The 143,257-nt window shown below is 44.0% G+C and overlaps 3 protein-coding genes across 9 annotated transcripts; 1 reads left to right on the forward strand and 2 right to left on the reverse strand.

Annotated features, from left to right (window-relative positions):
- The first annotated feature begins 5,356 nt into the window (after positions 1-5,356).
- LOC121154775 (cytochrome P450 4B1) lies at positions 5,357-22,765 on the forward strand. Of its 2 annotated transcripts, XM_040977810.1 has the most exons (12): positions 5,357-5,541; positions 14,948-15,089; positions 15,224-15,268; positions 16,649-16,776; positions 17,447-17,571; positions 17,796-17,947; positions 18,079-18,185; positions 18,902-19,092; positions 20,816-20,949; positions 21,710-21,774; positions 21,880-21,962; positions 22,317-22,765. In XM_040977810.1, exons 1-12 carry the CDS (start codon positions 5,377-5,379, stop codon positions 22,498-22,500), a joined length of 1,521 nt encoding a protein of 506 aa, XP_040833744.1. In that variant the 5' UTR covers positions 5,357-5,376; the 3' UTR covers positions 22,501-22,765. The 2 variants fall into 2 exon arrangements, with proteins under 2 accessions (XP_040833744.1, XP_040833745.1); XM_040977811.1 differs by lacking the exon at positions 15,224-15,268.
- A 36,360-nt stretch (positions 22,766-59,125) lies between these two features.
- LOC121154795 (cytochrome P450 4A5-like) lies at positions 59,126-74,286 on the reverse strand. Of its 4 annotated transcripts, none has more exons than XM_040977832.1 (12): positions 74,066-74,286; positions 69,025-69,160; positions 68,299-68,343; positions 67,761-67,888; positions 65,447-65,565; positions 64,949-65,103; positions 64,062-64,168; positions 63,785-63,975; positions 63,553-63,686; positions 62,646-62,710; positions 62,431-62,507; positions 59,126-59,876 (listed from the first exon to the last, which is right to left on the reverse strand). In XM_040977832.1, exons 1-12 carry the CDS (start codon positions 74,258-74,260, stop codon positions 59,708-59,710), a joined length of 1,521 nt encoding a protein of 506 aa, XP_040833766.1. In that variant the 5' UTR covers positions 74,261-74,286; the 3' UTR covers positions 59,126-59,707. The 4 variants fall into 4 exon arrangements, with proteins under 4 accessions (XP_040833766.1, XP_040833765.1, XP_040833768.1 ...); XM_040977831.1 differs by having other exon boundaries at positions 69,025-69,166; XM_040977834.1 differs by having other exon boundaries at positions 64,949-65,006; positions 65,443-65,565; positions 69,025-69,166.
- Positions 74,287-92,462: 18,176 nt separating this feature from the next.
- LOC121154796 (cytochrome P450 4A7-like) lies at positions 92,463-107,055 on the reverse strand. Of its 3 annotated transcripts, none has more exons than XM_040977836.1 (12): positions 106,861-107,055; positions 104,334-104,475; positions 103,317-103,361; positions 102,726-102,853; positions 99,418-99,545; positions 98,921-99,075; positions 98,423-98,529; positions 98,149-98,339; positions 97,916-98,049; positions 96,420-96,484; positions 96,227-96,303; positions 92,463-92,861 (listed from the first exon to the last, which is right to left on the reverse strand). In XM_040977836.1, exons 1-12 carry the CDS (start codon positions 107,053-107,055, stop codon positions 92,693-92,695), a joined length of 1,536 nt encoding a protein of 511 aa, XP_040833770.1. In that variant the 3' UTR covers positions 92,463-92,692. The 3 variants fall into 3 exon arrangements, with proteins under 3 accessions (XP_040833770.1, XP_040833771.1, XP_040833772.1); XM_040977837.1 differs by having other exon boundaries at positions 98,921-98,973; positions 99,412-99,545; XM_040977838.1 differs by lacking the exons at positions 98,149-98,339; positions 98,921-99,075 and having other exon boundaries at positions 97,916-98,103; positions 98,419-98,529.
- Positions 107,056-143,257: the final 36,202 nt, after the last annotated feature.

Consider the following 143,257-nt stretch of genomic DNA (forward strand, 5'->3'; position numbering starts at 1 on the left):
TGCCAGCTAAGCTGTGTTTGTTCTGGAATGCAAGCCAGTGTGTTCTCCCACCTTTCTTCCTGCTTCATTTGCCATGATCATACTGTCCCTTTGCAGGCATGTGTCTCTTACCTTGTCCCTGCAGTGTCGAGCACAGCTTGAAGTTCACTTGGGAGTTCAAGACATATGCCTTGTCTTCCTAGAATTAGAAAGACAGGATGGGGTCAGAGTCCCTTGAAGAGCAAGGGTTCTGAGTCATGTGTTGCCTACATGGTGCATCCATAGCTGTTCTTGTGGTGAAGCCATCCTTGGAGTGGTTTGGAGCATCTTGGAAGAAGTATCCTGTTCTTTCAGGACCCTCAACTCAGAATAGAACCTGCAGGATAACCAATTGATTGTCAGCCCAGCTGCTTCTCATTCTTCACTGCCCTCTTGCCCTCCCTCATCTTCCCTCTCTGCACCCTGCCCTTTGTAACTCCCTTATAGGACTGACACTGTCAGCCAAAGCTAGTGAGCAAATACAGCCTAGATGGAAGGAAGTGAACCCATCACAGAGTTCATGATGGCCTAGAAGCCAGGACAGTGCCCAGATGCCATGAACTCTGGACATCACTAACAACTGCTTACATGTGCACATGTTTTGCAACCTGTATAGAATATTGCCAAGATCTCAGGAGCCTGGAGATAACTCACAAAGGAAGCTGAGTAAACAGCAGAGAGCTGGTTGCGAACCCACATAGAGAACAGGGGTGTGTCAAGGGCGTTAACACCTTTATAGCACCTCAGATGAGTCCAATGTGCTGCCAAAGTGGAGAATACTGGCATAGACACATTTTTTTTTTCTTTGAGTACATTCTGTGTACATTCTCCTTTGGCTTCCTCCAAGAATCCACACTGATCACTTCTTCAGTCTTCCTGACATCCCTTGGGATGGGTGACAGGTGTCCTATTGTGAATAATAGTGAGCTTTGGGTTACCCAGTAGGCAGCATATTCTGGGTCTCAGTCCCAAGAGATGTCATCCAAATGAGCATCAGTATAGCATTCCCAGAGAATTTGCTTTGCTCAGTAAATCTCTCACTATCTCTTCCCTCTTCCTCATGTTGCCAGCTATCATAGTCAATCCTTTCAAGATTCATTCAACAATTACCTGTGAAGTGACTACTCTGTTTTGGATGCTGGGAAAATGGAGAGGGCCCCGAGTTACAGGCAAGAGCAGTGTGGAGGTTGCACAGGGGTCATGTTCTCTCCACTCCTGCCTCAGTTGATGCCTGTACCACCCTCAATGTGATCTGCTCTTCCAGTCATGCTCCTGAGTGTGGGTTTGCCAAGTGCTTGTATCTTGCTTACTTCATGCAAATGAAGGGAATGTCAAGCTCAGCCTCTGTTTTGCAGCAAGATGGAGGGATTTGAGGGTAAGATAAGCATCACACTACCACAGCAGAGAAGATAAACACATCTAAGGTCTGCAGACTGTGTCAGTTTTACATTCCTGGTTTCAAGTGGAGGGCGACTTCCTAGAGAAGGAAAGCTATTAGGAAGGATATGGATAAGAATGACCTTGTCTCTGTCTTCTTAGAACTTTCACTGCCTTAGTCCTAGACCTTCTCTGAAAAATGAAAGTTTATAGTTGCTAAACACCTAAAGATTTTCATTCCTGGGAGTCTGAAGAGGAGTTTTCAGATCTGATCCTACAGGCCTGAGTCATGGCAGTGTCAGAGGCAAGTACTGTGGTCCAGGAAAGCTGTCTGGAATAATGACAAGCTGGACAATGTTGACCAGCTGGCTGCCCAAGGGGAAAGCCTTGGTATGTCGCAGTGGTCAACTTCTGCTCCCATAGTGAGTGGTGTCAAGCCACTACATGATGTCACTGGACACACTCCTGAGAGCTGGTGCCAGCCTTTACCTGCCAGCTTGGTACTGGGTAGGGGCAATTGCCAAACAAACCTATAGATTGAAACAGGGTCCCTAAGGATAGGAATGAGGAAAATGAGGTGCAGAAAGGCACTTTTTGGTTTGCAAGTTACACTGCCAAGACAGCATGGCATGGGAAACTGGTAATGCCAGGACCTGGGAGTTGACTATGGTTCAGCCTCTGACTGGCCACAGGTGATACCTGCCTTTTGGCCTACAAGTGTGAATGAGTATCAGACTTTGGCCAGGAAGGGGACAGCATGGTGTGTGTCTGTGTGATGAATGAATCACAAATGCTGAGCTATGTTTATATCTTGAGAAGGGATGTGGTTCCTCTGAGAAGGAAGCCATGTACACCGAGTCCCAGGCCCCTTCCATAGCCTCGGTACAGAGGTAGGCCCTCTGCCAGCATTTGACACAAGCTCCTTTTCTGCTGCAGGACTGGGGCCTTGACTCCTTTCCCCTCTTCTTTGGCCTCTGGAGACCTCTTTCTCAGGAACCTGTGAGTGAGTGAAAAAGAGAGAAAGAGAAGAGAATGATTTTTTGTCTCTGATTCAATCCCCCATAGTCACAGTGGCTGGGGCTGGTCCGGGCTGAAGGAAGAAGCATGGAACTCCATTTAAGCCCCAGCACTACTGCCATTTGCTGCTGCTTTCCCAGGTGCAATAGCAGGAAACTGGATCAGAAGTAGAGCAGCTGACCCCTGAACCAGTGCTGGTGTTTTGATTGGTAACTTAACATACTGCACCATGATGTCATCCTCACAAATTTATCCTTTAATTCCAGTGTGCTTTCAAAGAATAGAAAATTCAACTTGAATGAATCTGAGGATTTATTGGGGGGGGGGTTGGGAATTTATTGACTCATGTTATTCAAGATGCAGAGGTAACCTAGTTTCAGGTAAAGCTTGATCCAGGAGTTTCCAAGCATGTGACTGATTTTCAGTCTTACTGTCTGTTTCTCAGTTTTAATGTTTTGGTGTTGAGTACATTTTTGTTCAGCTCTTCCCACAATGATGGTTCAGGTTTTTCAGGTTCGAATTAACACTAAAGAGACAATCTGTTTCCATATAGTTTATTTTTTTTTTTAAAGATTTATTTTTATTATTTTTTCATTGGAAAGGCGGATATACAGAGAGGAGAGACAGAGAGGAAGATCTTCTGTCCGATGATTCACTCCCCAAGTGAGCGCAACGGGCCGATACTATGCCGATCCGAAGCCAGGAGCCTCTTCTGGGTCTCCCACGCGGGTGCAGGGTCCCAAAGCCTTGGGCCATCCTCGACTGCTTTCCCGGGCCACAGGCAGGGAGCTGGAAGGGAAGTGGGGCTGCCGGGATTAGAACCGGCGCCCATATGGGATCCCGGGCGTGCAAGGCGAGGACCTTTAACCACTTGCGCCACCGTGCCGGGCCCGAGCTCCATATAGTTTAAATTTGGAAATCAAGTTTTATTAGACCCAATTAACTGACTCTGGTAGTGCACCTGTCCTTGAGACAATTGCTATGCGCTAGATGAATTAAGGCTGTCTTATTTGTCCTTCCAAGGTTGTCAGGTTGATAGGGTCAAGGGCCTAGGAGTTGCCTGCTGCTCAGCCTGTGACTGACCCTGTGATGACCTACTCTGTTTTGGAAGTGCAAGTGGTACCTCAGTGAGGAAGTGGACAGTAGGGCATGACAAATAGACCAGAAATACTGATTACTATCTTTAATAAACATGGGCCCACCATGGAGTTGGGAAGAGGCCAATCCCAGTGTACCTCAAGGCCAGTAGATTAACGTTTACCAGGATGACAGAAGTAGTAAATGGATGCTGGGGGACTCTCAAACAATATCCACACTACCCATTGGCACCATTTAGACTAGTCCTGCATACCTCCCAGGTGACTCCTACCTGGTATTTGCCAGGAGCTATGGCTCCCATGTCAGGTGGAGCTCCTTCATGTTCTTCTTCAATCACTCAGTATTTAGGCTGATAAATGAATTGGCAAGAGAGTCTGGAAGTTGGCCAGTGGCTTACCACATTCCCTTATTATCCAACCAGGGTCAATGCACTGAAATGATCCAGGGAAGCACAGTATAAGTGTTGAGTTTGAGTAAGTGTTACAGAGCCACGGAGAAGACACTTTTGGAATTCCTCTCACTGCACCATCTCCTCGCTTCCCTGCCTGTGGGGAGTGGTGTACTATGTCTCTTCAGCTGAGACAGGGGCTTAATCTCGCCAGGAGAACAGGGAGACCATGTTGGTGCCTCGCCATTCTAGGTGTCAATAGCTGCCATTGGAGCTCCAGGTTTACCTACCACCTCCTGGCAGACTCAGTGTCCACTCTTTCCTTCCTGCTGCAGCTTGACTCCCCCAGGCTCCTAGGCTGGGAGACCCTTGCAGGAGACCAGAAGTAGAAGAAGAAAGAGTTTTGGAGATCTTTGTGCCTTGCCTGGTATGGTTTCACTTCTCAGCTGTTGCCCAGCAGTACAATTTCCCCAGGCTCTGGAGACAGTTGTTCCCACTTGTTTCTCCAACCTAGGGGTGTTGCTAGAGTTCCTGGTGTTACCACCTCTGGAGGTTGCATAACCCCCTAGTTGAATTTCTTCACTGTGCTGGGTTCTCCCAAGGGAGTCCCACATCCAAAAAACATCTGCAGTGAACTCTGTTTCCTCAGGGCCCCGACTAAGGACAGGAGAGACCAACATCACATCCTCCCTGGAACATGGAACCCCTGGCTGGGCACTGGTAGCTGCCAGTTTCTGGCTGTGCAATTCCTTGCCCATTCCTCTCTGGGCCAAGTGGCTTTACCCACCCAGAGGGATGGAACATGAAGATATGCTATTATCACCCTGAAAGCAACTTCTAATTTCCTCAAGACCAACTTGCTTTTGGAGGTGCAGTTCTTTTCTTATCCAAGATCCTCCTTCTTGGACTAGAATCTCACCTCTGAAGGTGCCTAACCAAGAGGAACTCTGGCTTTGTGAGACTGGCATTTGGACCAAGCCCCCCTTAGGGTCCCTATCAAAGGGGACAAGAAGACCTTCTTGTGAGAAAGCACAGACAAGCTGAACCTCTGTTTCATTATCTAAGGAATGGGTATCCAGAGTGAAATCTATGTTCTACTTCTGTCCTGGCTAAATGGGTTAATGTAGAAAAAGTGCCTGTCATGATTGAGGTGCCCATAAGGAAAGGCAGTGGCTATTTTGTTGCTGATTCACTAGGATTTGCCACCTGTTTGCTCCCCTAAGCACCCAAGGAGAGATGCCCACCAGTATTGTCTTTCTAGCTGTGTTTTGAAAGACGTCAACCAGCTTCTCACCTCTGTTGTGTGTAATTGCTGGTTGCTGTCTCCTCCCTATGGCACTCAGTCTGAGCTCAGCTGCTGTTGGCTGCAGGGCGTGGCTAGGGGTGGGAGTTGGCAGGATGCCTGCTCTCAGGGTATAAGGGAGTCCAGGGACAGCAGGGGACAAGCTGGAGCCTAAGTGGCTACAACTCCAGGTGTCATGCTCCACTTTCTGTCTCGCCTGGGCCTATGGGCCTTTGGACTGATCTTGAGCCTAGTCTTCTTCAAGCTCCTCCGCCTGCTGCTTCGGAGGCAGAGGCTAGCCCGGGCCTTGGACAGCTTCCCAGGGCCTCCTACCCACTGGTTCTTTGGGCATGCTCTCGAGGTACAATGTGGAGGTGGGAGGGTGGGAGGCGTGGTGGGAAGGGGAAGAGGAAATGGCCTTCTTGCCTTCAAAGAATCCAGCCTGTTCTCCCAGGGGGTTGTGGAGGGAGACTGCTCAGCTTGGGCAGGGGTGCTGTCCTGGGTGTCACCGTTCTCATCCAGCTTTTTCCAGTAGGATCTGGGACTCAGTCCTCCCTTAAGCTGGTTTCAGAAGGTGGGAGACTTGGGGTTCACTCCCCAAATGGCTGCAATGGTTAGTGTCGAAGCCAGGAATCAGGGACTTCATTCAGGTCTCCCACATAAGTGACAGGGACCCCAAGCACTTGGGCTGTCTTCCACTGCTTTCCCAGGAGCATTGGTGAGATTGGAAACGGAGCAGTCAGGAGTTGAATTGGCTCCCATATGGGTTGCAGGTGCTGCAGGAAGTGGCTTAACCTGTGGTGACACAGTTCTGGCTCCAGAGATATCAATTTCTGACTCTGAAAGGGAAGCCAGAAACTGCTGTTCTGTAATTGACCTTTCACATTCTGAGTGGTCATGGGCCTCCAGCTTGTGGAAATTCTAATTTGTCAGATTGGGAGTTGGAATCTGAGCTTAACAACTTCTGCAGTTTTTTGATCTGCAGCTAGGTTTGGCAATGCAGTTACAGATTCCTGAGGTTCTGGCTCAGAGAGGGCCATGGCTCCTTCCCTTACCTCCTAAGTACACTTTGCTTACTCTAAGGTCTGTGGACTTGCCTCTTTTCCTTGGTTGACATTGGAAGTGAGCTTGACCTCTAGGCTTTATTTTTTTACTTTTTATTTTTTACCATTAGTCTTTTTCTGGCTCCTATTCAGCCAGCCCTCTTCCTGGTAACCAGTGTATCCTGGGTCTATCTAGGAGAGAAAAGGTGGTGGGGGGAGAAGGGTCCAAGGTTGCGAGGCTTTTAGTGTATTTTTTGGAAGGAGAAACAGCCCTGCCTGTTCCAGCCCCAGATGCTTGGGCTACCTCGCCAGGGTCCAATGTCAGCACCACTCTTCTTGTCTCAAGTCTTGTCCATCTTCTTTGTTGGGGTTGACCTCTGGTGAATGGAGATCTGCTCTGATTTCACCTCTGTGCCCTTAGGATCCAGTACAAAGCCTGCCACAGAATAGGCAGAACCAACAGTGAATGCTGGAGGGGATAAGGGGTTTCCATGGTGGAGGGCAAGTGAAGGGGAGCATACATGCAAGAAGCTCTGGACGAAGCTTTGCTAAAGAAGGAAGTAGAGTCTTGGGGGAGGTTGCAGTCTGACTGTAATGGGGGAATGCTTCAGTTTTTTCCCTCTGGTGCCCCCTCCATTTTCACCTTCCTCCATCAACGTGGTTTTGCCCTCAGGGAGGTGTCTGGAGAACAGGATCCATTTGGTTCTTCTACTTGCAAGTCAGATTCATCTGCCCTCCTCCCCCAGCTGCCCTGCCTCACCTGCAGAGTAGAGGGTATAAGTGGGGAATGGATATGGTAACAGCTGAGCTCTGAGCTTCTTGGCGCTGATACAACTATCTGGAGGGCCTTCTCTGGGCACCAGGAAGAGCAGGCAGGGCTTAAGGGGTGGCCACTCTTGTACACAAAGGTTTCCTGGGGAACCATGGGAGAAACACCCTCTTGCATTCCTTCAGGGGTTGGCACCTCTTGGTGCCATCCACACTTGAACTTGAAAATGGTAGGAAGAAATGGAGGCTGGGAGGGTGTGAGATATTTGTCTGAGATCATACAAGAGTTCAGGAATTGAATCAAGGCTGAGCCCAAGACGCCTGCATTTTGATTCTAGGACTGCTCAGTCCATTTGATTCCTAGGCCTGGAGGTGACAGGAGTAGAAAGGGAACAAAGGAGAATGGTGGGTGAAGGGCAGGGGGTGGGAAGGACTTGTCCATCAAGATTAATTTCTCCATTTTTGGTCTTCATTTGTTGTTTGTAGGCCCTGGTAGTTCCAACTATCATTCTGTTCAATTCTTAGAATGTGTCTTGTTCTGCTAGAATTCCCCTTATCCCGCCAGGGGACTCAGGGAGCACCTGGAACACTGGAGGTGTTCAATTTTGGGTTCAAATTGGGACCCCTGAGTGGGGCCAATGTGTGTGTGTGTGTGTGTGTGTGGAGGGGGGAGAGAAGGCCAGCTCCATGACAGAGGAAAGATGATCTACTGAGGTTGCTGAAGCCTCTTCCCTGTTCCCAGCCATTGCTGTTGCAACAGCTTTGTGTAATGCAGAGAAAGCTCTGGCATAATTTGTTCAGCAAACATTGATCATGGACTCTTTTGCCCCATTGAGTAAGTGATGACACTTTTCTGTGCTTCAATTTGCTTGTTAGTTACATGGAATTAATCACTAGGACCTTGTTTAGTTAGAAAAAGTCACCAAGTAGAGGCTGATTGCAAGTTGTTGGGTACGTGGTTATCGGATGTTGAATGCCTATGAAGGGGATGTTTACTTCAGTAAAAATGTGAAAGATTTATACAATCTGAAGAAAAACCAGAGTGTGAGATGTTTACTTCAAAACATGCCCAAACATTTACTCTTATCACCTTCTTCCTTTCTAACCCAGCCAGGATTAGATCCCTCTTTTCTCAAACAACTAGCACTGACCTTGTACAGAGACAGGAAGATGAAGAATCAAGATAAGAGGTCTGACCTGGCAAGACCAGGTCTGCAGAAGAGATGGGTAATGCAAACTGTGGGTTACAGATCCATGGGCCTAGGGTGCCCTGGTAGAGGAAGTTGAGGGGGCTGCTGCTGAAGAGACTCACCAGTCTAAAAGGAACAGCCTGTGGATGTATAGAGGAAAGGCATCCGCCTGTGCGTGGCGCAGAGCCTGGAAAGACTACCTGGTGCTTAGGATGCCATTTTGATCTCTGAGGTCTCATGCAAGCTTTTGTGAGTACTTCAGCACTGTTGGAACGGTGGGAAGGACAGAGAGGATGAGGCTGTTGGAGGTGGGTAGGGCCAGAGATTCCAGAGGCTACACTGAAAGGTTTGCTTTATTCTGAGCCCCTGAAGGAACTGAAGCAATGGAACAATGAGATTGGCCTTGGGTCTGAGAAAAATCATGCTTTTGGGCATTGACTAGATGGACAGGGAGCCCAGCCAAGCACCACAAAGTGAGCCTCAAGCAAGGGGGAGTGATCCAAGTCTTGGAATGGAGGATGTGGGAGAAGGCATCAGGGCTCTCACCACAGCCAGATGTGAGGATATCTGTGAGAAGGGGAGCCAGGAATGCCCTGGAACTTTGCTAAGACATCACAGGTCCATCTGAGCAGAATTTAGAAAAGACACTGAAAAACGTAAAAAAGTCCCTTGAGTGACAAGGTTGGATTGTATGCAGGGAGGGATGCCTCACTATGTCTGAATTTTTAAAAAAGATTTGATTATTTTTATTTGAAAGAATTATGGAGAAAGAGAGGGAGAGGGAGAGAGAGAGAAAGAGAGAGAGAGAGAGAGAGAGAGAGAGAGAAAGAGAGTGCAAAAGAGAGAAAGAAAGAGAGAGAAAGACTGCTGGTTCATTCCCAAAATGGCCACAATGGCTGGACCTGAGCCAATCCAAAGCCAGGAGCCAGGAGCTTCTTCCAGGTTTCCCACATGGGGGGCAGCAGCCCAAGGACTTGGACCATCCTCCACTACTTTCCCAGGCCATAAGTAGGGCTCTGGATCAGAAATGGAGCAGTCAGGACATGAACTAGAGTCCATATGGGATACTGGCACTGCAAATGGAGGCTTAGCCTGCTGGCACTGGCCATATTAAGTCTAAATTTTAAAATGTGTGCATGTCTGAGACCCAGAAAGAGGACGCTCAGGGGCTGACTGCAGCCCCCGGACAAGGGGAGCCTTGGGTCCTGGGTGGAGAGTATTGTAGCAGTTTCCTCCTGTGAGTTGCAAATGTGATGCCTACAAACACATGCACACGGCCTCGGAAATACTGGGCCCCATGAGTCTGGGCGATGGTTGGCAGACATATCTGGGTTTGATTGGATTTTCAGGCCTCAGCAGTAAAATCACCTGGGATATGTGGCTCAAGGAGGAGCCACAGGTGACAGAAAAGCTGAGAGAGTAGGTGAGAGAATCTGGGAGAAGGTGCAGCACAGAAGGGGCCGAGGGTAGGATGTGGGGGAGTGTCACCTTCAGGGGACACATGGTGGGTGTGCTGAGTGGGGCAGCAGGAGAGGGGGAGGACTCACAGGGGCAGAGCTGAAAAGGAGGGTCTCCTACTTCGCTGTAGCCTGCAGGCCTTGGGGCTCAACACTGACAGAGCAAGGGGAGCCTGATCAGGGCATGTGAGAAGTTCAAAGGGAAGAAGAGGAGAGTGTGGCAGCTGAAATGGGAGGAGGCAAACCACAGACTGTTTTGTGCCCTTTTTTGAAATAGCAAAGACTCAGGCATGTTTTAAAAATAAACGGGAAGGAGCTAGTAGACATGGGGACGCTAGGTGAGCCTGCAGCAGTTGGTGGCCATGAGGAATCCACAGTAGGTGACCTCGGTGGCTCTCAAGGCCTCGACCGCTACAGAAGGACAAGCAGAGAGGCTGAGGATGGTTGGGCCTGGTGGCTGTTCAGGCCGTGGGGTACCCTCGGGGGATTTCCCATTGGACAGCTTCTGGTTCTGGCAACCTCTTGGATTGGGAGCTGGGGGCAGAATGGAGGAAGGAGGCCACTGAGGTAAGTTTTTGAGTAGCAGATTGAGGCTAGTGATGTGGGTATTACCAGAAATGCCTGGTGGGTTCTTTCCTCAGCTTATTGTAGAAATAAAAAGCTGGGAATCTGTTGCAGACAAAAAGGTTTATTTGTGAAGGGACCAGGTGAGCAGGGAAGGAAGAGGAAAGGGGAAGCACCTCCGGAGAAAAAGCCAGGAGGTGGGGTGCCTCTCGAAAGGGGAGGGAGAGAGAGACACCAAAGGTTTGAGGAAGGGTCTTGGGATTTTAAGCATTCTCTGACCCCTCCTTATTGGGCAGGGAACCTACAGGTGAGATGTTCCCCATTGGTGGTCTCTTAATTAGTTAGGAAATGGGTGGGAAATGATTATGCTATCCATTTGAAGGTATGGCCAAGACCTTTGCAGGCTTGGATGATCTCAGTGGGGCTTCCCAGAAGGAGCTTCTGCTGATCTCTGGCTGAGTGCTGCCTCCCGGGGGCCTGTCTTGAGCCCTGGGCACTGGGGGAACTCTACCCTTCTGAGACTATAAAGCAGAGTGGAGACTCATGGGAGAGGTTTTCAGCTCAGTGGCTAAGAAGTCTTTCTAAGAATGGGCATAGTCCAAGGCTGGGTGGTGTCTGGAAAAGTAATAAGTTTTTTGTTGCTAGGGATGTTTTGGCCCTTGGAGCACAGAGATGGTACTGGGCAGGTGGCCCTGGGAACAGGAAGGTTAGAGTAACATGACCTCCAGAGAGCTCCAAGGTGCAGGGCCAGACAAAGCCCTATATATCTTCCCTGTTTACTTCATAAACCCTACATGCTTTTTTGTGAGCAAATTTTTTTTTGTTCTCAAGCAATACTCCAGGAGGGGTGTGGCAGCTGCAGACTGACCAGACGGGTAGCTTGTGCTTTGGACACTGGTCAAATGGGCATCAGATAAACTGGCTGCTGGCCTGAGCAGGCTTGCTAACGGGAGAGACAGCAGGAAGAGCCTTAGTCAGGCTCCCTGATCTGCTGTGCCTCATGTGACTGTTCAGACTGATAAAAAGAAGTGACGGTTCTGCTAGATGGCCCTTTTTGGTCTAATTTTTGGAGCAAAACTTCCTTAGATTTAGGGAGCAGAAAAGAGGGGGATGTTACATGTTTGCTCTTCCCAATCCCTCCCATTCTTCATTCCTGGGTTAATAGGAAAGCAAATGTGAGGATGGATGAGGAGGGGCTGCAGAACTGGGAGCCAACATTTATCTCCACGGCCTGCTCCTTCTCTGCTTCCTTCCTCCTAGAGAAAAACAAGCTGGCCTGGACATCCCGGCCCTGGAAGCATCTCAGCTCAGGGCATCTGAGGACGAATGTGAGGCATACAGTTGTATAACCAGAGGAACTAGCCAGGCAAACACACATGTCTCAGAGGGAGGGTGCTGGGCCCTGCAGCTGCAATAGTAGTGCTGGGGGGTGGGGTGGGTGGCTGCAACTGAGGCAATGGTGCCAGTTTCTGGGGCCATCCTCACTCTTACAATGTTTCAGGGAACAATCAAAGACTGGACTCATGCAAGCTGGCTGTGACTGCCATCAGCACAAAGTCAGGGAATACTGCAGAGGGCATGTGCCTGACGGGTAAGGAGTGGAGTGGGCATAGAGGAGCCCTGTCATCCCTAGCTCCCACAGCCCAGACAGCCTCTGAGTCCGGTCACGCTGTCACTTGCAGGGCCTTTCCCTGCCCTGTCCAAATGCGATTTGAAGCCTTAAAAGTCATGGGAGAAGGGAAGCAGTCAGTGATCAGACCAGTGGTAAGAAAAATTCAGGAGGACACCCAGGAAAATAAGAGAGAAGGAGTCATTTCCAGGGATGCAGCTGGCAGGGATACTGGAGAATCCCACTTTATCTGCAGGTAGACAAGATTTTCTTCATTTCGAGCTTTTTTTTTTTTTTTTTGACATTGTGTGCTCAAGCATGAATTCAGAGGCAGTGAGGGACAAGACCCATGGGGAAATTCTGTCAGACTCTATTGAGAGTCTGGGAAAGGAGGAAGGCCTGGGTGGGAGTTTGGAGACCAAAGCAGACCCCGTATCCAGGCGCTTGAAAGGAGAGGCTTGGGCCAAAGATCCATGTGGGCTGCATTGTCAGATACCTGTGCTTTGCTTGAAGGCCTTCCCAGGGAGATATACTATGGACAAGCTGAGTGGGTGGGGACTGTGAGAGAGGTGTTTGCAGAGAAGAGCAGGCAAGAGGGCCAGCACAGGTAGCATGTGCACAGTCCCCAGCAAGAACAGCATTCCCTGCACTGTGTTCAGTCCTACTGTGCAGTGCACAGCTTAGGCAACTGAGCACAGTGGTCCCAAAAGGCTTCGGTGTGAAGAGAGTACAGGGCTCTAGCTTGAGCCGGAGCATGGCTAACTTGTCGGCAATGGGTAAATGAATTCATGGCTCTGGGCCTCAGTTTTCTCATCTGTAAAACAGGAGTAATTATTATTTCACGTCAGGTACATGGCACAATCTATGCAGTCATTCAGACAGCACCTGGTAACCATCTACTGTTCCCATCTATTCTATTGGTTGTGAGGTTGAATGGGGGGATGAGGAGTGCATTCACTCATAGCCCAGAGCTGTCAGGCCAGCGCAACTGAGGAAGCCGACAGAAATCAGCAATGGTGTTTATCACGCAGGAAATGCTGTGACAGCCCTTCCCTGACACCTCCAAATTGAGCAAGACGTTGGGCTGACCCCTCACGAGACTGAACATCTTTGGCAAATTTTGAGTAGTCAGCTGTTTTGTGAGCTTTCCCTCCTTTCTTCATTTCTTTTTACCTCCACCATTCATTCCATTCTTTCAACATACACTTCATCAAATGGGGCGTACAAGGGAACCCTAGTATACCTGCACACTCTTGGTCTTATAAATCTAAAACAATTTGATTTAAGTTTTTTTAAAGATTTATTTATTTATTGGAAAGTCAGACAGATATACAGAGAGGAGGAGTGACAGAGAGGAAGATTTTCCGTCTGATGATTCACTCCCCAAGTGAGTGCAACGGCCGGTGCTGTGCCGATCTGAAGTCAGGGGCCAGGAAACTCCTCCGGGTCTCCCATGTGGGAGCAGGGTCCCAAGGCTTTGGGCCATCCTTGACTGCTTTCCCAGGCCTCAAGCAGGGGGCTGGTTGGGAAGTGGAGCTGCCGGGATTAGAACCGGCACCCATATGGGATCCCGGTGTGTTCAAGGCAAGGACTTTAGCCACTAGGCCAAGCCACCGGGCCCAATTTAAGTTTTTATTTTTTAAGATTTATTTATTTTTATTGGAAAATCAGACATACAGAAAGGAAGATCTTCCATTCACTTATTCACTCCCCAAGTGGCCGCAACAGCCGGAGTTGAGCTGATCCAAAGCCAGGAGCCAGGAGCTTCCTCTGGGTCTCCATGCAGGTACAGTGGGAGATTTTAGGCCATCCTCTATTGCCATGTCAGGTCATAAGCAGGGAGCTGAATGAGAAGCGGGGCCATCAGGACACGAACCAGCACCTGTATGGGATCCTGGTGCTTGCAAGATGAAGACTTTAGCCACTAGGCTACCGCATCAGGCCTTTGACTTAACTTTTAACAAAAAGCTCGAAAACAAACTTGAGTTCTTCCAAGCATCAAAGACTGGGTGGGGGATGTGAAATCAGCCTCCTGAGTTCATGCACTATGGGGTCCTTGCTATGCCTCAGCTGCCTCTTCCCTCAGGCGGGACTGCAGGGGTTGCTGAGGATTCCAGGGGACGAGGATATGAGGTTCCTGGCACAAGCCCTTACTTCAGCTGAGCCACTGCTGCCCTTGCCCACAGCCTGCAGAGCGTCTACCCGATCCCAGGCTCTGCGCAGGCAGCTGAGGGCTGCAAGTGGATTGACGTCCTGATACATCCCTGTCCCGGCCCACTCAGTGTTGGCGACATGGGATGGCAGTAAAAGATACTGGCTCGGGAAGGAGGGCAAGGCGTGTGATTGTGTGAAAAGGCTGCGTGTGTATAAGTTGTGGTTGCAGGGCTCCATTTCTGTAATGCACCCCTGGGTGAGTGGGTGTATCTAGAGCCTCCCCTCCCCCATAAAGAGTACACAGGGTTTTGCGGTGATCTCTCCACCCCTCTCTCAGTTAACTACATTCCCCCACCCCTCCAAGGACAGCTCTTTGAAACCATCTGCTCTTTCTTGCCTCTGAATCTTGGTGCTTGCTCCAATGCAGAATGCTCTTCCTCTATACATCACATGGCTTAAAGTGTTTCAAGTTTCACCCCAAAAGCCATGTCCAACAACAAGTCATACTGGACCGCCCTATGCAAGCAGGTCCTCCCTGTTAGCCTTTAGTTCCTTCTCAGAACTCACCAGTATCTGTCACATTTAATTGCTTAGTTGTTTACCATACGCCCTCCCCATAAAATGAAAGGTTAACATGGTGTCACTCTCATTCTCCTTGGAGGTGATTAATCTGTCACGTAACAAACAGGGACTAGTTCTGTAATGGAAAAATCTTGGCCAGGAGGCAGAAACTCTCTTCAGCAAATGGCAGGTACAAGGTTGTTGTAAAGTGTCAGGTGGAAAGCAGATTGGCTAGTAAAGGGTTGTAGAGCTAGCCAAAGTATGAGAAGGGGGAAGTCTTAGAACAGTGACCTTGAACATGGCATTGACTTGGGATGTATGGGAGAAAAGGTGCAGGTGGAAGGAGGGCAGCCACAGGGACTTGGGGCCTGGCTGGTGACAATGGGTTCTTGAGTGGCTCTGGTTTTCTCTTCCATTTCAGATCCAGAAGACGGGGAGCCTGGATAAGGTGGTGTCCTGGACCCAGCAGTTCCCTTATGCCCACCCACTCTGGTTTGGACCGTTTGTTGGTTTCCTGAATATCTATGAGCCTGACTACGTCAAAGCTGTGTATAGTCGTGGGGGTGAGGCACTCCTGGAAGCAAAGGGTCAGGGGAGGATGCCTGGGTCTGGCAACTGAGGTCCCCCACCCTTCTGAACCACAAATCTTCTCTGGGTGCCCCATGGCCAGGCTTGACCCAGTATTCTTCTTCTACAGACCCTAAAGCCCCGGATGTGTATGATTTCCTGCTCCAGTGGACTGGTAAGTGAGCACTTGCCTAACCTGCCCTTCCTATCCATCACCCTGCCCTTCTCCAGCCAGCCCAACCCACTCTCCATGGATAATGCTGTCATCTGAACCAGCACACACCTGGGTGCCTGGACTATGCTCTGTGGGGAAGCAGAGGGAGGGTGGATTCTAGACAACTTCTCTTGCCAGGCTGTCTTTTAACTTGGATAGGCACCCCTTCCACTGGCCCTGTTGCTCTGGTTAAACCCTGACTGATGCAGATTTTGGTTTAAGCATGATTCTAGAAGGACAGGACCTTCAGGAGGGGTATTCTAAATGGGTCTTTCTCCTGTTGGTCCTGTCATCTTACCTGGACAGGCAGACACACATTCTGGAGGATGTGTGGGTGAGAAAAAAGATTACTTGGAGGAGGCATCAACAGCATGGCTCCTCCAGGAGTCTCTAACAGGAGATGCTATCTAGGATAAGGCCTAGGGAAAGGGGTGGTGGGAGGACCGTGGCTGGTGTCACCAGAAGGCTGTGGGGCCTTCTTGGTGGCTGAAGGGCATTTGGGGGATGAAGCAGGTCAGGGAAAACTGGCCACCTTTGGCTGACAGGATGAGGACTGTGGTTGATGTTAACAGGACCTAGGAGCTACTGAATATTCTTGAGCGAGACCATGTGCTTCTCTAACGTTCCCTCAGCCCCACCTCTTGTTCAACTCATGATCTCCTGGTAGCCTCAGCATCTTCCTGGGATCTAGGAGTGGGGACGGCAGGGCCAAGAGTAAGACAATGTTCCCAAGACCACTCACCCAGAAATCTAGAGAAGTCTGTATTTCTGTGATCCTTACTGTCTTCGATGGTCAAAGGGCAGATCAAATGGAGAGACAGAAAGGGCTTGGAGAGACAGAAGGGAGGGATTTTGAAGCTAAGAATGTATTTCTCTTGCTGGGTGTGTGTATTGGTTGGAGGCCAGAGTCCTGCCCAAGGCTACCAGGTGCACACAGGACAGACTGTTCCCCTGAGGCTCTGGTGACAGACAGTAGCCCAGGAGTCGGGGCCTGGTAGGCCTCCGTCTGCACCCAGGGAGGTTCCGCCTATTGTCTGAATCCAGCGGCACCTGAATCAGATTCCCAGAACCCAGGCCTTGTGGCATAGCTGAGAGTGAGAATGGAGCCAATCCATCCCAAGCAAAGAGTTCTCTGAGCCAGGATTGCAGTTACCTCTGTGTCCTGCAGTCATGGCAGCGTAGTGTTAGACTCACAGGGAACTCCTGGGGGTTCAGCCCTAAAGGCTCTCACCCTCTCCTCCTCAGGTTAAGGGGTGGGGGTGCATGGGCTTTGTTCCAGTTTACCAGGCACTGGGCAGGGTTGCCTGGCCTGACTGACCCCTCTTCCCACCTCCTCTGTAGGGAAAGGCCTGCTGGTTCTGGATGGGCCTCAGTGGTTCCAACACCGCAAGCTACTCACCCCTGGCTTCCATTATGATGTGCTGAAACCCTATGTGGCTATATTTGCTGACTCCACACATGCCATGCTGGTAGGTTCCCTGGGCTGGCCTTCCTCACCCTCTTCTGGCCTCCTCTGGGAGGACTGGTGGGGGAAGAGCATCAGGGATGGATGACCCTCCTGACCCCCAGAGCAGACACCTACAGATTGAAGGCTGAGGCTCCCTTCCAGGCAGCCTGGCCCTTGTCCCCACAGGGAGACTGACCCTCTTACTTGTCTAACTGGGAAGGCCTTAGCAAGGCTCCTAGTGTGAATTTGAGGGTTGCCTGTCTTTGGGAAGGTCAGGAGGTTATTCACTCTAAGAGGGTTTCCCACCTCCTAACACCAGGCTGGTGCTCATCTCTGGCCACAATGCTGGAGTCCCAGAGCTGTGAACTCTGGAGCTGCCCAGGCCAATCTTACCCCCTGTCTGAGTTTCTACCTGCCATTACTGCACGCATGACTTCCACACAGCCTATTCCAGGGAGCTCACCCTCACCAGATTTCCCAGATGAGGAGAGAGTATCCATTATCTGGGCAGTATCTGCATAGGGCCCAGGGGCTGCCCAATCGCCACACTACAGCAGTATAGAGAGCAGGGCAGGTCAGAGACTGGGGGATGTGGGGATCTTGGCAGCAGAAAATAGGATGTAGGCCCTGTGGGGGAGGGAGGGGCATCCAGCCCAGCTGGCTTCTTCCCTGACACCTGTTTCTGGTTCCAGGACAAATGGGAGAAAAAGGCTCAAGGAGGTAAGAGCTTTGACATCTTCAGTGATGTGGGCTACATGGCACTGAACTCGCTCATGAAGTGCACATTTGGAAAAGGAGAAGGTGGCTTGACTCACAGGTCAGGGGGCACCCCTGTAGTGAGAGCTGGCTCAGAGGGGGGTGAGAGTTGTATCCTGTTCTGAGACAAGGGAGGGGTAGGGAGACACTGCTGGATTCCATACAGAGGCTTAAATGCAGAGAGGGGGCAGACCGCGAGAGCTGTGGTTGGGACTGAAACGGAGCTACTTGAGGTTTTGCTCCCAGTCAGCCTGAGCTGCACTCCTCTCTCCCTGGGCTTGACAGTGACAACAGCTACTATCAGGCAGTCAGCGAGCTCACCCTGCTTGTGCAGCAGCGCATCGATTCCTGCCAGTACCACAATGACTTCATCTACCAGTTCACATCGCATGGCCGCCGCTTCCTGAAAGCCTGCCAGGTGGCCCACGACCACACCGGTGGGTCTCTCTTGCGGGGCCCACCTCCTATTCTCCTGCTGGTCCCTCTGTGCTCCCTCCTGCTGCAGGGCCTGTTTCCCTTTGAGCAGTGAATGAGACCCAGATAGTGACGACCTGTGTTCCTGACCCAGACCAGGTCATCAAAGAGCGGAGAGTGGCCCTGCAGAATGAGAAAGAGTGGGAGAAAATCCAGAACCGGAGACACCTGGACTTCCTGGACATTCTTTTGGGTGTACGGGTGAGTGCAGAATTGCCCACCTGTGCCTGTGACTGGGTCCCAGAGGGGCCTCCAGGCCAAGCTCCCAAGATAGGGTTCACTGCACATCCAGAAGGACTGTTAAGCATTTCTCCCTCAGTCTCCAGCCAGTATCACATGCTTCCTGTCTATAATACACCTCAGGGAAGTATCATGGCAGGTGCAGCACATGTGGGTGTGCAGGTGGGCTGCGGCACTAAGGAGAGATGCAGCTGAGATTTGGCAATGTGGTGGCCTGAAGCCACTTGCATGAGAGAATCACAGATTTCACTCACTTATCTATTTGTTTATTCATCTACTCCATCAATTTACCCTGGATTAGATCTTGCACTGGGAAAGACCCAGCCCTTCCTTCCAGGTTCTTTAGTCTAGTGAAGGGATAGCAGGTGCATGCAGACAGAAATGGATATCTTCCTTTGCTTTGTGCCAAATGAGCACAGCTCATGGTTTGGGCTAGATTAGGTCACATTCCTGGTCAGAAGGACTGGGGAAGATTTTGCGGAGTAGCAGGCTGGGCTTGCAAAAGTGAGGGGAGAGAGAGAGCAAGAGAGAGGAATCTGTAGGCAAAGTCCTAATGCCCAGGAGAGTGGGAGCTTCTACCCCTTCTCTTGAACCTTCGTTTGACAACTGCTGTTATGAGTTCTTCTGGGGACCCACTCACATGACTTGAGCTGTTCCACTATTTTTCCCTAACCCAGGGTGGAAGTGAAATCCAGCTGTCAGACACGGAACTCAGGGCTGAAGTGGATACATTCATGTTTGAAGGTCACGACACTACAACCAGTGGCATCTCCTGGTTTCTCTACTGCATGGCTTTACACCCTGAGCACCAGCAGCGTTGCAGGGAGGAGGTCCGAGAGATCCTAGGAGACAAGAAATCCTTCCAGTGGTGAGTGAGGCTGGTATGAGCTCAGTCCAACCTTCCCAGCCTGGAAGAGTTGTGCTCATCCTGGGCTGGGCTACCTGAGAATGACTTAGAGGCACCCAGGCAGCTAGATGAAGATGCCAGAAGCTGTCCTGGTTCCTCCAGGGTTGTAGATTTGTGGGAGGTGGGATGGGGCTAGAAGCTCAGCATGGGCATACCCGAGTCATTCTTCCCAGTGGAACCTTTTAGATGTGTAGGGAATGAAGTTGGCAATACAAGGCACGGATTGCATGCACTGACGCCTCCTGGTGGCAGACACTGGCTAAGCTTCTGGTTTCTGAGTAGAATAGGGAGGGCTGGAAGAGAAAGAAATGGGTGATGCAGGGAGCCAGGAGAGCTGGTTCTTGGGCCCCCGCCTTTGCATGGCAGGAGAAACCCAAATCTGTACTGTTCTCTCTGAAGAAGGAGTAAGATTGTTCTCTAAAGTTCATCACTTATAAACTCTCAGATGTTTCTTTCTGTTCTTTGATGTCCTTAGTGTGATACTAATTGATCCTAACTTCTCTTTGTAAGTAACCTCATCTCTCACAGCCTCTTCCCACTCTGCCTACTTGCCTTTCTTCCTTTTCAGGCCCTTGTATCCTGCCATGCCCTTCACTTTCCTCCTGAGCTGCCTCTGAAATGTGACTTTATATATACCGAAGCATGAAAAAATGCTCAGTGGATGAAGAACTGTGGGTTCATTTGTAGGCTGCTGGAAATGGTAGTTCCAGGGGGCTAAGACCTGATGGACGAAGTCTCTATGACTTATTTTATTAGTCAGATGTTGTAATCCCCCAGGGTATCTGGAGTGCAGGTAGGAAGAATAGGAAGAACCAAGCTGAGGCTCACACCCACTCAACCAAAAAGCTATCAGAGAGAGAAAGACACAACCACCTAGAGGTCGGGGGCAGAAGAATGAGGATTAAGGGGGCTTGGGTTGGCTTTCCAAGAAGGGTTCACACTCAGAAAGAGCCACATGTTTAAGAATGAGTAGCAGTGTGGATGCAGCCTGAGGTAGGGAATTAGAGCATTTACTTTTTCCACTTGATTCCATCCAAGACTTTGAGGAACTTAGAGGATAACTAAATAAAGTCGTGAAAAACACAAACAAAGAACAAGAACTGGGTGGGAAAAAGACCCAGAGTTCAAGTAACTGTAGGGATAATTGGATTCATATTGGAGTCTGAGCTTCTTGATGACCAAAGGAAACACACACATACACACTCAATTTTATCTGGGCTTGTCATTATTGATGCATTAAACAGTACATGAACACATTGGTCCTTCCTTCAACCAATATGTGTCAGCTTTTGCCCATTTCTTTCCATCCCAGCTTCCCAGGGGAAAACAAACTGAACCTAAAGGTCTGTTCTTACTGGGATTTTTGGGGATTCAGTCATTTAACTTTGCTTTTGATGGTGAGGCGCATATTCATCTCTATGGCCCGGTTCCCCTCACCTCTAGTAGCGATGATGAGGAGAGGATAGGACAGACAGTGTCAGATTCCATTGAACCTGAGTGGCCACCTGAGTCTGGTCTGGCCTGGGTGTATGTGGGTTCCATGGTTCTTCATTCTTGAGGGTATGAGGTAGAGGTGAGGGCAAAGGCAATGTGCTGGTGAGGTAGGGAAGCTGGGGCTGGCCCTGTCTTCTTCTGGGACCCCACTGCTCCACATTCTCACAATGTCTTGATTCTGTTGCTATAGGGATGACCTGGGGAAGATGACCTACTTGACCATGTGCATCAAGGAGTGCTTCCGCCTCTACCCACCTGTGCCTCAGGTGTACCGACAGCTCAACAAGCCTGTCAACTTTGTGGATGGGCGCTCTCTGCCTGAAGGTGGGACAGCCTGGTATAGGAGGTGGAACTTGAGTCCTGTGGGCACTTCTCTGGTACCTTTTGTACTGTTACCCAAACCTTTATCCCAGGAAGAGACAGCTCAGATGTTATGTTTAGGGAGCTGCACACCAAACCCTGGCTCACAATTTAGGGCTTCTAAGCCTCCATGTCTTGTGTAAAATGGGGGCTGGGGCTGGGGGTGAGAAGAGCAAATGAAGGTGATATTAGGATTGACGAGAAAGTCCTCCAGGACCATCATGTACCACAACACTCACCCAGGTGGTACTCCAGACTGCATCAGGAAGCTCGATTCATGTGGCCTATGAAGCTATGGAGCCATGTTTGATGGATTTGCATAGTGTTTTGATCTATACCTGACCCTTGGAGAGCTTCACATGAATGGGTGCTATTGATAGCTTCATGTAGTTAATGATAGCATTCCAGCAGTTAGTTAATTCAAAGCAGAAAGATTCTGGTGATCCCCAGGCTCATTGGCACGCTTATTTTATTTCTCCTTGTTTTCTTCACTCCACAATTGCCTGTGTCAGGTGCCTCATTCAGTGCTGGGACTGTAGGAACTAGGTGTGATGAGCAAAATACTTGGACAAATCAAGTGTGGTCAGAAGCTCTCCATCCCTGACAAGGGTCAACCAAGGGCTAATGTCACAAAATGGGCACTCTTGCTGGTGGTGGAGGGGTCTGGCCCTCTGTAGTCAAATCCTGGCATCACCTGATTGCTGTGTCTCTGCTCTGTCCATAGGCAGCCTGATCTCTCTGCATATCTATGCCCTCCATAGGAACAACACCGTGTGGCCCAACTCTGAGGTATTCTGTACACTGGGCCCAGAGGACAAACACGGTGGGCTGGTGGTGGTGGGAGTCACACTCTGCCAACACCTGGTGAATGTTGAAACAAGGTCTGTCCCTTAGGTCTTTGACCCTCTGCGTTTTTCCCCGGAGAACTCATCTGGACGCCACCCTTTTGCCTTCATTCCCTTCTCTGCTGGGCCCAGGTAGGAAGACCCTCTAACCCCTCAGGATGGAACAGAGTGGGCATTGTTATAGGGTAATTTGTGAAGAAGGGGATCTTGTTGAGTTTGTAGTGACCTTTGTGTACAATAAGCCAAAAGTGTCTTCTTGCTATTGTCACACTGCTGCCCCTGGGAAGTGGGTGGGATGGGTGTGTCATTTCAAAAGACTCCCAAACTAGACCTCCAATGTGGGTCTACAAGCCTGGAACCCTTGCCATGTTCCCAAGTTCTGTTTTTAAAGTTGAGGTCAATCAGCCTGTCAGCCAGTTATGACTCTCATTGTAGTTTCTGGCTTTTGTGATCATTTGATTTCCTCACTGTTGCTTCTCCCTGCAGGAACTGCATCGGGCAGCAGTTTGCCATGAATGAGATGAAGGTGGTCTCAGCTCTGTGCTTGCTCCGCTTTGAGTTCTCTCCAGACCCTCTGCGGCAGCCCATCCTGCTGCCCCAGCTGGTCATGCGCTCCAAGAATGGCATCTACCTCCACTTGAAGCCACTGGACTCCCAATCTGAGAAGTAGCTCTTGTTCAGAGCTGGGGGGTCTTGTTCAGGCTGTGGCTTCGGCTGAGCGCTGCTGTCCAGCACTGTACGTGCAGTTAATTGGATCTTTCTGCTTTTGGGATCTTGTAGCTGTAGGAGAGGAATCGGCACATAGACAATCACCAACAGGCCAGTGCCTTGGGAACATTGTATTATGCTTGTTTGTATATTGTAGAATTCATGTGTTAACCAGCAAATGTGTTCACCCAATAAATATTCAGTGAGCACCTATTTGCTCACCTCCTGTAATGGACAACCTTTCTAAAATTTACATTCCAGTCGTCGTGACTCAGGGGGAGTCCAGTGGAAGTTCTGCTTCAAGACGCATGCTTATGAGCAGAGCTTGCAGGACAGGAGGAAATCTGGAGATTGCCACTTCACCGAGATAGATTTCATTGCTTGACTTAGCCTCTGTGTGTGTTTGGATTCTAACAGACGGAAGGTCCAAACTGTACAAAATGATGAATAAGCCTTACTCCCTTCTGGCCACCCCTGAAACCAAGCAATATGAAGCATGTCTCATTAAGTGCCTTCTGACTTCTGGAGATGGAGTTCTGTGGCAGTCCTGCCAGTGTCAGGGTCTATGTTTTGTAGAAACATGGCGTCCTGAGAATTCAGAGTTTGTCTGGGGGAGGTGGCAGAGGGGCATGAGGTGCTCCCTGGAAGGGAGAAAATGCCCACTTGAATTAGGCATTGAGATATAGGAGACTCAGGATGGTGCAAAGACTTCTAGAGAGGGCTCAGAGCTGGGATAAGATGAGCTGGAGGTCTTTCCTCTGTGGCAGTCTGTACATGTCCATCTCGTAGGTTCAAGGTCTGAGGCCTTGAGTGGGATCCAATGCAGGGCTTAGATGCATATGAAAGGAAGAGCTTAGGAGCTTAGGGAGAGGGGCAAAAGGGTATACAAAAGAGGAATTCCAGCTCTGGAACCTGGTGTTGTAGCTATGATGCCCCAGGGAGCTATAGATGAATTCTTTCTGCCGTAATTGGTTCTTACCCTCTCTAAAGAAGGCTGCAGCCTGGCTGCCACAGGCCACCTGCTTACTCCTGCAAAGTCCCAACAATATTGAGACTCTTTCCCCTCCTAGGGTGGGATACAGCCAGCATGTGTGTCTCAGTTGTCTGCTTGCAACATAGGTAGATGGTTCTCTGTACCAGCCCAGATAGAGTTTCCACAACCAGCATGTGTGTGCAGAGCCCAGAGTTCACAATCACATTGTACATCCACATGATACCCCATTCTAAAATGCATCCATTTTCCTTGTCTCCAGGTGTTAGGCTGGCTATTATTCCATTTCAGTATCAACGAAAGGGACCTGCCAAACCTTCTCCTAGGAGACATTTGAGCTCAGGCTGGTGTCCTTTGAGCCAGACTCCTTTCTCGGTTTAAAGCCCTCCCTAAGAGTGTGTGCAAGCAGGAAACAGAGTTGAGGATTCTAGTGCCAGAGGGGAGAGAGTACTTCCTGCAGGAAGGGAGGCTGGAGGCTGGGCACTGGTGGGCACACAGGCAAACTCTGCTTAGTCCTTCAAGCTCTCCAAACACATCTGACTGCGTCTTGTGATCCTGGGTATGTGAGTGGTGTATGAGAGGCGTATCAAGTGTAACTGTTGTGTTTCTTTGTGGTTGCCATGAAATTCTATATATGAGTGTGTATGCTCAGGTTGAGGAGTCTTGTCTGTTGCCGGAGCCATCAGGATTACATCTGGGACATCTACTGACTCCCTGTGGAATCCTGCAGTTAGAATACCTTCCCATAGCTGGCCTTCAGTATGCTGAGCTCACATTGTAGAGCATCCTTGGAGTAAGGCTGAGCTAGTTTGGAAGGCCAGGGACCCAGGAGAGAAATCCGGGCTGCAGCCACCACCTGGGCAATGGGGGGTGGGTGGGGATTGAGGGTGGGAGATTGAGACACAGTACAGGTGAAGGCTTCAGGGAGCTCTAGTCTTGGCATCTGGGGTTCTAGAATAGCAGTAGTCAGAGCAGAGCGGAATTGGGGACATGTAGTCAGAACTAGCAAGAGTCATGGGTCCGGGCTAAGATAAGCTGGCAAGAGAAGGAACACCTGCTTGGCGGGAGTGCATAGGATGCAGGTGCTGGGAGCAAGCCCAGTATTCCCATGCAGTTAGCAAGTGTGGGCAGAGCTATTGATATCACTCCTTAATTAAGGGCCATCCTAAGGAGAGACACTGTTTGGGTCTGGCCTCCACCTGAAATGACCAGACCAACTGGTCTCCTGAGCTTCTTCCCGCTTTTGCCACCCCTTTGTGAGTCTTCTGAGAAGCCTGTAGTCCCCATGTATGAGGAAAGCCAGCAGGCAGCTGGTGATTCAGCCAGGTTAGACTTCATTCTCATGTCTCTGGAGAAGAGTCCTTTGTCTAAATTTCATTGTCATAGGAGCCTCAGGGATTTGGCAGGGTGGGAGCTCCAGGGGTCAGATGCATATTCTGAATTCTACATGAAGCAAGGTGGGCTGCATCAGGCTTGGAGTCCTTGCATCACAGGGCAGATATCATCTTATTCCCTGGAAGGGACTTAATATGTGTGTCTTCCCTGCCTTCTGCCTCTACCATCTTATCTCCATCTCTTCCCAAGGGAAGACAGAGCCTGCAGACAAGTTTGCAAACTCTTCTCCAGGGAGGAGGGGAAACAGAGAAGCCAGCCTTGATGATAGCTGTGCAGATGGCACTAGACAGGAGAGACCTAGACAGATTTAGCTGGGATGTTGCTCAGAGACTGGGGTACACTAGCACTGGAAGATAGACACATGAAAATGTGGAGCCCATGAGTGTGGGGTCCCATCTTGCCAAAAGAACTTTGGAGGCATGATTAAGTAAAAGAACAACAGGAAAATTATCCCAGACTATCTGCGTGACTTTGATGCAACCACAAGAAGGAAGAGATGAGAAAAGAGAGAACGAGAGAGGGAGAAAGTGTGAGAGAACGAGGGAGAGGAAGAGGGGGATTGGGATAGGGAGAAAGAGAGAAACAGAGAGAGAGAGAGAGAGAGAGAGAGAGAGAGAGAGAGAGAGAGAACGCCCCACAGAATGCACAGAATGGTAGGAATACAGCTCTAGAGCTGAACAGCCAAGGTGAGGATTTGCTCCTAGAACCTCCAGGGGGAGCCCTGCCCTGCTGATGACTTGGTTTTCTCCCCGCAGTACCAGCCATTTCAGATCATTGGCTGCCAGGACTGTAAGAGAAGACGTAGCTGCTGCTTAAGATGTTCCCAGTCATGATAGAGATAACAGCTATCAGAGATGACTGCAAGGACAACAGAAGACAGGGACAGGAGATCTCTGATAACACAGGGCTAGCCCTGCATCAGGAGAAAGCTTAATTGTGTGAAGCATCTAAGTAGTCACTTGTTAGTTGACTCCCTCCACACAGTGTCTGGGGTCCTAAGGTGGAGGCACTGAGAGGGCAGGGCCACATTACTGGGCCCTCACCCTTACAGGGTCCCCAGGAGCCAAGTTTCTCGGAAGATGACTAGGGGAAGCTCCTGGGGGGCCTAGTTGGGCCTGCCTCCTGCGTGGCGGTCTAGGCTCCTGCTTCTCAACACATCACACGCCCAGCTTGTCAGCATCCTCTAATTCCACTCTGGTGATGTCCTTCCTTGTCATGCTTCAGGCTCCTCCTTGGATTTTTCTGATTTCTATCTTCTCTCTCCACACTGAAGCCACTACCCAGCTTCTTCCAAGCAAATGGGATCACATCCAAATGCCTCAACTGTTTTAAGCCCTCTGTGGGCTGTTGCTCAGCCACATGTCCCTTGTCCAATTCCACTTCCCAACTCACTCTTATTGAGGTCACTGAATTTGTGTCCCCCCTCCTTCTCTGCCTGTTATTTCCCCAAGGCCCAAGCTGATGACCTGCCAGCTCTCACCCCTCTCTCAGCCACCCTTCTCCCTCCAAGTCTTCCGAGACATGATTAGTGCTTTATTCAAAGACCCATCACACTCTAGACAGGCCTAGGACAATATCAGCACATTCTGGAAGCTGCACATGAAGCGAATGGAGGAGAGAAGGGATGAAGAAGGAAAGAATGATGTTCATTTAGAATACAGATATTCTCTGCAGAGCACATTTTTCTAATTGACTGTGAATTCTTAGAGGTAGGGTCAGTCCATTTCATCTCTGAGTTTCTTGGTTCCTGGTAGAGGGCTTGGCACAGAGAAATGGATTGCTGCTTTCATATCAGAATGCAGCACATTGATTTCATTTTCAACTGAACTGAAAACAAACAAAAAAACCTGAATGAAATACAGGGAAAGGAAATGACCTAGGCATCAAACTCCCCAAGTCTCTCTGTCTTCTGAAGGCAGCGACATGGTCTGCAGCCAATACCTCAGCACAAGTTCTCAGCCCTGGGATAAATCCCACCCCAAGAAACTAGCTTCTTAGAGGTAATGTTTGCTGAAAGCTTGCTCTGTGAGAGTTGATTTGCCATTCTAAGTATCCACAGATGCATGGAGTCAGAAGAAGGTTTGCACAAACTCTTCAAACTCTGGCAATGCTATTCCACTGCATTGTTCCTGCAGACTTTCAGATGTTCACAGGAGTGAGCTTGGATTGCAAACATGCTACCTCTTAGCTATTGCTAGTGGGTTTTTTAGTTGATACATCAGGAACCTTTCAAATGCTATGAGTCCTTTCCAAAGTAGTGAGTTTTCTCTCAAAGGCAGTTTGTTGTCCTTATTTTAACTTTTTTTTTTGTGCCAACAAAACTATGCAGATTCTTAGTGTAATGTCAAGGTGTACAGATCTCATCTCATCTCATCTGTCAAGTTTTGACAACTGGGTAAGTTGTAAAAGGAATGAGGACACCTGCATGTGCTCTTGTGATAGAATGCCAAAGTAGGAAGCACACACACTGGTGGAGCACTTTCTACAAAGGCCATGGTGATTGAAGTGTGTGAACACTCAGGGTGCGCAAGGTTGCTGGACAGCAAACATGGGCAACATGGTCTTTTGGTTTGGTTTGGTGTTGGAAGGATGAATTCGCTCAGGAGAAATGTCCATGTGGTGCACTGAGAGTATGTGAAAAGCAAGAAATTGAAAATCACAGCAATGAAAGTTTCATTGACACACAATAGCTTGCTTGTTCTGTTTTTTTTTTAAAATTTACTTGTTTTTATTGGAAAAGTAGATTTGCAGAGAGAATGAGAGAGAAAAAGATCTTCTATCCGCTGGTTCACTTCCCAAGCGGCTGCAATAGCTGGAGCTGAGCCAATCAGAAGCCAGAAGCCAGGAGGCTCATCCAGGTCCCCCATGCAGACTCCAAGACTTTGAGCCATATCCTGTTATTTTCCCAGGCCACATACAAAGAACAGGATGGCAAGTGGAGCAGCCGGAAATGAGTCCGCACCCTTTCATGGGATCCTGGTGGCACATGCAGGGTAAAATTTTAGCTGTAGAGCTTTTGCACCAGACCTGGTAGCAGCTTATTCTTCCAAGATCAGACGAGATTGGGTGTGGTCAGGGTGTTATGGTTGCAGATAACAACAGCTTATTCTTTTTAAAAACTAATTAATTAATTATCTTACATAGTTAATTAGGGTGGGTCAAGGACTACAGGAAAGTGGGTAAGACCATTGTTTCCATACTAATACAATCAGTTTTTGCTTCCTGTGTTTGGGGTCAGAGGAAAAACAAAGGGAGAAGCCCTGCCCAGCCTCCCACCCATCCCAGGTCCCCAATGTGAGGCATGCTCCGAGGGTCCTGCTCATGCAGTTTTGATAGCTCAACAGATCTGAATTGCTGCCAATCTTGCCATTCCAAGCAGGATGAAATCTATTCAGAATCCACTGGCTGACATAGTCTCTTCATGGTTGAGGTTCTGAGATCAGCAATTCAGTTGGAGGGCTCTCCAAAGAAGCTTTATCTGAGATGATCCCAGACCTGATTCTTGTGTGAGTTTGCCAGTACAGGGTCCGACACCGTCCATCACCCCAATCAGCTTATGCACATGCTGATGGTTGCTATTGCCAGGTCAGTTCTGTTTCCAGCCCTGTCTTCCACATGAACCAATGGGTGTTGCAGTCTAGCACGATCCTGCCGACTTTATGCTCGGTCCTCACACAAACCAGTGGGAGCTGCAGCCCAGTCGGAGCGACTTCCCATAACTCCCACCAGGTCTGCCCCCTACCCTGGTTCCCATGCTTGCCACTATGTACTGCAGACTGGTTTAGTCTGTCCCACATCCCATTTAGTTCTCGTACATGTCAATGGGCATTGAAGCCTAGTTCAACCCAACCAACCCTACTAGCCAGCCCACACACACTGGCGGGTGCCTTTCTGTCTAGGCACTCCTGCCCCTCTCCTGGTTTTCGTGCTCTCCAGTGGCAGTAGTAACCCACGAGGGAGGTGCCCACTATTTCCCTACTAAGCCACTCCCAGTTTATGCACTCTTCAGATGGCTCTGGCATTTAACTTGGCAGAATTAGCCCCCAGTGCCAGCCTCTGCTAGCTGATGCTGTGGCTAGGCCCAACCATCCCTCACACATGCTAATTTATGCATGTTCCAGTCAGAACAGTCAGCCCCACCTGGCTTTTCCCTGATAGAGCTCACATGAGGCCCACAGATGTTATAACCCTGCCCCATCCCAACCCATGCTCTCCAGTGACAGTGGTTGTCCAGCAGGGGAGCTCACATTCTCCCTGCTTTGCCCCCTCCCTCCCTGGTTCTCACGTGTGCTGTTGGGGTGCTGCGGCCACATCTGGTACAGCTCACCCTACCTTGGTATTCCATAATGTGCACTGGTTTGCATTGCAATCGAACCTGGCCCAACCCACACTCTGTTCTGGTGCTCAAAGTTGCCAGCAGGTGATGTGAACTGGTTCAGCCTGGTCTGCCCCCGACCTATGCCAAATTGTATGCCAGCGGATATTTTTCTCTGGCCTGGTCTGGGTTGCTCCCTATTGTGGTTCTTACACTCACCTGCAGGGACTGTCCCGACAGAGTTTCCCAAGTTCCTCCATCAGAACCTCTCCCTTTGCCATATCTTGTGCATGCTGGTGGGTCATGGACCAGCCCTACTTAGTCCACCTCCTGTCCTGATAGGAACAGTGGCCTTTCCTTGTTGGCCTTGAATACATTCTGATTCTTACTGTTGGATGTTTCAGCCCAGCCAAGGCTTGTCCATACCCAGACACTGCCCACACATGGCTCAGTAGGGGCTGAGACCTAGCCTAGTCCATCCTACATCTACCCAAGTTCTCCAGAGCACCAGTTGATGCTGGCGTCTAGCCCAGTTAGGTGTACCCAGCCCCAGTTCACACTGTGCCATAAGGGAGATTGCAGCCATATTCAGACCAGAATGCAGCCCCCATTCCAGCCCCCGCACTCTCCCGTGGGAACCCCAACCCACCAAGGGTGTACTCTCTTAGCTCCCCAACTGAGCCTATTCCCAGCCCTAGATTACGTGTGTGCCAATGGCTGCTTTGATCTAGTTGGCTTAGCTCCTCACCTGTCTCAGCCTTTGCCTTTGATGCTATGGCCTAATATCCTTGGTTCATGCAGACCAGTTGGTGTAAGAGCCTAGTTCAGCATGACCTGTGCTACATCCTGGTTACTGTTCTTCCACGTGAGTTAAGGTTTGCTTGGTCCTGCCTGGTCCGCCCCCTTCCAGTTGCAGCTCACCCACCCCACATCCTATTTTAGGATGCACCTTCGGGTGCTGCTGCCTTGACCTGTCCAGAATGTTGTTGATTCCTTTACCTGTAAGTGATGGCAGGTTCCATGGTCACACCTAGCTCAGCCCGTCACCACCCCAGCTTGCGAGTTAATCAGCAGGACTTGTATTTCCACAGGGTTGGGCCCACACCTCCCCCACAGAACCTATCCCCAAACTTGGTTCTCTTGTATGCTGATTAGTGTCTTGACCCTTCCAAATGTGACCTGTCTCCCGTTCCACCACTCAGTCAGGTATTGGTACCTAGCCCTACCAGACAGGCCCCCAGCCGTAGCTTTCGTGTGGACTGGCATGTGGCAGTCAGTGACGCTCTATGCTAACTGCCCATCTCAGGATTCTCATGTGGGCTGGTAAATCAGTCTGGCCCAAATAAATCTTATGGACTCTTCCCTCCAAACCACCAGGTTTCAGTCCCTTTGCTTGCCTGCAAGTTCAGTGACCCCGTAGCTGGGAGTCACACAGGATTCATTCCTCACTTATACTCACACTGGTCTTATCCATGAATATGTCTAGGCAGCAATTACATATCCTAAAACCTCCAGAGCTTGCCGCCCAAAGCTCAGTACTTGATCACTGCCTGGCGGCTGTGACTTTGGCCTGAGTACCCAACATTGGGTAAGGCTTGGCTGGGGCACCTCCACAACCGTCACACTGCAGGGGGCTCCTTTTGCCCCACCCCACAGACGAACCAACAACAGCTTATTCTTTTTTTTTTTAAACATTTTTTTATTATTATCATTTTATGATACAGTTCCATATTCCCTTAGCCCTTCCCTAATTCCCTCCCCCCCACCTAGATCCTCCATATCATTACTAACATATAGTTCTTCATACTCAGTCATATGTCCATTATTGCAGGCATGGACAACAGCAGAGAGTCCAGCATCCTATTGTCAAGATATAGTAAACAGTTTCATTGGGAGTCCATCTTTGTCTGGAAGCAGAAATGTATACTACACTGCATCCTCACATATGGATGTTAGTCTCCATTACATAACTACTGTACATCCCCTCAAATGAGAAGTCATGATACAAAATCAACAATAGAAAGAAAAATAGAAATTTACAATGCCATGAAGTTAACTGACATGTTACTAGATATGACAGTCTCCATTACACAGCTACTATACATCCCCTTAAATGAAGAGCCACAAAACAAAATCAACATCAGGGAGAAAACAGAAATTAACAACACCAATAAGATAAATAAATGTTATTAAATGACTAATGTGTAGCTGGAGAAATGAAAATCAAGAACCTTCTTGAAGAAAATGATGCTACTCTTTGATCTATGAGTCATTGGAGGATTTAATCAGAAGAAAGTGTTTTGAAGAGATGAAACCAACAGAAAACAACAAAACCCATGTGATATAGTTTCTGCTGATCTTTGTTAAAGTGTGTCTCCTCCAGACACTATACAGATGGGTTTTGTTTTTAATCCAGTCTACAAATCTATGACGTTTGATTGAGCTTAAGCCATTTACATTCAGAGTTTAATATGTATAGGTGGTACTTTGGTCCTGTCATTTTAGGAATGGGTTGTTCATTGGTTTAGTCTTCTGTTGTCAGTTTACTGAGGTGTTCTTCCCGTTTACCTTTGGTTTTGGTAGGTGCCGTTCCTCTTCTCTGTCAAGAGAACATCTTGAAGTATCCTTTGTAGGGCAGGTTTGGAAGAGGCAAATTCTTTGAACTTTTCTTTACTCTGGAAGAAATTCATCCCATTTTCAAAGACAAGGGAAAGCTTTGCTGGATATGTTATCCTAAGCCGACATTTTTTTTTTCTTTTAGAATCTGGACTATGCTGCTCCATACTCTTCTGTCCTGCAGTTTCCTGTGAGAGATCTCCTGTGAGCTTAATTGGCATTCCTTTATATGTCAATTGATTTTTTTCACGTGCACATTTAAGGATCTTTTCCTTATGTTCAGTTGAAGAGAGCTTGATAATCATATGTGTCTTGGTGAAGATCGCTTTTGATCAAGCCTGTTGGGAGTTCTGTGCCCCTCCTGGATGTTGTTTCCCAATTCCTTCTCCAGATTCGGGAAACTTCCCTTGATTATTTCATTAAATACATTTGCAAACTCAGCTTCTCCTTCTGCACCTTCTGGGACTCCCATAACTCTTATATTTGGCTTCTTAATAGTGTCTTTCAATTCTTGAATACTTTTTTTGGCCTGATCCAGCTCTGCTTCCAGCTTTTTGTTTGCTTCCCCCTGGTAACAGGAAATATCTTCCAATCCTGAGATTCTTTCTTCTGCTTGCTTCACTCTACCTTGTTTTGGAGACTATCCACTGTACTTTTCATTTGCTCTACTGTGTTCTTAATTTCTGATATGTCAGCCTTGATTTGCTTTATTGTTTCCTTAAATTCTTTGAACTCTTGCATTAACTTCTCATTTTTGACCAGAATCTTTAAAATGAGTTTTATGGATTCTGTGTCCCCCATTTTCTCTATGTCTTTCTCAGTTAACTCTGAGGTTGGCATAGGGTTTTACTCCTTTGCAGGGGAGTTTTCGGTAATATTCATTGTGCCGTTGTCCTTTCTTTTGCTCTTGGTCATTGTACTTCGGTTAGCAGAGTCTTCTCCTTGGGGCAGGTTTCTAAGCTGTGTCACCCACAGGTCTACAATGCAATTTTACTTATTGCAGTTGGCACACAACTTTTTGCTTGCAGCCACTTGTGCCACAACCTCCAGCAAGTTCCAGGTCTAGGTTCTTACGTTAGATTTCCACCGTGGTCTCCACAGCCTCAGCTCCTTGCTCATCACTCTTCACCTCCAGGCTCGAGCTGAGCCTGCACCGTTGTCTCTGCAACCTTTCTCCCACTTCTGGGTAGAGCAGGTCCCAGGATTAGGGACACCAGGTATCCTATATAATTAGGTTGTTTGTGGTGTTGTTCTTGTTGGAACCTGTTGGATATTAGCTCTTGGTGCCACACAGACCCATTTTGGCCCGTATGATGCCACAGTCAGTATTATTTTCCTGTAGGACCAGTGCAATCCAAGTGACTCAGCGAGTTCTCGCGAGCTCAGCACATGCGCAGTTCATTGTTATCCCTGCAGTCCTAAAGCTATTGCCACAGTATGCAAAATGGCACCTGACATACCACCACTACTAGAGTTCTTGATCTGCTGGCTGTCAGATCCGAGGGCTACCCAGACCTGCCCTGATGGAACCTGTAGAATGCTATATTGCTGCAGTTCACCAAGTCAGAAATGAGCTCACTCCCAGCTCAGCATATGCTCAGTCCTTTCCCTTGCCCTTTCCTCCTTAAACAAAATGGTGACCAATTCAGCTCTAGGGGGCTGACTGGGCTATGCAATCCACCCTGTTCCTGTACTTCCCATCTGAGATCTGCTGCTCTGTCTCTGCTCCTGGTCAAATCAAATGGACCAGCAGGACAGACAGTTCTTTGTCTGGGTTCTCCTCCCAAGCTCCCAGTGAAAGTCCCTTCCCACCTGGTTGCTGGTGGAGTTCCGACTGCTGGTGGAGTTCAGATCACTGTTAGCTGAATGCTGCGGGAGTACCAGTCACTGCAACACCACACTGCTGTGCCCGCTGCTTTCCTGTGTCTGTCAGTCTCCAGGTACCCCTCTGCTGTTGTTCTGTCCTTTTCTATTTCCTGGAATATGTCCTCTCTGCTTCATCCTGATTAAATGCTTTTCCATCCGCTTAAATATGTGCTTACCCTATTCCTCCATCTTGATTCTCCAACAACAGCTAATTCTTAAAGTCATACACCCAGAGTGAGGGAATTACCTGAATACACCGAAGTTTGGGACAACTCCCACCACTGAATTATGACTGATGTGTTCACAATATTCCCTTTTGTTTACAGAGGCACCCACCCAAGACCTTCTTTTGGCCAAAGCTGATACACAAGAGCAGATCTGAGATTTCTCCATGGGAGCGTAAGAGTCACAGACACTAGGAATGGTCCCCAGAGGGTTCCCATCACCCCCGCTCCATCAGCATACACAGAACACTTACCTTGATGCTCCCGAGAATGGCAGGAAAGTGTGGCTGTGGTCAGCACAACCTGGTGCAAACCAGGAAGGGTCAAACACCTGCAAAACGCAAAAGGATATCAGGCTGTGCTTCCAACTCATGAGTGGAACAGGGTTCACAGAGGTGGGAGTCAGAAGAGGTTGTATGGGTGTTGAGAGATCATCTCATGCCCTCCTCCTGATGCCACCTATCTCTGGGTTTGGCTACACTTTTGGGTCACCCAAAGGACGTAAATGGAGAGTGTGCTATGATACCCGTGGGTTTGATAGGAGATAGAGAAGGTGGATCACAGCCTCAGCCAGCAGGGATCATGCGTGAGCAACAGGCCTGAGAAGCACAAGTGCTCACATTGAGTGGTGATCATGCTGTGAAAGTGGAAGGTTGGGCTTGGCAAGGGACCTGAGCCTAGGTGAGAAGTAGAAAAGCATGAACAAAAGAAAGAGAGAAAGAATCAGCCTTCACTTCCTGGAGTAATACAGGTGAGAGCTCATGTTTATGAAGGATTTCCCAAGAGCCACTGAGCAGTTCACACGAACTCTTGCAGTCCTCACCATCACCCTCCAAAGGAGGTGCTCTTATAGCTCCATTTTCCAGAGGCACCAACTGAGGTTCACAGAAAATGGTCCTACTACACAGCTAGGTTGTGGCAGGACATGACTTCACAGCAAAGGAGAGGTGAACAGTCAGAGGTTTGCCAGGGCTTTCTACCACGGCAAAGGTCTCCTATGCAGTCATCTACTGCCCTTGCCATTAGTCTGACTCATGACACAGGCCTCTTGAGTGCCCCCACTTGCTATGATCCCATAAGGAAAGAAGCATGCTTCTCTCAGCCCCGTCTGATCTTTACAATCCCCTCTCCCCTTTGAAGGAATGCCAGTATCAGGGCCTAAATTCTTAGGCCACATCCAGAGCTTAGTGGTGTGAACATTCAGATGGAAAAATTTCTGCTTTGAGTTACATTGAATCGCATTGTATTTGTCCACTCATATACGCATTTCACTGCATTTGTCTCAAAGCAGGCATCCACACGTTAAATCAGATAAGGAGGACATCAAAGTTAGATGTGACAATGGACACACACAAAGGACAGGATCTGCACTGAATCCTGAAATATAGGAGAATGGATCTGGCATGTGAAGTGTTAGGATCCAAGAATGTCAGTGCTGCCAAATTAGAGTTAGCTGTAGCATTGTAAGGTCCTACAGCAGGAAGAAGGTTAATTGGAGTGTGATAAAGCTTAGGATACTACCAATCTGAAATATCAGAATTGGAAGGAAGCTTACAGGCAATCAGACAAATGACTAACACTGGAAAACATACTTAATGAGTAGGAAAAGGAAGGAATTATGGTTGAGTTATTGTGGTGGTCCAGCTATGTGGGCATTTTCCCTATTTTAACTTAACCACAAAGGAAGCACTTAGTCATTAGGGACAAAGGGAAACCTGATTGGTGCAGAGCTGCAGAGGCTCGTGGAAATGTTGGATCTTACATGTGTCCCTGTAAAACATGTAGCTGAGTAAGGGTAGCATGCGCATACCTCCAGGTAAGGAGCATCCATCAGGGAAGGTGACCGGCTTGCTGAGCTCTCTGCTGAAGTTTGGCACTGGTGGATAGATCCTCAGTGCCTCCTTGATGCACATGGTAGTGTAGGGCATCTTGTCCAGGTGGTCCCTGAAACAAGCACATGCAAGGGAAGGGGCAGGGCTGGGCACACCAGGGCACCCCTCTCACACAGGCAGGGTCCTCCCACCTCTTGGGCCTTCACTCACCAACTGATAGAGGCTCCATCCCCCAGGATGCTCTGGATCTCCTCTCGGCACCTCTGCTGATGCTCTGGGTGTGTGGCCAGAGCATAGAGGATCCAGGAGATGCCACTGGCTGTGGCCTATCAGCCAAATTCTGCTCACAAAAGGAATGCCTTTTCAGGGTTACTGCCTCAGCAATAATGGAAATGGAGGCAAATCCACTGAATAGAGCCTTATGTTTTGTCGTTCCAGTTACATGTGTGAGTCACTGACTAGCACAAAATGTATTCATCTTCCCTAATCCCATAATATTAGGAAATGGTTAGAAAAGTAAATAAAAGACTATATGTTTCAAAGACAAATTAATCCAGATTTTGCTATGAAGTTGAGAAAAAAGAGAAAATGAATAGGAAGGTGTGGACTGGCTGCTTGGGGAGCCAGGGTCAGAGATCACGCTCTGTTAAGAGCACAAGCTGTGATGTGATGATGCCAGCCACCCTGTTTTGTTCTTTGGGGCTAAAACCATGAAGGAGTGTACTTTTCTTTCCCTTGCTTGTATTACCAGTTTCAGTTGCTTTCAGATGTTCAGCCCCAGGAATCTTGGCCAGGAATTGGAACAAGTGAGATGGAACTATTCCAGTCCTCAGGTGTCAGCCAGCAGTCCCTCAGTCATCTCTTAATGCTGGCCTTGCTGAGGATGAGCTGGAAGAATGAAAGGCACATCCAGGGAAGGAGAGAATTAACACAGAAAAATGAAGTCTTGAGGGATGAATAGGAGCTTGCCAGGGGAAGAGTGCTAGCTAGATGGAGAGACACTAGTCATGGAGATCATATTTAAAGGACAGAAAATGTTTACTTATGATTGCACCTTTTTTCCCCTAAGGTCAAATTAAATGCATAATTCAAAGCATAAAACACAAAATGTATTTTGAGACCAAAATCTTTTAGTTCTTACAGAGAGCGTGAGTCTCCTCACAACTTTGTTCTATCTGCCTAAACCAGGAGTAGGAAATGTCTGGTTTGCAGGTCTCAGACAGCCTGTGAAATCATTTGGTCTGACCATGCCAGTGCAATTGCAGATGAGACCTGAATTTACATAAAGGTTGATTTTTTAAGGTGATTTGTTTTATTGGTGCACAAGTGGCGATTTGGGAGAAAAAGTTTCCCACTCCTGCTAAGCCTCTTTTGCTGATGCCCTTCTTTGGCTTGCCTCGTGATGGGTGGTGCATTATGTAACTTAAGGGACATGTGTTTATGTCTACTCCGTTCACCTTTCCCCTGATTTTATAGTTACTGCCATCCTGACCCTGACTCTTGCCCGACTTGGCTCAGAACCTGCTTTTCACCGTGGCACGAGACACACTCCGAGTCTGAGACTTTGGCTTTGCATGCTGGCTGTGACTCTGCTTCTGGTTCTGATCGCTGAGTTGTTTTTAAAGCTTGGGCTCATAAAGCGGTAATAGATAACATTCAGCTAGCACCCGCGTTGTTCAGGGCACCAAACAAAGAACAAGACATACTTTCTCTCAGAATAATCACACATACGAAACAGTAAAAGTATGGAATTCTGGCTTCTGTTTGAAATGAAAGTATCAACTTGATTTCTTTACAAAGGTCTATCAAGTTCAAGCCAGTATTGTAAGACATGATACCAGCCATTTACTCATTCTGAAGAGCTGAGAGTCCTTGGGATGTAACCCTGTCAATGTGGTCTTTACATTTTCAGTTGGAGAAAAGTGGGAGCTTTGTAAGTGATTTTTAAGAATAGAAAGGAAAAGAAGTTAGCAAAGAAATAAGTCTGGACTGCAGAGTGGAGGTCTAATTATTTCTTAGAAAATAGTTTTCATTAGACAGATGGATTGGAGCAATGTTGTGATGAAGAAAGGTTCTCTTCGTGTGATTTCTGCCAAAGTTTTGGCTAAGTCTTTCAAAGCACTCCCCGCCCGCCCCCTAACCCCATAAGCAGATTCTGTTTTCCCTGGGCACTCCAGAAAGTCAGCAAACAAATGCCTTGAGCATCCCACAAAGTTGTTGCCACGACCTTTGCTCTTGACCTGTCTACTTTTGCTTGGACAGGACGGTTTCACCTCATGGTAGAGCCACTGCTCTAATTATGTTTTATCTTCAGTTGTCCTGGTAAAGTCACATTTCACCTCCTGGTACAATTCTTTAAAGAAATGTGTCAAGATCTTGATTTTACTTGTTTAAAGTTTTCAATGAAGGGACTGGTGTTGTGTTGCCCAGTGATTTAATTTTAATGAAAGCAGGGCAGGAGTGACCTTGACCTAAGAGAGAGAGAGGTTGGGAGACTGGGACCAAAATGGTGTGTAACATTTTGGTTCAAGGCATTGTGGTTTGTCTCTGACACAGACTGTACCAAAGTAATTGTTATCTTTTAATTTCCTCACATGATCCAGTTGCATTTTGATGGTTATTTATTTATTTATTTATTTATTTATTTATTTATTTATTTTGTCTAATCCTGAATGGTGAGAACTGATTCTAACTGCTTTATGGGGATTTTTATTTCTTTGTAAGGGCTCCTAGGTCTTACATAAACTTCTGTATTGCTTTCCTCTTCATAATCTGTTACACTAAATTCCTGGAGCAGCTGAGATTCCAAAAGGCTAAACAATATACTCACGTTAAGGCTTTGGGGATGACCTTAAGAAATTTGTCAAAGCTAACAAAAAATTTTAAAACATCTTTCAAAGTTAGTTCTCCTTAATCTCTATTAATTGAGTGAAAAGGGATTTTTACTTTACAATGAGAGTGGTGAAATGTACTTCTGTGCATTAGTTCCATGTTTGTGTATGTATGCATTATAAATGTTATTTTTCTATCATATAGTCATATGTTCCCCAATTTTAGTTGGCTTAATGCTAAATGGGTACTCACATATTAAATGTATCTAAACTTGCTAGAAACTCATGGCAACTGGCCTAAATAATTTCAGTTTATATGATTTAAGGAAATCATTAATAAATAAACTAGTTTTAAGTTTTCAGGAAATGTAAATGTCTTCAGGATTGTTAGCACAACTTTATTGCCAGGGTTGCTGACCAGAGATGGCTATATTTTTCTCTTCCAGGTGTTTTAGGGTGTCAATTGTGGCACATAGTTCATAAAACTATTAATGTAGCTTAATAACGAAATAATATTTATTTATTTATTTATTTATTTATTTATTTATTTATTTATTTATCTTGATGATGTTTATGTAGTTGACCATGGTGGGAACAGTCAAGGACTAGGGGAAAGTGAGTGTGATCATTGTTTCCAACTTTTCCCTGTCTTCTGCTTGCCTTCGAGGAAGGGGGAGAGATGAGGGAAGAGGCCATATCCAGCCTCCCAGCCTCTCCAGTAGCTGGAGATGGGTAACAGCCACCCAGTGTCATCCCAGGGTTCCTGATGTGGAGCTTGCCCTGAGGGTTCCGGTCAAGTGGTTTCAATAGTTCTGAGTTGCTGTTGATCTCGTTGATCCGAGGATGAGGAAATCTTTCCAAGGTCCATTTGTTGACACAGTCACCCCAGAGTTTCCATTCACCTAAATATTTGCTGTCAATGGTTGACTGAAGTAGTTGACCAATTTGTTATTTTGTTCCTTTGCTATGGTACCAGTTGTCTTCTGCAGACCCCAGTATGTTCCCATATTTTCCATGTGCAGCTGCTTATGATCTATGAGTCCTTAAAGAGTTTAAGCAGAAGAAAGTGTTTTGAAGAGATGAAACAAAAAAAAAAATCAAACTCCATGAGCTATAGTTATGCTAGTCTTCACTGGTGAGATTCTGTCTTCTGTAGGCAACCAATAGATGCATTTTGGTTTTTTAATGCAGTCTACTAATCTACAATGTTTGCTTGATGAGTTTAAGCCATTTATTTACATTCAGGTATAATATGAATGGGTGATAATTCAATCCTGTCATTTTAGCAATGGGTTGTTCATTGATTTAGTTCTCTGCTGCTATTTTACTGGGATGTTCTTCACATTTGCCTTTGGTTTTGGTGGTTGCTATTCCTTTTCTCTGTCAAGAGAACAACTTTAAGTATCATTTGTAGGGCAGGTTTGGAAGAGGCATATTCTTTTAACTTTTCTTTACTGTGGAATAATTTTATTTCATTTTCAAAGACAAGGGAAAGCTTTGCTGGGTACGTTATCCAGGGCTGGCAAGTTTTTGCTTTTACAATCTGGAATATGTTGCTCCATTCTCTTCTGTCCTGTAGAGTTTCCTGTGAGAGATCTCCTGTGAATGATTGGCTGAATGGTTGGCCTTCCTCTACTTGTCAATTCATTTTTTTCACGTGCACATTTAAGGATCTTTTCCTTATGTTTGATTGAGGAGAGTTTGATTACCATGTGTCAAGATTGCTTTTGGTCAACCCTGTTGGGAGTTCTGTGCCCCTCCTGGATGTTGTTTCCCAATTCTGTCTCCAGATTAGGGAAATTTTCCCTTATTACTTCATTAAGTGCATTTTTTAAACCCCGTTTCTCTTTCTGCAACTTCTGGAACTTCCATACTCTTTTTTAAAAAGATTTTTATTTTATTTTTATTGGAAATTCAGATGTACAGAGATGAGGAGAGACAGAGAGGAAGATCTTCCATCCGCTGATTTACTCCCCTAGTGACCACAATGGCTGGAGCTCAGCCAATCTGAAACCAGGAGCCTCTTTTGGGTCTCCCAGGGTGCAGGGTCCCAAACCTTTTGGGCCGTCCTCGACTGCTTTCTCGGGCCACAAGCAGGGAGCTGGATGGGAAGCGGGGCTGCTGGGATTAGAACCGGCGCCCATATGGGATCCCGAGTGTGCAAGGCGAGGACCTTAACCACATCGCCATTGCACGGGGCCCTGGGACTCCCATACTCTTTTTTTTTATTGTTATTAACATTGTATTATGTGATACAGCTTTATAGGCACTGGGGATTCCCCCCCACCCCTCCCATACCCCTCCCTGCATAGTGGATTCCTCCACCTTGCTGCATAACCACAGTTCAAGTTCAGTTGAGATTCCTTCATTGCAAGTGTATACCTAGCATAAAGTCCAGCGTCTTATTGTCCAGATAAGTTCAGTGGCCTCTTGGGGAGACCTTCTCTGGTCTGAAGGTAGAGCTAACAGAGTAAAGTTCTGGTCAGTTAAAAGCCCCAACAAAACCTCAGTATCAATATACAACATTATGGAATTAATTGACATAGTATTGAGTAAACAATATGTTAAAAATAATGCAAGTTTCATTCTTCGAAACATCTGGGTTGAGACAGTATCAATGACAGGTTCAAAAAATAACAAACAACCAAACAAAAATTACAGGTTAAATCAAGGCAAACATGTGGTATCTAACCTTTTGGGATTCGCTTATTTCCCTTAGCATTATAGTTTCCAGTTGTGCCCATTTAGCCACAAAGAACTGCATTTTGTTTTTTTTAATAGCTGAGTAGTATTCCATAGGACTCCCATACTCTTATATTTGACCTTTGAATAGTGTGTTTCAATTCTTGGACACTTTTTTTTTTTTTAGTGTGATCTTGCTCGGCTTCAAGCTTTTTGTTTGTTTCCCCCGGTGACAGGAAATAATTTCCAATTCTGAAATTTTTTCTTCTGCTTCATTCATTCTATTTTTTAGACTCTCCACTGTACTTTCAATTTGCTCCGCTGTATTCTTCATTTCTAATATATCAGTTTTCATTTTTTTAAGGATAAATCTGAGAATAATTTGTATGACCAAGATGACTATGGTTTAGAGAAAGCTACTTATAAGGTTTTTTAAAAATTGAGTATTAATACACTGATACAAAACTAGAATCTAGTCTATTGTGCTGGAACAGCAAGGTTTTTCTTTTTTTTTTTTTTTTTGTCTTTTCTTTTTAATATTCATCTGGTTTGGTAAGAATTTGCAGGAAGTTCTGAGATTTAATTTTGAAATCCACTTCTTTAAATTTTACTGTTTCTGACTGCAATTGGTACACAGTTCTTTGCAGTCACCCGTGCCACTCCCTTCAGTGAGTTTCGGGCCTAGATTCTTAAGTTAGACTTCCAACATGGTCTCCTAGCTCACCACTCTTCACTTCCTGTGATCCTGTGCTGTGGCTGCACTTTTATCTGAACAGTGCTTCTCCCACTGTTAGTTTGACTAGTTCCCAGGATTAGGGAGAGGCCAGGTGTTCTAATTAACTAAGTGTTGTTGGTGCTGATCTTGCCAGAACCTGTTAGGTTCTTGCTGTTAGGTCTGGGAGCCACCCAGGCATATTTTGACATCCATGATGATGAAGTTGTTATTTTTCTTTTGGGACCAGTATAATGCATTGAAACATGTGCAGCTCACTGTTGCTTCTCTAGTAGCAACAGTAGCAAACATTGTAGATTAGTAGACTGCATTAAAAAACCAAAATGCATCTATTGGTTGCCTACAGAAGACAGAATCTCACCAGTGAAGACTAGCATAACGATAGCTCATGGAGTTTGATTTTTTTTTTTTTGTTTCATCTCTTCAAAACACTTTCTTCTGCTTAAACTCTTTAATGACTCATAGATTATATAATAGCATCATTTTCTTCAATAAGGTTCTTGAATTTCTTTTTCATTTCTTTAGTGACACATTAGTCATTCAGTAGCATATTATTTTACTTCATGGTATTGTAAATTTCTATTTTCCTTTCTGTTGTTGATTTTGCTTTGTGGCCTTTCATTTAAGGGGATGCATAGTTACTGTGTAACAGAGATTATCATATGCAGCTGAGTTGGGAGCTGGGTTGAGTTTCAGCTCAACCCAGGCACTCCGATATGGATATTAGCATCTCAAGTGACATTGGAACTGCTGTACGAAATGTTCACTCCCCATTACTGGTTCTTTATTGATATGTTTTGTTCTCTAGACTTACAGGAACTTGCATTTTTTTTTTAGCCACTTAAAAGGTTCATAACAACTTGCTTAAAATAGACTTTTATAAAGATAGATGAAAGCATTTACCTTTTCAGTCTTAGCTGAAAAAAAAAAACATTCCTTGAGAATGTTTCTATAACAGCATGATTATATAGGCTCAATAAAATTTATTTTCTTTGTGCAACTGGAAGCACTGGCTTTGACTTTTAAAAACTGTCGTGGTTTCAAGCTTTCCCAGCCTTACAGTAAGAGAATAAAAATACTGTCTTTCAAGGAAGCCCTTAGACCTGTACAGTTAATGTTTTACAGGAGAAAACTAAAATCTGCCTTGGTGTGGCTGGCCTGAAGATATTTCTACATTTGATATTTCCAATGATGAATCACTTTCTTGATACATCTGTGTAAAAACTGAAGTAAGATTTCTTAAAATTAAGCTGGTTTGGCAAACAAAATAAGTCTCCCTTTATTATCTTTTGTAAAAATAGGTATGGCAGTAAAATAAAGTTATATTTCTAAAATGGTAAGATATATGTTATTAGATTGTAACTCTGTTCTTTTTTTTTCTTTTTTGCGTTTTGCATTGTCTACCTATAGATTAGACTAGATCCTAAATCCTTGTATTTTTCTTTAATATCTTAATAGAGCTTTCCAACTGAGACAGATTCTATTTTGTTCTTATTACACCAGGCCCTGAAGCTGGAGATCTTGAAGCTAAAGCTTCAAAGGATAAGCCTTTTACTTGAGATGTGAGCCACACAGAAAGTTTACCAAAATGACCTAATGCCATAATCAAAGATATTTGAGTTATATACAGGAGAAGAAATGGATATTCAGGCAAGACTTGCTATCATAATGATACTCTTGCCCTTTTTTGATCTTTTTCTTCATTTGTGTCTACCTTTCTCACTTCTCAGGATCATGGTGTAGTTATAATGTCCTATTCTAGATGGTGTCCTCTGGAGACATTGAGACTCCAGCTTAAAAAAAAAAAAGATAGAACAAGCCATCTGGCTACAAAGAATCATACTGAACTTCTTGTAATCATCTGATTTATTCACTTGGATAACTTTTGAGTCTAGATTTTTGGCTCGAATTGGTTACATAAAATATAGTTGTTATTTTCTTGTTTGTTTTATTTCATACTTTTTTCTTAATGCTTTATACTTGCTGCCCATCAAGTCTACAGAAATACAGCTCCAAACAAACTGATACTGCTCCAGGGTTTCAGATGATAACTAATGCCTAGATAGCAAAGGATATTAATCTTAGAGATAAAATTTAAACAATTTGGCTCAAGAGTTTTTTTGGCTTCATTTTGTTAAAATGTACGTAAAAATGTTTTGACCTTGACTTCTAGCTGTCAATTTCCTTCCCTTCAACATGATACATGATCAGAAATCTGGGACAAGCTACTTTACATCCTTAATAGTAAGCTTCCTGGGAGGCAGCAGGTATTGGTTCACATTGTTGGGTCCTTGCCTCCTATGTGGCAGATCTGAATTTGACTTCTATCTTCCATGTCACCCCAGTTTAGTCCTAACTACTGTGGAGTAGTTCTGCAGATGGGAGCTCTCTCTATCTGCCTATCTATATCTTTCTGCATCTGTCCATCTCAATCTGTCTACCTCTGATAAGACTAAAAGGAAACCTGACACAGGGCAAATTACTTGGGATACTGTCATCTCCTTTGTGAGTGTTTACTTAAGTTTGGCTACTCTACTCCTGACCCAACTCCTATTAATGTATCTGGGAGGCAACAAAAGACAGCCTGAATATTTGAGGTCCTGTCACCCATGTGGAAGACTCAGGAAGATTTCTTGGCTCTTGGTGTCAGACTAGTCCAGCCCTGGCTGTTGCAGTCATTTGGGGAGTGACCCAGGAGAGGGAAGACCTCAATCATCTCTCTTCCTCTCTACCATTCTTTCAAATAAAAAAACCTTTTGAAAAAAGGGTTAAAAGTGAATATCAATGATAATGGGCTGAAATTGTTCTTGTCAGACCAGGACAAAATCAGAGTTAAGGAATACAGGGGTGGGTTCATGCCTGCCTGGTGCCATACTACTTTCTTAAAGACTTTCTTTCCTTTTCTTTTTAAAAGGTAAAGTGATCATTTTGCTCATTTGTACTTTAAATAATCAAATTGCTACAATATTATCATTATATAGCCAATTTAAAATATTTCTGCAAATATTAAAGTAATGAACAAACCAATAAATCAGACTGTAGAAAAGCACAGAGCCAAAAATCCTAGAGGAAATTTTTGAAGTACACTATTGCTTCAGTTGAATAATTGACACTTATTAAGTAAAGCCTCTCACATCCCAGAAAATAAGAATTCTTCATCACAGATTTTTACTTCCTGTTGTTGAGATTAGGCTCTATTTCTTAAAGCTATCCAAAGTAGAGTTCTGTCTATTTATCTATACACACAGACATATTTTCTGGGTTTTTTTTTTTGGCTCTACATTGTTGGTTCTTTATTGAAATTTTTTGTTCTCTACTTTCAGAAACTTCTTTTTTAAGCTACTTAAAGTTTAGAATAATGTAATAGTTTGTTAAAGATATGTCTTTGTAAAGAAAGATGAAAGTGTTTATCATTTTGGTCCTAGCTGACTTTCTTCAAAATTGGAAAAAAAAAACCCCTCTCCTTGTGAATATTTCTATTTTTATAACAGCATGGTTATTTTTAAGACTCAGTAAGAATTTATTCTCCTCATGCAACTGAAAAAATGGTTTTGACTTTTAAAAAAATGTGCCTGGCTTGAAGCTTTTCCAGTCTTACAGTAACAGAATAAAAACGGCTTATTATTTTCTCTCATTGATTTCTGGTTGTACTTTAATGCTAGCATTGTGCTATTTTAATTGCTATACCTTCCTAATATATTTTAATGTCAGGTAGTATAAAGTCAGCTTTATTCTTTGTGCTTAAGATTTTTTAATCACTTTTTTTAAAAATTGGAAAGGTGGATTTAAACAGAGAGAGAGAGAGAGAAAGAGAGAGAGAGAGAGATTCCATCCACTGGTTCATTCCTCAGATGGCCATAAGAGCCAGAACTGAGCCAATCCAAAGCCAGAAGCCAGGAGCTTCATCCCGTTCTCCCTCATGGGCATGGGGCATCAAGGAATTGGCCTTCCTCTGCTGCTTTGGTAGGTCATAAACAGAGAGCTGGATGGAGAGCGGAATAGCTGGGACATGAACCCATTTGTGATGCTGGCACTTACAAGTAGAGAATTAGACTGTTGTGTAACCATGCTGGCCCCTCAAGATTATATCTTTACAAGCTACGGGCACAATATAAATTTGGCTGTTAAAAACATGGGAGCACAATATTTGCTTTCATACACTGATTTAATGTCCTTTGGATGGATATACTCCCAGAAGTGGGGTGGCCAAATGTGGTAGATCTACTTTTAGTTTTTTGAGGAATTCTCATAATGGCTGGCTTAACTTGCACTCCATCCACAGTGTACTTAGGTATCCTTTCCTCTACGATCACACCAACAGCTGTTATCTTTTTGATATTTGGATAATAAGCATTCTAACTGGAATTGGATGCTGCATCATGGTAATTTTTATTTTCATCTCCATCATGATCACTGGTTCTGAGCATTTTTTCATGTGTCTCTTGGTCATTTGTATTTCTTCCTTTGTGAAATGTCTATTAATATCCTTTGCTCATTTTGAACAAGTTTTATTTGTGGGTGAGTTTCCTTAATTACTTTTATATTCTGAATACTAACTCTTTACTAACTCTTTAGATGCATAGTTTGCAAATATTTTCTCCCATCCAATTAGTCTTTTCTTCATTTTGTTGTTTGTTTCCTTTGCTGTGCAGAAATTTCTTAGTTTCATATAATACCACTTGCTTATTTTTGCTTTTATTTTCCATGATTTGAGGATCTTATCCAAAGAATCCTTGTATAGGTCACTGCCTTGCATTATTTATTTTATGGTTTATGTTTTGTTGGTGATTTTAGTCCTCAAATATATATCCTTGATCGATTTGGAGTTGAGTTGTATATAGCGAGTAAGGTTATGTTTCAAACTTTGGTATATGGAAGTAATACACTCTCCGGTGAGGTGCCTATCCCTTCTCCAGGGAATCTTTTTTTAGTGTGTTTGTCAGGAAATAGTTCGTTTAGATGTGTGGATTTATTTCTGGGGTTTCCGTTGTGTTCTGTTGGCCTACATGTTTATTTTTATACAAGTTTCATGCTGTTTTAGTTATAACAGCCCAGCAATATATCCTGAAATCTGATATTGTGATGTTTCTGGTTTTGTTTTTGTTCCTTAAGATTATTGTCATTATTCAGACCGTTCATGTTTCTATATGAATTTTAGCATTGTTTTTTCTAGTTCCATGTGGAACATCATAGCAATTTTGATGGAGATTCTACTGAATCTGTAAATTTCTTTAGGTAAGATGGACATTTTAATAATATTAATTCTTTTAATCCATAAACAATCTGAATTTTGGAAAAGATTTAGTTTTTACTTTTTTTTTATTTGAAAGGAAGAGCCACAAAGAGAAGGAGGGGGAGGGAATGAGAGAGAAAGAGAGAAAATCTTTTATCCACTGTTCACTCCTCCAAATGGCTACAATGGCCAGAGCTGAGCAAATCTAAAGCCAGGATCCAGGAACTTCTTCTAGATCTCCCATGTGGGTCCAGGGACCCAAGGACTTGGGCCATCCTCCTCTGTTTTCCCAAAAGATAAGGAGGGAGCTGGATGTGATGTAAAGTAGCCAGGACACGAACTTGAGAATCCATATGGGAAACCAGTGCCATGGGAAAAGGCTTAGCCACAAAGTTGGCCCCAGATTTTCCCATTATTATATTTATTATTTCTTTCATTAGTGTTTTCTAATTTTCATTATAGATATCTTTCATGCACTTGGTTAAAATTATCCTAAGGTACTTGATTTTTTGTAGCTATTTTGAATGGGATTGTTTTTGTTGTTCTTTCTCAACCAGATAATTCTTGATGTATAAGAATGCTGTTGAAGATCTTTGCACATGATATAGGCGATAGGGGGCTAATTTCCAGGATATACAAAGAACTTCAAAACAACCAAAAAACCAAAACAAACGCCATCAAGAAATGGGACGTGAAATGGGCAAAACATTTCACAAAGGAACAGTCCCAATGGCAAACCAACCTATGCCAAAAATGTTCAGCTCCTGGCAATACGGGAAATCAATTAAACATCGATGAGGTACATCCTAAACACCAGTAAGAATGGCCCACATAAACAGAACACCAACGACACTTGTGGCGAGATGCGGGGCAAAGGGAACCCTATCCACTGTGGTGGTAGCTGCAAATTGGTACAGCTTTATGGGCAATCAGTCTGGAGAAACATCAAACAACTCAAAAAATCTGCTTACCTAGACCCAGCAATGCACTCCTAGGAAATATATCCAAAACACCTGTTTTACGGACAAACCAAACATGCTACCCTATGTTCATGCAGCACAAATCAGTAATTGCAACACCATGGAACAACCGAAAAAATGCCATCAGCAGAAGATTTGGTATACGAAAGCTTTGGTTCATCTACTCCATGGATATTACTCAGCTATAAAAAAACAAATGCAGTTCTTTGTGGCTATTGGGCCCCAACTGGAAACTATAAGCTAAGGGAAATGAGCGACTCCCAAAAGGTTAGTTACCACATGTTTGCCATTGATTTAACCTGTTTAAATTTTTGTTTGGTTGTTTGTTATTTGTTGAACCTGTCATTGATACTGTCTCAACCCAGAGTTTCGAAGAAAGGAACTTGCATTATTATTTAAAATTGTTTACCCAAATTACTATGCATTAATTCCCTAATGATGTATATTGATACTGTGTTTTGTTGGGGCTTAAATCTGACGTGATCTTTACTCTGTTAGTCCTACCTTCAGACCAGAGAAGGTTCTCCCAGAGGCCACTGCATAACTGGACAATAAGATGTGGACTTTATGCTAGGCATGTGTTTGCAGGAATGAATCTTCAATGAACTTGAACTATGGGTATGCAACAAGGTGGAGGAATCCACCATGGGGGGAGGGGTATGGGAGGGGTGGGGGGAATCCCCAGTGCCTATAAAACTGTACCACATAATACAATGTAAACAACAATTAAAAAAAAAAAAGAATGCTGTTGACTTTTTTTTTCACATGTTATTATTATTGCTATCATTTTACGATACAGTTCCATATTCACATCCCCCTCCACTTCCCTCCCCCAACTATTTATATTATTATTAAACAATAGTTCTTCATTATCAGTCATATGTTATCATGCGGGATAGACAATGCGCAGAGAGTTCCCGAATCTATTGTCAAAATATAATATAAAAGTTTCACTGTAAGTCCATCTTTGTCTGGAAACAGAGATGCCGACACACTTGCATCCTCACATCTGGTTGTTAGACTCCATTACACAACTACTGTCTCCCTTAATGAAAAGTCAGATTACAGAATCTACAATAGAAAGAAAAATAATTTACATCATGAAGTTAACTGAATGTTACTAGATATGACAGTATCCATTAACAACTACTTCATCTTCCTTAAATGAAGAGCCACAAAACAAATCAATTCTGGAAGAAAAAGAAATTAACAAACACCAGAAGATAAACAGCATGCTATTAAAATGTCCAAGTGTAGTGAAGAAGAAGTGAAACACCACCGACCTTCTTGAAGATAATGATGCCACTGCATGATTTTATGAGTATTGATTGATTTACTCAGAAAGAAAAGTGTTTTTTTGAAGAGATGAAAACTCCAAGAAAACAAAACCCATGTGATGTAGGGTTCTGTGATTTTGTTAAGTGTGTCTCCTCCAGCCCATATACAGCTGGGTTTGTTTTTAATCAGTTATATTCTATGATGTTTGATTGGCTTAGCGTTTACATTACATTCAGAGTAATAATATGTATGGTGGTGGTATACTTTGGTTCTGTGCATGTAGGAATGGTTTGTTATTGGTTTTAGTTTCTGATGTCATTTTATGGGGTGTTCTTCTGTTTACTTTGGTTTTTGGTAGGTGCTATTCTCTTCTCTGTCAGGGAGAACCATCTTGACGTATCATTTGTCGGGAGGTTTGGAAGAGGCAATTTTTTTAACTTTTCTTTTTATATGGAAGATTTTATTTCATTTATCAAAATAGAAAGAACGTTTGCAGGCTCTGTTATCTAGGGAATTGTTTCTTTTAGAATCTAGAATTTGTCACTCCATTCTCTTTTGTCTGTAGAGTTCTTTGAGAGAACTCTGTGAGTTTAAATGGATTCCTTTTTGTCCCATTAGGTTTTTACGCTGCATTTATGGATCTTTTCCTTATGTTCAATTGAAGAGAGTTGATAGTCATAAGGTCTTGGTGGGAAGATTACATTTGATCAAGCTGTTGGAGTTCTGTGTCCCAACTGATTCTTGTTTCCCACTTCTTTTATCCGATTAGGGGAAAACTATCCTTATGAATATCATAATGCATTTGCACACTCAGTTCTCTTTCTGCCTTCTGGGACTCCATAAACTCTTATATTTGGCCTCTTAATACAGTGTCTTTCCCACTTCTTGGCAATACTTTTTTGGGCTGTGACAGCTCCTGCTTCCAGTTTTTGTTGGCTTCCCCTGGTGACCGGAGATATCTGCCAATTCTGAGATTCTTCTTCTTCTTGCTACATTTATTTTGGAGCCTCTCCCCTGTAATATCATTGTCTTACTGTGTTCTTAATTTCTGATATGTCAGCTCTTGATTTCCTTATGCTTCCTTAAAATTCTTTGAACTCTTGCATGAGGCTCTTTTTTTTGACCAGAAATTTAAAAGAGTTTAAGGATTCTGAGTCATTTTCTCCATTTCTTCAGTTAAAACTTGGGTTGGCATAGGGTTTTAATCCTTAGCAGGGGAGTTTTCAGTCATATTCATTGTGCCTTTGTCATTTCTTTTGTCTTTGATCATTATACTTTGGTTAGCAGAGACTTCTCTTGGGCAAGTTTTAGTGTGTCACCCACGTTTACAATGCAATTTTACTTATTGCGTGGTACTCACCTTTTTGCTTGCAGCCCCTTGTGCCACAACCTCATCGAGTTCATGTCTGGTTCTTATGTCAGATATCCACCGTGGTCACCACAACTCAGCTCTTGGTCACCATTTCACCTCCTGTGATAACCGTGCTGAGGATGCACTGATGTCTTCATGCACATCAGTACTCCTTTGGTTTGAGTGGGTCAGGATTAACGAGACCCAGGTGTCCAATTCGTTGGTTGTAGGTGGCGCTGATCTTGCAGGGAACTTGTTGGATGTTAGGTCTGTGTGCCAACGGACTGTTTTGACTGGTACGATGCACAGTCAGTATTAGTTTCCTGCAGGACTCAGGGAGTTCTCGCTGAGCCAGCACATGCGCAGTACACTGTTGACACTGCAGTTCCCAAAATGCTTTTGCCACAGTGCGCAAATGGGCTCCCAATGTGCTACGCAACAGTTCTTGATTGCTGGCTGACAGATTGGGGTTACCAGATGCCTGAGGAAAAGTAGAATGCACGTGTTGCAGTTCCTGCTTCAGAAATGAGCTCACTCCTCTCAGAGCATCTCCGTCCTTTCCTTTCCCTTTTCTTAAGCAAATAGTGCTAATTTAGTTAGGGGATGATGGGCTAAGAAATCCTCGCTGTTTCACATGCCCGCTTGGGAACTGCTGCTCTGTTCTGCTCCTGGTCTATCAAATGGACAGAGGCAGAAGTTCTTTGTCAGGGGTCACCTCCCCAGATCCCCAGTGCAAGTCCTTCCCACCTGGTGATGGCGGAGTTCTGGCTGCTGTTGAGCTTAGATCGCAGTGCTGGAAGATCATTTCCCTGCAACACCACATTGCTGTGGCTGCTTTTCTGTGTTGTCACAGTCTCAGGTTACCTTGCTGTTGTTTCTGTCCTTTTCTATTTCCTGGCACTATGTCCTCTCTACTTCAATTGGTTAATTGCTGTTCTGTTCATTTTTTAAGTGTCTTACCTATCCGCATCTTGATTTCTGCTGTTGACTTGTGTGTTTGGTTTTATATCCCAAACTTTGGTGGATTCTGTAATCAGTTATTGTAGTGTCTTGATGGAGTCCCTCCGTTTCCCTATGTAAAAAATCATCTCAATGTAAACAGTGATATTTTGGCAACTTTCTTTCGATTTGCATACCTTTAATTATTTCTTTTTCTTGTCCAATGGTTCTAACTGAAACTTCCAATACTGCAATGATTGCAGTTCTTAGTGGAGATGCTTCCAGTTTTCCCCTGTTCAATATGATGTTGAGTATGGGCTTCTCTTACTTACACTTTATTGTGTTGAGGCATGTTCTTTCTAAGCCTAATCTTCTAAGGATTGTGTTATGAAAGGATACTGCATTTTACCAAATGCTTTCTTTGCATCAGTTGAAATATTCATATGATTTTTGTATTCCATGTATTGTTGTTTCCTATTTTATTTGTATTCTCTTATACATCATCAAATTTCCTTAAAATTATTATTTAGAATTCCCTTTCAGGCAGTATTTTGAGTTTTCCTTCTTTGGGGATCTGTTGCTAAGATGTTATGTATGTTTTTGGAAGCATTGTGTTACCTTAATTTCTCAAGAATGTCTTTATGTTGATTATTGTGCATTTGAAAGGTCAGTTGCCTCTTTTAATTGTGTAAGGTGGCCTTACTGTTAAAATATTTCTTTTTCTGGCAATGTATCTTAGTGTGTTGCTTCAGCTGACTATGTTAACAGTATTTCAAAGTGGGTGCAATAGTATGTTCTTTGTGTAACTGTTTTTTAAATTTTTTGAAATTATCTTTACATTGTTGATTAGGGCTCAGAGGGTCAAGGGCTATAGGAGTGGGCAAGAACATTGTTTCCACATTCTTTTTCCTTCCTGTATCTGGGGGAAGGGGAAAAACAAAGAGAGATGTCATACCTGCCCTCATAACCACCCCAGGGTCCCTGATGTGGAGCATGCTCTGAGGGCACTGCTCAAGTGCTTTTGATAGTTCAACTGTTCTGAATTTCTGCCAATCTCACCATTCCAAGCATGGTGAAATCTCTTCAGAATTCACTGGCTGACATAGTCCACCTTAGCATCTCTACTTGTCCAGATTTTCACTGCCAACACATGGCTGGGGTAGTTGATCAATTTGCTCTGTCCTCTGTTGTGGTACCAGGTATCCTATGCAGTCCAATGTACTACCATATCCTCCATGTGCACCTGGATATGCTCTCCACTGCTCTGTCTGAGCCTCTGAGAAGGTTCAGCTTCGACACATGCACTCCATGGTCAGACCATGGAATCTGCACTTCTCTTCATGGTTAGGGTTCTGAGTCTGGCAGTTCAACTGGGGGGATCTTCAAAGAAACTTCATCTGAGGTGATCCCAAACCTGATTCTTGTGTTATGCCAGTACAAGTTCTGGCAAAGTCTGTTGCCCTAATCAGCCTATGTTGGTTGTTGCAATTGCTGGGTCAGTTCTGCCTCCAGCCCTGTCTTCTACATAAACCAATGAGTGTTGGAGCCCATCCCAGGCCTGCCCACTGCATACTTGACCATGTAAACCAGTGGGAACTGGAGCCTAGTTGGGGCGACTCCCAATAACCCACACCCTGCCCTGGCTTCCATGCTTGTTGGCGTATAGCAGACTGGTCCAGTGTGTCCCACATCTCATTCACTGTGGAGAGTGGAGCCGCACCTCAAAGATGGCACTTGTTGATGATTGCTTCGTGGCACAAAGGTGGTAAACAGGTTTTGGGAAGTTACTGAGGATTGGGCCGAGCACGCAGGGAAGCTACGTGACCTAAGTCATGATTGGTGTGCTTACCACATGATGTGAGGAGCTGTGTATGGATTGGTTTGTGCAATGTAAAAAAAGTTGTGGGTAAAAAATAGTTAAGAGGAGATTCTCCCAGGCGTGCTTCAAGGCTATGGCTCCAAGGCTATTGCTAGCACTAGGCTGTAGCTGCTTTCGCTTTGCTGCAATAAATCTTACAACTGCAGTTTGTAACTGCTTTCACTTTGCCGCTACCCTTGAAGTCCGCAGCAATAAACTTTACAAAGAATCTTTACCGTATTGGGGTCTTGCTCGCGGGACGAGGGACCCCGACAATTCACTACTCATACATGTCAATGGGCCCACTCCCACTCCCGAATCATGTACTCTCCAGGTTGTTCTGCAGTTTAGCTTGACAGAATGAGCCCCAGTGCTAGCATCTGCCAGCTGGTGCTGCAGCAGGGCCCAAACAAGCCGTCCCCTCTCTGACTTAGTTTGCATCAGTGGGAATAATCAACCCAGCCTGTCTTTTCCCTGATCCAGCTCAAATGAGGCCAACAGGTGTTATAGTTCTGCTGGGTCTGGTCTGCTGCCATCTCAACTCATGCTCTCCAGTGGGAGTGGTGGTCCAGCAGGGGAGCCTTCCATATCCCCTCATCAGCTTTGTCTCCTCTCCCCACCCCTGGTCTTGCATGTGCTGGTTGAGTGCTCTGACCCTGTCTGACACAGCCTGTCTCACCTCAGTTTTTTGTCAGTGGATGTTGTAGCCTGGCCTGGCCAGACCCACTCGCAATTCCAGCTCAGGTTGGTGGGGGTTACAGCAAGCATGGGAACCAGGGTAGGGGACAGAGTTGGTGGGAGTTATAGGGAGTCGCTCCGACTGGGCTGCAGCTCCCACTGGTTTGCATGAGGACCGAGCATAAAGTCGGTAGGATCATGCTGGACTACAACACCCATTGGTTCATGTGGATGACAGGGCTGGAAACAGAACTGACCCAGCAATTGCAATGACCAGCAAGTGCATAAGCTGATTGGGGTGATGGACTGTGCCAGACCCTGTACTGGCAGGCACATACAAGAATCAGGTCTGGGATCATCTCCGATGAAATTTCTTTGGAGATCCCTTCAACTGAATTGCTGATCTCAGAACCTCAACCATGAAGAGACTATGTCAGCCAGTGGATTCTGAATAGGTTTCATCCTGCTTGGAATGGCAAGATTGGCAGCAATTCAGATCTGTTGAGCTATCAAAACTGCATCAGCAGGACCCTCGGAGCATGCCTCACATTGGGGACCTGGGATGGGTGGGAGGCTGGGTGGGGCTTTTCCCTTTGTTTCTCCTCTGACCCCAGATACAGGGAAAAAATGGTATTAGTGTAGAAACAACGGTATTATCCACTTTCATTCTGTAACCCTTGACCCTTTGTACCCTAATCAATTAAGTAAAATTATTTTAAAAATAATAATAAAATAAATTTTAAAAAAATAAAAAGAAAAAAATATACTACAAAGTTTTAGAATATATAATGAAAAATGTATCTTCACAGATACATTTATAACCATTCTCAGTGAATTAATATAGTTAAAATAGTAGGTAGTTTGCCAAAGAATATGAATTTAGATTGTTACCACACTAGCTAAATAAATAATTCCAGAATTATTTAACTATTTATAAAATTAACATTTTAAGGTCATATTTGTTGGAGAAAACTGAAACATTTTTAAGTCTATGAAGTAGAAAGAGGTACTTTTTACGTGCCAAAGTCATGAAAAATTATAAAGGAAACCTTCATAACTTTGATTATTAAAAAATTCTGCAATTCTATCCACCAAAAAAAAAAAAATAAAAATTTTGCAGGGGCACAAGTGATTTCATCCCCAGACCCTCTCCCGTCCCACGGCATGAGGGACAATCTGAGGGAGCCTGGAAATCTGGAGGCAATTTTTAAAATTTTGCAAGGGCATAAGTAAAATTTATCATGGGGCAAGAGTTCGGTAAAGTGCAGATGATTAAGGGAATCAGAGATCTGCTCCAGTCACAAGGCACCAACACTAAGCTTAAGGCCTCGCAGAAGTTCATTGAAACTATCTGTGATGTATCCCCATGGTTTTCTCTCTTTGTAGCCACCTTTTCCCCCTGGCACTTGGTAAAAAATGCTTTGTCATCCCCCTTAAGTGTGGTGGTGCAACCCTTCCTTGAAAGATTATCCATAAGAAGGGGAAGGGAACTGCAAACCAGGGTAAGAAAGAACCCCAAACCAGAGTAAGAAGACAGAGGGGACTCCAAATCAGGGTAAAAAAGGAAGAGGAACTCCAGGTCAGACAAAGCCTGGAGAAACTGTGCAAAGAAAATTTTTGTCTCTTGTAACTCTTAAGGTTTCATTTGTGATATTTTCAAAAATATGAAATTTTATCACAAATAACTTGGCATAGAATTAAACTAATGCACTATTAAATTATTTCAATGTATAAGTTAAATTAATGTGGTATTCATTGAATTCAAAGCATTTGTATATGTTAAAGTGATTCTGGTCTTTTTGGCTGGTTATCAAATATCTCACTGCTTTAAATTGGTAAGTTTTAAAGGTCAATAACTGAATCTAATCTATAACGTGTAATGCTAATTTCAACAACAAAAAATCTTGTTTCAGGCGTTTTTAACCATCTTTAAAAAGGCATTCAAGAATTCAAGTTTCAAATTCTAGGGCTTCCCTTGGTATTCTTACGAGGCCTCAACAATGGCAACAGATTAATCTCCCGTTTTGTGGAGACAGTTAATCAGGCTGATTGAATTATATTAAGATTATTTGCAAATGAATGTGACACACATCCCAGAATTTGGGACACTAAAGTATGTGCGTATTACTGTCAATACATGCTCTGGATTTATTTTAGCTACTCCTTATACAGGGGAACAAGTCAGGCATTCTCTGGCCCATTGCAATGCCTGTTTTTCCATATTGGGAACTCCCAAAGTTATTAAAACTGATAATGGCCCCTGATATGTCAGCAGTAAGTTTTGTGATTTTGCTGCCTCTCACCATATACAACTAATTGCAGGCATTCCTTATAATCCTCAAGGTCAGGGTATTGTGGAATGCACCAATTGTACCATTAAGGATTACCTTATTAAAACAAAAAAAGGGAGAGTATAGCACTCCCCGAGATCATTTGAACCTTGTATTATTTATCTTAAATTTTCTAACATTGGATGCTGAAGGATGATCTGCTGCAGATTGTCACTGGAACCCGTCTCAGAAGCAGAAGGGTTACGTGATGTGGCAGGATCCCTTGACTGGTCAGTGGCAAGATCCAGATCCCATCCTCATACGGGGGGCGAGGATCGATTTGTTTTCCCAGAAAACGAAAATGGCCCACGGTGGATTCCTGAGAGGCTTGTCCGCTAAGCTCCTGCTACTGAGTCTTGTGAAAGCTCGGGTACTGACCATGGTGATGGCATTTGAATCGGAAGATCTACAGAATAAGCAAGTATATTAGGTCTTTATATAAGTATATCAGTATATAGCTAAGCACCCCTCTCTTTTTCTTTTCTTTCTCCTATGAGCACCAAGGTTCTTATATTTCCTGCCTTTTCTGTGTGGCAGCTTTGTGGGGTATGTCCATACACTGGTATACGCCCCACTTTTCCCTTATTAAGGGAGGCAATTATTACTATGGAAATTATTAGTTCTATCACTCCTTTGGATCTGAGGACTCGCTCACTTGGGTGAACCTTACTTAGCTCCCTGAATTTTAAATTAGCTCCCTGAATTTTAAACCCTTATCTGCCTGTGTTATTTCCCCATTTTTTTCTCCTACATACAGAAAACATCTCTGAAGTGAATTGCACCAAGGTCAGCTGTACCCTAACAGCATGCTGAAATGGCAATGGTGATACTGCTTTTGTCATGCGGCTGCCTGGAATCCTGCCTGTGCCTGTCGGGACTGATGGAGAGGCCTCTTTCAGCCTGATAAGGAGAAAAAGAGACTTTGGCATAACATCGACCATCGTAGTCAGCATTGCCCTGATGTCGGCAGCCTCCACCACAGCAGTGGTGACCCTAGGACACCTACAGCTACCGCTGAGACCATGAACAAGCTTGCAGAACCGACTGCCTGAGCTATGGAACAACAGAACTGTACTGATAAACGTGTGGATGGGCATGTTTACGTGTTCACAGCGGGTTGTCTTGTTGGTAGAGGGGTGGATATGGTTAGGGCCTCTTGTTCCTCATCATCATGTCTTTATGTCTGTAACACCTGTGCAAGTGCAAAATGTTTCCCAAGCCCAAGAACTGCTGTCTGCTCATTGCTACCGAGCTAAAGATACTCTTAGTCATGGAACAGGGTTAACAGCTTCCCCGAGTATGGTTTGTGCAGCTGCAGCAGGCAACATGTTGAATGGCAGCCAGTGATGGGTAAGATAGACTGGGCATTGACCAACCTAAGACAGGGGTTCTGTCATGCTATGGAGATTCCTGATGACGGGTAAGGATGATAACCTGAGAGTCCACAACCTAAGACAGGCACATTCAAGTCTGCTTTACAGCAAAAAGGGGGGACCATCCTGTTGTGGGCTAAGGAGTTGATTAGTGCTCATTGGTCTGAGCAGGAACAAGAACTGGGCTTGTGGCTAAAAACACTTAGACTAATTGGACTCATCTGTATCCAATATCCTGCTAAGTGAGGATGTTGGGGAAAGAGTATATAAGGAGAGGTGAAGGAGCAATAAAGCGAGACTTAGCAGAGACTTCTACCGTCACTGGTCTCCTGTCAGTGCTTCATCCCCAGACCCTCTCTCTGTCCACGTTACTGGCTCTGCTTGGCAGAGCATTTTCCCAGGGCACAAGCAGGAAGCTGGATGGAAAGTGGGGCAGCCAGGATTAGAAGTGGTGCCCATATAGGATCCCAATGCACGCAAGGCAAGAACTTTAACCGCTACACCATCTTGCCAGGTCCACTGTTTGGACTTTTAAGCCTCAAGATTTGGCACTAAATAAAGCTTCATTTCCTCAAAAAATTTGTATGAAATATTTAATAGGAGCAACAATGACTAACTAATCCAGTCGTGTCCACTGACAGGTGTGAACATCTTTTTCTGTGCCCCTGTGGAGGAGCTACAAGAACCAACCTGGGTCCACATGTGTGCAGTTAGGTGGAGGCAGATAGGTTGGATCAGGACTGATTGATGTCTGACAGAGCAGACATCACCTCCCCCTCCTTCCTCAGAAGTGACTTGTAACCTCACCTATCTTCACTATTCATCTCTCATCTTTTCCCAAGAGAAAACATGCACTACACACAGCTTGTGACTTTTATTCCAGGCAAGAATATAGACAGAGAAGTGTATCCCAGAAGGGAGACATTGATTAATATGTCACATGGCAGTAAGGAAAGGTCTGTGCTTGGCACAAATGGCTCCCAGTGAGGTCTAAGTTCTGAGCTGGGAGATCTATGATCCAGTGGGCATCATGTAATCACAAACATTCTCACAGCAGAGAAGGTGGTACAAGACACAAAGCAGAGAGATTCTGTCATATTGAATAGGAAGGAAGACCCAGAAACCATGTGGTACAAAGAATGTAGCTTCTGATAACGGGAAAGTTTAGAAGTGTCGCACCCAGAGCCCTGGATGTTTTGTGGTTTTGTGGTTCTTTCAATGCATTGGCAGTATACCACCAATGTCATTTCAGAGTTACAATCTACAAGACCACAAGAAACTAAATTTATGCCACTGAAAGACAGTGAAGTTGTGATTATGATAGCGATAATAAAAAACTCACAACCAGGCAGATATAAGCAAGAACAAAAGGAAAATACTGGTAGAGGAGACAGCAATATGGGTGAGTGTTGGCAACAATTAGGGGTTGTGTGGCTGTTCTGAGATAGAGGCAGCTAAGAATAAGGCAGACTGACAAGCTAGCTGACAATTCAAAAGAAGAAAGAATATCTGGAGGAGAGGAGGCAGCACAGACTCAGGTGGAAGAAGCTCAGGTGGGCAAAGAGAAAGCAGGATGTGGTCAGCTCTGCAGAACATAGCACCAGGGGACAGGAGGATCGGTGAGCAGTGAAGACACTTGCTGTTCTCAGTCTTATTCCTGCCAGTTAGTGAAGCTTTCTCAGACGGAGGTGGATCCCATTTTTGGACTTCAACACAAGTCGCGTTGCAGGCTGGGGAATCCTGGCAGGATCTGGCAACAGCTCAAAGCGTAGCAGGGTCAGGGCCACAGTCACCTTCATCTCATTCATGGCAAATTGTTTCCCGATGCAGTTCCTGGGATAGGCAGGGACAATGAAGTGGGAAGTAGCTTTAGACACCCTTCTGAACTGGGCAGACATTAGTTTCTAAGTGAAACCAGGGCTGGTCATTCAGGGCCCTCCTTCATGTCGTCCAGCCTGACTTGTTTCCTCACCCATACTTCTGCTGCAAGCACTTGCCACACTGTCCTGACCTTGACAAAACCTTAACTTTCCAGGGCTTTCCTGATCCCCTTCTCCTCTCAGTAGTAGGAGATGTCTGCTGTTCAGCCACCTCTTACCTGCTCATGTCCTGTCCCTGGGTTACTTCATGGTGTTGTGGTCACTGAGAATGTTATCCTTCCACCTCTGTCTGACAATTCCTCAAGGCAAAGGCCAGTAACTGCTGAGCCCTATCTTGCTCCCAGTTGTGCCTTTCCCTCCTATGGCATCATTTTGCTTTCTTTAAGGACACACCATAGTCCAAGATAGTCCAAATTATATGGATGATTTCACAATTATCAGTTGTCATATGACCCAGCAATCCTACTTTCAGGGATATTCAAGGGAAACGGAATTCATCTGTTGAAGAGATATGCTCATTGCCTTGTTTCCTGCAACACTATTTATCACTGTCAATAAATGGAAACCACTGACTTGTTCATCCAGTGATGAATGGATAATGAAACTGGCACGTGTATGCACTATGAAATGCTACATAATCATGAAAGAGCAAAAGCTTTAAATTTCCAACTATGTGGATGGAACCAGAGGTCCTTATGTCAAGTCAAATAAAGCCAAGCTCAGAAAGACAAACATTCATGATCTCACTCATCTGTAGATTCTGAAGAATAGGTGGTCTCATAGAAGTTAAAATATGATAATTATCAGCAACTGGGGAGAAGAACTGGGGTTGAGGGGGGTTGTAGAATGGCTGATCGATGTGCACTAAGTATAGCTAGGCAGCTGTAAGATGTTTGAGGGTTCCGTTATAAAGTATTTAGTGGGTAATGTTAGTAACTTTATGTTTTTCTACTAAAACAAAGATTCAGGACTTTTGGATACTTTCACCATGAAGAACTGTCTAATTCTTGAAAGGGTAAATATATCTTGATTGGAGCTTACACAATATGTGCATATACTAAAGCATGACATAGTATACCACAGATGTGTATGTCTATTAAAATATTTAAAATAAACTCTTTTTAAAATTAAAAGAAGCTCTCTACCTACAGTGTTAGGATATACTTAATTGCAGAATGATTTGCTTGGGGGCCCGGCGGCGTGGCCTAGCAGCTAAAGTCCTCGCCTTGAACGCGCCGGATCCCATATGGGTGCCGGTTCTAATCCCGGCAGCTCCACTTCTCATCCATCTCCCTGCTTGTGGCCTGGGAAAGCAGGTGAAGACAGCCCAAAGCCTTAGGACCCTGTACCCGTGTGGGATATCCAGAAGAAGTTCCTGGATCCTGGCTTCTGATCGGCATAGCATCGGCCGTTGCGCTCACTTGGGGAGTGAATCATTGGATGGAAGATCTTCCTCTCTGTCTCTCTTCCTCTCTGTATATCTGATTTTCCAATAAAATAAAAATAAATCTTTAAAAAAAATGATGTGCTTGGGATTGTTGTTGATGAATTACACTAGTGTAATACTATAGGGGAAATCAGTGAGGGGAGAGGAAATCCCTGAGCTTATAGAACTATATAATAACAAATACAAAACTTAAAAACTTTTTAAAAAACCAGCTCAAAGTAGATCAGAGTACTAGACTAAATTGTGAAACTACTGGAGAAAAAAGGGTAACATTTCAAGACATTAATGGTCAATTATTTACTTATTTTTTATATGACCTGAAGAGCAAAGGGGAAAAAAAGCTGGAATAGATTAACGTGATTATATTAAACTAGGAGATTGGGCCCCATGCAGGCAACAATCAAGAGAGTGAGCAGACAGCTCACAGAAGGGAGACAATTAGTGTACGCTATGTATCTGACAAGGGATTAATATCTCAAATACATGAGGAAATAAATCAGTGTGAGACTGATGCACTGGTGGGGTAATTTCAATAAAGAATTGTAATCTTTCAAATATGTGACTGAAACTCAAGACATGCAAGAACATTGGACAACAAGCAGCCAAAAACCAAAAACAATCTTTAGGCTCAGCCGTTGAATGATTATCAAGTTAAATAGAAATGGCAGTGGGCTGGATTTAGAAAGTGTAATAGGAGGAGAGAGATCCATTCTTTATGAAATCTGGAGAAGCATAACAAAGTTTAGTGTATCCAAGACTGTCTAAGTCATGCTTGCACAATCAGGAAATCATCACAACACAATGGATTCTGGAAGACAAGTTTACTGAATTTTGGATGGCCACCACGAAGAGCAAAGAGCCAACACCTCGGTGCTATGCCATGAAATGCCATCTTTCTACTATACCCAGAGACACTCGGTTAAAACCTCTTTCCCATAAACATTAAACAAAGCAAACTATATCTGAACATCCAACTAGAAACACAGGAGACTACAAACCCTGAAAAGGAGTCCAGTACACTCTTTTACATTGCTCTTATGACTACACACAAGAGACTCACCTTGATCCTCCTGAAAAGGGTAGGAAAGCATGACTGTGATAAGTAGCATCTGGTGCAAACCGGGTAGGATCAAACACCTGCAGAGAAAGCATGCAGCCTGAAAGATGGAGTCAAGAAACTTCTTCCAACCCTCAAGGGCACAGGAGCCTTAAAGTGGGAGCTGAAAGAGATGCTCCTGAGAGATTGTTCCACACTCTCCTCAGGGGTGTTCATACCTCCGGGTTTGGCCACACATTTGGGTTGTGGTGAAGACCATAAACGGAGAGTACAACTGTGATACCTGCAGGGTAGATAAAAGACCGAGAGAAGACTGATCATACCCACTGGGTAGGGTGCAGTTCCTTCAGCCACAAGGGGTCATGCAAGCACTAAAGTTCTGGATGGCACAAATCCTCACTTTTTACAGGATAATCCTCTACCAGGCAAGTGGGGTGAGCTTGACAAAACTCCTGAGCACAGGTAAGGAATAGGATACAGTGAACCCAAGGATGAGAAGCAAGTAGAGGAAACCTGCAGTTTGTAGTAACTAAAGTGAAAAGTGACATGCTCAATTATTTTCTGTGAGCTTTTGGAAAATACACATCCACCCAGTATTCACAAGAACACTCTAGGGAAGACTACCTCTTGTGCAGCTAGAAAGTGATGTGGGTCAGACCCACTGACTGGTGTGCCAACAAGTGGTGTTTTCCAACAGCTGGAATTAAATTCTGTTCATCAGTTGCTTTCCACTATCAACGTGACAACTCCTCACAGACTGGCCTATATGTGACCCTGACACAAGATTTTCTGATCTGCCTCCTATACCTTGATCCATAAGGACAGAGCACATCTTCTTCTCTCCAAGTTGATTTTTTTCTACAGGCCTCCACACCTCCGGGAATGAGAATTTTCATGCTACAAGCTATAGTCAAGGGAATAACCTATATTTCTTGAGAATTGGCTGTGTTTAAGCACCATGCCAAGCTTTTTCTGCATGTTACTCAAATTGCCAAGTCAGCAACCTTCTCAATGACGAGGAAAGGAAGATCCAGAAAGGTTTAGAAGCACTAGTACCTGGTAGAATTTTCAGTCCTCACATGTCCCTGTAAAACATGTAGCTGAGTAAGGGTAGCATGTGCATACCTTCAGGTAAGGAGCGTCCATCAGGGAAGGTGACCGGCTTGCTGAGCTCTCTGCTGAAGTTTGGCACTGGTGGATAGATCCTCAGTGCCTCCTTGATGCACATAGTGGTGTAGGGCATCTTGTCCAGGTGGTCCCTAAAACAATGCCAATGCAGGGAAGGGACAGGGCTGGGCACACCAGGGCACCCCTCTCACACAGGCAGGGTCCTCCCACCTCTTGGGCCTTCACTCACCAGCTGATAGAGGCTCCATCCCCCAGGATGCTCTGGATCTCCTCGCGGCACCTCTGCTGATGCTCTGGGTGTGCAGCCAGAGCATAGAGGATCCAGGAGATGCCACTGGCTGTGGTGTCATGGCCCTCAAACATGAATGTGTCCACCTCGGCCCGCAGGTCCTCATCAGACAGACTGCTCCCGTCCTCCATCTTGGGCAGACCACAGGGAGAGAGCAGGCTCAGTCCCTGCTCCCATGCCTCTGAACCAGCCTTTGAGCTGACCTGCACACACTGACCTTGGCAAATAGCAGGATGTCCAGGAAATCCAAGCGCCTCTTGTTCCTGATCTTCTCCAGCTCTCCTTCTTCCTGCAGGCGAGCCTTCCTCAGCTTGATCACTCGATCTATCCCAGAGCAGAGGTTGTCAGGTGGAGCTGAGAGCTCCTGTCACCCTCAGGAGCCCTACCTGTTCCTATATCACACCCTTAGGCATTAGAGTGAGTGTGGGAATAAGTGGATGTGTGGTTCAGTTGTGAAAAGTGCCATTTCCCTTTTCTCAAAGTTATTTATTTGAAAGGAAACCTGACAGAATGACAGAGGTGTGTGTGTTTGAGAGAGGGAGCAAAATCTTCCATCTTCTGCTTTATTCCTCAAATGCCTGTAAAAGCTAAGATTGGGCCAGGCCAATGCCAGGAGCCAGGAACTCCATCTGCATCTGCATCTCCCACATGGGTGCAGGGACTCAAGTACTTGAGACAGAAAATGCTGTATTTTTGGGTTCATTAACATTGTGCTGCATTTGAAGTGGAGGTGAGATCCAATCCCAGGCACTTAGATAAGAGATACTAAATGTCTCTGGTGATTGCTTAACTCGTTGTATTTCAACTCCCATGCTACAGTATTGTCTGATATAGTGAGCCTCTGTTTGCTAGCACTGTCCAGGAGCCTCAGCTAACGTTGCTAGCTTGGGGCCTCATTCAACCATTACCAGTGTGATGGCACAGTGAATCTTTGCTCAGCACCTGGCATCATACCCTCTTCGCTCCTGACTCTTGCACCAGGAAGTACCCAGCATGAGTGTGTCCCATCTCTAACAAGGAGTCTAGCTCTGCCTTGGGGGGGTCCAAGCAATTTCCCTGTGCTCTGTCTGGTGAAGGAGGGAAAACCAGAGGTGAGGACAGAACCTGTGTGCTCATGGGCAAGCTGGCAAGCACGTTGTGATAAGCGGCCTTGAGGACTCAGCTTGTAGAGGGTGTCGCTGTGGTGAAAGACATTCCTCACTCGGGCAAACATCAAGGCATTCAGGTCCCCAACAGCCTGGATGTAGGACTTGGAATTCCTGAAGGAGAGGATACAGAGGAGATGAGAGTGGAGGGACCTGTGATCTGGAGGCAGAGTGGGGCTTTGGGAGGAGATCTCTCACATAGTGGAGAGAGGCAGTACTGAGACATGTGTTGTGCCTCTGTAAGCTGGCAGGGAGCCAGGCTTCAAGTGGAAGCTGGATCCAGGATTGTGGCTGAGGCAGGATGAGGTCTGGTCTGCAGACCTTGTTGAGAGCTTGTTGTGGGGCTTGTCAGAATCTTATCTTGTGTGGAGGTGAGCATGGGAGCTGCCATACTTTGCTGCCAAGTGTGTGTACATTGGCTGGTAAGAACAAGGCGCTGTATCTGAAGGTCACTGACCTACTATCTAGCTGGATGCTGCTCTCGTGGCTGAAGGCACACTTCATGATGGTGTCCAGGGTCATCAAGGAAACATGCTGAAAGATCTCCACAGGTGAGGGCTGCTTTTCCCACTGGTCCTGCAGGAGAGGGCATTGAGTTTGATTTTCTCTTGAATTCTGCTCCTGGCCAGCAGATAGTATGTTTATATTCCCAGATTAACATTTAGGATTGTTCATTTTGTATAACATATGGTTTAGAGGTCATTAAGACTGTAAAGTAGATGTTTGTAAAGTGATGCTTTTTTTTTTCTTTAGGTGACAGGACTCTGATGTTATGAGGTCTTAGCTAGTTGTGAGACACTGTTGGAGTCAATGTTAAAAGGCAATTGTGTTTCTGAGGACTGCTCAGGGCTCCTGGCTGTTGTTCTGATGATATTAGGTCCTGTAAGGAAAGATCCGGGCTTCTTCCATCTTATGTGGGAGATCCGATAGGGAATGGATGACCTGAGAGTTCTCGGCCAGGAGCCCTGAGTGGTCTTCAGAAACAGAACAGTAAGATTCCTTTGGGACTTGGGGGAGGACTTTCTCTGGTCCTAACTTAGTTCCAGCTTTGGATCCCCACCCTCTCCTGAAATGACCATCAGGGTCACTCCAGAGCACCTTACCCCCCCTCCCAAAATTAGACTAGATAGACAGAGACCAATAAGGAAAACTTAGAACAGACAGGAAACGGTCAGGTTGGACTCACATACACCTTACTAGGTAGGACACAAAGATTAGTCACTCCTCACTACGGTATTGAAGGTTTCTCTGCACATCCCGTCTAAAACTGTTCTGCACCTCAAGTGTTAACATATGCTTTGTTAGAGTTATAAGCCTGTTTGGACTATCCTATAATTCTCCAAGTTCAGTAAAAATCATGCTTCAATACTATAAGCTGCTAAATATAAAAAAATGAAAACAGACATGAGACATCTGAATAGTACCCTATAGTATTTTAAGGTGTATAGCAGCTGGTTGTGTATAAACTAAAATTGAAATGTCAATGAAGTAGTCACAGGATGTGGTCAAGAACTTGCATTTTCTAACATATTGGTTACTCAATACCATGTCAATTAACTCCATGATGGTATAAATTGTTATTGATGTTGTGTTGTGGCTTTACATTGGAGGGGATGATATTCTACCAGCTATACTTTCAGACGGGGGATGGTCTCCCAATGAAACTGTTGAATTTATCTGGACCATAGGACGCTGGACTCTATGCATGGTGGATGCCCACAATGAAGGAATCATGACTGGACATGAACTGTTCCACTGCAACAATGTGGAGGAATCCACCATGGGGGGAGGGAATGGGGAGGGGTTGGGGGAATCCCAGAGCCTATGAAACTGTGTCATAAAATGAAATTTTAAAAAAAGGCAATTTTATCAAGACAGAAGGAGAAAGATGCAAGCACTAGTATTTGCATTCCTAATGGTATACTGTTAGAAATCCCATTTCTTTTCCATCCATTAAACATTTGCTGGACACATATGAGTGAGATATCAGATTTCTGACAACAGGTGGTGGTATGGCAGGTAAGACTGTATCTCTGGTGTCTATTGCACCTCACAGGTGAATCATAAACTCAAAATGACCTGGGTCCCAAACATAGTGTGGGGAATGACATCATGGGGTGTTTGCCTTACCATTGATATTGCCATTGAGCAATTCACACAGTGATAGGCCATTTTGCTGTTCTGTGGGAATGACTACTCCTCCAGCCCTCAGTGCTGAAGACTTAGAAGTGAGAAGAGAGATATTTGCATCCTCACTGTCTCTAACACTTTATGGAGCCATCTTTCCACAGTAATGATCTAAGAGAGCTTTTCCACATGGCTATGTCTGATGGCTGTCTGTGGGACACATATGCTTAATAGAGGAGTCTGAGTATATACTGAGAGTGTTGTATGGAGTAGAGAAAGGGAGGCAGGGGCCTGGCACAATGGCCTAGCGGCTAAAGTCCTCACCTTGAACACACCCGGGATCCCATATGGGCGCCAGTTCTAATCCTGGCAGCTCCACTTCCCATCCAGCTCCCTGCTTGTGGCCTGGGAAAGCAGTCAAAGATGACCCAAGGCTTTGGGACCCTGTACCCGAGTGGGATAACCAGAAGAAGTTCCTGGATCCTGGCTTCTGATCAGCATAACACCAGCCATTGCACTCACCTGGGGAGTGAATCATCAGATGGAAGATCTTCCTCTCTGTCTCTCCTCTTCTCTGTATATCTGACTTTCCAATAAATAAATAAAATCTTTAAAAAAAAAGAAAGAAAGGGAGGCGGACTCACCAGCATCAGTTTGACGGACTCCACCATGAGCCCCACGTAGGGTTTCAGGATGTCATAGTGGAAGGCGGGAGTCAGCATGCGCCGGTGCTGGAACCACTTCTGCCCATTCAGCAGCAGCAAACCATACCCTGGGCCAGAGATGTCATGTGGATATATGTTTGGAGATGAGATTTGAGAGATATTGGGAGGTAATTTGGGAAGAACAGATGAGAGAAAAACAGAAGGTGAGCTAGCTTACAGAAAGGCAGGAGAGGCACAGTATATTAAATAAATATGATTTTCCTAGCCAGGCTGTTGTGGGAGATGTAAATTACAGGTTGAAAAAAGTTGAGGGACCTATTTGAACGTTAGGCTGATAATGTTGCAAAGAATTGAAAAGTATGTGAAGGAGCTGGGCCTCAAGAAGGCTCATGCCAGCATTTGGAAAGAGTAAGTGTCTGTTTAGGAGGAAAATGAGACTTCATGATGTTCTGAACCAGTTAGCTCCTTGACAAAGCTAACTGGCAAATGCAGGCACTTCTAGTTCAGTTGTACATACCAATCCAGGGAGCAACTAATCTGTAGGAACCATGAGCCTTTGGATCTGAAAGGTAAGTAAAAGCTTTATAGTAAACTTGCCATGACCAAATGAAGTAGCCCCCTAAGTAGCTGTCATTCAGAATATGGGCTACCATCTGTTCTTGAGGACTATCACTTGAAGATTGGGGTTGGTCCCAGTAACTTCTCCTTTGCTTCTCACCCGCTTCTATCTTGTCCTGAAAATCTGTTGTGCTCAAGAAGGCGAACTCAGGGCCCCAGCAGCCCAGCTTCCCCAGGACCAAGATAACCTGACAAGAAATTCAGGCTGTGTCCTCTCTCAAAGAACAAGACAAATCCTGCATATAATTTTTCTGCAATAGGTCTTGGCCTGGCCACCCTGTGACTAGGGTAGCCAATAGTTGGACCTTTTAAACCTAGATTGGGATGTATATGAAATTTGTTTTGAGATCTGGAGCAGCTTATATAATAGATCACTTAAATTTGCCTACAAAACCAGGAACAAAAAAGAGGCTGAGGCTAAGAAATTCAGTCCTACACAGCTGTTTTAAATATTTAATAGTAATTAAATACTTTAATCTTTAGGCTGTGTCATGAGAATATTGGAGAGTTGATGGAGGGCTCACATAGTACTGTTTCACTGCCAGTGTCTTGTGAAATTCTATAACCTCAAGGACACATTCTCAAGAGAGAACTGTTCCAGCTGCAATGTGGGTTTCATTCTCACCTGATCTCCCCAGTATCATCTTCATGTAGTCTGGGTCATAGAGATGGACACGGGCTTTGCTGCCTCCTAGCCAGAGAGGACAGGCCTTTGGGTACTTCTCTACCCATTTCACGATATGTTCTATCTCCTTGTCCATCTGGAACTGTCACCAATGGAAAGACAAATGAATGACAACCTTCATTTTATTCTATTCCTCTTAATGAATGCAAAGGACGCTCCGAGGGAGGCAGCCCTGGATCCGTCAGCAGAAGTGAGGGTTGTGGAGCTGTTTCTGGTGGTCTGGACTCCCCAGACCCTGATCCCATGTTGGGATGCCTCAGCAGAGTTTTCTGCAAAAACTCAAAGTAACTGCCTACTGAATATGGATCCAGTGATTGCCCATGGCCTTCTGACAATCATGCTTACCAGCTCTGAAAATTGTTGAGCACCTGCCATATGCCAAGCACTGGCTCAGGAACTTAATTAGGATTTAGTTTTGAATTGGCTCTATTGTTGGGCAGATAGAAGTTTGAGAGATCAAACAGTAGAAGACATAATGACTCAGATGCAAAGAAGCCCAAGCACCTAGAGAGACTGTGGGGAGGAGCCTGACTAAGAACCGAACGTTAGGAAACCCTTCCTCATTCACGCGCTCATTCAGTGACTGAGTCACCACTTACTAACGGGCTCTTGGGTTACAGAGATGAGTCAGATTTCTCCTAGCAAGACCCCAAAGGGAGGACACTACAAGAAAACACTGCTTATTTCAGAAGAAGGACAGTCCATAGGAATAAATATTGCCTCCTCCATTCCTTGGAGATGAGATCCAAGAGGACTTGGAGAGATGGTTTGGGACTGGGCCTTGTCAGGTAGATGGAGGGACAAGGTTATTTCAGGCCAGCAGCACAGGGTAAGCAGAGATCCAGGGGTTAGAATGAACAGGCAGGCATGCAGGATAATGAATAATTTAGCACAGACTAAGATAGTAAGAGGGAAAGTGAGGGAGAGAGGTGTTGACAAAGATCTGTGTAAGGCGAAATGTTTCCATTTGCCATCTTAGGCTCCATTCTACTTGTATTCCTTTGGCCTTCTTCTGTATAAACTGAAAAATGTCATCTTTCTGCAAACATCAACCTCTATCTCTCTCCTTTTTTCTAAGAACTTATTTTTCCAGCTAGCGGCAACTGCTTAGGTTGTCACTTACCTAGGAAAGGGTTACACTGCTGAGAGAAAAGCAGCCAATGCTGGCAGGCACTCTGGGCCTAGTTAATGCCAAATTTATGTAACTATACAACTGTACCAGTGTAGTTGCCTATTCTATTTTTTGTTTTTTCAAAGATAGGTGGGGGGCCCAGGCATGGTAGCCTAATGGCTAAAGTCCTTGCCTTGCATGTGCTGGTACCCCATATGGGTACTGGTTTGTGCCCTGACTGCTTCACTTCCTTTCTAGCCCCCTACTTGTGGCCTGGGAAAGCAGTAGAGGACAGGCCAAAGCCTTGGGACCCTGCACCCACGTGGGAGACCCAGAAAAAGCTCCAGGCTCCAGACTCTTGGCTTTTGATCAGCTCAGTTCCAGTCATTGCTGTTGCTTAGAGAATAAACTAGCAGATGGAAGATCTTTATCTCTGTATCTCCTTCACTGTGTAAATTTGACTTTCTAACAAAAATAAAAATCAAATATTTGAGAAAAAAAGATATGTGGGGAAAGCAGGGAATGCCAGGCTGAGACATGTCAATCTGGCTCCCAGGCTGGGGATTCGGAGATTGCGTTATGTGATGTGAGGACACAATGAGAGTGGCTGACAGCATGTTTGATCAGGGAGGAATGGCTTCTGGTGTTTTCCAAGAAGCAGGCCACTAGACTGGTGGATGAAATGGAGTGATTTAAGAGGTGGGAAACCATAAGCCATTGTCTAGGTCAGACCAAGGCAACCACCAATGTGGTCTGGGCTAAATAGCATTGCACACCAAACACCGACACATGCAAAAGCTGGGGCTGGGACACATACATGATTGGGCTAGGCTGCAGTAACCACCCATGAATGTCAGAGCAGGTAGGGGGTCACGTCAGGCTGGGCCACAGCATCCACCAGAAAGTGAGAAAAACTGATCTGATCTGATCTGGGGGCAGATTCTGCAGGGGAATTGTGGGCTCACCTCTCTAGGACTGCAGCACTTGCAAGTTTGCAGAGTTGGGGCTAGTGATGGTCTGGACCACTGAACTTATCTGACACTTGCGGGAGGTGGGGCTGGGAAGAGGCTGAGCTGAGCTAGGCTGCACCACCCACCTGCATTTGTGAAGGTCAGGACTGAGGGCAAACCATATCAAGCAGGGTCATGGCACCCACTAGCATGCACAAGACCCAGGCCAGGGAGTGGATACAGGAACTTTGGGGGATCCCTTCCAGGGCTGCCCCTTCCATTGGTGAGCATATAAGTGCTGGGACTAGGTACAGGCCAGTGTATGGCTAGTATGGGCTGGGCTAGGCTGCTGAACCCACTGGTGCATAAGAAAGCCAGAATGGATGATGGGTAGCTAGGCTAGGTCACAGCACCTGCTGGCAAGTGCTGAAACTGGGTGCGAGTCATATCAGCCTGGAAACACAGTACTCCATGATTGGTCCAAGATCCGAGGCTGGGAGGGAAAATGTGGGCCCTCCCTGGTTGGGCTGCAGTTCCTATTGGTGAGCATGAGAGTCAGGACTGGGAGTTAGGCCAGGCTGGTCACAGCATATGTGTGGGTCGGGTGTGGGAGAACGTGATTTTGAACTAAGCCACAATACCCGTGACTGTGTATTTGAGCCAGATGGGCTGTGGAATGGAGTAGGCTAGGCTGCAGCACATTGTGGCACAAGCCAAAACATGGGTTTGGCTGTGTCTGGCTGGTCTTGCTGACAGTCACCCCTACTAGGTCATGGCACTTGCTGGTATGTATGAAAATGGCATGTGGTAGGCTGGGCTTGGGCTGGGCTGCAGCACCCATTAGTTTGTTTAAAAGATTAGGCTGGAGGCAGAACTGACCAGGTATATGAATTGGCCAGTGCTGGCAGTTGACAGACTGAACTTGATCCTGCATTGCCTGTTGCATCCAAGCCAAGTCTGAGGTCATGCCAGGCAAAGTTTCTTAGGGGACTCCTCAAGTAGATGGCTGAACTCAGATACTATCACTGGGGAAAAAAATCACAATATATGTGGCCCAACCTTGGAGTGTAGGTGTGAGGATTGGGTCTCCTCAGTTGCTGATACCTATGTGATGGACAGCATGTCCATATGTACATGGGACCATGATAACCAGCTCATCCAGGCTAGCAGAGAATGGCAAAAGCCTTGTCAGAGGATGAAAAGCAGAAAAGGTTGGACCACTGTCCTGGCCAGGCTATATGACATATTCCTGGACCTGTGGATGAACCAAGGTGGAGTTGATCAGCCAACAGACCTTGGAAACGTTTTCCTCAATCCTCATGCAATAAAACCCATGAAGTCTCAGAGTTATCAAAACCACTCAAGTAACACCCTCAGAAAACTCTTCCCCACACTGGGGCCTCTAAGGTGTTATTAAACAACTGTCTCCAATATCCAATTGCTAATGTAGTTTGGCAGCAAACAATGGGCCCATCCTTTTCACCCCTTGCACAGGAGAAAAAAATTGAAACATTTGTTCCACCCACCTTTCTTCATACTTCTCCACCTAATTAAAGACGTACATGGGTATGCATTCATCTCAACTATGTAAGTAATATTAAAAATAAAATAAAATTTAAAAATGAAAGGATTTATTTTATCTATTTAAAAGTCAGAGTTACAGAGGGAGGAGGAAAAAGAGAGAGAGACCAGAAACCACTCATAATTGATCCATTCCCCCAAATGGCCGCAATAGCCACTGCAGGGCTGGATCAAAGCTGGAAACCAAGAGCTTCTTCCGTGTCTCCCAGTGGGAGCAGAGACCCAAGGACTTGGGTCATCTACTGTTGCTTTTCCAAGGGCTCTAGCAGGGAGATAGGTAGGAAATGGAGCAGTGAGACTTGAACCAGTGCCCAAATGGGATGCTGGCATTGTATGTGGTTTCTTTACCTGCTATGTCAAAACACCGATCCCAACCCTCCACCTCTTAAGCTTGGTTCATCCACAATTTTCTACTGTGAGATCCTCATCATATATCCCTGTGCCTACTTCTCTTTTCCCTATTTACAGGGTTGCAGTACAGGATAGGGACTAAAGTATTTGCTGTTCCTCCCCAGACCTTGACCTGCTCCCTTTCTTTTTTACTGTCACTCCACACATCTGAGCAGAGCACCCTGATGTGTGATTCTGTGCCGGGTCCTGTGGTGCAGGGGTGCATGTGGTGCTAAGGAGCTCACAGTTCAGAGGGCAGTGGAAAAAACTGGGCAGGAAGTGTTCCTGGTTAATGTGTGATTCAGTGCTCATGGTCTGAAAGAGTACACCATCCCCTTCATGAATTCCCGTTCTGGAAATTTCAGGTCTAAGACAAGTTGAGCTCTTGACTCTCGATAGCCGGTATCATCCACTCTCATCTGACAGAATGTGCTCTCCCTGTGTCCCAGTTCCTTCTGAGACCCCTATCACCTTCACACAGTGTGACCCTGCAGAGCAAAGATCCCACCAGACTGATGACTTTGCCCCCATGAATGTTCAAGGCCAGGCATGGAGGATGGGATTGAGTCACAGGGCAAAGAAATCTCATGAAGCCTAGTTCTAGGAGAAACATCTGTAACCTCTGGCAGTAGAGGCAGGGAGGCACGGCCTCAAGGCTGGGTCAGGAAGAGTCAGTCAATGTTGTTCAAGTTTGGGGCTGCCAGGACAGTGGGCAGATGTGCCTGAGGAGAGAGTATGTGCCAGAGCTGGGTCACAGCTGGATAGGCTGCCAGTGACACTGGGAGCTACCCATTACTAGGATGAGTGCAGACATATGAGGTCACCTTCACATTTTCTAGAGGCCACATGATCATCAGCCTGCAACACTGCATCCTGCAGACCTGCTGACCAGACTCCAAGAGCCCTGGCTGCCCCCACCCACACACTCCCCTCTGCCCTTCGTTCCTACCTCTCGCCAGTGCCCAAAGAACCAGTGGGAAGGAGGGCTCGGGAACTGCTGTAAGACTTTGAGCAGCCACTGGCGTTGCAGGTAGAACTGGCCGGCCTGGAACAGCAGCAGAAGCAAGCCCAGCAGGAAGGCCACTTGCAGGAGCCCAGAGATGCTGCCCAGGAACCTGACGGGGCTCAGTGCGGAGACACTCATGGTTCAACAGCTACCGGACCTGTGAGCATTCCTCTCTCTCACTCCCAAAAGGAAATTTATTTAAGTTCTGGGAGGATTGCGCAATCTATTTGAGGGGGAGGATTAAGGTTGAGAGCAGAGATTGGATCTCATCATGCAGAGTTGCTTAACACAGAAGAATGCAATTTGAGAAACAACAAAAAAAAGTCTTAGCAAAGCACAGTGATAATATACACCTACTTTCCTCTGTATGTATTACTTAGAATTATTTTATGGGTAACTTCCATATGTCAGGCCCTGTGCTGGGTAGTGGGGCTTAGCTGTAAGAAATACAAACATGAACCCCAACTTGAGGGAATCCAGTCTAGTTTACCAAGTTCATATTGGTTCTAGAGACCATCTCCCTAAATTCAGGGATGAGAACCTGATTATAAAGAAGCAAAGAGATGAATTGTAGGGAAAACAGACATCCACACCTGGAACAGGATTTTAGTCATCCTCTGATGGATCCTATCACAGCCTATCCCAGAAGCCTCTAAAAGTTCCCTGGGGTCTGCCCTGCACACTTCCCGGCTTTGCCCAGGTGTCTCTGCTGGCAAATGGATCGATGGACATGACCTCAAGAAGTTCTAGCCCCAGATCAACTTCACTGCTGCTCTAGCCAGAAACTTACCCTCTCAGGTCCTTGATTTCTTCTTTAATAAAAGTAGGTTAATTCTCTCCCTATCCTCTGATGGAACTGCTCATTCTTGGAGCCACTCATTCATTTGAAAAATCTCTATTGACGTCACGGTCAGGTAGATAGAGACAGTAACAGAATCAATGCAATGAAACTTTGAACATACTTCAGAAACTTTGAAGAAAGTAGAATGAAAATATGTTTTTTTTATTGCAAACACTTTTGAAATACAGGCATGATATATATATTTTAAAAATAACCCATTTTTTTAAATGTATTTGAAAGAGAAGCATACACACACAGAGAGAAATTCCTTTGTATTTGCTGGTTCACACCCTGTCTACTCTTGTCCCCAAATCAGGATCCAGCAACTGCAGCTGAACCTCCCACAGGGATGGTGGGAACCCACACATGTGGGCCATCATCTGCTGCTTCTCAAGTGCATCACTGGGAAACTGAGTTGGAAGCATGGAGTAGCTGGGACTCAAAGTAGATGCTCTGTTGTGGGATATGGCATCCAAAATGGTGGTTTAACATTCTGAAGCACAATGTCTACCCTTGATTTTTTTCTTAATACACATCTTCCATGAACTTTTTATTACTCTCATTTGAATATTTCATATTGGGGAAAATAAAAACCAGCAAAGAAGAGTATTAACACAAAATATAAGGATTTATAGGAGTCCATGGGGGAACAGTACTAAATAAGGAATCAATTGGGTCATGGCCATTATACAAAAGTGGACAAATGGAATATGTTCATTTTCAAGATACTCACCCTCACTTATAACTATTTAAACTGTTTTAAAAATGTTTGAGATACAATACTTTTAATTATTTTTATAATCAGTGGCTTTATATTTCACTGACTAAAGAGTTCAATAAGCAGAAAGAAAAACAGTTCAGCAGGAGCATAAGCAAAGACCATAAATAATACATGATTGAAAATACGTCAACTTTGTCAATATGTAATAATATAAGCACATATATCAATATATATACAGATTTCATGATATATAGAGATATTTGCAATATATACATATTTCATGATATATATACAAATATATGCAATATGTATCATATGCAGATATATACAATATATACAATATACAGATTTCATGAGAGTCACAGAGCATCAAAATCATAGCAGTATATAATTTCTAACAGTTTGGCCACCAAAGATTCAAAATAAGTTGGGCAAAATATTATACCTTTGGAAAAAGTGGTATACACAGGCATTTTTTCATTATTTGTTCCTGTTGTTTTATTTTTTTTTTTAAATTGGCTCCCATGTATAAAGAAGAATATGTAGAATTTGTCTTATGGAGTCTGGCTTATTCCACTCAGCATGATGTCATTCAGCTGCAACCATTTTGATATAAATTATAGACTTTCATTCCTTTAATAGCTGAATAATATTCCTCTATGTGTGTGTTTGTGTGTATGTAATGCCTGAAATTCTGAGCATAAAACACAGTTGGTTGGGTGTCAGATTTTGCAGGGGTGTGTAATTCCTTCATGTCTGGCTCTTTCACCAATCTAAACTCCTTCCAAGCAGCCACCTCTTAGCATGTGTCATGTTACAGTGTCATTGAGGACAGAGTTCTGTTTCCTTTAAATTGTTGGCCTTTTCTACAGCATTGAGTGAAAAATACACAACTATTCCTAGACACTGATTTGGGGGTGGAGTGGATGAACCAGCAAATAGAAGACCCTTACCTCTGCTCCAGTTTTGTATTTGGTTTCTATCCATGTGTCCTCTTGGACCTCGACTTCTGTCCCACTTGGCTCAACCTCCATTGTCTACCTACGACATGATGTGTAGTCAAGGGAAGGATTTAGGAGTCAGAAAATTGGGCTTTGAATTCCTGTGGAGACCTCCTTCTCTGGATCTTGTGTTCTCCATGGCTCACTCATAAATTCCTATTTGTTAACTTTAGTAGGCTCCTACCATATCCAGGGAAGCAAAGATAAAACCTTACATAGCTTCACAAACATAGTACAGAAGAGTTTTATATATTTAAAAAAAACCTGTGCTGCAGGTGGAAAATTTAAGGCACAAAAAAGTTAGCTGCTTGCCTTGGGTCATTCAGTTTGTAAGAGGTGTAGTCAGGCTTCTAACTCAAGCATACTTGTTCCAGAAACACTGTTAATGCTTGGTGTGAAGGATTTGATCATTAGGTTGAGCCTCCAGTCAATATGGCAGTTCTCAGGATTTCCCAGGAAGACTTCATGTTTGCTGTGTCTTATCCAGTGTTTTCAAGTATCATGAAAATCTATCAGTTTTTCTGTTCCGCATATTTGCATGAACATAAGCTCCACAGTTGACATCAACTGCTGTGGGAAGATGTATGACAGGCCACATGGCCAAGTATAGCATAGTGATAAAAAATAATGTTCAGGGAGAATTTGGAAGCATATGAGTAAAGCTTGTAGCAAAGTGATCAAAGGACAACATAGAACAATATGCAGTGGATGATCTTAACTCTCAGAAATGCTGTGTTTGGTATTGGCAAGATTTAATAAGTAAATTTTCCCACTCACTTAGTACTTGTATTCCCATCAAGGAAAACCAGGCATTCTACATTCTCTTGCTGCCCATAGAATAGACCAGAGGTTTGTGGCTATTGATGCCCAACAAATGCTATATGATGAATGAAAGAGCAAGGAAAAGAATCAACACTGGACTGGATAGATTGTTGCTGTGCACAGACAAGGCTTGGTTGAGGTGTCACAAGTTGAATCAGTTTATAAGCAAAAATAAACAAAACATCAAAACAAAATAAAACAAACATGCAGAAGAGGGCTTATGAGTATATCACCCCAGGCTGTTCTTGCTTTCTGAGTCCTGAAAAAGTTGAACTTGATAGTCTTGCCATTTTCTATATTTTGGTTACTTTCACTTTTCCACAAGATTGAATCTCCCAGGCAGGAGCTCTTGCCTCTTCCTTCAAGTTGCTTTGTTTAAGAAAAGTTTACACACCATAATATTTACCCATATACTAATGAATGGTTGAATGATGTTTCATATTTTCTAATTGGAACAATAAGTAGAACATAAAGTTCAACATGTTAAGCAATGAAAAAGAGAGGGAAATAATAATTCCCACTGAAAACACAGTTATTGAAATGTCATACTGTATCTTAAAAATATGTACAATACTTGTTTATGAAAACTTAGAACAATCTCTCATTGTTGGTTTTCTTTCTGGTGCCTGCAAATAGTGAGGGCTAGACTGGGCCGAAGTCAAGAAACAGGAACTCAATTCAGATCTCCCACATGGTTGGCAGGAACCAAACTACTTGACCCAACACTGCTGTCTCCCAAGGAACAAAATATTACCAAGAAACCGGGATTGGGAGCCAGAGCTGTGTCTCAACCCAGCTATTCCAAGATTGGATGAAGGTATTTATTTATTTATTTGCCCAAATGCCTGTCACTGTCTCTTATTTTATATGGTAGGATGAGAATCCTTTTTCCGAATTTATCACAGTGCTGTTTTATTTTCTATTCAGTTTTTAAACAATACTGTCTTTACAATCTAGTGGAGGAAAGCACAAAACTAAAAATTTTTAAAAAGAGGAGTTTATGTTGGAGAAATGAAATTTTCATCCACAAAAAAAAGAATGATCTGATAAAGAATGGGGTGGAAGATGGCAGCTGAGTGGTCACTGCCTTTCCCCAGACATGATAATTTGAACAGGCACTCACACACCAATTCATTTCACAGGGGCTAGAGAAGCCAGGTGAGAGACCAACATGCTGTCTTTAAGTGCATTGGTGGAAGTAATATATAAGAAGCCTCAAATAGTGCAATGTGAACAGAGGCACTTTCTACTTAGTCCACTGCAATAAGATTCAGGCTCACATCTGCAGACTAATTATTTGGTCCTTCCCTAGCTTGGTGGCCTCTGCCTCCCCTCCCCATATATTATCACAAAGTGGATTACTGCTTCAGCTGAGTGGAGTAGGCAGGAGAAGATTAGGATTATGTCTTGCAGCTGAGAGTTTGGTCTGGCACCATGAGACCAACCACCTGATAAAGCCAAAAGGCCTTTGCCCCATGACTCATGTTCATAGTCAGAGCCTCTGGGACCTATTCCTCATGGGACAAATTCATTCTAGTGCCTGTCATCAGCAACTCCAGGTGGACCTGGCATGCATTCCTGGGACTTGGCTGGGCCTGTGCCTGTGGGATCCAGGTGTGACCCGGCCTGGTGACAGTTTGGGTATGTCAAGGGCTGCCTTTACCACCCACTTCCAACCCTGGACAGACAAAAGGGACTATATTTGGGCAGCCAGTGTTAAACAAGTAAAGGCTAACACTGAGTAGCTGTCTAATGATCCTAATGGTCACTATGGATGGAGGCTGTCTGTCAGACCTATGACCAGGTGAAGGTTAGGGTTCTGGGGTATGGACTTGTTTTGTCAGGCATCCTTGGCAGCCTCATATGATGCTCTGTGCATTCTCCACAATTGAACAGGACCTAATGACTGTGAGATCTGGGAACCAGCCACTTAGTGCCTGACTGGGAGACTGATGGCACCTCTCGATCACTATCCAAACAACCATGGGCAGGAAGTAAGAAACTGCGACTGCGTTGGAACTTGGTGCCAGGTTTGTAAAAGGCAGTGCCAGTACACAGAGCTCTGGAACTGCTTCAATGCCAAATGGAGTTCCTTGGCCTCAGTCTGCACAGGTCTTAAAGGGTTATGAGCTTCAGGTAGAATGAGGAATTCTGACATGGTGAACATAGCACTAGGGTTCAGAACCTACTCCAACTCCAGGAAGAGGATTGTTAAGGTTGAACTAACCTCTTCTAACCACTTTCCCAGTTTATTCTGAACAAAGCACCAGTAAAGCTGAAGGATAGTAATTAAAACCAAAGTAGTGATAAAACATCAACAGCAGACCTAGGACAAAACTTGATTAAGGGCACCATCCAGTACTGGAATAACAGAAGCGTCCAGAAAAAAAACAGACCACCTAGAATTTTTAGAACAGCTACACAGACCAGATTAGTATCACAAATTCTCCAATATGCAGATAATGTTGTCTACCAAGAGGCATCAAGAACTTCCTGAGAGTCCTGACCTCACTGAAAAGGTGACTAAGGCATCAGAAAACAATCATTGAAAAATTAAAATTTTAGAAGTCTCAGCTGAAGATTTAAAAACAGCTGCTTTCAGAAAAATCAACAAATTGAAGATAATACAGAGAAATGTTGTAATATTCTAACAGCTATAATGAAATTAACAGAAGTCCTTCAACTGAAAAACACAGAGCTACTCTAAAATGAGATAAAATTGCCGAATAGAGCAAACAGGTTAAAAAATTGAGGAGCTCAAGATAGTTGATATACTAGACACTCAAGGTAGGGTATTCAGAAATACTTTGTTGGAAGGGAAAAGAGAAAAAGGTTATCAAGAACAATGGAGAAAGCAAATGGGAGAAAGGAGAGGGCATGAAAAGAGCAAATATCCCAGTTACTGAAGTTCAACAGGTGCTTGAGCTTTCCAAATGGGTGCAAAGTATGTTTTAAAAAATAATAGACAACTGACAAACCTAGAGAACATTACAAATATCCAAGTCCAAGACGGTCAAAGATCACCAGCATGATTAAACACAGCCAACTTTGTCACAAGACATAATATAATCAAGTTCTCCAAGCTTAAAAATAAACAGAAACATTTCAAGGGTGCAAGAGAAAAGAAAGCAAATAACACACAGCAAGGTTCCAATGCCATGGCTACAGGCCTCTCAGCAGCATTCTGATAGACCAGCATAGAGCATAATGAGGCTTCATGGTTGCTGAAAGAAGAAAAATTGCCATCACAAATACCATATTCCACCAAGCTATGCTTTAGCCATGAGGCAGATGTGAAGATATCTCCAGGCAAATAAAAACCGAGAGTCTTTATCACATCAAAATTATCTCCTTTTTAAATTTTATTTTCCTTATGCTTAGGGATTTCCCCTTCTGCTCTCTCCCCTACTATCGCACCCCCAACCCCACTGCTTTCCCCTGTAACAATAATATAGTTTGTCAAAAGCAGCCACAAGTCCACCATTTTTTTTTTTTTTAAATTTAGGTGAATCAAGACATTGTAGTCATAGACAATGATAGAAAGTCTGGTATCCTATTGTTAAGGTGTATTTAACAGTTTTAACAATTTGGAGTCCATCTTTGATTTGGGAGTAGAGATACATACTGCAATGTATCTTTACAGTATACTTGCCTACATTATACAGTGTCTTTAGATAAATACATGTATATATGTTTACTTATGTATCTATTGCTTTTGTTTTTTGCATGAAGTTTGCCTTATGTCAGAGAAAACATTTGATGCTTGATGTTTGGGGATTGGCTTATTTTGCTGAGTAAATTGTCTCTAGTTGGGACCATCAGAATTATCTTCAAGGAATCTCTAAAGGTAGTTCTTTGAGTTGTGAGAAACAGTGAAGTATTAGAATGTAGAAAACTGGCCTGGTATGATGGCTCAGTGGCTAAATCTTCACCTTGTAGGCACTGGCATCCCATATGGGTGCCAGTTCTTGTTCTGGCTACTCCACTTCCCATCCTGCTCCTTGCTTGTGGCTTGGGAAAGCAGTAGAGGATGGCTCAAAGCCTTGGGACCCTGTGCCCACATGCGAGATTCAGAAGCTCCTGACTCCTGTCTTCAGACTGACATAACTCCGGCCATTTTGGAGACTTGGGGAGCGAACCATGGATGGAAGATCTTTTTCTGTCTCTCCTTCTCTCTAAGTCTGCCTTTCCAATAAAAATAAAGAAATCTCTTTTTTAAAAAAATGTAGAAAACACACTGGTAAAGATAATTAATGATACAAATTCAGAATGCTCTACCACTGCAGAAAAATGGATATAGCTTTTTTTTTTTAATCTTTGGTGTAAAGATTTTAATAGTAAGTGTGGGGTAGACGCCATGGCTCACAGAGCTTAGCTATCACCTCTGATGCTGTCATCTCATATGGGCTCTGGTTCAGTCCTGGCTGCTCCACTTCTGGTCCAGCTTCTTATTATTGTACATGGAAAAGAAGTGGAAAATGGCTCCAAATGGCTGCTCACATGGGGGACCAGGATGAAACTCTTAGTAGAATTGGCATGTTTCAGCCCTGGCTGCTGCAGAGATCTGGGGAGTGAATCACAGCGAAAGTTCCTTCTCTTTCTCTGTTTCTCCCTCTCTGTAACTCTGCTTTAAAAAAGTAAATATTTTAAAAATAATGACATTCCAAAAATCTTAAAAGTGGACAATATAGAAAGAATTAAATTGGATCACCGTAAGACAATCAGAAAGGAATAACTGCAGCAAAAATGCAATTTGAAGTGTGTTTTATCTGACATGCATATAGTTACTTTGTCTTATTTTTGGTTTTCATCTATATGATGTAACTTGTCATATACTTTCATATATATGTATTTTTACTCATGAAGTGAATTTTTTATAGGAAGCATATCATTAGGCCTTGGGAATTTTTTTAATCCATTCATTTAACCTGTATCTTCTGGGAAATTTAATGCATTCATATATTTATAAAAAGAACTGTTTTTGGCTGCTTACTAAGTGTTTTATATATTCAAAGCTTTTTTCTGCTTCTCTTATTATTTATATTAGCATTTTGGTAGCTTTTTGGCATAATAAGATTGGATTCTCTCCTTTCTATTCTTTGTGTGCCTGCTTTATTAGTTAATTTTGTGTTGTCATTTACATCCATGATGGTTAGTTAAAGTATAGAGCAATCTGCAGGATTTCATAAGACTGGCTTGATGACTGAATTCTAGGTTTTGTTTGTCTGAGAAATCCTTTGTAAAGGATAGCTTTGCTGGGTGTGATTTTTTCTGTGTGTGTATGTGTGTCAGCAGATCTTCTAAGACATTATATAATCCTACCTTCTCTGGGACTTTGGAGTTTCTGCTGAGAAGTCTATTATTAATGTAATGGGTGTTGCTTTATACATAGTTTGACATTTTCCTCTTACCATGTTTGTCATTTTTTCTATTGTCCTCAGTTTTTGACAACTAGACTAATATGCCTTGGAGAAGATCTTTTTTGGCTGAGTCTGGTTGGGGTCCGTCAAGATTCCTGCATCTGTGTGTCCATGTCTCTTTTAAGACTTAGGAAACTTTCAATAATTATTTAATTCAGTAGGTTGTCAATGTGTTTTCTTCTCTTTTTGAGATATCCCTATAACACAAGTATTTTGCTTTATTTTATTCCATGTTTCATGGGCCTTTTTCATTATTTTAAAATTTTTTGCTTTTGTCTGGCTAGCTTCTTTTAAAGGTCTTGTCTATAAGATAAAAAATTCTACGTGTTCTGTCTTGTTGAAGATATCAGTTATATATTTTATTTCATGGATCGAATTTTCCACTCCAAAATTTTGAATGATTTTTTAATGACTTCTGTTTCTGCTGAATTTCTCATTTATATCATGAATCATTCTATGTTCCATTTGATAGGAGAAAAATATACTTTCTTCTCAATATCACTTGGAACATTCTTCAGAATAGATGATACAATATGTCAAAGACAAATTTCAATAAATGGATGTTCCTGAAAAAACTAAAAGTAGAGCCATTTTGTAATCCTGCATTCCCACTGTTGGGAATATATCCACGGGAAATGAAATCCATCTGCCAAAGAGACAAATGAATTCTCATGTTCAGTGAAGCCCAGCTCATAACGTCTAGGAAATGGAAGCAACCTAAGTGACTCGCTGCTTAAGAATGGATGAAGAAAATGTGATACACAGACACACTGGAATTCTACTTAGCCTAAAAAAGATGGATTCTTGTCACTTGAAATAGCTTCAGTGGAACTGGAGGTCATTATATTAAGTGAAGGAAACCAAATGCGAGAAGACAAGAATCACATAATCTCACTCATAAAGAATCTGATAAATTGATTTCGTAGAAGTTAAAAAAAAGAAACAGTAATTACTAGAGGCTGGAGAGGTGACAGGAGAGAGATGGATGAGGAAATATTGATTAAGTTATAACTAAATGGGGTGAGAAGTTCAGGAATCCTTTTGCACTGTGGGTGATTGAAGATGAAGTTAATAATACATGTATATTTTCCACAAAAAACTAGCAGATGAAGTCTGGATGCTTTTGTCATAGGTACATATATGTTCTGGATATTCCAAATCAATAATTTGAAGGGTTTTAAATTTTTTTATATAATTTTATTTTAGATGATGTTGACATTATTGATCAGAGTGTAGTGGGTCAAGGGTTAGGGAAAATGGGTGTGATCTTTGTTTCCAAGTTTCCTATTTCACCTTTCTGTTTCAGGGGGCAGGGAGATAAAATGAGGAGCCATACCCAGCCCCCCAACCACCCCAATACCCAGGGATGGAAAACTGCCACCTGATATCAACCCAGGTCCCAATGTGGCACACACTCCAAGGGTTCTGCCCAGGTGGTTTTGATAGTTCTGAAATGTTGTCAATCTTGCCAATCCAAGTATGAGGGAACCCTTTCAGTGTCCATTGGGTGACATAATCCGCCTGAGAGTCAACATTCAACCTGATATTTGCTGTTATGTTTGGGCTTGGGCAGTTGTCCAATTTGTTCTGTCTTCTTCCTTCTGGGATGGTACAGATGTCTCCTGCAGGGCTTAATGGGCTGCCATATCCTCCATGTGGATCTCAGCCAATGTCCACTATTCCATCTTTTCCAAGCAGGAGGACCAGTTCTTGCAGGTGGATCAAGGACCCAAAGCAGTTGACCCAGGGCTCCACTGGACCCACACCCATGGGGCTTGAAGATTTTTTATGTTCCTATTTTGGCTTCAATGTTAAAGAAAACCTTTCAAATGGACTTTCCTCTGTTTTCATTTCGGCTTTCTTTTATTTCAACACAAGCCAAAAAGTCAACAGATTCAAAATGGGCAGAGGAACAAAAAAAAAAAAAAATGGAGCTAAAAATTCTGCACATGTTAATTGTATAGTTTAATATTTTCACATTATTAAAAAGTAGAATATTTATGAGAAAGGGCCATAATATAGCAAGCTATAGTCACCAAGAATGGACTTTCTTTGCAGGTTCTAGAATATGGATTTCCCATTTTGTTTCCCACCAACCTCTCAAGTGCAGAGAAAATCATACAAGCGATATCAGGAAAATTTAAGTGTTTGGTCAGTGTATTTTATTTTATTTAAAATTTTTAAATTTTATTATTTTATGATACCATTCCATAGGTTCCAGGATTTCCCCTTCGCTTCCCTACAAGTCTCCTTCCCCTACTGATAGCCCTCATATTAATATAATAGAATAATACCTCATAAACAATCATAAGTCCATCAATATGATACTTAAGTGTATCCTGACATTGTAGGTATGGACAAAAACAGAGAGTCCAGCATCATATTGTCAAAATATATTTAACAGTTTCATTTGGAATCCATCTTTGATTTATTGTATGTTCACATCTGGATGTGATAGTCTAAATTACACAGTTGCTATACATCAGTTAAATGAAAAGCCACAAAGCAAAATCAAATACAGGAAGAAAAATAGAAAATTTACAACATGAAGCTAAATAACTTGAGACTGAATGACCAATGTGTCACTGAAGAAAAGAAAATAAAAAACCTTCCTGAAGTAAACAGTGCTATTGTGTGACCTGTCACTGAAGAAATAAGAAAAAAAAACTTCTTCGAAGAAATGAAAATAAAAACAAAAATATCAAAACCCCTGAGATGTAGCCAAATCAGTATTGAAAGGGCTTGAATTTTGCATGAAGGTGAGAACATAGAATATTTGTCTTTTGGGGATTGACTTGTTTCAGTGAGCATAATGGTCTGTAGTTGAGACCATTTGGTTGGAAAGTGTAAAATTTCATTTTTTGAATGGCAGAGTAGTATTTCATGGAGAAGATGTGCCAATTTCTTTATCCACTCCTCTTTTGTTGCCAAATCCTTGCTATTGTAGACTGTGTCACTAAAAATATAGGATTACCGATCCCTTTTTCGTATGCAGATTTCATTTCCTTTGGATATATTCCCAGCAGTGGGATGGCTAGGTCATATGCCAGATCCATTTTAAATTCTCTTAACACTCTCCATACTCTTCCATAGTGGTTGTATTAACCTACACTCCCACCAACAATGAAGGAGGGCACCTTTCTTCCCACATCCACATCAGCAAGGTGTTGTTGGTAGAGTTCTGAATGTAGGCCAACTTCACTGGTGTGAGGTGGCACCTCCATGTAGTTTTAATTTGTATTTTCCTGATGGCTAGGGAGCCTGAGAATCTTTTCATATGTCTATTAGCCATTTGAATTTGTTCTTTTGAAAAATGCCATTTATTTCCTTTGTCCATTTCTTCACAGGATTGTTTGCTGTTGTTGAGCTTTGAAGCACTGAAATCCTGGGTATTAGTCCTCTACCAGTTGTGTAGTGTGCCAATTTTCTTTCTCATTCTGTTGGTTGCTTTTTCACTTTATTGATCATCTCCTTTACTGTACAGAAACTTTTTAGTTTGATGTAGTCCCATTTGTTCATTTTGACTTTAACTACCTATGCTTTAAGTTGCTTTTCTAAGAAGTCTTTCCCAATTCCTATATCTTAAAGAGTGCTTTCTGTGTTTTCCCTCAATAGTTTGATGATTTCTTGGTGCAGTTTTAGGTCCTTGATCCATTTAGAGCTGAATTTTTTATACAAAGTGTTAGGGGAATGTTTTGATTCTTATTTCTGCAGACTGCTATCCAATTATCCCAATAGCATTTGTTGAAGAGGCCTGGCTTTGTCCTAGATTATTTTCAGTTTTCTTGTCAAAGATTAGTTGGCTGTATCTGTGTGGACTCCCTTCTGAAGTTTCCAGTCTGTTCTATTCATCTTCTTCTCCGTGTCACCAGTACCAGACTGTTTTGATGACCACTGCCTTGCAGTATGTCTTTCAAAATTTTTTTACATTATATTATTATTATCATCATTATCATTTTATGATACAGTTCCATAGGCTCCTGGCATTTTCCTTATCCCCTCCCCAATTCCCTCCCCCAACTAGTTCCTCTATATCATTACTAAAATATAGTTCTTCATACACAGTCATATGTCCATCATTGCGGGCATGGACAATGGCAGAGAGTCCATCATCCTATTGTCAAGATACAGTGAACAGGTCTTAAGGTTTGGAATTGCGATTGCTCCAGCGTGATTCTTATTCTTAAGGATAGCTTTGGATATTCATGGTCTGTTGTGTATCCAGATGAACTTTTGTATCATCTTTTCAATTTCTGAGAACAATGTTGTTGGGATTTTGATTGGGATCATGTTGAATCTGTGCATTACTTTGGATAATATATAAATTTTGACAATGTTGATCCTGCTGATCCAGGAACAAGATTTCTTCTCTAACATATTGATCATTTGGCAGCATATTATTCAGTGTCCAGGTGTTTGCATGTCTTCTGGGGTATTTTGACCTATTGGTCTCCAGTTTCACTTCATGATGATCTGAGATGCATGCATGTATGCATGTGTGATAATGCATGATGTAATTGTATTTTATTTTTTAATTCACTGAGGCTTGTTTCGTGGCCAAAAATGATCAGTGCTGGAGAAAGTTCCATGTACTGATGGGAAAAAGGTGTATTCTCTGTTGGATGAAAGGTTCAGTAGACATCAACTAAGTCCATTTGCTCTGGTCTCTGGGTGAGCTCTGCTGTATACTTGCTGAGTTTCTGTCTCTTCAATCTGTCGTTGATGTTAATGGGTATTAATGTCCCCCATTATCATTGCATTGGAGTCTATTTCTCTCTTTAAGTATTTGTTGTTTGAGTTAGTCTTCTTTTGTCGTTTTACTGAGATGTTCTCCATGTTTGCCTTTGGTTTTGGTAGGTGCTATTCCTGTTCTCTGTGGGGAGAACATCCTGAAGTATCACTTGTTGGACAGGTCTAGAAGAAGCAAATTCTTTAAGCTTTCCTTTACTGTGGAAGAATTTTATTTTGTTTTCAAAGACGTAGGAAAGCTTTGCTGGATAAGTTATTCCAGGCTGTCAGTTTTTCACCATTAAAATCTGGAATATGTCTATCTATTCTTTTCTGGCATGAAGTTTTCTCTGAAAAAATGGAGTGACATATTCCATTTAACATATAGAGACACCCACTATATGAGTCTTATTAGGGCTCCTCTATATGTTAACTGATTTTTTTTTGATGTGCATCTTAAAGGATTTTTTCCTTATGTTCAACTGAAGAGAGTTTGACTATCATGTGTTGTGGTGAACATTGCTTTTGGTTAACCCTATTGGCAGTTCTGTGCCCCTCCTGCATGTTGTTTCCCAATTCTTTCTTCATATCAGAAAAGTTTTCATTTATCCTTTCATTGGGATACACCTTTAAGTCTAGCTTTTTCTTCTGCACCTTCTGGAACTCCCATAACTCTCTCCTCTGCCCCCCATGATCCCATGCTGTGGCCACGCCATTGCCTGCACAGCCTTTATCCCACTCCTGGTTCAAGCAAAGTCAACGATTGTGGATACACCAGCTGTCCTAAAGCAAAAGGTTTTGACAGTGCTGGTTTTGCCAGAACCTGCTGGTCATTAAGTCTGAGGACCACCCAGACCTATTTTGGGTTCAATCCATAGGATGCCATGTCAGTGGCATCAGTGCAATGTCCTGAACAGAAAGTGAGTTTACTCCTGCTTAGCATATGTGCAGCTCGCTCTTTCCCCTCCAGTCCCACAGCCTTTTCCTCAGTACAAAAAATGGCATCAGATGTGTCACTGGTGGGCATCTGGACTGTGAAATCCATCCTATTTCTGTACCTCCCACTTGGGGTTTATCACTCTGTCTCTGCTTGTGGTTGAATCAAACAAATCAGCAGAATAGGTAGTTCTGATTCACCTCCTGACTTCCCAGTGAACTCCTCTTCCCACCTAGCTAGTGGTGGAGCTCCAATTGCCACTCACTGGCCACCGCTGCAGTATCTTGTTACTGCAACCACTTCATTGTTTCTCCTGCTTCCGGTGTATGTGAGTCTCCAAGTGTCCCTCTGCCACTGGCCTGTCCTCTCCTATTTCCTGGAATCTGACCTTTGTGCTTCACCTTGGCTAATGGTTCTCTGTCTGCTTAAACCTGTCCTCACCTGATACTGTCATCTTGTTCTCTCCCCAGCGTATTTTATTTTTAATAATGTAGTGGGAATAGAATTCCCTCTCTCTCTCTTCTTCTTTCTTTTCCCCCTACATTGTTCAACATAGGTCCAAGTTTTTCTAACTGCACAGAAATCGTCTGGTGCCTAACAGGCAACCCAGTAACAGCATTTCCTGCCCACGTACAGATAACCTTCATACAGGAGGCTGTCTTTTGAGATTAGGGTCCCTCACAGATTGTGGCAAGCTCCCTGGTGGCATTTCTTTGCCTGTCAAGTGCCTACAAGTTACAGTGTTTAATTTACTTTTAGAAGATTTTTGAAAACAACTAGTGAGGGAAAAAAGTTGAAACAAATTGTGGACCCATCTAATCAAACCCAAATGAAACCAAGCTTGTGTTCACAAATGTTTCAGATAAGCCATGCAGAGCGCAGAGCAAGCACAATATTAAACCAGGCGTGAAAAGCCAAAGGAAAGTTTACCAGAAGAGGCACATATTCCTCAAAGAGTTTAACTAGTACAGAAGTCCAAGTACTAAATATACAATGTTCTTATACCAGAATGAGACTGCCAGGAAAGATAAAAATCTTTTATAATCTCCCAAAGGGATGCAAGGTCTCTTATTAAGGTGGCCTTCCCAAAGCCAGATCCCCAATGAAGTCAGCAGGGAGCCTCTTAGAAAAATAGGTGCTTCAATTAACAATTGCAAAAACACGGAAACAACATAGATACCAATTGACCCAGGACTGGATAAAAAAAAAAAACAACTTGTTTATCTACTTTATTGAATACTACTCAGCTATTACAAAAGAATTAAATACAATCATTTGCAGCCAAATGGGCTCAACTGGAGACCATTATGCTAAGGGAGACGAGCTAATCCTGAAAGGTCAGTTCTCATATATTTACTCTAATATAAGATAACTTCCATAAAAATATACAACAACAACAAAAAAGGAGCAAAAACACATATGAGTAACCGCACAAATGAAAGATGCAATAGAAACCAGACTATGAGGAATCAAGGAAAATCAGCGGAATGCATCTCTATTGAGGAATGAAGGTAGACTCCCAATGAAACCTCTGAAGGTAACTAGAGAAAGTAGCCCCTGGTGATGCTCACTGCTAATATGGCTAGGGATTGGTTTGCTCATCTTCTTAAGGAATGGCTCTGTCTTATTCCAATTTGCAGTTTTGTGGTGCCAAATCTAAGTGCTTTTGCTATGAATTTTACCTCTTCATACTTCCTAGTTATTTGTATCTTTAATAAGTTATTGTGATTTATTAATTGAGTATCTGTAAGAGACTGATTGCTTGTAACACCTGAGATTGTAAATGTCCCTTTCAACATTGTTTTTACTATATCTTATGATTAATAGTGTTCCAGTTTTTATTGTAATTTCTTCAGTGCCACATGGATCACACACTATAAAAAAGGTTTTGATTTTCTGTTTCATCACTCTAGTGATGCATTGGCATTTTTGTTGCATGTTCATTAACTTCATGGTGATGCAGTTTCCCTTAGCATCTGGATGCATAGAGACATACATCCAGATGAAATATGGACTCTCAGTGAAAGAGCTGAAAATATCCTGGGCCCGGCACGGTGGCGCAGTGGTTAAGGTCCTCGCCTTGCATGCCCGGGATCCCATATGGGCGGTGGTTCTAATCCCGGCGGCCCCACTTCCCATCCAGCTCCCTGCCTGTGGCCTGGGAAAGCAGTTGAAGATGGCCCAAAGCTTTGGGACCCTGCACCCGCTTGGGAAGAGGCTCCTGGCTTTGGATCGGCATAGCATCGGTTGTTTTGCTCACTTGGGGAGTGAATCATCGGACGGAAGATCTTCTCTGTCTCTCCTCTCTGTATATCCACCTTTCCAATAAAAATAAAATAAAATCTTTAAAAAAAAAAAGAAAATATCCTGACAATAGGATGTTGGACTCTCCGACATTGTCCATGCATACAGTGTCGGGAAACACTTCAATAACAGCGTGATGGACTTATGACTGTTCAGGAAGGACACCCATTGTAAAACTACAGGGGAAATCAGTGTGGTGGGGGTAGAATTCTGGGGAGAAAGACAGAAAATCCCAGAGCCTATTAAATTGTACCATAAAACAAAATGAAAATATTTTTAGAGAGAAACAGATACATGCATAGTACTGAGAAGAGACAAAATCCTCCAGAGCTGTGCTGACCACAGCTGTGTTATGGTGGGCATTAGCTACTTAGGTTTTCTGAGCTCTTGAGATCTTGTTAGTGTGAACTTAGATGTACACACAATACACACCAGATTTTGAAGATTTGGTACAGGAAAATTAAAGTCTATCAGTATTAATTAAAAAAAAAACAGCGGCTACATGTTGACATGATATTTGGGCAACATTTGTTTAAAGAAGATACATTATTAGAACTAAAAAAAATTCATTCCATATTTTTATCTAATAAACTACAAAGTATGCTTTTTGAAAAAAAAAAAGAAAAAAAATACATGCTTGACTTGTGAGACGACTTGGGGCAGAAAAATGAGCCATGGGGTCAGAGAGTACAAAGCGTTAATTGTCAGGGTCCATTAGATTCCAGGAGGCCTGGATTCCTTCCAAAGTTTCAGGTCTGAATTATAGGTATGAGAGATGCCAATCTAAATAATGACAAAAAAGGAAAAATGGCATTTACTTGAGTGCTGAAAAAGAATACATATGCCACAGTATACTATGAGCTTATTCAAAGATGGAGCAAAGTGGGGAATTTTCAATAGGAAGATGATGACTGCATATCATATTCTGATATACATGATCCATGATCACAAGGATTAATAACAGGGGTGGCAGCAGTTCAAAGTTAAATGCATTTGTCAAACCTGCTTGTGAAATCTTCCAGCTTAGGCAGGGCAAAAGCGTACATTTACCCTCTGTTTCCCCCTTCTCTTCAGCAAGCTGTGGTTGTATGGCTATGCACCCACACCTGTTTTATACTTTTCAGACATGTTTGGCTCATCCCACCTGTAAAAAAGCTACAATTAGCTGAGGCATTTGCTAAGGGTGTGGGGACGTGGGATGAGTTGTAGAAGAAAATAGTAGCTTTGATCACATGAATAGTAACTGGACAAGGATTGGAATTTTTTTCAAGAAAATGCAGTATCACATTTTTATTCTTTTTCCTACCCATTTTACATATAGAGTAATACATAGCAATAATATTTCACTTTAATTGCACCACACTATTTAGGTTACAGAAAATTAAGGGGAAGAGAGACCATAATCAATGATTCAGCAATGTGACTTTATTATGTTGTTTTAGGCCACTAAGATTGTGGTATTTTGTTATGTCTGCAACAGGAGGCTCACAGAAGCACAGCCATTAGCACAAAGTGTAGAAGGGCAGGCGGGCTGGAGAGCTGGCAACAATCAGTGATAATGTGGACAGACAGCAATGTTGACAGCTAGGAGGCAGATAAGCAGGTCAACATCTTAGAGGAAGGTAAGAGAAGGAGAGGTAGACTGGAGGACAGAAGGCCAATTGGCAGGCAGCTGGAAGAGGGGCAGGTGGTCAGTTGGAAAGCAAGATGTGAGCAGAGGACAAGAGACACGGAAGCTGACAGGAAGACAGGATGCCTGGCAGAGACTCTCAGAACCAATCTTGTCCCCATCAGGGTTAGTGGAGCCTCCTGAGACGTAGATGAATCCCATTCTTGGACTTCAGGACAAGTCTTGGGATGGGGATAGGGACTTTGGTGGGATCTGCCAGCAGCTCAAAACGCAGCAGGGTCAAGGCCACGGCCACCTTCAGCTCGTTCATGGCGAATTGTTTTCCGATGCAGTTCCTGGACCGGGAAGGGAAAATGAAATGAGAAGTGGCCTCAGATCCCCCTCTGAGCTGGATAGGCAATTGTCCTTGAGCTCTAGCCCAGAGTTGGCCAGTCAGAGTCCTTGTTTGTGTGGCTTAGCCATCATCCATTTCCAAATAGTCACACACTGGCTCCAAGCCTCAGTCATGGTCTTCTGACCTTGACAAACACTACAGCTCTTCTGAGACTGTCCTGTCTCTACTCTTGAAGACACAAAGTCTCCTAGGAGAGCCAGTGCTGTAAGAAACAAAGTCTTATCACAGGAATTGTTTAATGCATTAATAATTATTGGGTCATACCCCCTCTCCACAATGTCTGGTTCCTTAACATAGAGTTCACTCATTGGTCAGAGCCTTCAGGGGGCAAATAGGCCATGTTGGTAAGGGTTCACTAGGGGAGTGTGGGAGTGTCAGCGGGGAAGTTCTCAGAGGTGAAATGGTTTGGAGCTGTGCCTACTGTCACCCATTTGCTCCTACTCAGTGTTTCAGCCTCCATCATGCTCTCACTGCGCCAGTGTCCCCAGTTTCTAATTACTGACAGAAACACTTATCCAGAGCCCAGAGCAGACTCAGGAACAGCAATCATTTCAGAAACTTCCCTTCAAATATGAAGCAAGGCATGATGCCTATGTTGAGGGTGGGATGGGTATGCGGTTTGGTGCAACATATTTCTGCTTTTTATCTCTGAGGTATTGGAGGAAAGGACAGTATCTTTTCTCCTTTTCCCCATGAGTGAGAACCAACTTGACATTGTAAACAGTTTGCATGTGACTTAAATAGACTCAGAAACAAGACATTAAACTCACTAGAGGCGCTCAGTTCTTCCCTGAAATGTTGGCCCAGTTTGTCAGATGTATTCTTTCTGTTACAGTTGCTAGTATGCTTACTGCTACTCTCCATCTCACATCTGGATTCTTCCTTATGTGAAGGTAGGAATCTCTGACCAGCTATTTCCAGTAACATCTTTGACAGAGCCAACCAGGAGAAAATGGGAGTAGCAATAAATCCTGAATAACCTTGCTCTGATGAATACACCCTATCTAGTTTTCTTATAGCCTTACTCCCTTTTCTAGTACAGTCAAAGCCTCTGCCAATATTTTATGGGGGCAGAGATGTGCCTGCTTTCTTCTAACTTAGCCATCTTGATCTTCCCCTGCTCTGTCTCTTTCAGCCGAAGTATCTGCTGCATTCGTGCAGGAAGAGTATGTAACAAGAGACAGTCCAGCTTACTCTACTCCAACTCTCTTGGCCCTTCCTGTTTTTTCTAACCTGTGCAGGATCTGTTCGTAACTCTCTCTCCTTCATTTCAAATGTCAGGAAGATGGGGAAATTTCACATCTGTGCGGCAGATAAAACCCAGCACCTGGTTTTCGTGGTCCTCCTGAAGGAAAATACATGCCTCACTCCCCTTTCTTCTTTGCCATAATGTGAAAAAGCTCTGGAAGAACTAGTCTTCAGATGACTTCTCTTACACTGCCTTTTGTTTTTTCTTTACCACCAACCAATCACCCTATAGGGTTGTGTTTTCCAATCCAGGTCCTTTCTTCTAGACTAGCAGGATTGGTCTTGTGATCACTCTGACCTAAAGGGTTCTCTTTTCTCTTGCTTGCTGAATTATGAAAGTTTCTCTGTCCATCTATTTGAGACTCTTTCTGTTCTAGATTGAGTCAACATATGCCATGATAAGCTTATAGATCTCTGCCATTGCCACTGATTTTCCCATCATAGGTCTGAGACCTCAAAGAATAAAACAGCCTTTTGAGAATTGTTTTACAATGTGAATTGAAGGAACCAATAGGTTGGAAAGAAAGTTGTGAAGGAAATTAGAAGCAAGATAATGTATTCTTGGTGACAAAGGTTAAAAAAGATAATTCCTGTTGATAGAAAGAGGAACTGTTGTAACCTTCTGAAAGTTGAGTATGTGTGAGATTAGGTTGGATAAAGTTAGAAGAAAATTATTTTAAAGTTAGTTCTTCACAGAAGCCCAGATAGCATGAGCTTATGGTCTCTGTGCTCACGGACTGTTTTAAGTAATGGGATCATATGCTGATGTCATATGCTAATACTATCCAGCCAGGATGTTCTGTCTTTATAGCTGACTTTGATAATGAAAATTTATGTTTTAGGGATAGCTGTTTGTGTTTTGTTGTTGTTGCTGTTGCCTTTACTGGGTCTTTACTGCTTGGAAAACCTGAGCCTTAAAGGAGTTAACCTTATCTGCCTCTTTTTCAACACCTGAGAGATCACCATAACTCTGGGTAGAACTGCCCTGTAGCTTTGTTTAAAATGCTCAGAACAGATGAAACATTACTTGTATTTTGACCACATTGTTTGAACCTCTGACAGTGTCACACTTACATCATGTCTGATGTGTGCTCTGGGCTGAATAAACTACTCAAAGGCTCATCATTTAATAAGCAAGAAAATGGGAACTCTTTAGGTCAGAGTGACCATGAGGCCAATCCTGCCAGGTTCCTAAGCTGACCCTTCCGCCTGTCACATGAGGGGATGCTCCATGGAACCCAGCAATACTTTGGCTGACATTCCAAAGGCTGCTTCTATGGTCTACTTTTAATAATAACTTACATGAATATGAAGAAAATAAACATTAATGCTGCTTAGAACATGCCTATCTAGTTCCCTTATGGCCTGGGAAAGCAGTGAAGGAAGGTCCAAAACCTTGGGACTCTGAACCTGAATAGGAGACCCAGAATAAGCTCCCAACTTCTTGCTTTGGATTAATTTAGCTCCGGTCATTGTGGCCACTTGAGGAGTGAACCAGCAGATGGAAGATCTTTCTCTGTCTCTCCTTTTCTCTGTAAAAATTTGCTCTTCTGATAAAAATAAATCAATCTTTGAAAAAAAGTGCCCAGCCCATGCTTTCCTGTTCTCCAGTAGTAGCAATACCTATTTCAGACTGTGTGAGGGAGGAGGTTCTCAGACCTGTGATAAACCTACAGCTGCAAAGCTGATTATGGATGAACTGTCCCCTTAAAGCCTATTAGGGAAACATTAACTTAGCTTTAAATATCTCACAGAAATATAAACTCAGAGATATTTTGGTCTTCATTTTTCCTTACATCATGTATGGAAATTTGTATTCCATTGAAGGATTACTGCCAACCTTTTTACTTTCCACATCAGCCATTTATTTTTTAGAGTATAATTATCTGGCCAACAGGTAGCCCAGTGGGTTTTTTTTTAAGTCCTGGGTTTTATGTTTACATGCCAGGAATCATTCAGATGGTATGTACTATATACTAAGTAATAGTGTCTTTTTCTCCAGATCCCAAGGACTTCCCATCACCCCCTGCCTTCCCCCAGCACACACAGTGCACTCACCTTGATCCTCCAGAGAAGGGCAGGAAAGCATGGCTGTGGCGATCAGAACCTGGTGCAAATCGGGAGGGGTCAAACACCTGCAGAGACAGGACCAGGACCAGGGCAAGAGGAGGTTAAGTGAGTAGAAAGGAAGCCCAGAGGGGGTATAAAACCCAAGAGATCACCCCATGCCACCCTCTCTGTGCCCCTGTACCTCTGGGTTTGGCCACACCTTCGGGTTGTGGTGAAGGCCATAAATGGAGAGTGCAACCACGATACCTTTGGGAAAGGCAGGAGACAGAGAGAAAAAGCTGTTTTTATCCATGAATAGGAGGCTCCAGTCCCTCAGTCAGTGGTACACATGTGCAAAACAGGAAAGGCACGGGTGCCACAAGTCTTCACGTTGAACTAAATGCTCCTATTGCAAGAGTGCTTAGGGTGAGCTTTGCAAAGCACCAGAGCTCAGGTGAGGGTCAGAAAAACCATGAAGCCAGGGATGAGAAGCAAGAATGCTCATTGTTTGTTGCCCAGGTAAGAGCTCACGATCATGCATTTGTTCCCAAGAGCTTCAAGGGGTGTGCATTAGCTCACTCATTCCTAATAGCAGTCCTCCAAAGTTTGCCCTTTTCCACTGTCATTTTCTAAGGAAGCAATTGGAGCTCAGAACGGCTGAGTGGCTTGACTCTCATTGCACAGGACATCCATCAGTGGTGGGTCAGGAAATGTTGGCTCCTGAAGCAGGGGCTGCAGGGATCTGAGATCTGGTCCCCAGCTGCTCTCTCTCATCACCCTGAGAGTTCCTCAGAAGCTGGATCACATCTGATCCATATGTGGGGTTCCCCAACCTTCCTCCCTTGCTTTGAACATACCAGAAAAGATGCTTATCTACCTCTGCTGCATCAGATTCTCTTCCCAGTTCTGTACATCTTAGAGTACAGGAGATTAGGGTGTATTCAGAAGTTGTCAGTGTGAATGCCCACATGGAAAACATGCTAAAAAGTTAGTCATCATAGTGTGGCCCACATGCACATTGCTTTGTGTTTATTTCCATGCAGTTTTCCATATATTACATCAAATGTGAACATTATTTTCAAAAGTGACATTGCCACTGGGGTGCCTGAGTCATGTATCAGTCCTTGAAGTAGCAGTTCCTGTCCCAGTTGCTCCATATCCAAACCTACATCCTGCTGATGTGCCTGGGAAAGCAGTAGAAGATTGCCCAAGAACTTGGAATCCTGCTATCCACTTGGATGGAGTTCCTTCCTTCGGACCCTATTCCTCTTGTGGTAGGCATTTGGGGAGTGACCAGTGGATAGAAGTACACACACACACACACACACACACACACACTCTCTTTCTCTCTCTCTCTCTCTCTCCATCATTCTGTCTCTCTAATAACTAATTCTCTATTTTTTTTGAGTGCCAGTGAGGACACAGGTATAATATTTTAATAAGAAGTTAAATAGACAGCTCTTTAATTGCAAATGTTTTCATGTATAGAGAGGGGAACTAATATTTACTGAACTTCTAGTGCAGTCCAGCCATGTATTGGGCATTTTATATATCTCATTCCAGCTACAAAGGCACATTCACCTATTGATGAACAAAGGGAGATCAGATTGATTCAGAGGAGTAGGAAAAAACGGGCATGTTGGATCCTCCACGTGGCCTCGCACAGCACACAGGTGAGTTAGAGTAAGAAGTGCATACCTTTTGGTAAGGAGCGTCCATCAGGGAAGGTGACTGGCTTAGTGAGCTCTCTGCCAACACCTGGCACTGGTGGATAGATCCTCAGTGCCTCCTTGATGCACATAGTGGTGTAGGGCATCTTGTCCAGGTGGTCCCTGAAATAATGTTGATGCAGGGGAGGGGCAGGGCTGGGCACACCAGGGTTCCCCCTCTCACACAGGCAGGGTCCTCCCACCTCTTGGGCCTTCACTCACCAACTGATAGAGGCTCCATCCCCCAGGATGCTCTGGATCTCCTCGCGGCACCTCTGCTGATGCTCTGGGTGTGTGGCCAGAGCATAGAAGATCCAGGAGATTCCACTGGCTGTGGTGTCATGGCCCTCAAACATGAATGTGTCCACCTCGGCACGCAGGTCCTCATCAGACAGGCTGCTCCCGTCCTCCATCTTGGGAGATCACAGGGAGAGGCCAGGCTCAGTCCCTGCTCCCATGCCTCTAGACCAGATTTGGGCTGCGCTGCCACACTGACCTTGGCAAAGAGCAGGATGTCCAGGAAATCCAAGCGCCTCTTGTTCCTGATCTTCTCCAGCTCTCCTTCTTGCTGCAGATGAGCCTTCCTCAGCTTGATCACTCGATCTATCCCAGAGCAGAGGTTGTCAGGTGGAGTTGAGAGCTCCTGTCACCCCCAGGAGCCCCACCTGCCCCCAAATTGGTGTCACTGAGGAGTATGGGAGTGGATGTATGCATCATGGTGGGATCCAGCTTCCTCTGAAGCAGGGTGGGCCTCCTTGCAGTAGCACAGCCCAGGAACCTGAGCTGAATGTTGCAGGGATGTGGCCTCATTCTACTATTCCCAGTGTGATGATTCAGAGATCACAGCTCCAGACTCCTGCACCAAGGAAGTACTGAACATGAGTATGACCCAGCTGCTATAAGGGGCAAGGAGGGTGACTCTGCTTGAAAGACCTAAGTAGTTTCCTTGGGCTCTGCATGGTGGTGAAGGGAACTCAAGAGGAGGGAACAGAACCTGTATGCTCATGGGCAAGCTGGCAGGTACGGTCCATCAAGCGGCCTGCAGGGCTCAGTCGGTAGAGGGTATTGTTGTGATGAAACACATTTCTTACTCGGAAGGACACCAATTGGCTGAGTTCCTTAACAGCCTGGATGTAGGATTTGGAAGTCCTGATGGGAAAGACAATAGTAAGAGTTGAGGGCGACCTTTCCTCTGGAGCTGCATTCAGACTCTTCTGGGGGATTCCTCACACAGTGGGGGCAGGCAGCACTGAGGTACACATCTCTTCCATCTAACAGCCTCTGTGCGAGGGCACAGAAAACAGGCTTTCCCCCACCCTGGGGTTCAGGGATCTGTGACTGAGGCAGGGATAGCAGTGCTATGAACACTTGTCCTGAAGTTGACACCTTGCCCTTTATGGAGGTGAGCATTTAGGCTGATCTGTCAGCCTCCCAGTGGCTCACAACGGTTGGCAAGCCCAAGGAACCCGTAGCCGGAGGGCTGACACTGACCCACTGTCCAGCTGGACGTTGCCCTCGTGGCTAAAGGCACTCTTCAGGATGGTGTCCAGGGTCATCATCGAGATATCTTCACAAACGTCCAGAGAGGAATCCTGGCTGGGGAGCTTCTCCCATTTGTCCTTGTTGGGGGAGGGATGGACATTTGACTTTCTTCATATCCCCAGGAGCCCTGTACTAACAAGGTAAGGCTCTTTTCTCTGTAAATATTCTGGTGAAAATACCTCATTTTAGGAAATTCAGCCTCCAAAGCTGGAGTTTGTAATGTAATGCCATTTTTTAAGAAAATATGATTAAGTTAAACATGCTTCCTCATAGCAAGCTAAATTTTTCTTCACTCTCATGAAAAAAAGTTATGAGAATCATGGTTTGCTCAATGACAAAACATCAAGTTTTGAAAAACAAAGAGCAGTGGGACTCACTGTTCTAAGAGCAGAGTTAGATCTCTGGGTTAGGCAGGATCCCATTTGGTGATCAAAATGTACAGGTTATGACTTCTAAGAACAAAAATATGGACTGCCATTCTTCCTCATTTGTTAAATGTTTGTTGATCACAATTGTATAAGAAATTAAAATCCATAGGGCCAGGTTGTGATGTGGTGGGTAAGGCCCCCATCTATGATGCCAGCATTCCATGTGGGCATCAGTTTGTGCCACAGTTGCTCCACCTCTAATCCACCTTCCTGCTAATGGCCTGGAAGAAGCAGTGGAAAATGACCCAAGTGTCACCTCTATTCATGTGGGAAACCTGGATGAAGCTCCTGGATCCTGTTTATGGTCTGGCCCAACCCTGGGCACGTTGGTCATCTGGGGAGTGAACCAGAGATGAAAAAATTTCTCTCTCCCTCTCTCTAACTTCGAGTGCCAACTAACCAACTAAACAAATCTCTTACACTGTTCTCCAGGTGGCAGAGGGTGGCATGGCAGCAGGTAGGGCTCTGAGAATGTAGACCTGATACGCATTTCCCTACAAGGATGACTCAAATCCATGAAGAAGCCCTGAATCCAGGCCAGAGCCTGGTTGACTAATATGCTGTCCCAGAAGCCGCCACTGTACAGGCCAACCATGTGCAGATTGTGCTGGTGTCTGATGGAATTTACTTTATCTCCAGTCCACTAATGCAGAAGACTTGGAGAAGGGAACTAGGTCCAATAGAATCTTCATTGGATGGTGAGAAGAGTGTGGATCCATTCTGATACTGGGATACTCACTGGCTTACTCATCTTTTTAAAGGTTATTGGTCATTTTAGAGGCAGAGAGAGACAAAGAGATAGCTCCCTTCTATTGGTTCACTCTCCAAAAGTGTACAATGCTGTACTTGGGCCACGCAAAAATTGGAAATCAAGAACTCCATTCAGATCTCCCATGCAGTTGGCAGCAAAGTAACTGAACCATACTCTGCTGCCTCCAGGGTGTGTCCATCTGCAAGGAACTGGAGTTAAGAGCAGAGCTTGGGCTTGAACCCAAGCACACTAATACAGCATGTGATCATCTTAGTTGGTGTCTGAACGTCTAGGCTAAAGACCTACTCTCTGGCTTTGGTGGCTGAGGCATGCTTCATGGTGGTGTCAAGTAATGAGAGAAATGTGCTTGAAAGCCTCCAGGAACAGCCATAAACTTGTCATTCCACTATGTAAGTGTATCCTGACATTGTAGGTAGGTATGAACAATGGCAAAGAGTCCAGCATCCTATTGTCAAGATATATTTAACAGTTTCACTGGGAGTCCATCTTTGACTTGGAAGTAGGGATGCTTATGACTGTTTATGAAGAACTATACAATTATAATAATACAGGAGAGATCAGTGGGAGGGGGGATTCAGGGATGGGCAAGGAGAAATCTCAGAGCCTATAGAACTGTATTATTAAAAAAAAAATCTTCAGGATAAATCCTGGCACAACAGCTCAGTGGCTGAATTTTTACTTTGCATGTGCCAGGATCCCATATTGTTCATGTCCCAGCTGCTCCACTTCCCATCCAGCTCCCTGCCTGTGGCCTGGGAAAGCAGTAGAGGATGGCCCAAAGCTTTGGGACCCTGCGCCCATGTGGGAGACCTGGAGAAAGCTCTGGCTCATGGCTTCTAAAAAGTCCCCAGAATGGAGTCCTGTTGGAGGTGCTCCTCCCATTTATCCTGCTCGGATTCTGCCCTGGGAGCTGTTCCTTTGGCAATGATGTCAGAAGAACAGGGTTTGAGGACTGATGTTATGCTACTGCCTGGGATACTGTCATCCCATATAGAGTGCCAGTTTGAGTCCCAGGTGTTCTACTTAAGATCCAACTTGGGGGAAGTAATGCATGATGGCTCAAGTACTTGGGTCCTTGTCACTGTGTAGGAGACCCAGACAGAATTCTGGACTCTTTGACTTTGGCCTGGCCCAGCCTTTACATTGCTGCCACCTGGGGAGTAAACCAGTGAGTGGGGAATCTCTCTCTCTCTCTTTCTCTCTCTTCTCTCTCTCTCTTTCTCTCTCTCTCCTTTGTTATATATATATATATAAAACAAAGAGGGATAGGGTTTTATTCACAGCTGCCACTATTCATAGGGGATATATCTCTCTACCTCTACTGAGTGCTTAGAAACTCAGGTAACACTGAACCCCCAGGAATACCATGTTTTATACAATATGTACATATTTAAGAGAAAGTTAACTTATGAAATTGGCATAGTAAGACATTAACAACAGTTAATAGTAATACATTGCAATAGTTATGTCAATGTACTATAAGTCAATGAGTTATCATTTAGTATAATAAAAACATGTGAATGTGTTCTCTTAAGCTATCACATTGCACCGTGCTAACCTTTCTCCGTGTAATGATTCATACTGATACAACGCCCATGTGATGAGCTAAGGTGAAGGGAATGGCCATTTGACAATGTGTATTAGTTGACCTCAGGTAACAAACTGCAGAGGGGAAACAAGTGTGTAAGAGGGACCGGCTGCATAGTAATAGGGAAGGAAGCTTCCTTCTAAGTCCTGGAAAGCCATGCATTTGGACACATGCACGTGTGTTAACGCAAGATTGTGTGTGTCTGCCAGGCATGTGTCTGATTATGAGTGTACGTGTGCCAGTAGCAGTGTCTAGAAACATATTTCCACAGAGCACTGGGCCTGTGTGAGTCCTGCTCTAGGGTGTCTGAGCCTTGACAATGAGTGTCTATACTTCAAAGTGTGGGATGAACATTTCTGGGTGGCATCCCATGTGTCAGTACCTGTGACTGCAGATGTGTTTGAGAGTGGCCTTTGTGTGAATGCATGGGGTTAGGGAGTGTATGGAGGTGAGAAAGAGGAGGACTTACCAGCATCACTTGGACAGAGTCTGCCATGAGCCCCACATAGGGCTTCAGGATGTCATAGTGGAAGGCTGGGGTCAGCATGCGCCGGTGCTGGAACCACACATGCTCTTCCAGCAGGAGCAAGCCATTCCCTGGGCCAGAGATGGGCATGTATTTGTATCAGGGTGTCAGGGTTAGAAGGATATCAAGGAATAACTTGGGTTGGACAAAAGAAGCCCAGACATGCATGGTGTAGCCCATAAGAAGGTGAGCTTCATAATGTGAGTTTCAGAAATGTGGGTTTCCCAAGCGGGTTGATGTACCTGATATGATTATGACAGCAGTAAGATGCAGATTGAAAAGGTGTTATGAAGTAGATGTTATATCAATATCAGGCTGAGCATGTTGGAGAGGAACTGAACAATGATGTATCAGAAGTCGAGTCTCAGGAGCTCTATCAGTAATAAGGGGTGAGGGTCTAGTTAGAGGCAGAGAAAGGAAGCGTGATGTGTAGTTGGAGTCAAGAGAGTTGAGTGTGCATTTTTGACATTCAAAGAGGTAATCTTGGCAAATCTACCTGGACAGTGAGTGAAGTTCTAGTTTAGACATACATACCAATCCAGGGAGTCAGGAAACTGTAGGGAAGAGCAGCCTTTGGGTCTGGAAGATAAGAAAGAACTTACACAGGAAACTAGCAGTGTCCAAGCAAGGCAGCTCCCAGGAAAGCTATGGCCACACCACAGGCTACCATCATTCTTGATGACTTCATTTGTGTTTATTTCCAAGTTACCTCCCACAGCCTCCCACCCCCTCCTATGTTGCCTTGAAAGTCAACTGGACTTGAGAAGGTAGGCACAGATTATCAAAATCTGAACACCACAGGATCAGGATGGTGAGTTGGCAAGAAATGTTGGCTATGTAACCATGCCAAAGAAGACAGGTACTTGGTTATGTAATGACCCAGGACAATGGCAAATCCAGCTTAATATGGCTATGAATTTTGTCTGATAGTTGGAGAAATTAATGTAACCAATCACATCAAAAACTAGTGATAGAAGCTATCAAAATCTAATAAATGAAGATATAAGAATAAAAATGAGCGGGGGAAATACAGAAGAATAAAGGAAGAAAAGGAAAAAAGGAAAACAAGGAATGAGGGAAGAAAGGCAGGGAGGGAGGAAGTAAGTAAGAAAAAAGGAAGAAAGGAAGGGAGTAAGAGAGAAAGAGAAGGAAGAGAGAAAGAAAGGAAAGGAAGAGAAGAAAGGAAGGAAGGAAAGAAGTAAGAGCGGAAAAGAGGCAAAAGAGGAAGGGAAGGAAAGGATGGAAGGAAGAGGAAGGAAAAAGGAAGGAAGGAAGGAAGAAAGAAGGAAAAGAGAGGAAGAAAGGAAGGGAGAAAGAAAGGAAGGGAAAGGAAGGAAGAGAGAAAAAAGAATGAATAATCAGGATCACATAGCTGCTTTGAACTTTCAGTATACTCAGTAAACATTGTTGGCTTTGGGCTGGGCTGGTAGCTGGTAGAGGGTATACATACAGCTTTAATTTTGAACTGTCACCTTCTTTGGAGTTTTCCAAACCAAGGACAATGTACTCACAAAGGAAAAGCTGCTGCAGATGGGATGTGATTTAACTCACCTGATCTCCCTAGAATCACCTTTATATAGTCAGGGTCATAGATGGTGAAAAGGAGCTCACTCCCCCACAGCCAGCGAGGACAGGCACTTGGGAATTTCTCTACTCGCTTGAGCAGTTGTGGCAGCTCCATATCCACTGGAAACTGTAACCCAAGGAAATGAAATCAGTAGTATCTTTCTTATTAGATTTGATTGTAATGATTCAGACTCTGATCAGATCTCTTGCCTGGTCCTGAAGGTCATGACCCAAAGTCTGATTCTGTCTCCCTCCTGTGCTATCTGTGTTTCCTCCTCACTCAGAAGTGCTTTAGAAATGTATACGCAGTAGGAGCTCAGCTGTTCAGGGACTGGGTCTCTAATGTCTGAAACCTTTTTATGGAACCTGTTATGCAATGGTCTAGCCAGACCTGTGATCAGAGAGGGATTACTAGTGTACCCTATTTATACTGAAGAATAAGGCAGCCACTGTTAGTGATACACCCATGTGATCTCTATTAAACACAGTCTTGTTGACCTTGCCTCTGCTTCCCTGGGTTCCCATGGCTCCTTGGGTGTCTCATGTTTCAATCAAATGCCTTAGGTGTTCAATCAAATGCTCAGGTGTCCCCCTGAGCTGGGCTTAAGAAGAACTTTCAGGGACCAGCCTTTGAAAAAAAAAAAAGAGAGAGAAGAAGTCTGAGCCCAGCAGTGATTTGAGAATGTGAGTGAATCCAAGATGAGTAGAGGATGGATGGGGACACTCATGATTCATCCAACAGCTGCTTATCAAGTAAGTACTCACCCTGTACTGATTGCCTTCTCAGGAGCTAGGAACTTTGAGGGAATAAAGTCCCTGTAACTATTAAACCAACATGTTAGTGAATTAGGGGCAGCATGGACAGGCCTGTCCTCTCTGAGAAATGTCCTGTTCCCGCTACTTAGGAGGCTGCTCTATAATCCCTGCAAAAATCCATCTTATAATCAGTTCTTGGCTTTGATCTGGTGCAGCCATGACCTAGAGAGTAACACCCCAGTTTCTTGCCTCCTTCTCCAGGATCTACCCATGCTGGCCTATCCCAGGTGTGGGTCCCTGTTTTAACACTGTTGTCATGCCTGATTCCTGACTGCTTGGTGCCCAAGCCAGTCAGCTGTCTGAAAATCCTGCCTCCTGGCACTGCCGTAGTTCAAACTAATTACATGTGATTTTCCATTCCTGATAAAGCTGATAACAGCAGTATTAAAGAAAATAAAATACTTATAAGTGCTAGAAATAGTTGTTACTACTCAACAAAAGAGGAGTGGTGGTTCAATACTATGAGTAACGTTATTGAAGAGAATTTATTCAGCACTGATGAGTGCATATGTCATCTCACGTCTATCAGTGTTAAGATATTAGTACCTCTTAACATCAATTCCTAGCTCAGAAAGGGGCATTGTTATATTGTTATCTAATGACAACTGCATTGTCCAAATGTCACAATTTCTCAGTCAATAAATAATCTCCAGTCCATAGTCCAATTTGCTTGAATGAATTTGGCTTTGGCTGTTTGTCTGTAGTCAGTCTGAAGAGTTTCCATCTTTGTTTCCACTGCTGAACATTGACTGTCCTTCTCTGAGAAAAGAGAGGCCCCGCTTTATGTCCCATTGCCAGGACTCAGTGCTGCCAATACAGAGGAGGTACGGTGACACTGTGCCTCCCCAGGCACTAAGGCGACTCTTTTTCTTTACCTTGGCACTCCTCACACCTAGTCCAAATGCTCCTTGTATCACACTCTGTGTGAACACTGAGGTTCAGGGAGAGAACGATGTGCTTGACCTCAAGGTGGACAAAGTCCAAGGTACATATTAGAGGAGTGGGGTCTATTTAATATACAATTCAAACATTGACATGCTTGCCCGAGGACACAGACTTCTCTCATGTGCACCCAGGACCATCAGAGTTCCACCCCTAGATCATCTCCTTGCAGAGTCCTTCAGACTCGCGCACGTGAAGCCAGGTGGTCCCCAGCACCACATGAAGCCCATCCACCCCAGCTGAGCGAGCTCTTCCCTGTGTCTTGGACTCCTTCTGTGAGTCCTGCCTATCATCTCCACACACAAACACTCCCTGGCTGAGATTCCTTCATATTGATGTCCGGCTTCCCTAGCAAGTCCAGGGCCACATAGAGAGGATAGCTCTGAGTGACTGTGGCCAAGGACACCTCTAGAAGCTGATGTTTTGAGAACAGCTGGAGCTGCAGGGGATGCTCAGCCTGGAGATGCAGAGACTCAGGAAGAGCAATCATTGCCTCCAAAGTGCAGGGCCTCAGAACAAAGAGCAGATCCACATGAGGAGGAATGCATGACAGCTGAGTCATGGCAGGTGAGTTCCTGTGAGGGGGTGAGCTCCCTGTCACTGAAATGAGTCCAGCCCTGAGATGAGCTTCGTGTACCTTGCAGGCTGTGCATTGTCACACAGCAAGCTGTGCCCTGTGGGTCAGCTGAACTGACTCCAAGAGCCATGATCCCCCCCATGAGGTCACCCACTCCCCTGTCCTTCTCCTTCCTACCTCTCGCAGGTGTCCAAAGAGCCAGTGGGATGGAGGGCTTGGGAACTGCTGGAGAGCTTTGAGCAGCCATTGGCGGCGCAGGTAGTGCTGGGCTGCCTTGAACAGCAGCAGAAGCAAGCCCAGCAAGAAGGCCACCTGCAAGAGCCCAGAGAAGCTGCCCGGGAGCCTGGCAAGGTTTAGCGCGGAGACACTCATGATTCAGCAAGTGCTGGACTTGTGACTGTTCCTCTCTGTCACTGATTGCCCTTATGTACACATACAGGAGTCCAGGGAAGGTTGCTCCACCCAGCTGAAGGGCGGGTAAATGGTGAGGCTAGAGCTTGAATCACATAATCCCCAATTTATTAACCCTGAAGAATCCACCCAGAAAAGCTGTCTCAAGAGACAGTATGGGCCCAGCGTGGTGGCGCAAGTGGTTAAGGTCCTCGCCTTGTACGCCCGGGATCCCATATGGGCGCCGGTTCTAGCCCGGCAGCCCCGCTTCCCTTCCAGCTCCCTGCCTGTGGCCCGGGAAAGCAGTCGAGGACGGCCCAAAGCTTTGGGACCCTGCACCCGCGTGGGAGACCCGGAAGAGGCTCCTGGCTTCGGATCGGCATAGTATCAGCCGTTGCGCTCACTTGGGGAGTGAATCATTGGACGGAAGATCTTCCTCTCTGTCTTTCCTCTCTGTATATCCGCCTTTCCAATAAAAACATAATAAAAATAAATCTTAAAAAAAAAAAAAGAGAGACAGTAGGAACACCCCTGCATCTACCATTTTCTGCTTTCCAGGATATCCATGGATATTTACTGAGTTCCTACTATGTGCCAGGCAGCGTGGAAGGTGGTAGGACACAGTTGTAAGGAAAACAGTTTTGAGCTTTAACCTCAAGGAACTCACGGTCTAATTTACCAAATGTTGTACAATGTAAGCAACAATAAAAAAAAAAAAAAGATTGTTGGTTTTACTATTACTCAGGTTTTAGTGATAAGATCCTTGATTACAAAGAGGCAAAGTGGTGTGTTAAAGAGCTAAGAATTCTTCTCTGTTCAACTCCCAAACTGCCTACCCCAGATACTTACGGAATATTCCCTAAGTCTTGACAGATGGCTGTCAGTTACTGTCTGAGAAGACTGTGGGTGGAGGCAGCACTGGCGTTGAATTCTCAGGTCAGCCTCACTGCTGTCGTAGTTAGGAACCCAGCAGAAATGCTCAGCGTCTGCTTTCACGAGGTGGTAGTAACACCTCTCATAAGTACCCCATAACACTGGACTCTGTGCTTGGTATATGCTTGCGGGGAGGGCGTCTCAACTGATCTAGAACTGAGGTCTTGCAGCAGGGTGGAGGGGTCCACATTGGGGGAGGGGGCGGGGGGAATCCCATTACCTATGGAACTGTATCTCATAATACAATGTAACAATAATTAAAAAAAAAAAGACTACTTGTTCTTTCAGCCATTCATTTGCTCAGCAACTACTGTTTTCAGACAATCTAGTGGCAGAAAATGAACCATAATTAGGCTGTCTTGGAGGAGTGGAATTTCTAGCCAGGGAAGGAGAAGATTATCACAGAGGAATGGACTCTTGAAAGATGAACAGCAATTCACCAAGTGGAGAGCAGGGCGACAGTGACACACAAAAGAACAACGGTGTGTTCATCTTTATGCTCTTTACTCGCGTTTCTTCATGACTGTCTGCCCCAAGGCCAAGTGCAATGCTCAGGATGCACAGCATAAAACACAAAAGGTAATTCAGACAATTCCTTAGCAGCAGGGTCTTGCAGCGGCCATGAGTTTTCTCCTCTCTCGGTCCCTCAACCATCCTGCTTTCCACACTCTTGTGACCTGCAATGTTTACATAAGTCATGGGCCAGAGTTCGTTCCTTTACGCCTGAACCCCAGTGCAGATCAAAGCAAAGTGCAGAGGGTCATACCGCCTCTCGCCTGCAGCCTCCTCTCTCCCAGACTCCTCCCCCTCTCTCCCTTCCCTGCTTCTTCAGTCAGCCTTAGGTCTCTACCTCCCATGCATCTGAGAAGGAGACACCAAGAGCCGTCCCTTTGTGCTCCACCACACCCCAATTCTTAGGCTGAAACCTCACTAACCTGATGATGTTAGGAGAAAGTGCCTTTTGAAAATCTGGGGAAGTAGGGTTGCAAGTATCATAATGCTCTTAAAATTATTAAACACATGAAATTCATTCCCTTCATATAAATAGAAAAAATATTTTAAATCAACACATAGTAATTATATGATTTATGTGATACAGGGAGATATGTTTTTACATGTTTAGAATGTATAATGGCCAGATCAGGATAACTGGCATGTCTGTCACATCAGACATTTGTTTCTGTGTGTGAGAGAACATTTGCCATCCTTTCTATCATTTTGAGATGTGCAAGTAATTGTTGTCAAGCATGGTTATTCTGTTGTGTAAGAGAAACTTAGAAGTGATCCCCTCATCCAACTGCACGTGTACCCATGAACTCTCCTCTTGTCATTTCCCTCACCCTTAGGCTTCCCTAAGCTCTGGTAAGCACTGTTTTATTCACTTCCATGATATCAACTTTTTAGCTTCCACATGTTAACTGAAGACATACAGTATTTGCTTTTCTATGTGTGACTTATGCCACTTCATATAATGTCCTCAGTTTCCATCCATGTTACCACAATGACAGATTTTCACACTTTGGATGGCTGAGTAGTACTCTCTATTGTGCTCAAGTACTCTGTATATCATCACGTGATTTTTGTTTATCCATTAGAGGACAAGTTGGTTGATTCCAGTGTTAGGGAAATAGGACTAACTCCCCTCCTTTCTTTACTCAAAAATAAGTTCTAAGTCTACCTCTTTTTTTTTTTTGTCTCTGAGTTTTCTCTCACAGAAACTCCTCACACCTGGTTATGTTGGAGATTTTTCAAAACAAGCACTTGTACTCCTTACCAGCAAGCTTCCAGTTTAATTAGTGCAGTGAAATTGCAAGACCTGTAGGACACCGCTGTGGCTAGCCCTTTCTGCAACTCGAAGTCCCAGGGTTTATCCGTATCTTCCAACCCGCTGCTGCTGCTTAAAACAGGCCTTCTGTGCAGCCAAAGCGATGTCTCCTCTCGTCTCTTCTCAACCTCTCAGGACTATTGTTCCTTTTCCTTCTTGTCCTTATACATTAGCTCTTCTTGCAGCTTTTCTTCTTCCTCTTTGCTGTGCACCTGCTGCTCCTTGGGACACAGCACTGCTTCTGTAAGATGAAAATGTATTGATCAGTTGCTTGGTAACCCATCCTGGTTGTTCTGGGTGCTTTGGCCCACCAAACACCTGTCATATATTTGGATCTTATGACTCATGTTGCATTAAATGTCTGTAAATAGAAGTTATTTGACACACTTTTTCATTATATACATAATAGTATATATAATATACATTATATATAATATAATATAATATAATATAATATAATATAATATAATATAATATAATATAATATATAGTAGTGGTAGTGCCAGATTATTTAGCAGTTGTAGTTGTAGATTTTTTCCTTAGGCACATATTAGACACATACTATTTTATAAAGTGGCTGTGTTACTTTATAATCATACTGAGAGCTTATGAGATTTTCCCAATCTACTCATCCTTGGCAACAACGGTTGTCTATTATCTTTTGGCTATAGCCACTCTGACTGGAGTTGGGTGATAATTCATCCAACAACCAGCTGTGTTAATAGATGGCCTTTTAAGGTCCTCTTTTGAGAAATGTCTACTCAGATTATTCTCCCATTTTTTATCATATTCTTGGTAGATTTTTTTCTTGCAGAGTTGTTTGAGTATATTATGTATTCTGGAAATTAACCCCTTTTTGGATGAATAACTTGCAAATATTTTCTGTCCTTTTGTAGGTTTTCTCTTGAATCTGTTGATTATTTGCAGAAGCTTTTTAGTTTTATGTAATCTTGCTTGTCAATTTTGCTTTTGTTGCTTAGGGTCATATCGAAAAGGTCTTTGCTGATAGCCACGTCTCTAAGCATTTCACTTTCATTCCTTCTAATGATTTCATAACTCTGGCTCTTAAATGTAGGTGTTTGGCCCATTTGATATTGATTTTTGTTTATGATAAAACCTGGAGACTAGTTTCTGTTATGAATAGATGTATAGTTTCCTAGCGCCATTTAGAAGAGACATCATTGTCTCCAACATATGTTCTTACTGCCCTCATTGACAGTTGTATGTGCATGTGTGAATTTGGTCAAAGTGTCTACTTTTATGTTGGTATGATGTTGTTTTAATTAGTTTAATTTTGTAGTATGTTTTGAGATCATCTGCTCAGGATTGTTTTTGTCTGTTTGAAGTCTATGTGATTTCATAGAAATTCTAGGAATGTTTTTCTTCTGTAAAGAATGTTACTGGTACTTAAATGGGAATTGCATTGAATCTTTAAATCATTTTGACTACTATACATTTTAAAAACAGTATTAATTCTCCCAATCCATGAACACGGTATATCTTCTAAGTTTTTGAGGCTTCTTTGGCTTGCCTTAACAGTGTCATGAACATTTGCCATAGTGGTTTAAGACACCAATTTAGATGTCTGCATCCATATCTGACTATATGAATACAGTGCCTGGTCCTATTCCTGATCCCAGCTTCAGGAAAATGCAGACACTAGGATAATGCAGCAGTCCTGGTTTAAGGTCTTGGGTTTATCCACGTGGAGGATTTGAATTGATTTCCAGACCCCTGTTTCAGTTCCCTGCCTGGAGCCTTTGGAAGCTGATGAGCAAGTCAACAGATGAAAGCCATCTCACTCTTCTTCCCAACCTAGGTGTGTGTATATGTGCGTGTTAAATTATTTAATCAGTCAATGAAAACATTTATTCCTAGATTTTTGTAACTAGTAGCTAAGGTGAATGGGATTTCTTTATTGATTTCTTTCTCAGTAATTTTGTCATTGGTGTATAAGAAAGCTACTGGGGCCCGGCACAATGGCTTAGTGGCTAAAGTCCCCACCTTGCATGCACTGGGACCCCATATGAGCACTGGTTTGTGTTCTGGCTGCTTCACTTCCCTTCCAGCTTCCTGCTTGCAGCCTGGGAGAGCAGTAAAAGATGGCCCAAACCTTGGGAAAGTCAGATTTACAGAGAGAAGGAGACTGACTTTCCAATAAAAAAAAAATCTTAGAAAGCTACTGATTTCTAAATATTGATTTTGTATTCTGAAACCTCATTGAATTTTTATTTTTATCAACTCTTAATACTTTTTTAGTGGAGGTCTTAGATTTTTTTCTATGTATAAAATCATGCTGCCTGCAAACAGGGAAAAATTTTATATCCTTTTTTCTTCATTGTTAAACTCTTACTCTTTATATTGTATTTATTTGGCTAAGACTTCCAACACTGTATTAAATAAAGTGGTGAAAATGCAACTCCTTGTTTTATTCCTGATCTTAGAGCAAACACTTTCTAGTTTTTCCCATTTATTATTCACGGGTGGGGAATATTTTTTTTCTGCCAAGAGGTATTTGAATATATTTATAACATTATTCAGAGGCCATACAAAATTATCATCTCAAAAATTAACCTGCTATGGATTCATTGACTTTTGAGTCTTGACTGCAGTCTTGTCTTGGCAAAGTCAGACCAAGTGATTCTGTGAGCACTACACAGCCCAGGAGCCAGACATTCCCTACCCCTAGTGCAGGTTGTGCATCTGTCATCTATGACCTTCACTGTATATTTTCCTTCTATGTCTATTGCTCAATCATAAACAAGTGCTGAACTTCATCCAATGGTTTTAATGAATTTATTGAGATGATGACATTGTGTTTATCCTTTACACTATTGCTGTCATGGATTATATTTATTGGTTTGCATATATTAATCGTTGTCTTACAAGCCTGGAATCAACTCAACTTGATCATAGGGTATAGCTTTTATGATGTGTTGTTACTTTCAATTTGATAGCATTTTGTTGAGAAGATTTGGACCTAAGTTCAGCAGGGATATTGGTCTGCAGTTGGCCTTTTTCATTGTGTTTATGAGATGTGAATGCCCTTTGATGATTGGAATGAGCCACTCTCCCGGTGAGCAAATTTAACTAAGCCTTTAATAAAAGATCAATTCATGTAAAGACAACAGATTTTATATATTCCATAAGCGCAATTTTAAGATACTTATCTCTTTCCTTCAAACTTTCCTATTTCCTCTATTTTTAGGTTTATTCTTTATATATTATAAAATCATAGCTTTTTAAAATTTCATTTTTAATATTGTTTACATAGTTGAAAGGGATGCAGGCCAAATGGGTCTTTGGTTAGGGTGGGAAGGATAGGTATGGAGGAAAGTTAGTGAGACATGTGTTTCAATCTTTTTCCTTCCTGTGCCCACAGGGGAGAGGCAAAACTATATTAGCACCCAGGGATAAGGGACAGTAATTTGATGATGCCTTAGAGACCCCAATGTGGGGAAGAATATTTCAAGGGTGTCATGACAGAATTTCATTCTTTTTAATGGCTGAATAGTATTCCATGGAGAAAATGTATCACAGTTTCTTTATCCACTCCTCTTTTGATGGTCATCTGGGTTTTTTCCATGTCTTTGTAACTGTAGATTGTACTGCTGTATGCAAAGGCATGCAGGTCACTTTCTCATATGTAGATTTTATTTCCTTTGTATATATTGCCAGCAGTGGGATAGCTGGGCCATACAATTTTCAGTTCTCTTAGCACTTTCCATACTGACTTTCACTTACACCGAGAGTGAAGGAGGGTGCTTTTCTTCCCACATCCAGCAGGTGTTGTTAGCCTAGTTCTGAATGTAGGCTGACTTCACTGGAGTTAGGTGGAACCTCAATGTGGTTTTCATTGTATCTCCCTGAGAGCGATGGAGCCTGAGTATTTTTTTATACGTCTATTAGCCATTTGAATTTGCTCTTTCAAAAAAATTTGTTCCTATTTTCATCCATTTCTTCACAGGGTTGTGTGTGTTGCTGTAGTTGAATTTCTGAAACACTTTTATAATCTTGGATGTTAGTTTCCTGTCAGTTATATAGTGTGCAATGACTTACTCCCATTTTGTTGGTTGCTTCCTTATAGATTTTTTTTTTTTTTTTTTTGCTTTTCTGTACAGAAACTTCTTAGTTTGATATAGTCCCATTTGCTTACTTTGGCTTTAACTGCTGTGACTTTGGTGGCTTTTCTAAGAAGTTTTTCTAAATCCCTAGATCTTGGGGAGTGCTTCCTATCTTTTGCTACAATAGTTTGTATGTTAGAGAATACAATGAGAATCAAACTTGAGCACAAATGCATTAAAATATTTTAAAAACAGCTCATTAGAAATTTAAGTTACACGAATGAAAGAAATCTGTTGCTTTAGCAGTCTTGGTTTAGGACAAAGCAATAATTCAGTTTTGGCAATAGTTGAAGATTTTCAGATGCATTTGAAAATTATAACCAATTGATTAGAGTTACTTCATGTTCTTAATAATAAATTTGGCAAGTTTTTACAGATGATTTACAAATGTAGATAGAATAGAATGCAAAACTCGATTACAAGAAAAGTCTTAAGCAATCAGATCTTGAAACACTGTGACTGGAACTATAAAACAAGAAGAATCACTTGTTACTCCACATAGTTTTTGAAACAGACCTAAATAATCTTTTACTTTTGTCCAATCTAAACTTACTAATTGTACTAAACTTCCTTATGGATCATATGAACAAGCACAGTTACCCTTTTAAATAGTTTTTTTTTTGTTACAGAAAACTCTAAAAGCTAATTCACAATATATAAAAGGTATGACATTTTCTGACCAGCAAACACAGACAGTGATGCATGGTAACAATTTTGAGATTTTCCTAAAATAACGCTAGCTGGAAGAGTGGTATAAACCTAACATTTATTGTGAAATCATTTGTTATTCAATCACAAGGGACACTGAAGCCAAGCAGTGTTACTGTGAAATGACATCTTTCTTATGCAAAATACAAATACATCCTGGGGAATTTAGAGCTCTGATCAGCACTTTCATCTTTTAACATCAAGACATCAAGACAGACAAATGACAACTGCACACAGCCCAGACCAGTGGCCGGAAACTTACATCCAGAAACAATCCAGAAACCTGGTGTGCCATAACTATGCCTAGTGTGGATCCTGGCTCAAGAGCATCCAGTCTTCTTGAGTCACATATGAACACTCAGAACAGAAATGGATGCATGGTTTCTTATGAGCAAAGGTCTGTGCAAATCCTGTAAGCCAGGCTTCCTGGCTCAGCTGCTGTGGCCGAATTAATCATCACAGAGGCTTCCCAGACTGCCTGGCCAGGTTCTGTAGCTCAGGATGGAGCTGCTCTCTGACTGGGGCCTCGAAAATGTTGTAGGGAGAAAGTAAAATCATGCCAGGCTGATGGCATTGTTTACTAGAAACTAGCAAGTGAAAAGTCACCATGATCATCTGGGCTGAATAAAACCTTGAGAAGAAAAATGATCGTAACCGTGAAATTCATCCATTAAACTGAAGACCTGTATTCCAGCTGTCTCAGAATATAAAATATTCCCCAGAGACCTCCAGCAAATAATCTGGACACGTTAACAAAATCGCAAAAATTCACCTTTTACTGGCTTCTTGGTCCATATTCCATTTTTTATTTTTGTTTATTTTAAAAATATTTATTATTTTATTATTATTATTATTTTATTGGAAAGGTGGATATACAGAGAGGAGGAGAGACAGAGAGGAAGATCTTCTGTCTGATGGTTCACTCCCCAAGTGACCACAATGGCAGGAGCTGAGCCAATCCGAAGCCTGGAGCCAGGAGCTCTTCTGGGTCTTCCACGCAAATGCAGGGTTCCAAGGCTTTGGGCCGCAAGCAGGAAACTGGATGGGAAGCAGGGCTGCTGGGATTAGAACCTGCAAACATGTGGGATCCTGACACGTGCAAGGCGAGGACTTAACCCAATACGCTATTGCTCCGGGCCCATTTTCCATTTTTATTAAGCTTCTGTTTGCCCTTGAACTCTTAAGTATACAAGTTAAAATTATACTTCTATAATTTTTGACATCTGTAATAGTAACATTTTATTTTATTTTTTCAGTGCAAATGAATTTAATTAAAAAATTTTTTTTCATCGTTTCTTCTTTCTTTTTTTTTTTAAATCATCATTTTTTCCCTGTATCTGGAGTCAGGAGAGAAAAAAAGGGAAAAGTCCCACCCAACCTCCCACCCATCCCAGGTCCCCAATGTGAGGCACGCTCCAAGGGTCCTGTTTATGCAGTTTTGATAGTTCAACAGTTCTGAATTGCTGCCAATCTCGCCGTTCCAATTGCGATAAAACCTATTCAGAATCCACTGGCTGACATATTCTCTTCATGGTTGAGGTTCTAAGATCAGCAGTTCAGTTGGAGGGCTCTCCAAAGAAACTTCATCTGAGATGATCCCAGACCTGATTCTTGTGTGAGTTTGTCAGTACAGGGTCCGACACTGTTCATCATCCCAATCAGCTTATGCACTTCCTGGTCATTGCAATTGCTGGGTCAGTTCTGTTTCCAGCCCTGTCTTCCACGTGAACCAATGGGTGCTGTAGTCCAGCCCGATCCTACCCACTTCATACTCGGTCCTCACACAAACCAGTGAGAATGCAGCCTAGTCGGGGCGACTCCCTATAATCCCCAACAGGCCTGCCCACTATCCTGGTTCCCATGCATGCCAGTATGTACCGCAGACTTGTTCAGTCTGTCCCACATACATGTCAATGGACATTGAAGCCTAGTTCAACCCAACCAGCCCCACTATCCAGCCTACACACATACTGGCAGGTGCCTTTTTGTCTAGTCGTCCCTGTCCATATCCTGGTTTTTGTTCTCTCCAGCGGGAGTGGTAACCCCGAGGGAGGTGCCCACTATCTCCCTACTAGGCCACTCCCACTCCCAGGTTATGCACTCTTCAGGTGGCTCTGGCATTTAACTTGACAGAATTAGCCCCCAGTGCCAGCTTCTGCCAGCTGATGCTGCAGCAAAGCCCAACCAACCCTCACCCACTCTAATTTTTGCTTGCACCAGCCGGAACAGTCAGCCCAGCCTGGCCCTTCCCTTACCAAGCTCGTGAGGCCCACAGGTGTTGTAGCCCTGCCTGGTCTGGTCTGCCCCATTCCTGCTCATGCTCTCCAGTGAGAGTGGTTGTTCAGCAGAGGAACCTTCCACATCCCCCTGCCGGCTTTGCCTCCCCCTCCCCCATCACCCGGTTCTCACATGTGCTAAGAGTAACATTTTAACTTAGTAAAATTTTGTACCTCTTAGCATGGATAGTACTTCTAAATATAATACAAAAGCCTAATCAGTTGTCTCTACAAAATGAAAGATAAATCCTTTGGTATTTTCAGAGGCCTCGCTTTATAGAAACATCAAGTTTTTGAATTTTAGGATCCCTGCCAAAAAGGCTTAAAATATTTGATAGAATTAGTAATTTTTAAATAATTCATTTTATATGATTATAATATAGACTATGTTTAACTAGACTTGATGCCATTACTCAAGTATTTCCAAAGCAAGAACATTTGTGAATTTTAAACCGTGAGAATTTAATGAGACAGAGAACACAAAGATTACCTTAGTATGAAAACTTGAACCTAAGAATTAGAATATTGGGAAAGAAATGCTGTTTAGGGAAAATTGATATATGAATAATATGCACTTGCCACAATTGATTGGAATTTCATCTTTCAGGGTATATTCTTGCAGGGTGAGGAGCACAGATGGGTATTAAGTGTAACTGTTTTACAAACACAAATTGAATAGAATATTGCTGATTTTTTTTATTATTTATGATGTTTAATATTTTAAAGTAGTTTTCATTTTAGCAGATTATTTTCCTTGGAAGTAACACGAATGGAACAGAAAACTTGTATGAATGAATAATTTACATAAAAACTCATTAGTGATCTATTTCACTTTGACATACTTAGAACAAGTAAGAGATTGTTACATGGTTACAAAACTATACCAATGTGTAATCCCAATGAATGCAATAAACTAAGTGGAAAAAGAAATTTTCATTTATCCCTAGGGCTAATTTATAAACACAGCTTAGAAGTCTATGAAATTGAAGTTATATAACATTTACTTTATTTATTTATTTATTTTTATTGTTTACATTGTATTATGTGATACAGTTTTATAGGCGCTGGGGATTCCCCCCACCCCTCCCATACCCCTCCCACCATGGTGGATTTCTCCACCTTGTTGCATAACCACAGTTCAAGTTCAGTTGAGATTCCTTCCTTGCAAACACATACCTAGCATAAAGTCCAGCGTCTTATTGTCCAGATAAGTTCAGTGGCCTCTTGGGGAGACCTTCTATGGTCTGAAGATAGGTCTAACAGAGTAAAGATCCGGTCAGTTAAAAGCCCCAACAAAACCTCAGAATCAATATACAACATTATGGAATTAATTGACATAGTATTGAGTAAACAATATGTTAAAAATAATGCAAGTTCGGGCCTGGCGCGGTGGCGCAAGTGGTTAAGGTCCTCGCCTTGCATGCCTGGGATCCCATATGGGCGCCGGTTCTAATCCCAGCAGCCCCGCTTCCCTTCCAGCTCCCTGCCTGTGGCCCGGGAAAGCAGTCAAGGACGGGCCAAGACTTTGGGACCCTGCACCCACGTGGGAGACCCGGAAGAGGCTCCTGGCTTCGGACCGGCATAGTACCGATAGTATCGGCCCATTGCGCTCACTTGGGGAGTGAATCATTGGACGGAAGATCTTCCTCTCTGTCTCTCCTCTCTGTATATCTGTCTTTCCAATGAAAAAAATAATAAAAATAAATCTTTAAAAAAAAATAATGCAAGTTCCATTCTTCGAAACATCTGGGTTGAGACAGTATCAATGACAGGTTCAAAAAATAACAAACAACCAAACAAAAATTACAAGTTAAATCAAGGCAAACATGTGGTATCTAACCTTTTGGGATTCGCTCATTTCCCTTAGCATTATAGTTTCCAGTTGGGCCCATTTATGGGCCCAGTGCAGTAGCCTAGCAGCTAAAGCCTTCTCCTTGAATGCACTGGGATCCCATATGGGTGCCGATTCTCATTCCAGCAGCCCCGCTTCCTATTCAGCTCCTTGCTTGTGGCCTGGGAAAGCAAGTTGAGGAAGGCCCAAAGCCTTGGGACCCTGCATGTATGGGCGAGACCCAGAAGAAGCTCCTGACTCCTGGCTTTTGATCAGCGCAGCACTGGCCATTGTGGTCACTTGGGGAGTAAATCACTGGATGGAAGATCTTCCTCTCTGTCTCTCCACCTATCTGTATATCTGACTTTCCAATAAAAATAAATAAATCTTAAAAAGTTTAATTTACATTTACATTATTTTGTATGATGAGAGGAGTGACTGTTATAAGTATTAGAATGGTATTTTTGAATTACAGGAGGCAGTCTGCACTGTTTTTAAAGATGTCCAGGCTTGTCACAATGAAAATATTTAGCATTCATTTGCTTTTTTAAAAAAGAGATTTATTTATTTTTGTTGGAAAGACAGATATACAGAGAGGAGGTGAGGCACAGAGGACAATCTTCCATCTGATGGTTCACTCCCCAAGTGACCGCAATGGCTGGAGCTGAGCCAATCCGAAGTCTAGAGCCAGGAACTTCCGGCTCTCCCACGCAGGCACAGGGTCCCAAGGCTTTGGGCCATCCTTGACTATTTTTCCAGGTCACAAGCAGGGAGCTAGATGGGAAGCGGGGCTACCGGGATTAGAACCAGCACCCACATGGGATCCCTGCGTGTTCAAGGTGAGGACTTTAACTGCTAGGATATTGTACCAGGTCCTCATTTGCATTTAAATCACAAAAGTTTCAGGATGTTTAGATGGCCCTGCCTTATGGCTGACTAGTTTTTCTATGGAGTCAACCCAAAGTCCTGTGAAATCAGCATAAGATTCTCAGGCTCCTAGGATGACTTTTATATAACTGCCTGCAAATTCAGACCCAGTTTCAATCTTTCCTGGCCCACTGCACTGCATCCCATAGGGGTGAGTACAGCTTGAAGCACCTGTTCCACTGTAGTACTATACCGCCCGTTTCCAACCAACATAAAGCACAGCAACAAAGACACTGCTACACGACCTATAGTAACATTGCACGTTAACTGCTCACACTGAGGGAGTTGTCAGCATGCTCATCCTAAGGATCACAACTTTCTCTTAGCAAAATCATAGGGAATCCAGTTTGCTCCCTGGCTCCAATTGTCTAAATATCCCACACACTTCAAGAAGTGGGTCCATAGGACACACAGGCTTTCTTGAAAGCTTTGATGATGTGAAAAATCTAGATTACCATACAAAAATTGGTTATTTTCTTATCTGAGTGCAATTGGATGAAACTTTCGCAATTTGTGAGAGCTCTGGAGAATATGAAGCATTTGGGAAGTGTTTGGTCAGATGTAAGGGTGAGGTGGTAGAAGTGGTGCTTACTGCTTTTCTTCTATCTCATTCTTAGCATCCTTACTATAGAAATCCTGTGCTTAAACATCAAGTTCTCTTCTTTTTCTTAGCTCTAATTTCATTTTCAGCCACATTACGATAGCATCTTCCATTAGGAGAATCTCTCATGAGTTCTCCTTTTCTTTCTCATTTGCACTATGTGAAATTCCCTTGTTAGGCATTTTACGGCAGTTTCTCCTTCTAGGGGGCCTCTCACGGCCCCCCTTTCTCTTTCTGCCTTGTCTGTGTTGTGAGGGGTTTCCTCCCCAGTTAGAGGGCCCTTTCGCAGGTTCCGTGTCGTCCTCATCTGTATTGTGAGGGATTCCCTTTCTGGCCAAGTAACGGTGGCCTCCGCTGTTAGGAGGGTCTATCAGATCCCCCTTCGTCATCGTCCTTATCTATACTGTGGGATAGGGAAGGATGAATGGGTGAGTCAGAAAGTGGGGGTGCAGAGACAAGGTATTAGCAATAGGAAATACCTTCTTTCTTTTTCTTTTTAGGCTTTTCCTCCATTCCCCATCTAACTCACAGCTATCACAGGAACTCATGACAGCCTGCTGGAGGTTCTCCTCCCTGTCTCCGCCTTCTATAATTGTGATAACAGTTTTGATTAAAGGCCATATATTCCAACAGTCGGCAGGAATATCCTCCCCTGTCATGCGGGCCTCCTCCATGTGTTTCCAGGCACGATCCCAGACTGCAGTTTCTAGTGTGTCTCCATCTGAAAACCAAGGGTTATATTTACAAATAACCTCTAAACAAGAACGCAGTTACTGTCTACTTACATTTACTCTACTTTTCAGTAAAAATTGCTGCATAAGAGAGATAAAAGGCTGCACTCTGCACTGGTTCTGGCCCACTTTTCCCACTCACCTCTTCCTCTTGGGGTCTCCTTCGCACTTCCTTTTCTTCTTTCAAATCCCTGTTCACTGGTGCCACTTGTTTGCTGTCCTGCAGTGATGGACTTGGTGCACAGAGTCTATAACAGCACTATCATGATGCTAAGATAGCCAAAGTTTATTAACAACATCAGATTTTTAAGGACTGAGGGTCACAGAGGCATCAGGGGAGGGGGGCCCAATCCATTTGCATTTCAGTCAGCAAGGGACAGCTCCCCAATACAAAATCAGTTGTCTAGCAAGTCCTTTGTCTAAATCTGCGGACCAGGAAGTTTCCTGTCCATTCATCTCCTTATCAACTTCTCCTGGGCCCAGATTTTTGCACAGGATTCAGGATGTCTTCCCGCAGAGGCCCAAGGAAGTACCAGGAACATAGAACATTCTGTGGTGAAGGAACAGCTGAGAATGAGAGGATTGATGTGCCTGTGTGAAGTATGGGTGCTGATTCCACAGAACCCATTTTTGTCACAATCTGTGAACACCTGGAGAAAGGGCGCTAGTGTATCGATGTGTTCCATTACACTGCATCGGACTAAACCTACAAAGTCAATTAAAAACAACAAGAATAGCTGTTAACTCTCCTTATCTGTGTATTATACATTTGCAGATTCAAACAATGTTACATTAAAAATATTTAGGGAAAAAAGCAACAGGCAATAAAATAACAATATAATATAGAACTCCATGTGCTATTTACATGGTATTACATATTATAAGTAATCCAATGATTTACAATATTTGCATATTGTACAAATAGTTGCATATTTGAGGATGTGCACAAATTAAATTGAAATGCTATGTCTTTTATCAAAGGAATGAGAGAATTTCTAGATTTTGATGCCAACAGGGGTTCTGTAACCAATTGCATGTGGATAATCAGAGATAGTCAACTTGCATATTTGAATTAAGTCCTTTCAAATCCAGTTAGGATGAAATGACATGAACTACATTGGATGTCCCAGCAAAATAGCTGATAATGTCCTAACAGTTGGATGTTGGACTTTCTGACATTGTCCACACCTGCAGTGTTGGGAGACACCTCAGTGGCAGCGTGATGGGCTTGTACAAGTTCATGGAAGACACCCATTGTAAAACTCAAAGGGAAATCAGTAGGGAGGTGAGGGAACTTGCTGATGGGGAGGGGAAACCCCTGTGCCTATTAAACTGTGTCATAAAGCAAAATAATAATAATAAAAATTTTCAAAAGAAGATTAAAAAAAAAAAGCCAGTATTTCTAAGCCAGACCCTAACATCCTCCTGCCCTCTGGTGGCAGCAAAGTGACTTGCAGCTGTTTTCCAAGGCAATATCAACCCTGGGATAAACCCTGTTTGAAAAGCGACTCAAGCAAGAAAATTTTGCGTCAAATGTTTTCTGAGGAAGCTGATTTATCATACTAAGGATTCACAGGATCACTGACTCGGAAACTCTTTGTCTTCTCTAACTTCTTACACAGGTCATTGCACTTTATATTCCCCTAAATAAATGAGTTTTAACAATGACCACTTAAAACGCCATTGTTCAGCTCAACAACATTTTCAAATGGGTTCTACATTTTAAGTACTAGGAATCTTTCACATGCTGCATGTTATACACTAAAAGTGGGTTTTTCCTTATAGAGCATTTATTGCTTCTCTTTCTTTTTCTTTCCCTTGTTTTTGCCAACGTTGAATGATATGAATATACATTTATGGTACGGATATTCCATTTCATTTACCAAATCTTGCCAACATTTGTTGGCAGACATTTGTATATAAACGTATAACTGTGCAGTTAAAACTATGTTGGGAAAAACCACAAAGTAATGTGATGTGATGTTGTAAAGCTGTGTACAGGGCTCCTGACACCTTTCATACACATGGTTTGAATGGCAACACAGGCAAATCTTCTGATTCTGAGCAAAGGAAAGATTTCCAAGATGGAGCGAAATGGAAGGTTGGTGAATTGAACTGAAAAATAGTGGGTTAATGGAGAATGTGTGGGAAGAGAGATGTCAACCCTTTAAGACTCCAAGGGATTGAGAAAAGCAATCACTTCATATTTGCTTCAGAAACTGAAGAGACAGTTAACAGAACAGGAGAAAATATTTGCAAGTTATGCAACTGATAGAGGGTTAACATCCAGAATATATGAAGAGTCCAAGAAAATCAACAATAGCAGCTGACATGTGGCAAGTGGCTAATCCTCCACCTACAGTACTGGCATTTCATATGGGCACCAGTTTGTGACCAAGCTGCTCTATTTGCCATCCAGCAATCTTATCACGGCCTGCAGTGGAGGATAACCCAACTCTTTGGGTTCCTGCGCCCATGTGAGAGAGACTGAAAAGTAGCTACTGACTTCTAGCTTCAGAACAGGCCAGCTCTGGCTATTGTGGCCATTTGGGGAATGAACCAGTAGATGGAAGACCTCTCTCTGACTCTCCTTCTGTTTGTAAAATCTGCCTTTCAAATAAAAAATAAACACATAAAATTTAAAACAACAACAACAAAAATAATAATCCAGTTAGGATATGGGTAGAGGACCTGAACAGGCAATTTTCTTTTTTTTCTTGTCAAAAAATATTATTTTACTACAAAATAAACAAAACATTTCATGTTCCAAATCCATTTGGAAATGTTGTATTTTTTAAACATATTTGATTTTGTTTTATGATGTAGCTCTGTAAGCTCTGGGGTCTCCCGTTCCCTTCCCCAAGGTCCCTCCTCCCCCCATTGATTTTCCCTCTAGTTTTACAGTGGATGTCCTTCATGAATAGTCACAAGTCCATCATGCTGTTATTGAAGTGTTTCCTGAGAATGTAGTCATGGACATTTGTCAGAGAGCCCATCATCTTACTGAACAGGCAGTTTTCAAGAGAAAAAATGCAATTAACCAATAGACACATGAAAAATATCGCCATGCATCAGGTAAATGCAAAGGAAATCCATGATGAGGCTCACTTCACTCCGGTTAGAATGACTCTCACCCAAAATCAAAAAAACTAAATTATATCAGGAATGTGATGGAAAAAGTGCCCTAATCCACTGCTGATGGGAATGGAAACAAATGCAATCACATGGAACACAATTTGGAGCGATCTCAGAGATCTGAAAATATACTCAACCATATGCCCTAGCCATTTCACTTACAGAAATTCACCCAAATGAAATAAAATCAGAAATTGAGCTATTTGTAACCCGTGTTTACTGCGGCTCAAATAACAACAGCCAGTCTCAAAAAGGCATATATCACATGTTTTCTCTGATTTGTGGAACTTAATACAGAACAGAAAAAAAAGTGTAGAAATTAAATGATCTCTGTGGCATATAATTGTCATTTTAGCCTATGTTTATACTCCAATTGAAATGTGGCCTTATAGTTGTCTTTTTACTTGTTGGATAGTATGTTTAGAAGCAAATTGGGCCCAGCACAGTGGCCTAGCGGCTAAAATCCTCTCCTTGAACTTGCCTGGATCCCATATGGCTTTGGAACCCTGCACCTGCGTGGTGAGATCCGGAAGAACTCCTGGCTCCTGACTTCAGATTGGCTTAACTCCGGCCAATGCTGCCGCTTGAGCAGTGAATCATCAGACGGGAGATCTTTTTCTCTGTCTCTCCTCCTTTCCCTATATATATGAAAGAAGCAAATTAATTCTGTGAATAGACCGGATTAAAATTATGTTTGCAAATACTGCTGAAGAAAGTCAAGGGAGAGGGGTGTGGGTGAGCTCAGGGGAGTGAAGGATGTCATTGTCTTCTTGGAACTGTACTTGTGGAACACATAAAATCTGTTCTCTTATACTTTTTAAAAATAATTTTATACTTTTCATAGTTGTAAAAAGGGAGGAAATCATAGAGATAGTTCAGTATAACCAAGGCTATACAAAAGTTCAGCATAATTAGGGCTATATGAAAAACCTAGAGCCAACAATTTTCCGTGGGAGAAATCTGAAATCATTTCCTCTAAGTCACAAACAAGACAAGGATGCTCGCTTTAACCACTCTTACTCAATCTATCATTGGAAATCTTAACCAGAACAGTAAGGCAATATGCAGAAATAAAAGAAATACAGGACAGGTATTTAGGGCAGTGATTAAGATACCAGTCAAAATAGTGTCATCCCATATTAAAGTGCTCAGTTTTGAGTTCCAGCTCCACTTTCAATCCAAGCTTTCTGCTAGTGTGTACTCATGGGTACGGCAGATGGTGGTTCAAGTATCATATCCCCGGCACTTTGTGGGAAATCTAAATTGAATTCCAGGCTCCTGGCTCTGATGTGGCTCAGCTCCGCTGCTGCAGGCATTTGGGGAGTGAACCAGTAGACGGAATAGCTCTGTTTCCTTGTTTGTCTCTGTAACACTGCCTCCCAAATAAATAATTGACTTTAAAGAGAGAGAGAGAACTTGGAAGCAAATTCATGCATCTACAACCAATTTGCTTCAACAAAGATGCTAAGAACACACACTGAATAAAGGACAACCTGGATGCCTGCATGCTGGAAAAAGAGACTAGAACTTTGTGTTTTACAAAGCACAAAATACAAGTCAAAATTAATTGGACTTAATGAAAGACCACAAATGATGAAACTGCTGAAAGGAAACACAAGAGAAATGCTTTAGGACATTGGCGTTCTTGGATGTTGCTCCAAAAACATAGACAACAAAGATAAAAAAATGGGATTACATAAAACTGAAAAGCTTGGGTTCAGTGCAATAGCTCAGGGGCTAAAATTCTCACCATGCACATACTGCAGTAACATGTGGGTGTTGCTTTATGTACCAGCTGCTCCACTTCCCAGCCAGCTCCCTGCTTGTGGCCTGGCAAGGCAGTGGAGGATGGCCCAAAGCCTTGGCACCCTGCACCCATGTGGGAGACCTGGAAGAAGCTCCTGGTCCCTGGCTTCAGATCGGTTCAGCTTTAGACATTGTGACCACTTGTGAAATGAACCAGGAAATGGATGATCTTTTCGTTTCTCTTTCTCTCTATAAATTTGCTTTTCCAATAAAAAGAAATAAATCTTTTTAAAAATGCTGAAAACCTTCAACACAGCAAAAAAAAAAAAAACAACAACCAAACCAAAAAACAAAAAACAAAAAACCAAACCAAAACAAAACAAACCCACTATGTAACTAAAGATCTATACACTGTTTAATTTCTACACTAAGCAGAAAATATCTATAAACTCTTCATCCTGTGAGCTTGTTATCCAGAAAATGTAAGGAACTCAAATAATTCAACAAAAAGTAATCATCATTATCATCATTACCATCATCCGATTTAAAATTGGCTCCAGTTGTAGACAATACCTGGGTTGCCTTGTACCTAGGCATGTGTCACATTGCTGGGAGAAAAGCAGCCCATAGCTAACAGACATTCTGGATCTGGCTAATGTTAAATTACCGTTAACCATACCACAATATTAGCAAAGTTCCGTGTGTGTGTGTGTTTGTTTAGGCATGTGGGTAAGACAGGTAACACTGGGCCAGAATACTCCACCTTGATGTCTAGGTGGGGAAGAGGGAGAGGGTAGAAATGGCCTGGGGATGTATTGGAGTAGGAATGGCTGAGGGTGTGTTTGACAGGGGAGGAATGACTTCTGGGAGCTTCCATAAACTGGGTCACTGTGCTTTCAGATAGGCAAGGGACCTGAGATGAAGTGGATTAGAGAGGGAAAATGGAGAGCATGTCTGGGCCAGGCCAAGGCACCCACCATGTGGGAGACCTAGACCATGCTAAAATAGCACATCCTGTGGTCTGCTGACACACTCAAAAGCTGGGGCCGGGGAGCATGCCTGGCTAGACTAGACCATTGTAACCCAGAAGAGAACCAGATCTTGGGAAAGATCACGTAGGGACTTGTGGGCAAAATCTTTATGGACTGCAGCACCTGCTGGTTTATGAGAGAGGTGGGGGTGGGGTGGGCCAAGCAAGGCTAGACCACAGAACTCACCTGACAGGAACCCACTTTACATTCATGGAGATTGGGAGTGGAAGAAGACCTGGGGCGGAGGGGCAGGTTGAAACACCCATCAGCACATGCAAAGGCCAGGAGTGAGGGCAGACGATGTCAGCAGGGCTGCTGCAACTGCCATCACACAGATCTGGAGCTGGGAGTAGGCTTGAAAGAGGAACTTGGGGGACTTCCCTATTAAGCTGCAGCTCCCTCTGGAGAGCACAAGAACTGCAGCTGAGAGTGGGCCAGGCCAGGCTAGCCTGCAATACTTGTCAGCATTTATGTGGGCCTGGATGGAGACAGGACATGCTGGGCCAGGTCTCTGCACCCACTGGCATGCATGAGAGCAAGGACAGGGTGTGGGTTAAGTGCTGCTGGACTAGCCTGGAACACCTGCCAGTGAGAACTGAGACTGTGGGTGAGTCACACTAGAGAGGCTTGTAGCAACTGCCAGGCTATGGAAGACCTGGGGCTAGGAACAGGTCTGGTAGAGGAGCTCTGGGGACTCCACTGCCTGGCTACAGCTCCCACTGGTGAGTGTGAGACCAAGGCCATGGGAAGACCCAGCCATCAACATTCATATGGACTGGATCTGGGGACAGATCTAGCTGGGCAAAGTTCCAGCACTCAGTAGTGCTTGTAAGAACCAGAATAGGTGTGGGACAGGTTAGACTAGACTGTGGCACCCACTGGGTCACATGAAAGCTGGGTCTGGGGCTAGGCCAAACTGAGCTCATCTGTAGCTCCCATCAGTAAGAGCCGGAATGGGTGTGGGCCATTGGACTTGGCTGCAGTACCTACCAGTGAGTATCAGGGCTGGGAGCTAGGCATGTCAGTCTGGGAAGCAGCACTTGCTGGAACACACAAGATCCATTGCTGGGAGTGGGCCTGGTAAAAGAACTTGGAAAACTCTCTTACTAGACCTCAGTTCCCACTGGTGAATGCAAGAATCTGGGCTGGGGACAGACTAGACCAGGCTGGTCTGCAGTACCCATTGACATATGTGTGGACTGAGTCTTGGATGGATTGGTCTGGGCCAATCCATAGCACACAGTAGCATAAGCAAGAACCAGGACAGGGTAAAAGGCCCAGTTGGATTGTAACAGTCACCAGTTCATATGAGGACTGGTACTGGGAGTGAACTAGGCTGAGCTAGCTACCCACTGCCAAGAGCTGAGGTGGGCTGGGCTGAACCAGGCTGCAGCAACTCTGCTGTCAAATGCCAAGTCTGGGAGCAAGCCATCTCTACTGGGCCAGAGTATCTGCTGGCACATGCAAGGCCCAGGGCTGGAACCTGGCCTAGCAAGAGAACCTCCGATACTCTCCTGCTGGCCCACTGCTTCCACAGTGAATGTGAGAGCTAGGACTGGGTGTGGACTAGGCTGGGCTACGCTGCTTCCTCCTCTGGAGTGCACAAGAGTCAGAATGAGTGCGGGCCTGCAAGGCTACACTGCAGCACTAGCTGGCAAGTGTCAGGACTGGGTGCAAGTCGTGTAAGGCTTAACTGCAGTACTCCCTGTCAGACACAAGATCCGATACTGGGAACATGCCTGTCACGGAAATGCCGGGTAATCCTTTACCGCCTGTACCTTCTGCTGGTTAGCATAAAACCCAGGCCTGAGGGCAGCCCAGGCTGCAGTGCCTGTCAGCATACTTGAGGGCAATGTCTAGGGGTGGGCCCTGCTTTGCTGAGCCACAACACTCATGGGTGCGCATGAGAGCTAAATGGGAGGTGGGATGTGGGCTGGGCCTGACTAGACCACAGCAGAGGCTGAAATGCACAAAAACTGGGGATAGGGCAGGACTAGTGGGGATTATTGGGGGTTGCCCCAATTACAGAGTAGCACCTACTGGTATGCTTGAGGATGAAGCCTGTGGTGGGTGGTGAGAGTGAGCCACAGTAACAATACATTGGTTCACATGAGATACTGGGCTGGAGTGGGTGGCTACATCCACCACTATGTGCATTGGCTGCTGCAGGTCACAGATTGAACCTGACACTGCACTGGCTGGCACGTGTAACAGTCAAGTCTAGGATCACCCCAGAGCTTCTTGGGGAACTCCACTACTGGGCTGCTGAACTCAGACCCCAGCCACAGGGAAAAATTAGAGTAATCTGACCTCAGAGCTCATGTGTTGGGACTAGGCCTCCCGGTTGCAGCATGCCCAGATGCACATGGGGGACATGACAGCCAGCTCACCTAGGCCAGCAGGGAACACTGACTGCCTTGTCATAGGATGGAAAGCAGAGCAGGTTGGGCCATTCTGTCCACGTTTTGCAGCATGTTCCTGGGCCTGGGGACGCACTAAGGTGGAACTGGTCAGCCAAAAGACCTTGCAAAGATTTTCTCAACCCTGGAGCAATAAAATTAACAATCTCTCAGAACTATCAAAACCATTCAAGTAACACCCTCACAACACTGTTCCCCACATTGGGGTCTCTAAGTGTCACCAAATGACCATCTCCCAATCCGGATGCTAATGTAGTTTGATAGCAAAGAACAGCAGCCTCTCCCTCCTTCCCCGCAGACACAGGAAAAAATTGAAACCTGTGTCCCACCCATCTTCCTCGTAACTGACCCTCCCCGCCCTAATCAGAGGCCTGCACGGGTGTATATCCCTCCCAATTATGTAAATCAAACTAAAACTTTTTAAAATTAAAAATCATGTAGACCCACAAGAGACTTTGAATAGCCAAGGCAATATTAAGCAAAAAGAACAAAGCTAGAGGAAAAAAAGGCAAATGATAGGAATACCCATTTCACAAAAATGTATACACAAAATGCCAACAAGTATATGAAAACATAATTAATATCAATACTTCTCATGGAAATGAAGAAAACCACAATAATATACAAGTATCTCTCTTCAGTTAAATTGGCTATTATCAAACAGATTTCTTAAAAATTACAAATACTGACGAAGATGTGAAATACAAATTTTTTCTTTAAGATTTATGTATTTGGGCCTGGCACGGTAGCCTGATGGCTAAAGTCCTCTCGTTGCATATGCCAGGATTCAATATGAGCATTGGTTTGTGTCCTGGCTGCTCTACTTCCCACCCAGCTCCCTGCTTGTGGCCTGGGAAAACAGTCAAGGACAGCCCAAAGCCTTGGGACCCTGCATCCATGTGGGAGACCCAGAAGAAGCTCTGGCTCTGGATTGGCTTTAGATCGGCTCAGCTCCAGCTGTTGTTACGTTTGTCTTTTCAATACAAATAAATAGCATTTTTCAGCATTTCTCTATGAAAAACACATCTTTACTTCTCCTTATACGTTTTTCTTACATTGCCTCCCATTCCTTGCCTTATGTTCTCCATTTCTCATTTCTGCCCCAACTATTATGTGTGAAATCGTCCTCTGCATCTATTTGCCAAATTATGAACCATATTCCATAAATTCAGAGTCCATTCCTCTTGTCACAATCCTCAGGTTTATTTACTTATTTTAAAGATTCGTTTATTTATTTATTTTTATTGGGAAGTCAGATATACAGGGGGGAGAGAAAGAGAGGAAAATCTTCCATCCAAAGATTCACTCCCCAAGTGGCTGCAATGACCAGAGCTGAGCCAATCTGAAGCCAGGAGCCAGGAGCCTCTTCTGGGTCTCCCACGCAGGTGCAGGGTCCCAAGTATCTGGGGCATCCTTTATTGCTTTCCCAGGTCACAAGCAGGGAGCTGGATGGGAAGTGGGGCCACTGGGATTAGAACCAGCGCCCATATGGGATCCTGGAGTATGCAAGGTGAGGACTTTAGCCTCTAGGCTACTGCACTGGACCCTGTTATTAAATTTTTGTTAAAGATTTATTTATTTTTACTGTAAAATCATATTTACAGAGAGGAGAGACAGAAAGATTTTTGATTTGCTGGTTCACTCCCCAAGATCTCAAATTACATGAAAAGTTCACTTAGAGATGGTTATCTTATTTATATGTACCTATATATATATCAATATATATAATTAACCAATATAATTATTTTATAATATTCTTATTTTATTTTAAATATTGATTACATAGTTGTGAAGGATGCAAGCCCATGTGAGCCTCTAACCAGGGTGGGGAAGGCTGAGGTTTGGAGAAAGGTGGGGAAACAAATGCTGCAGTTCTTTTTTTTCTTGCTGTGTCCACAAGGGAAAGGAGCTGTTCCTCGCTGTCAAGCCACATCAGTTCCTGGGATGGAGAGAGCCATTTGATGTCACCTTAGAGATCCTGATGTAGGGAAGAATGTTCTGAGGGTACTACTTGACTGGTCTTGATAGGTCTGAGACATTGCCAGCTTCATTGCACCAGCATTGAGAAATCATTCTAAAACCTATTGGCTGACCAGGCCTATTTCAGTGTATCCACAGACCTAGATGTTTGCTGCCAAACCTAGCCAGGAGAGTTGTTTAATCTGTTCTGCTTTCCATCTTTTCATGAGGTGCCCAATGTCCTCTGTTGGCTTAGATGAGCTGGCTGCCATGTCTTTCATGTGCGTCTGGTTATGTTCTCTATTATACAGGCTATTTGCGATAGGAGGCCCCGTCCTGGTACATGTACTTAAAGTTCACACCGCATATCTCGTGACTTTCCCTGAGGCCATGGCTTGAATCCAGCAGTCCAATTGCGGAGTTCCACATGAAACCTCAGCTGGGTGTCCTTAGACTTGATTCTTGTGTGGGCGAGCTAGTGCAGAGTGAAATTAAGTCCATCCCCTGTGCCAACCAGTTCACATACCAGTGGATGCAGCTGCATGGTCAGTTATGTCCTCAGCCCCATCTCTCACATGTACCAGTGGGTATTGTGGCTCATCCCAGCCCAGCCCAGCCCAGCCTGTGACAGGCCCAGACCTCACACATACCAGCAGGTTATGAGGCCTAGTTGGGGCGACCCCCAGTATCCACCACCAGGTGTGCCCCTATCCCCTGTCTTTTTGTGCACCAGCAGGTGCTGCAGCACAGCCAAGGCCAACCCCCGCCTCCACCCCAGCCCTGGCTCTCATTTGAATCAGTAGGTATCTGTATCCTAACCCAGTTTGTCCTCAGATACAGGCCAAATGCACACTGACAGATGCTGTAGGCTTGCCTAGCTTGGCCCACCCCCAGTCTTGGAGCTCATGTGAACCTAGTCCAGCACTCCCAGACCCAGCCCATACACATGCTGATGGGTGATGCAGCCTTTCTCAGTCTGGCCCAACTCTATATCCAGCTCATGGTTACCAACAGAAAACCCTCTACTAGATGTACCACCAGCCCTGAATTTTGCACATGCTGATGGGTGCTGCAGCACAGCCTGACTTACTCTGGCACTTTCTCTGGCACTCAGTGGTGTTGTAGAGTAGCCCAGCCCACCCATACACGTCCCAGTTCTTGCTGGCAGAATTTTCTATCCCCAGTCCTAGCTCTCAGGTGAACTGGTGGGTGCTGCAGACTAGTAGGCCTTCCCACCCCTCATTTTGGCTCTCATGTATTCCATTAAGTGCTGCAGCCTAGCTAAATCCTGACCACACCTGGACCCAACCCACAAGCAGGACAATAAGTGCTTCAGCTTTGTCTAGCCTGGCTTACTCCCAGGTCCAGCTCTCACTCTCCCCAGTGGGAGCAGCGGCTAACAGAGGTATCTCCAAAGTTGCCCCTACAAGGTCCACTTTCAGCCCCAGATTTTGTGTGTGCCAGCAGGCGTTAACAACCCAGCTTGATATGGCTTGTCCTCAGTCCTGGTTCTTTCCAGCAACTACAACCTAGTCCAGCCTGGATTGCTCACAGACATGATCCACATGCATGATAATGGGTGTTTCCTCAGTTGCTCCAAGCTCTGGCTTTTGTGTTCACAAGTGGGAGCTACAGCCTAACAGGAGCATCACCAAAGTTCTCTTGTCTCAGGCCTGGATCTTGCACATGCTGGTGGGTCCAGTCTGGTGTGGCCCACCCCTAGTCTTGGTACCTGCCATCAGATATTGCAGCTTAGCCCAACCCATCCCACTCCCAGTTCTGGCTCTCATGTAAACAGGTAAATGCTGTGTCCTAGGTGGCTCAGCCAATACCCTGTCCTGTTCCTTGCAATGCCAGTGGGTGTTGAAAGCTTGCCTGGCCTGACCCTCCCCAGTCCCAACTCTTATGCTCACCAGCAGGAGTTACAGCTTAGCAGGAGAGTACCTAAAATTCCCCTACCAGATCCTCTCCGAGCCCCAGATCTCAAATGCTATGGTCCAGCCTGGCATGGTGGTGCAGACCTTCCTGACGTCTGCATGTGCTTGCTCATGCTGCAGCCTGGCCAAGCCCAGCCTGCTTTCAGCTCTGGCTCTCATGAGTATGGGAGGGTTCAGTAGTTTTGCTTGACCTGTCCTGCCAACAACCCCAGATCTTGTGTACATCAGTGGGTGCTATAGCCCAGAAAGGAGAGCACACAAATCCCCTAGAGAACCCAAGCCCTAATTCTCTCACATGCTGGTGCCAAGCTTGACATGATCAACCCCCAATTCCAACACTCACCAGCTAGTGTTGCAGCTTATCTCTGCCAGGCCTATTCCTACCACCCCCGTCCCTCCCCACAAGCTTCAGGGTTTTTTTGTTTTGTTTTTTTATGTACTAGCAGGCAATGCTACCTAGCCCAGTCCACATGGGCATTTGTCTTGCAGACGTGTACTCTGATTTCCCATTTCTGAATCACCTCATCTTTTTTCCCCTCTCAATTAGCTGCAAGTGTAGTGGTCTGGTCCATGGAAGTATCCAGATGTCATTGGACACCTGTCAAGCATGCCCTTACTGACCCCCACTCCAGTATATCCTTAAGTTTCCTTCCTTGGTCAATCTGAAGTCTCCCTCAATGCTGTGTAACTTGGAACAAACTGGGGCCAAGGCAGCACAGTCCCATCTGGTACCCTCTCCTGCCAGAGTGCACCACATGGCCCCTCAGTGTAATTATCTCACAGTTATATCTAGGTGAAGTTAATTGTGAAAATTGAAATAGTAGACAAGTACAGTCATTGCATTATTTTGTTTCTCTGTCAAAGGCAAACCCTGAAAGATTTCTGTGCTAGATACACAGGAAGCAATAGAAAATGTATTGCCCTGTCATTGCACATTTGCTCTTAGGTCAAATGTAAGCTTCTATGCTTGTGATCATCTAGCAGATGTAAATACATATCTGCAGGCCCAGCAAACCTAGGCAAGAAGTGGATGTGGGGAGGGAGGAAGACGGCAGACCGTGAAAGGTTGGTGTTGCTGAATGTGTGGAGAGATAGGGACAGAATTTTGGGAGCAGAGATCAGGAAAAGCAGAATTGCAGGGAAAGGTGTCTGAGGCTCCCTGGAGTTGGAGGAACCAAGGTAGGTGCCACACAGGCAAGAGAACTGCAAAAACTCTCAAGATGGCAATCTGCAGCTGAGTAGGTGGAAGCAGACAGTATCCAGGGCAAATAGGGACTTGGACAATACCTAGTGAGTCACAAATCCATACAGGGTGTTCCATCCAACAGGACAGTCAACGGGGGGTCACAACCAACCTAGGAGAGAATGAAGGGACACGAAGAATGGACAGCAAGACAGGATATCTGATCAAGCTGTCAGTTTATTGGTTTTAATTGAGGGTTTTAATATTCTTCAGTAACTAAGGTTCAGGGAGGAAAGGAGAAACTGGGATGCAAGCCATGGTCTCAAGACCGATTGTTCTTGAGCAGCCACCATATCAACAATAGTAACGAACAATAGTGTAGGTAACCAGTAACAGGATGTCGGCAGGTACAGCATAAATCACATTCTGAAACAGTTGCTAGAAACAATTGAAGCTAAGCGTGTGATTAGTTTCATAACTTCTTTCCCAAGCATCTAGCCAGCCGGGGGTTTTCCACTGGCCCATAGTTCTATATTCAAAATGGCTTCAGTGTGGCTATAGCACACGGCTCCTAACATAACTTCAGTGTGGCTATAGTACACAGCTCCTGACAACAGGGAAAACACCAATGGGAGTCTTAGCCTACCCGTAAGAAACAGAGGGAGGTAGAAGGGCTCTTAAACCAGGACATTGGTGAGAGAAAACCAGCCTGAGGAGGAAACCACATGCACAGACCTGAGCAGCTCCTACTAAAGGAAGGAATGCCGTTGGGGAAAGGGAATGCAGGAGTGAAGCGTACAGGTCAGAGACACGCACAGTGAGATCTGAGCCCACCCTCATCCAAGGGCTCTCAGACCTGGGCCACCCACAGGGACACCAGAATCACCCAAAATGGAGAAGAAGGTGTCTCTTGGTGACCCAGCAATGTGAGGGCAGGTTCCGAGGGTGCACAGGAGTAGCAACAGCATCAAACAGCCACCAGGCAGGGGACCGACTGCAGGGGAACCCAGCAGCAGAGGTTCATATTTTGGAGTAAAGCAAAGGCATGCAAATCCCTGCTGTCGCTTGCCTGTTGGGGGTGAGGGAAGATGTGATACCGCCAGAGTGTGGAGAGTCTATCTGCTGATTGCACACTGTGCAGCAACAGGTAGGCCACTCTCACTCTGGATGACTGCACAGCGGTGGAGGCCATGAAGGTGCCCAGCGGCAAGGAGCTTGCACACAGAACTGGAACATGCAGCCCCTGGGAAGCAACCCTGTGCTTAGAAGTTGCAGAGCTTCCCCCAGCACATACCTGCTGCATCCAGCTGAGCCAGTAACGTGGACAGGGAGAGGGTCTGGGGATGAAGAACCGACAGGAGACCAGTGATGGTGGAAGTCTCTCTCTGTTACTCCTTCACCTCGCCTTATGTATCTTTTCCATAAATTTCTTTAGCAAAGAAATTGCATACAGCGGAGCCTAATTCTTCTCAGTCTGGAAAATGAGTCCAGGAGAAATGGAAGAAAGAGCCCAAGCAGAGAGGGGTGCAACAGGGCCTCCTCACTCAGTGTCCATGCCCTGGAAGGGCAGGAGCCCCATGCCCCCTGCAGCTCCACATCCTTCTGAAAGGCGAAGGTGAACTGCTCCAAGCCAGCAATGACATCCTGCATTTTCCTCCTCCGGATCCTGTTTTGCAGGGTCAACAGTTCAGCCTGTGCTTCTGCTGTAGCCATAAGTAGGGTTCCTGTTACTGCTCAGCTTAACAAATGGTATTAACTCTTTAGCCCCCAACCCATACCTGCCTGAGACTGTGAAATGTGAGTGCTGAGGAGAGTGGAAGCACTGGATGCCCACAAGGTGGCACCAGCTGGCAAACATCCTGGTTGCCAGGCCATCTGATGGACCTCACAACCCCCAGGTCAGTATTCACAGTTGTCCCAGAAACCCCCAACAGCACATCAGAGACTAAAATCTGAAAATGACAGCAAAGCACAGAGCCATGGGAAAAGGCAGCAGAAAAAGAATTGATTCAGATGAAGGAGCCAGAGCTCATCACTGAAGCCAGTTGAAATAACACAGAAAAACCTTGATTTAGCACATGAACACATCATTAATAACAGTGAGATACACCACAAAACAAAAAGCACATAGAATGAAATACTCCTAGTCAGGGACAGAGGAAACTGCAGCAAAAGGGAAAAATATCTCACAGGCTAGAAAGGGTTAATGGATTTTAAGTTCTCCCCAGTGGAGGTGGAGAGTTTGGGGTCTGGCAAAATTCCCATTTGTTTCTGAAATCAGTGACCAGGGAAAGACAAAATGAACCTCCACCTCTTGCTAGGTATCTCTAACAATTAAGGGTACAGTAGGGTGACTTTGGCTAAGACAGAACTGGGAAGGGGCAAGGCAAAACTCAGTTGTGTGTTCCACATGGAAGATGAGCTGGAACAGCACAGCAGCATCGTTATGCGAAGGGAGCCCAACTAGGCTAACCCTCTCCACTCTAAAACTCAAAGCTGGCAGCCAGGCTGTGGTGTCTCAGAAGAATCCCTGTGTTTGTGGAGGCACCCCAAAGGGTATCTCCATTCAGCCCTTCATTCCTGTGACATGCTAGCTTGGGACTCCTGTCAGTACAAGTAAATCCTGGTTTTGCACCAGCACATACTCATCAGAATAGCATTTGCTGGGAGTACTGAGATGAGGATAAAAACCAAAAATGTCCCTCAGTTTCTATCTCTCCCAAGTCTAAGATGTCTCTTAGGACTCCTATAGCTCCCCCGTGGTGTCCAGGTGTGTGCTGCTGAAGACCACAGAAGAAGGAGAAAGGTGGGAGTGAAGTCAGCACACTTGACTCACCTCGTCGCTCAACCTTCTGTGCCTTTTGGGATGTCTCAGTTAGAACATTATGTGCCAGAAGTAAACAGTCTGCTCCCGTTTCCTGCGCCATGCTAGACCTAGGCCTCTCTCTGGTCCAATATTCTCTGATATTCCAGAGAACATACAAGTCAGAAGCAGCATGTGCTAAAAACATTCCCTGCAAGAGTGCAAAAAGATGGCCAACCTCAAGGAAGCTGGTATAAGGTGGAGAACAAAGAGAGAAGGACCGATCCAGCAGAGGAACAAACCAGGAGACACAGAATTGCAGGGAGAGGAGTGGGAAAGACACTCTGTTTTTTTTTTTATTTTTATTGTTGTTTACATTGTATTATGTGGTGCAGTTTTATAGGCGCTGGGGATTCCCCCCACCCCTCCCATACCCCTCCCCCCATGGTGGATTCCTCCACCTGTTGCATAACCATAGTTCAAGTTCAGTTGAGATTCATTCCTTGCAAACACATGCCTAGCATAAAGTCCAGCATCTTATTGTCCAGATAAGTTCAGTGGCCTCTTGGGGAGACCTTCTCTGGTCTGAAGGTAGGGCTAACAGAGTAAAGATCCGGTCAGTTAAAAGCCCCAACAAAACCTCAGTATCAATATACAACATTATGGAATTAATTGACATAGTATTGGGTAAACAATATGTTAAAAATAATGCAAGTTCCATTCTTCGAAACATCTGGGTTGAGACAGTATCAATGACAGGTTCAAAAAATAACAAACAACCAAACAAAAATTACAGGTTAAATCAAGGCAAACATGTGGTATCTAACCTTTTGGGATTCGCTCATTTCCCTTAGCATTATAGTTTCCAGTTGTGCCCATTTAGCCACAAAGAACTGCATTTTGTTTTTTTTAATAGCTGAGTAGTATTCCATGGAGTAGATGAACCAAAGCTTTCTTATCCAGTCTTCTGCTGATGGGCATTTCGGTTGCTTCCATGCTTTTGCAATTACAGATTGTGCTGCAATGAACATAGGGATGCATGTTGGTTTGTCGTGAAACAGGTGTTTTGGATATATTCCTAGGAGTGCTATTGCTGGGTCATATGGTATGCAGATTTTGAGTTGTTTGAGTGTTCTCCAGACTGATTTCCATAAAGGCTGTACCAACTTGCAGTTCCACCAGCAATGGAGTAGGGTTCCCTTTTCCCCGCATCCTCGCCAGCAAGCGTCGTTGGTGTTCTTTATTATGTGGGCCAATCTTACTGGTGTTAGGTGGTACCTCATCGATGTTTTAATTTGGATTTCCATTATTGCCAGGGAGCTGGAACATTTTTCATATGTTTGTTTGCCATTTGGGCTTGTTCCTTTGTGAAATGTTTGCCCATTTCCCGTGCCCATTTCTTGAGTGGCTTGTTTGTTTTGGTGGTTTGGTTGTTTTGAAGTTCTTTGTATATTCTGGAAATTAGTCCCCTATCACCTATATAGTGTGCAAAGATCTTCTCCCACTCTGTGGGTTGCTTTTTTACTTTGCTGATTGTTTCCCTTGCTGTACAGAAGCTTCTTAGTTTGATGAGGTCCCATTTGTTTATTCTGTTCTCAACTGCTATTGCTTTTGGTGTCCTTCTTAGAAAGTCGGGACCTACTCCTAGGTATTGCAGGGTATTTCCTACATTTTCTTCCAAGAGTTTGAAGGTTTCTGGATGTAGGTTTAGGTCTTTTATCCATGTAGATTGGATCTTAGTGTATGGTGATAGATGTGGGTCTATCTTTTTGTTTCTACAGCCTATCAGCCAGTTGTCCCAACAACATTTACTAAAGAGGCCTTCCCACTTGCTTGGACTGTCATTGGTCTTTTTGTCAAAGATTATTTGGCTGTATCTGTGTGGGTTCCCTTTTGGTGCTTCTATTCTATTCCATTGATCTTCTTTTCTGTCTTTGTGCCAGTACCAGGCTGTTTTGATAACCACTGCTCTATAGTATGTCCAAAGGTCCAGGATTGTGATTCCCCCTGCTAACTTCTTATTTTTCAGGATGGTTCTAGCTATTCGTGGTTTTTTGTGTTTCCAGATGAACTTTTGAATCATTGTATCCAGTTCCGTGAAGAATGTTTTGGGCAATTTGGAATTGCGTTGAAAATGTATATTGCTTGTGGTAGTATAGACATTTTAATGATATTGATTTTGCCTATCCAGGAGCACGGGATGTTATTCCATCTTTTGAGGTCTTGTTCAATTTCCTTTTTAAATAATTTGTAGTTTTCTTCGAATAGGTCTCCTACGCTTTTGGTTAGATTTATTCCCAAATACTTCATACTTCTCTCTGCTATTTTGAATGGTATCCTGTTGGTTAGATCTTCTTCCATCTTGGTGTTATTTGTGTACACTATGGCTGTTGATTTTCGTTCATTAATTTTGTACCCCGCCACTCTGCCAAACTCTCGTATAAGTTCTAGCAGTTTCTGTATTGAGTCTCCTGGTTTTTCTATGTATAGGATTATGTCATCTGCATATAGAGAAAGCTTGACTTCTTCGTTTCCTATACGTATGCCTTTGATTTCTTTTTCTTGTCTTATGGCCTCTGCAAGTACCTCTAGAACTATGTTGAATGGCAGTGGTGATAGCGGGCACCCTTGTCTTGTTCCAGATCTCAGTGGGAAGGGTTCTAGCTTTTCTCCATTCAGTATGATGCTGGCGTTGTGTTTTTCATAAATTGCTTTGATTATGTTGTGGATTTTCCCATCTATGCCTACTTTGGCTAGAGTTTTTAGCATGAAGAGGTGTTGGATTTTGTCGAAAGCTTTTTCTGCATCTATTGAAACTATTATGTGGTTCTTGTTTTGCAGTTTTTGGATATGGTTTATAACATTTATGGATTTCCGAATGTTGAACCATCCCTGCATTCCAGGGATGAATCCTACTTGATCCGGATGAATGATCTGTCTGATGATTTTTTGAATTCTATTGGCTAGGATTTTGTTGAGAATTTTAGCATCAATGTTCATCAAGGAGATAGGTCTGTAGTTTTCCTTCTCTGACGGTTCTCTGTCCGGTTTTGGGATTAAGGTGATGTTGGCTTCATAGAATGAGTTTGGAAGGGTTGCTTCCTTTTCTATTGTTTTGAAGAGCTTGTAGAGGATTGGGGTTAGTTCTGTTCGGAATGTTTTGTAGAATTCTGTAGTGAAGCCGTCTGGGCCTGGGCTTTTTTTCGTTGGGAGATCCTTGATGACTGTTTCAATCTCTACCTTGGTTATGGGTTTATTTAATTCTTCAGTTGCCTCCGGATTCAGTTTTGGTAAGTGGTGGGAGTCCAAGAACTTTTCTATTTCTTGGTGGTCCTCAAATTTGTGGGAGTACAGTTCTTTGTAGTAATTTCTAATTATTTTCTTAATGATTGCAGTGTCTGTTGTTATGTTGCCTTTTTCATCTTTAATGCTATTGATTCTCACTTTCTCTTGTTTTTTTTTGGTCAATCGAGCCAGTGGAGTGTCTATTTTGTTTATTTTCTCAAAAAACCAACTTTTTGATTTGTTGATTTTATGTATAGTTTTTTTGATTTCTATTTGGTTTATCTCCTCCCTTGTTTTGATGATTTCTTGTTTCCTATTGTGCATGGGACTCTTCTGTTGCTGTTTTTCCAGCTCCTGGAGGTGTGTGGTTAGTTCCTGTATTTGGCGTCTTTCTTCAGCCTTGACATGGGCTCCGATTGCGATGAATCTACCTCATAGCACTGCTTTGGCGGTGTCCCACAAGTTTTGGAATGTTGTATCAGAGTTTTCATTGGTTTCCATAAATTTTTTGATCTCATCTTTAATTTCTTCCCTGACCCATTGTTCGTTTAATAGCATATTGTTCAATTTCCAAGAGTGCCTATACTTCCTGGGGAGTTTTGAGTTGTTGATTTCCAGTTTCATCCCATGGTGGTCTGAGAGGGTACATGGTATGATACTAATGTTTTGGAAGTTATTTAGATTCGCTTTGTGTCCTATCATGTGGTCGATTCTGGAGAAGGTGCCATGCACCGCTGAGAAGAATGTATAGTCTGTGGCCTTAGGATAAAAAGTTCTCTATATGTCTACTAAGTCCAGTTGTTCTATTGCTTGTGTGAGCTCTGTTGTTTCTTTTTGAGTTTTTGTTTCATAGACCGGTCCATTGATGTTAGAGGCGTGTTGAGATCGCCTACAAGAATTGTGCGGGTATCTATGTCTTCCCTTAAGTCTGTAAGTAATTGCTTTACGTAACTAGGTGCATTAAGATTCGGTGCATAAACATTAATGATGGTGATTGCTTCTTGATGGATCATTCCTTTCACCAATATAAAATGGACTTCCCTGTCTCTTTTGATGTTAGTTAGAATGAAATCTATCTCGTCTGAAATTAGGATAGCTACCCCAGCTTTTTTTTCTCGTCTATTGGTGTGAAATATCTTTTTCCATCCCTTCACTTTCAGTTTCTTTGCATCCTTTCTGGTTAGATGCGTTTCTTGTAGGCAACTGATGGTTGGGTCTTGTTTGGTGATCCATTCTATTAATCTCTGTCTTTTGATTGGTGAATTCAGACCATTTGTGTTGAGAGTTAAAATTGAGAGGTTGCAATTTTGCCCTGCCATGCGATTGTGTTGTGTGTGTGTTGTTGTCTATGTAATTGTCTTGTTTGTGCGGGCTTTAGTTTGGAGACCTTCTTATTTGCCAACTTTGTTTGTGATTTGCCTCCTTTTTTTCCGGGACTAGCGCATTTCTAAGGAGACTTTGCAGAGCTGGTTTTGTGTAGACATATTCTTCTAGTTTTTCTTTGCTATGGAAGTATCTGATTTCGTTCTCATATACAAATGAGATCTTTGCTGGGTAGATTATTCTTGGTTGACAGTTGTTTTGTTTCAGGACTTGGAAGATCTTTGTCCATTCTCTCCTTGCTTGTAGGGTCTCTTCAGAGAGGTCAGCAGTGATTCTGATGGGTTTTCCCCTGTATGTGATCTTTTCTCTACTTCGTACTTGTCTCAGGATTCCTTCTTTGTCTTCATTGGAGTAGAACTTGAGCACCGTGTGTCTGGGTGTAGATCTCTTTGGATCATGTCTGTTGGGAGTTCTCTGTCCATCCTGTATGCAGGGTGGATTCGTGTTCCAAGTGTTTTGGAAGTTTTCCTGTATAATTTCGTCATGCACTGCTTGCATTCCTGATTCTCTTTCTACTCCCTCGGGTAGGCCGATGATCCGAATATTCAATTTTCTAAGGTAATCCTTCATCTCTTGCATCATTTTATTAGTTTTGCTGAGGCTTGTCTCCAGCTGTTTAATTCGCTGGGCACCTTCATTTTGTGTGTCTTCTGTTTCAGAGATCCTTTCCTCTGCCGCATTTATTCTGTTGATCAGGCTTTGAATTTTATGATCTTGGGCATCCAGTTTGGTTTTGATTTGTTGTATTTCGGTGATTATGCGGTTCTGGATGTCTTCCAGCTTCGTGTCCATGTCTCTGATAAATTTTAGCATTATTTTCTTAAATTCCTTTTCTGGTAACTCTTCCATGTCTTCATCTCGCATGGCCGATATTGATAATGGCTTTTGGCCCTTGTTCGGTGGGGTGCTGGCTCTTTCATCTGGAGCACAACTCTTTCTGGTGGTTTTTCCCATTGTGTTGGTGTATTCTGGTGGGGCCAATGGACCCGTGTGTTGAGGGGCCGTCAGGCACTTTCCTGTAGAGATTGGAGCCTGCAGGCATGGTGTTGCAAGGCGTGGTAATTTTCAAGGCACCGTTGGTGCGTTCTCAGGGCCCGGGGCTGTAGAGCACCACCTTGGGGGCCCAGTGGATTCCAGGCACACTCTGGGCACCTCTTCTACAAGTGTGACACCCCAGGGCGTGGAGGGATGGAGGCACTCTCTGGGTGTGCCCCCTGCACGGGAATCCACAGGGCGCAGAAGGTTTTATGTGCTTTCTCCCTGCGTTCTCCGTGTCAGGGACTGCAGGGTTTTTCAGAGCCCACCTGGTGCGTCTCCCACACACGGGACTGTGGGTGAGGCACTTT

Source organism: Ochotona curzoniae, unplaced genomic scaffold (genome assembly GCF_017591425.1).
Source record: "Ochotona curzoniae isolate NIBS_2020 unplaced genomic scaffold, NIBS_Ocur_1.0 contig_2855, whole genome shotgun sequence".
Taxonomy (NCBI): domain Eukaryota; kingdom Metazoa; phylum Chordata; class Mammalia; order Lagomorpha; family Ochotonidae; genus Ochotona; species Ochotona curzoniae.

What these genes read in the sequence shown, in the direction of transcription:
- LOC121154775 (XM_040977810.1), top strand. Translation starts at nt 5,377, where the DNA reads ATGCTCCACTTTCTGTCTCGCCTGGGCCTATGGGCCTTTGGACTGATC. An exon ending in ACATTCTTTTGGGTGTACGG is followed by an intron (nt 18,186 to 18,901) that starts GTGAGTGCAGAA and finishes TCCCTAACCCAG; the next exon opens with GGTGGAAGTGAAATCCAGCT. An exon ending in TGGGCGCTCTCTGCCTGAAG is followed by an intron (nt 20,950 to 21,709) that starts GTGGGACAGCCT and finishes CTCTGTCCATAG; the next exon opens with GCAGCCTGATCTCTCTGCAT.
- LOC121154795 (XM_040977831.1), bottom strand. Translation starts at nt 74,260, where the DNA reads ATGAGTGTCTCCGCACTGAGCCCCGTCAGGTTCCTGGGCAGCATCTCT. An exon ending in ATTAGTTGCTCCCTGGATTG is followed by an intron (nt 67,889 to 68,298) that starts GTATGTACAACT and finishes TCTCTGGCCCAG; the next exon opens with GGTATGGTTTGCTGCTGCTG. An exon ending in TGGACGCTCCTTACCTGAAG is followed by an intron (nt 62,711 to 63,552) that starts GTATGCACATGC and finishes TCTACCCTGCAG; the next exon opens with GTATCACAGTTGTACTCTCC.
- LOC121154796 (XM_040977836.1), bottom strand. Translation starts at nt 107,055, where the DNA reads ATGAGTGTCTCCGCGCTAAACCTTGCCAGGCTCCCGGGCAGCTTCTCT. An exon ending in TTTCCTGACTCCCTGGATTG is followed by an intron (nt 102,854 to 103,316) that starts GTATGTATGTCT and finishes TCTCTGGCCCAG; the next exon opens with GGAATGGCTTGCTCCTGCTG. An exon ending in TGGACGCTCCTTACCAAAAG is followed by an intron (nt 96,485 to 97,915) that starts GTATGCACTTCT and finishes CCTTTCCCAAAG; the next exon opens with GTATCGTGGTTGCACTCTCC.